Source organism: Cotesia glomerata, linkage group LG7 (genome assembly GCF_020080835.1).
Source record: "Cotesia glomerata isolate CgM1 linkage group LG7, MPM_Cglom_v2.3, whole genome shotgun sequence".
Classification (NCBI taxonomy): domain Eukaryota; kingdom Metazoa; phylum Arthropoda; class Insecta; order Hymenoptera; family Braconidae; genus Cotesia; species Cotesia glomerata.
In genome coordinates, this window is record NC_058164.1 from 23,305,537 (window position 1) to 23,418,115 (window position 112,579).

The 112,579-nt window shown below is 28.4% G+C and overlaps 6 protein-coding genes across 15 annotated transcripts; 4 read left to right on the forward strand and 2 right to left on the reverse strand.

Moving 5' to 3' along the window:
- Nucleotides 1-1,695: 1,695 nt before the first annotated feature.
- LOC123269351 (S-adenosylmethionine decarboxylase proenzyme) lies at nt 1,696-16,707 on the forward strand. Of its 3 annotated transcripts, none has more exons than XM_044734974.1 (8): nt 1,696-1,955; nt 4,038-4,050; nt 4,503-4,638; nt 5,150-5,236; nt 5,963-6,089; nt 6,218-6,320; nt 6,399-6,682; nt 11,565-12,109. In XM_044734974.1, the coding sequence occupies exons 3-8, from the start codon at nt 4,511-4,513 to the stop codon at nt 11,865-11,867; spliced, it is 1,032 nt and encodes a 343-aa protein (XP_044590909.1). In that variant the 5' UTR covers nt 1,696-1,955; nt 4,038-4,050; nt 4,503-4,510; the 3' UTR covers nt 11,868-12,109. The 3 variants fall into 3 exon arrangements, 2 of the variants coding, with proteins under 2 accessions (XP_044590909.1, XP_044590908.1); XR_006510388.1 differs by lacking the exon at nt 4,038-4,050 and adding an exon at nt 16,456-16,707 and having other exon boundaries at nt 1,698-1,962; nt 4,506-4,638; nt 11,565-12,004; XM_044734973.1 differs by lacking the exon at nt 4,038-4,050 and having other exon boundaries at nt 1,698-1,962; nt 4,506-4,638.
- Nucleotides 16,708-18,334: 1,627 nt separating this feature from the next.
- LOC123269349 (ATP synthase subunit beta, mitochondrial) lies at nt 18,335-26,215 on the forward strand. The gene is made up of 4 exons (XM_044734970.1): nt 18,335-18,488; nt 19,971-20,447; nt 22,519-23,318; nt 25,580-26,215. The coding sequence occupies exons 1-4, from the start codon at nt 18,380-18,382 to the stop codon at nt 25,751-25,753; spliced, it is 1,560 nt and encodes a 519-aa protein (XP_044590905.1). The 5' UTR covers nt 18,335-18,379; the 3' UTR covers nt 25,754-26,215.
- On the reverse strand, nt 18,365-30,917 carry LOC123269350 (EP300-interacting inhibitor of differentiation 3). 3 transcript variants are annotated; one of them, XM_044734971.1, is made up of 6 exons: nt 30,703-30,916; nt 30,530-30,625; nt 29,095-29,225; nt 28,473-29,028; nt 26,550-26,671; nt 26,383-26,475 (listed from the first exon to the last, which is right to left on the reverse strand). In XM_044734971.1, exons 1-6 carry the CDS (start codon nt 30,830-30,832, stop codon nt 26,425-26,427), a joined length of 1,086 nt encoding a protein of 361 aa, XP_044590906.1. In that variant the 5' UTR covers nt 30,833-30,916; the 3' UTR covers nt 26,383-26,424. The 3 variants fall into 3 exon arrangements, 2 of the variants coding, with proteins under 2 accessions (XP_044590907.1, XP_044590906.1); XR_006510387.1 differs by lacking the exons at nt 26,383-26,475; nt 26,550-26,671; nt 28,473-29,028; nt 29,095-29,225 and adding exons at nt 18,365-18,625; nt 18,696-19,718; nt 19,784-19,914 and having other exon boundaries at nt 30,703-30,917; XM_044734972.1 differs by lacking the exons at nt 26,383-26,475; nt 26,550-26,671; nt 28,473-29,028; nt 29,095-29,225 and adding exons at nt 18,365-19,718; nt 19,784-19,914 and having other exon boundaries at nt 30,703-30,917.
- Nucleotides 30,918-31,117: 200 nt separating this feature from the next.
- LOC123269348 (vacuolar protein sorting-associated protein 41 homolog) lies at nt 31,118-39,659 on the forward strand. Its single transcript, XM_044734968.1, has 4 exons — nt 31,118-31,313; nt 32,238-32,372; nt 34,766-37,161; nt 39,078-39,659. Exons 1-3 carry the CDS (start codon nt 31,296-31,298, stop codon nt 37,139-37,141), a joined length of 2,529 nt encoding a protein of 842 aa, XP_044590903.1. The 5' UTR covers nt 31,118-31,295; the 3' UTR covers nt 37,142-37,161; nt 39,078-39,659.
- A 6,031-nt stretch (nt 39,660-45,690) lies between these two features.
- On the forward strand, nt 45,691-51,385 carry LOC123269352 (spermidine synthase). Its single transcript, XM_044734975.1, has 6 exons — nt 45,691-45,800; nt 45,890-46,072; nt 47,920-48,040; nt 48,122-48,368; nt 50,716-50,945; nt 51,202-51,385. Exons 2-6 carry the CDS (start codon nt 45,942-45,944, stop codon nt 51,346-51,348), a joined length of 876 nt encoding a protein of 291 aa, XP_044590910.1. The 5' UTR covers nt 45,691-45,800; nt 45,890-45,941; the 3' UTR covers nt 51,349-51,385.
- A 2,846-nt stretch (nt 51,386-54,231) lies between these two features.
- On the reverse strand, nt 54,232-107,787 carry LOC123269346 (talin-2). Of its 6 annotated transcripts, none has more exons than XM_044734966.1 (10): nt 107,596-107,780; nt 91,476-91,544; nt 72,569-72,758; nt 69,530-70,706; nt 68,033-68,130; nt 65,810-65,832; nt 65,162-65,620; nt 61,958-64,783; nt 57,391-58,029; nt 54,232-55,832 (listed from the first exon to the last, which is right to left on the reverse strand). In XM_044734966.1, the coding sequence occupies exons 3-10, from the start codon at nt 72,705-72,707 to the stop codon at nt 54,372-54,374; spliced, it is 6,822 nt and encodes a 2,273-aa protein (XP_044590901.1). In that variant the 5' UTR covers nt 72,708-72,758; nt 91,476-91,544; nt 107,596-107,780; the 3' UTR covers nt 54,232-54,371. The 6 variants fall into 6 exon arrangements, with proteins under 6 accessions (XP_044590901.1, XP_044590897.1, XP_044590899.1 ...); XM_044734962.1 differs by lacking the exon at nt 65,810-65,832 and adding an exon at nt 67,476-67,564 and having other exon boundaries at nt 107,596-107,778; XM_044734964.1 differs by lacking the exons at nt 65,810-65,832; nt 91,476-91,544 and adding an exon at nt 67,476-67,564 and having other exon boundaries at nt 107,596-107,778.
- Between the last annotated feature and the right edge of the window lie 4,792 nt (nt 107,788-112,579).

Genomic DNA, 112,579 nt, shown 5'->3' on the forward strand with positions numbered 1-112,579 from the left:
TATCGATTTTCTTCTCGAGGCGCAAGATTAGATTTTTAACTTTCTTTAACAAATGAATTTGTTCCAAAATATTATTTTTAAAAAATAGGATTTTTTATTTTTAAAAATTTCTAAATTTCAATTTTTTTGCCATAATTTATTTGATACAAAAATTTTTAAAACTAAAAATAAAGTAAGGAAAGAAATTGACATGTAGAATTTTTTAAAAATAAAAAATGCAATTTTTCTAAAATAATTTTTTGGAACAAATTTGCTTGTTGAAGAAAATTAAAAATAGAATTTTTAAAAAATAATTTTATGACATTTAGAAATATTAAAAATTTAAAAATAATTTTATGACATTTAGAAATTTTAAAAAACTAAAAATGCAATTTTTTAATTTTCTTTAATAAATAAATTTGTTCCAAAAAAGTATTTAAAAAAAATAGAATTTTTTATTTTTTTTAATTTCTACATATCAATTTTTTTTGCCATAATTTATTAGTTACAAAAATTTTTTGAATTATCAAATATCTGCTTAATTAATTTTCATAATAATTTGGAACAAATTTGCTTATTGAAGAAAATAAAAAAATTGTCAAGTGACAGCTAAATTTAATGTCATTTTTCAATAAAAATTAATTTAGCAGATATTTAATCATTTTAAAAATTTTTGTAACAAATAAATTATTGCAAAAAAAACTAGAGAAAAATTTGGAACAAATTTGTTTGTTGAAGAAAATTGAAAATGCAATGTTTAAAAAATAATTTTATAACTTAGAAATTTTAAAAAATTGAAAATGCAATTTTTAAAAAATAATTTTCTGACATTTAGAAATTTTTGAAAACTAAAAATTCAATTTTTTAATTTTCTTTAACAAATAAATTTTTTCCAAAAAACTATTTTTAAAAAATAGCATTTATAATTTTTTTAAAATTTCTAAATGTCAATTTTTTTTCTAATTTATTTGTCACAAAAATTTATAAAACTGTCAAATATCTGCTAAATTAATTTTCATAATAATTGGGAACAAATTTGCTTGTTGAAGAAAATAAAAAATGCAATGTTTAAAAAATAATTTTATGACTTAAAAATTTTAAAAAATTAACAATGCAATTTTTTTTAACAAATAAATTTGTTCCAAAAAATTATCCAAGAAATTTGAAAAAATTAACAATGCAATTTTTTAATTTTTTTTAACAAATAAATTTGTTCCAAAAAATTATCCAAGAAATTTTAAAAAATTAACAATGCAATTTTTTAATTTTTTTTAACAAATAAATTTGTTCCAAAAAATTATCCAAGAAATTTGAAAAAATTAACAATGCAATTTTTTAATTTTTTTTAACAAATAAATTTGTTCAAAAAAATTACATTTTCAATTTTAACAATTTTTAAATGACAATTTTTTTTTACCATAATTATTTGTTACAAAAATTTTTAAAACTATCAAATATCTGCTAAATTAATTTTCATAATAATTTTTTGGAACAAATTTGCTTGTTAAAAAAAAATAAAAAAATTGTCAAGTGTCAGCTAAATAAACAGTAATTAATTTTAATTTAAAGTCGATATTATAGGCTTACCAAATAGGCGGCAGTAGTTTTTTCCAATATTATTTTAGTTTGTCAAGTTGCTGATCTAAACTTTACCGGCTGACGAAATTCGGGATGGTGGGGGTAAAAAATGATCTACGCCTGGCTAGTTAAAACTCGTTCTTTCCGTATATATATATTAAAGCTCCTGCATTTGTAACAAATTATTCAGTTAAGCTTTTGCCGCAGTCGGTCAATATTTGTTGTTAAAGAAGCTTTATTATTAACTATAGTTTGGGGTTATATTTATTATATTTTCCTCAAAAGCTTTGTGTGCTATTGCTGAGTGTGATCATAAAAACAAATTCCAGTGATTTATAAAACTACTCTATCCCGGAAGATTGATTTGTCAACTTTTCATCAGAGCTCCAATATAAAAAATAACATGTAAGTAATGCCATTGTTGTATAAAATAGATTTTGTTTATATTTCATTTCAAATAATGCTTCCTTATGAGTGTGTAAAGGTTATCTTCAATTTAAGCTCTTTGTTAAGATAATCTTCTGAAAATAAATTGTACTCATGATAAATTCATAGAATATTTAAGATTGTACTCTACTTGCTGAAAAATCCTTTGTACTTTTCATTTGTCGGGACATGTTAAGTGTTTTTTTTTTTATATTTTTTGGCTCGTAGAATACGTATCTGATAATTGTTTTTGCCTCTGCGGCTGCGCTTAAAATTTATAAACAAAATAATTGTTTTAAATGATTTTTTTTATTTAATATTTTATATTATGTCTTAATAATTTACTAATTTAATTGTTACTATTGTTATGATTTTTTAGGAGTAAAAAAAATGCAATTACAATGAAATTGAAGGACATCTGATAATTTTTAGAAATTTTTTTTACTGAAAAATTTATTTTAAAAAATTCTATCTTTAGAAGCTTAAAAAAATTATAGATGCAATTTTTTAGATGACACTGAAGTTGACAAATATTAAAAATTTTTTTAGAATTTTATGGCAATTAAATAATTATAAAAACAATTTAATCAAAAAATTTTTACATGTGAAAAGTATTAAAAATTACAAATGAAAATTTTTAAAAACATTTTTTTATTATAATTGATTTGCTATAAAAATATTTAAAATTGACAGCACAATAAAAATTATAAGTAAAAAAATATTTTTATAAAATTGCATTTAGAATTTATCAAATTTTCTGCGTGTCAAATTTTTTTTAATAAAAAAATTCTAAAAATTTTTAGATGTCAGCTAATTTAATTTCCATAATTCTTTTAAGTTTTTAATTAATAAATTATACCTAAAAAAATTTATTTTAAAAATTCTATATTTGGAAGCTTAAAAAATTTATAAATACTATTTTTTTTTAATCATTTTCTGGACCTAGTTTATTTTTTAAGAAAAATAAAAAAATTATAAAGTATCTGCAAAATTTAATTTCATTAAAATTATGACACAAATTGAGAAACGACTGATGATTTTTAGAAATTTTTTAACTAATAAATTATGGCTAAAAAAATTATTTTTAAAATTCTATATTTGGAAGCTTAAAAAAATTATAAATGCAATTTTTTTTAAATAATTTTTTGGACTTGGTTTACTTTTCAAGAAAACTAAAAAAATTTTCAAGTATTTTCAAATTTTAATTTCATAAAATTATGAAAATGAAATCAAGAGACATTTAATAATTTTTTAATTAATAAATGATGCCTTAACAAATTAATTTTAAAAATTCTATATTTGGAAGCTTAAAAAAATTATAAATGCAATTTTTTTTAAATAATTTTCTAGATCTGGTTTATTTTTCAAGAAAAATAAAAGTTTTAAAGTAACTGTGAAATTTAATTTCATTAAAATTATGACACAAATTGAGAGACGACTGATAATTTTTGGAAGTTTTTTAACTAATTTTTTGTTTTTGTTTGCAATTGCTAACACATCAATGGTTTACTCATTTAGCAATCTATCTATTAAATTTATAATTAATATTAATATTTATAATATAGAATATTTATAATTAATATTAATATTAATATTCTATTAAATATGAAATCACTATGCTAGCTGTAAGTCATCTTGTTATAAATCAAAAATTGTTTTTTTATATACTAACTGTTGTATTATTAACCCTGTTAATGGCCCCTTGGCTGTTGGGTTTGTTTATTTAAATAAAATAAAATAAAATAAAAATAAACTAATCAATTATGGCTAAAAAAAATTATTTTAAAAATTCTATATTTGGAAACTTAAAAAAATTATAAATGCAATTTTTTTAAAATAATTTTCTGGATCTGGTTTATTTTTTAAGAAAAATAAAAAAATTATTAAGTATCTGCAAATTTGAATTTCATAAAATTTATTATTAATTAAATTTCATCAGACATAATATGTGATAAAAATCACATATTATGTGATAAAAATTTAATGAAATAAAATGTTTAGATTAAATATAAAATTCAATTCTATTAGAAAAAATTAATGTTGACATTTTATACAATAAAAAAATAAATATCTATTTATAAATAATTTTTGGTCATCTTTTCAATTTATCGTAATATTAAATAATATTCGATTAAATTTCTAAATTTTAAGTTTAATAAAATTGATATTTTTCATATAATTTTTTCTTAAATTTGGAACGAATTCATTTTCTGTACACAGAAAAAAAATTAACTTAGATCAAGTAAATAATTTTATCTTCTTGATTTGAGCAGAAAAATTCTTAAACTAAGAAATTTTTCTAAGTTCAAGTAAATTTTACTTAATTCAAGAATTTTTCATCTTTATTGAAGACAATAAAATTATTTTCTTGGCTCAAGAATTTTTTTCTTTATTTAAGTTAATTTTTTTTTCAGTATACACGCATTTAATCAGTGAATGTAATGTATAAAAACTATCTAGCGCTTAACTGCAATTGATTAAATACGCAACAGAAGTTAAGAATAACTAACATTTATTTCCAGTCACAATGGCATCAAATGCAGGCATCAACACAGAAAACGTACAATTTTTTGAAGGTGTTGAAAAACTACTTGAGATTTGGTTTACCAATTCTCATAAAGAAGATCATAAGGGAGATCTTCGAGATATTCCAAGGTAAGTTTTAACGAAATTATAAATTTTTCAATCATCAAGTATGAAAATTTTTACGTTTGTAATTTTATTTATTAAATATTAAGAGAAAAAGCGACGGAAAAAATTTTTTCAACACTTATTTAAAATTCTATTATACATTTTTAATATAAATATATATTGTAATTGTGTTCTTTTAAAAGTTACACAGAAAAAAATAAATTATAAAATATTGTCAAGTTCTAGTTAATTTTTCCACGTAGTCACTAAATACACGTTGACTAAATTAACAATTACGCGAAAAATCGAGACTAGCCACGCTAAAATTTTTAGCTTATAGCTTTTAAGTCGTCGAAATGAGAAATGCCAAAATTACTTTCGATAACCTTCGTAGAGAATTCAATTTTCTACAGAAATCCTTTAGAAATTTTTTTATACCCAAAAAAAGCTTCTGAAATAAAGTGCAAAAAAAACTTCAAAATCATTGATTATAATTCCATACTATCATTCTCTTAATCGTTTTTTTTTTTCAAAGACATCGCTGGGAGTCACTCCTGAAAATTGTTCGCTGTGAGATTATCAGTTTCTGCCAAAATGAGGACATAGAAGCTTACGTTCTTAGGTAACTAAAAATACATTTCTTTTTATTTAATAATAAACTCAAATTTTTACGGTATAACTCTAAAAAATTTTAAATATCAATCATGTCAAGCCAAGCTAGTATTATTCAGCTGTTTCTCCAACAATTCATTATGAATGATTCAAATTTTTGATATTATGGCAATTAGTCTTATAAAAATTTTTTCAAACAAAAGTTGTTCGAAATTTAATTTTTAAAAAAAAATGTCTTATGATTTTTTTATACGAGCAATATTTTCACCATAATTTCAAAATTAAGATTCATAATTATTACAAAATTTGAACCTTTCATTATGAATGTTAATTTTGGAATTACAGCGAAAATATTGATTTTTTTTTTAATCATAAGAAACATTTTCTTTATAAAATTAAATATTAAACAACTTTTGTTTAGTAAATTTTTTTATAGGTAGGACCAATATTTTCGCGGTAATATTAAAAATTTGAATGATTTATTTTAAAATTGCATCAAAAATTTTGGCTCTACCCATTATATTTTAATTGTATTAACCGTAATATTAATTTTAGAAGTTGATAATGTCTTCTTAAAACTACTTTTAAGTCTTAAAAAATTTACATAAGATTTTAAAAATTTTTAATAAATTTTCGGTCTTTTGATCAGACATAGATAAAAATTTATTTTTAAACACAGTTGACACTATGTTAAATAGTGAAAATAATTTCTTGTATTAAAATTAAAAATTCACAGTGAAAGCAGTCTGTTTGTGTCTAAGCGTCGGTTGATTTTAAAGACCTGTGGTACAACTACTCCGTTGCAGTGTATGGAAGCACTACTTGATCTGGTTGAAGAATATACTGGATTTGACGAAGTAGAGGTAATCATCGTTATTAAACATTTTGTGCTGACAAATAATCATTATTAAATATTTTTTCGCTGAAAAAAAAAGCTTTAAGTCTAATGTATTCCTTAGAGATTTAAAATATTATAAACTGATATTTTCAGGATTTATGTTACTCTCGAAAAAACTACAAACAACCGGAGTTGCAAATATCGCCTCATTGCTCTTTTGAAGAAGAAGTCGCTTTATTGGACTCAATATTTTCTGGTAAATAATTCTTAGCTTCAGCATAATATAATTTATAGTTTCTAAAATAATTAATTTTTAATAACATAATTTTTCTAGATGGCGAAGCTTATTGCTTAGGAGACGCTGATAAAAATTGTTGGTATTTATATACTTTGAACCGTAAGAGGTCATCTCAAGGACCCAAAGAACCTGATCAGACTTTGGAAATACTGATGACCAACCTCAATTCTGATGTTATGTCTCTTTTCACTCGTGAAAGATGCTCATCTGCTGCTGAAGCTACCAAAAAATCTGGAATAGATCGAATAATTCCGAACATGGTCATTGATGATTTCCTTTTTGAACCTTGTGGTTATTCCATGAATGGAGTTTCTAAGAATGTAAGTATTTTTTTATTTTCTTTCATTAATAATTAAAAAATAGTAAAAAAAATATTTTTAAAAAAATTGCACTTTTAATTTTTTTATTAAATAACTTTTTCTATAAAAAAAATTCTAAAAATTTTTTGATATCAATTTAATTTTTTTTTTTTTAATTAATTCACGGAAAAAAATTAATAATACTAAATTTAGCCGACGTTTTTAATTTTTTAATTTTTTTTTCAATAATTAAATAAAAAAAATTATTTTTTAAAAAATTGCACTTTTAATTTTTTTTTTAAATAATTTTTTTTTTTTATTAATCCACGAAAAAAAAATTAATATGACTAAAATTAGCCGACATTTTTAATTTTTTTATTTTTTTTTCAATAATTAAATTAGAAAAAAAAAATATTTTTTAAAAATTGCACTTACAGTTTTTCAAATTCTTTTTTATTATTTTGTAATAATTTTTTCAATAAAAAAAAATTCTAAAAATCTTTAAAGGTCGGCTAATTTAATTTTCATAAAAAAAAACATTTTTTAAACTAGAAAATAATTTTATTAAAAAAAATTATTGAATTAAATTAAATTAAAAATTTTTTCTATTTAAAAAAAAAGACGATTAAATTATTTTATCAATTAAATTTTTTTTGTTTAATTAAAAAATTAAAATTAATATAAATTAAGACATTGAAAGTCGCTGATTACGATATTCATATCGCAATTTTAAATATAATTTTATTTCCGTGTATTTTATAACTTATGAATTTATTTATTGGAAATAAATATATTATCTCAAAGTTATAAGATCAACTGCAGATTTTTTAAACAAAGTTCTTTATCATATGTTTATAAATTATAAATGAGCGTTGGATCAAATAACTGCAGATTTTTTAAACAAAGTTCTTTATCATATGTTTATAAATTATAAATGAGCGTTAGATCAAATAAAGCGTGAATCTTAGAACGTCACAATAAGCTAGTTACTATGAATTTAATGTTACAAAATGCCTCAGTGATTAGAGTAGAATTATAAAAGTTTACGGGTCACCAATCCGATAACGAGAGTCAACACCAGAACTAACCGATCAAGGGCATAAGGTCATAACTGATAAACTAACAAGATCTTGATACTTTTTTTTTTTTTACATTTTGAACTTTATTAATTTAGAATATAAAATTGAGAGTAGCAAAGAAATAATTTTTAGATTTACGTAGTTATGCGCCATTTTTTAGATGTGCGGAGTTAGGAAGAGATCAATATCTTCGAGCATGTATATCTACTTTAATGCACATAACATATGTTGATTAAAAAAAAAATTGTACGTTAAGGATGGAGCTCAGCGTATATTTTTATAAACATATATTTGGATTAGAATCTTACAATTTAATACGCTTATAATTTTGTACATTTAGGTAGATTTATTTTAGTAAAAATAATTTGGTAAATTTAAAAATTGAATGAATATAAATAGTTTAACTTATTAGTGATTTTTTAGAGGATTTATCGAAGTAATAAATTAACTTTTAGTTCAAACTAAAAATTAAAAAAAAATTTTTTTTTCATAAGTTAATTTTTAACAAAGTTATAAATATTTTAAATCACACGGAAAAAAGTAAACTGTAAAATTCACTTAATGAAAAAATTTTAAACTTACAAAATAATATCGTACATAAAATTATAAATTTTTTTTTAGACTTGATATTTAATTTTAACATATTTTTGTTAAACTAAAATTTTATAATAAATTTATAAAATTTTTAAACAGTGGATTTTATTATATCGAGTTTCAGATGCCATAAGGATGGCATCAAAACATGGTTTTTAGACCAAACAGTTGATTAGTTTGTAATTTTTTTTTTAATTTAGAATTTTTATTGTTACACGGAAAAAAGTAAACTGTAAAATTCGCTCGGATTCCGGTTAATTTTTACAGTTTCAAACAGTACAACGGACATCGGGGTAGCACAAATGTAAATATTACAAAACTTAATGTAGAAAGTGGAAAAGCCACAATTTATAATTTAATATCGAAAATGTGATTAGTAGCTGTCACTATAGTAAATAACGACTCTCTCATCTTAAAAAATTACAGTTTCAAACCGTAAAAATTGCCATTTCAATATATGGTCTATACTATGAGGAGAAGGAGAAGGTCTTACACTCGGAGAATTTAACATTTAAAACAGTAAAAATTCTACTCTTAAAACATAGATTTTACGAGTCCAAGCAAATCAATAATTATAGTTTGATTTTTAAGTGCGTTGCGTTTAAAATTTACCATTTTACTTTGTAAATATTGACGTTGCTTGTATAGAAAATTTAATAAGTGTAGTTTATATTTTTTACATATCATGCGATCATTTTTTAGGTAAGAAATGATAAATATCAAAGTCAAAATTCTTAATTATTATACTTTATCATTTTCGACTTTCATAAAGCGAATATTACTGTTTGAAATAGTATTTTCTTCCATGTAAATAATAAATTGTGGCATTTAAATGAATATTATAAAGTGATTGTTAAAATCACGATTTTACTTTTTGAAATGGTAATTTTTTCCAGTTGATTATTTCTTATTATAAATCGACTATTATTTATTACAGTTTACTTTTTTTCCGTGTAAAAGGTTTCTCAAAAAAATTCATTTTTTATTGATTAGTTGAAGAAAATTTTAATAAATTTTATAAAAAATATCCATGATAAGGAAATCGAGACATCTGATAATTTTTAGAAATTTTTTAATAAATTATAGCTAAAAAAAAATTATTTTAAAGATTCTATATTTGAAAGCTTTTTTTTTTTTTTTTTTTTTTTTTTTAAGTCGCATAAACTACTAAGGTCATGAGCGACTACGGTAGGGGGTAAACTTTTGAGATTGGAACTCGTTTTTTATTTTTTGGGCTGAGCAGAATAATACACTTAAAATTGAAAATATTCATTGGTGTACACCGGACTCGAACCCGGTCCAATGCTTTGGTAAGCAAGGGCCGGATCCGATAGGGCTACTGCGCGTTTTTTGAAAGCTTAAAAAAATTATAAATGCAATTTTTTAAAAATAATTTTCTGGACCTAGTTTGTTTTTCAAGAAAAAAAAAAAATATCTATTTTAAAGTCACCTGTGCAATCAAATTACAAACATCACTAATTACATTACTATTGATCATTCATTAAAGTCACGTACGCATGCTGCTAAGAAAGCAAAGATGATTCAACTTAATGCGTTTTAACTGATTTCTGAAAGTTGAATAAAGTTTTCATCCGATAGTAATTACACGACTCATAACGCAAATAATAACATTTTTTTTTTTTTAATAATGATTCTTGTAATGACTGGATAGCTTAGTTACTTTTTTACAAAATATCGCGAATCAATTAATCAAAACTCGAGGATCAGCAGAAAAATTTCCAGAACAAAAATTTTCAATTCAAGAATTTCCCAATGATACTAAATTAAATTTAAAAAACAAATTTCACGCCAGAGATAAAATTGTTTTTATTCTCTTAATTATCTTTATTATTAAGAGGATAAGTAAAATTTTGTGACCAGTGTATTTGTATGATAAAATGGGTTTTTATGGTTAAATTTGGTATCGTTAAAAAGTCTTGACCTGGAGTTGTGCCTTTTCAAGGTTTCATATCATTCGCACCAATAGTCAATTTATGATGATAAGTATTTAAGCTGCATTCGAAAATGCTCTATCTTTAGATACATAATTAAGAAATGACCTTGTATCATGTGAAATATTGACATTTTTAAAGATATAAGCTCATCCCGATGTTACACTCATCGAGACCTTTCATTTGAGTACCCACATCAATTTTTCATATATTTATATATATTATATATATGTATATATGAAAAATATATCAAAATGCATGTGGGTACTCAAATGAAAGCTCTTGATGAGTGTAACATCAAAATGAACTTATATCTTTAAAAACGTCAATAGTTGAAAAAGTATAGTGCAATTTAACAAATATCTTGTGAAATATTGAAATTTTTAAAGATATAAGCTCATCTCGATGTTACATTCATCGAGACCTTTCATTTGAGCACTCACATCAATTTTTCATATATTTTATATATTTATATATTTCACAAATACCATATATATAAAATATATAAAAATGCTATGTGGGTACTTAAATGAAAGGTCTCGATGCGTATAACATCGAAATGAGTTTATATCTTAAAAAATGTCAATAATTAAGAAATGACATTGTTTCTTGTCAACTAATGATATTTTTCATGATATAATCTCATTCCGATGTTACATTCATCGAGACCTTTCATTTGAGTACTCACATCAATTTTTCATATATTTTATATATTTATATATTTCACAAATACCATGTATATAAAATATATAAAAAATGCTATGTGGGTACTTAAATGAAAGGTCTCGATGAGTATAATATCGAAATGAGTTTATATCTTAGAAAATGTCAATAATGAAGAAATGATTTTATATCTTGTCAACTAATGATATTGCACGCCTCACAGCGCGAAGCACTTGAGGTTGTGCTCTATACTCGATTCGTCAAGGTCAATTTTCAAAGATATAAGCTCATCCTGACATTACACTCATCAAGACCTTTCATTTGAGTACCCACGTCAATTTTTCATATATTTATATATATTATATATATGTATATATGAAAAATATATAAAAATGCATGTGGGTACTCAAATGAAAGCTCTTGATGAGTGTGACATCATAATGAGCTTATATTTTTAATAATGTCAATATTTAAGAAAATACAGTGCAATTTAACAAAAGTCATTATTTAATAAAGCAAAATTGTATTTATTTATGTTTCACAAGTCACGGCAGTCACATAGTGACTGCAAGGTTACTAGTATAGATTAATAATAAAAATAAAATTTAATTTCAGGGAAGCTATATGACAATCCACATCACTCCAGAGCCCGAATTTTCTTATGTTTCCTTTGAAACTAACATTCCTGCAAGCAATTACGAAGATTTAATAAAAAGTGTTTTAGAAACATTTCAACCTGAAAATTTTGTGATAATAATGTTTGCTAACAAGGAATCGATTGCAGCCAACACTCCACTTAAGTTTAAACAAGTAAATTATCTAAACTTCAATGGGGAGTGGTTACGTGATGATATTCAGTATTGTCGATTCAAAAATTATGATCTCACTTGTGCATTTTATTCGAAATTTCCAAGCTGACGGTTCCAAGAAAACCTATCTCAAGTTCCTATTGTAAAGAACATTGATAGGAAGAATACTTGTCTAAGTAATTCTCATGTTTATCAATCTCAAAGCAACAAAAAATTTGTTTACTATAATCGAACTCTAGAAGAAATGTTAGTATCTTTGCTTCTGAATAAAAAGATTCTATTGACAAAAGTAGATGTAATTAATATTAATAAATATAAATCAACTTTGGGATTTGTCAGAAACACTGAAAATTTTTTTAATAATTTTTTTATTTATTTATCTCCCATTAAAAAATATACTAAGTTTTTACACTTAATAAATTTACCTAAAGAGATTAAAAATTATGCCGTAAATAGGTCGGAAAAGAGAACAGACAGTTCTACATTTATATAATAATCTATTTCTTATAGTTGAATTAAACATGTCATCAATATATTTTCTTACAAGTCAATTAGAATAATTACTCTACAAATTATAAATAATACTTCAATGGAATCAATAATAAAAAAATAAATAAATAATTTTAAATTATTTAAGGTAAAGTACTCAGTAGTTGAACAGGTTTCAAAGTAGAACGTATTTAACCATACTTTTAATACATAAAAATGTAATTATTAGTTCAAATTAATGATTATCATGAAAATATAAACAATTTTTAATTGATTGAAGCGCAAAATAACAAAGATAATTTAATATTTATATTTTGACAACGTTTTTAAGATATACTATTAAAGGAGTAGTTGAACACTCCGGGAGCAGTAGTTGAACTATTAAAATATATGGCAATAGGCACACCAAAAATTTTCAACGTTTTATTGAAATATCCAAAGATTTATAAGATATTATTGATTAATATTAAAAATAATACTGTGAATTAGGGTGGCGCAAAAAAACCGACTATTTTTTTTTATGAGTCGCGTGAAAAAATGTTAGTTTTTGATGTTTTAAGAGCTCTCTCCAAAAGACAGCTTGAAAAAAAATTTTTAAGAGGTCGCTCAAAATTTTTTTAAATTTCAAAAATCGAATTTTTTTTAATTTTTAATTTTTTTTTCTCGTTACGTCATAATTTTATAGACCATAAAAAAGGTTTTCCTGAAAGTTTCAGTTCAAAATGTGAATTTTAAAAGGTCGCTCATAATTTTTTTTTAATTTATTAGTGACTATTTAATTGAATTAGCATTTTTTGACTCTGAAATTCAAAAAAAATTATGAGCGACCTTTCAAAATTTAAATTTTGAATTGAAACTTTCAGGAACTTATTTTTTTTTGGTCTATAAAATTATGATGTAACGAGAAAAAAAAATTAAAAAAAAAAAATTTCGATTTTTGACGATTTTTGAAATTTAAAAACATTTGGAGCGACCTCTTAAAAATTTTTTTTTGAGCTGTTCTTTGGAGAGGGCTCTTAAAACATTAAAAACTGACATTTTTTCATTCGAGACTTAAAAAAAAAAATAGTCGGTTTTTTTGCGCCGCCCTACTGTGAATATTTAATATGTTCATTTAAAAATGAGAAATATTTGTATTTAATTTTTTAATTCCATTTTTTACACAGAAAAAAAGGTTCACTTGAGCCAAGAAAATATTTTTCTTCCTAATTATTTTCTCGAGCAAAAAAAAATTTTTTTTTTGACACAATAAATTTCACTTATTCCAACAAAATTAATTCTCGAGCTTTAAGAAATACATATCTTGATCCAAAAAAATTTATTTAAGTCAAAAAAATCTTGTTGTTTTGAGAAAATTCAGCCTCTTGCTCCAAAAAATTTAGTTCTTGATAGAAGTTAATTTTCTTGTCTTGAGAAAATTTCTCTTTTGCTCCAAAAAATTAAATATAAAGATAGAAGTAAATTTTCATTAATATTTTTATTGATTAACATGTCAATTGGGAAAATCAAATAATCCCTGATAAAAAAAAAGTATTGAAACAAAGAAAAAAGTATTGGTTTTCTAGTCAATCTAATACTTTTCAATACTTTTTTCTTTGTCTCAATACTTTTTTTTATTCAGGGATATTAAATCATTTTTTTTCATTCAATATGTATAATTGCACGGTAAAATAATATAAAATGGGTATCAAATATTCAAGAGAAAAGTTTTCTCAATGTGAGAAAATTTTTTTCTCAGCTGAAGTAGGTGGCGCTGCTTCCCTAAAGTATCTAAAAATCTTGATCAAATATAAAAATTTATTGTATCAAGTATTTATGATCATTTGAATGAAGAAAATATGACTTTCACCAAGAATAGAATTTCAAGAAAAATTTTTACTTCGGCCAACACAACTTCGGTCTTCCTTCAGACACCCGAAAAATTTCTTGAGCCAAGAATTTTGTTCTCCAGTCAAGAAACTTTTCTTTCTGTGTATGAATGACAAAAAAAATTTTCAATTATAAATAAAAAAAACTCAATTCACAACGTTCAATAATTTTTAACTACACTAATTTTTAGCTATAAAACTTATTTAATTTGCAGTAATTAATAAAAATCACAATGCTGATCACTAGTCTATAAACCTATTAGAGATTACTGAGAGAGTGCTGTTAAAATTATACGGCCCCAGCTTGTTCAAGTTCTGGGTACCGCTTTTAAAATTTCGAGGTATAGTTAGACGCTAAAATTTAATATAAAAATTATAGTTTATGTCTTTGCAAAAAATATGAATCGTTTATTTGAGAAACCCCATAAGTCATATTTTTTTCGAAATCGGGTTTATTGCATTTTTCGGTTCTTTGAATTTCCCCTCACTTATATAAGCACCAAAAAATATTAAATCCGTGTTCAAGACCTAACTAATCGGTCGATATAAATCTTGTTTAGTTGAGAAACCCCATAAGTCAGAGACTTATGGGTTTTTTCGAATAAACATTCAATTTAAAAATTCCAAAAATTATTTTTTTTTTTTTTTTTTTTTTTTTTTTTTCAAAAAAACTTCTTCTGAGAAGAAAAATTTAGTTCAATGCAAAATACTTAAACTTTAATAATTTTCGCAGTATGGGTTTAAAAAAATTAAATTAAATCATTGACTTTAATTTTAAAATGATTGATTATTAGATAATTAGAAACTTAAATTTTAATGAGTTTTACAATATTCGCCTGATGGATTAAAATTAAAAATATGTTATTTTATTGTTGACTCTGATTTAACTGATTGAAATTCTAAAATTAATGATAACCAAATAAAAATATATTCTATTTAATGTTAAATACTTTGATTTTAGTAATTTTTGCAATTTTAGTTTTATAAAGTTAAATTTTGATAAATTAAAATGTTGTTTTATTGTTGACTTTCAGTTCACTAATTTGAAATTAAAAATAGATGATTTATTATAATTTTCGTTAATTGTAGTTCCAATACATATTTTGTACTTTATTTTATAAATATAATAAATGATTGACGGTGAAAAATTAATATATTAATGATTTTATTACTATTTTATTCGTTTTGGTGAGAAACCCCATAAGTCAATCAACTTCAAATCATTATTATGAATAGTAATAATTAACAATTAAATTTTTGCATGCTCGAATATTTTTTCGGGATACTAACATTATTATTATTCATCATTGGTTCATGATGTTAATGCAAACTTAACCGAGAAAAATGTTTTTCGCTTCTCCTGAAAAATTTAGTATTTTTTACTTATGGGGTTTCTCAAATAAACGATTCGTCTGTGTTATTTAGAAAAGACTACACTGATAGAAGGGTTTATTTGTATTAAAAAATATTTTTGAATAGTTAACAAATCATTTATTAGAGACCACTTATTAGTATTAAACAAATATTTCTTAGTATTTAAAATGATTTGTTTGTATTTAATAAATCTGATATTAATTTATTAAATATTAATAAATCTTTTTAAATACTAAGAAATATCTGTTAAGGACTAAAAAGTGGTCTCTAATAAATGACTTGTTAAATATTAACAAATATTTTTAACTATAAACAAATCCTTCTATCAGTGTGTTTCATTAGATGGTACAATTTTTTTTACTTAAAATGATGATATACCTTTTTTTTTTACCGATTGTTCGGTTTACGATTTAGTACCTTTTTAATGAAAAAAATAGCATGTATCGGCGATTCTCGACATGTCAACTTTTAAGTTAACAAAAATATAATTGTTTTGATTTATAATTGAAAAAACTTACAGAAATCAATTACTGTATCATTTAATAATTATATGTGCATATTACTCATAATAAATTTACGGATTTTGTTTTACAACAATTCGAAAAGTCTGTTCAAGTACTGGTCCCATTTTTATAAGTGTTCAAGTACTGGGTACTTTACTTTACCTTAAACCATTTAAAAAGAAAAAAAAATAAAATTATCTTTGATGTCTAAAAGGAATATTTATGCTAAAGTTTCTTCTAAACAACAAATAATATACAGTGATATAGATATTATTAATTTTAAAAAAATACAATATTCTTTTATAAATAATCTTACTATTAAAGCTAAAAAACCAAAAAAATATTCTGCGGATAGATCTATTAAACTGAATATAAATAATGCATGCATAATATGTAATTTATTATGAATATCGTACCTTTATTTTACTCCTATCCAAAGAAAAAAAAAAACATTTATTTTCAGGTTGAGGAAATAGTCAGAGAAGTAACGTTGGAAGTAACTTTTTCCTTTCCAATAACTTAGTATGAAGAATTCCAATCTTCAGGAAATGATGTTTTTAAAAATAAAAAAATTTTATGTTAAAAAAATGTTTATATCTATTATTAATATCGAGAATTATTCAGGATGATAAATGCTTATTGTAAATCATGTTAATTTTGAAATAATACTATCAATATTGATAATAAATACTAAAGATGTTTAATGACACTCAAATCAGCAGACACGTTATCATTATTTAATTTTATTTAATAAATAAATTAGTTTTAGAAAAAGTATTGATATTATTATTATTATTTCCAATCCCTAAATGTGGAATTTTTTATCCTACACTGAGAAAAAATTTAAAAAAAAATTAGTAATGTGATAAGAAATTTATTTTATATTGTAGCTGAAGAAATACAAATTTTTTTACTGTTATTTTCTTCTTAAAAAAAAATTTTTCTAAATTTGGAAAAAAAAAATTTTTTTTAACAAGAAAATTACTGAGAGAAAATTTTTTATTTCTTCATTTATTTCAAATTAAATTTATTCTCTCAGTGTAATAAAATTAACCGATATTTAACAATTGCAAGTATAATTTTTAAAACTTTCTACATGTGAAATTTTTTTAATAAATTTTTTCTTACTAATTTTTTCAAAAAAAAAATTTCTATAAATTTTTAGATGTCGGCTAACTATTGTAATCTAAAATCAGCGAATGTTTAACCATTTTTTAATTATTGTTTTTATTCATTAAATTACAAATAAAATATTTTTTCAAAATTGCATTTAAAAAAGTTTTTAAATTTTCTACGTATGAAATTTTTATTTGTAATGATTTTCACGTCTGCTAATTTTATTTTAATTTTTTTGTTACTAAAAATTCTTAAAAACGATAAAATGTCTTTTAATTTCATTATCACAAAAAAATCTTCTTAAAAAAATTTTAAAAAATGATCACCTGCCACTTTTACTAAAATTTAAATTCTTTTAATCGCTTCACTCTCACTTTATTAATCACAATAAATAATAACACTAAAGTTAGCCGTCAGCTGTTAATTTTTAAAAATTTTAACAAATCAATTACAATAAAAAAATGCTTCTAAAAATTTTTATTAAACTCCACATGATAATACTAAAGTTAGCCGACGTTTTTAATTTTTTGATTTATTTTTTCAATAATTAAATTAGAACAAAAAAAAATATTTTATAAAAATTGCACTTACAGTTTTATAATAATAAAGTTAGCCGATATTTTTGATTTTTTTATTTCGCTTAATTTATTAATTTATAGTTAAAAAATATTTTTAAAAAATTGCACTTATAGTTTTTGAAGTTTTTAACAAATAAAATAATTTTTTTGTAATTATTCTTTAATAAAAAAAAATCATAAAAATTTTTAGATGTCGGCTAACTTTATTTTAATTACAGTTTTTCAAGTTTTTAATAAAAGAAATTTTTTTTCAATAGTTTTTTCAATAAAAAAAAAATTATAAAAATTTTTAGATGTCGGCTAACTTAATTTTCATCTTCACATGTGGAATTTTTTAATTAAATTTTTTTTATAACAATTTAATTGCTCTAAAATTATAAAAAAATATTTAGTGTCTGTCAGCTTCACTGTAATAATAAATAAATAAAAAATCAAGCATTTAATTCTGTCAGTCGATACCGCAGAAACCCGCTTTAATATATTTCACATTTAAATTTTCCCGCTCTCCTCTAGATGGCGCCAAATTTAAAATCGAAAATCCCCAGCTGTTAGCTTTCTAGTTTTTTTAAATTTATCCTGCGCAAGGGATGAAAATAAATAGATGCGCGAGCGCATAATTACACCTCGTGTCAGTCGGTCACGACACCGAAAAAAAATTCACTATTCCGGTCGTTTTTCCTCATTCAGCCGGCCATGATGTTGAATGCTGTAACGAAAGCTGCCGCTGGAGCCCTTCGGGCCGTCAAACCCGCATTATTACAACCCGAAGTCGCTAAAGTTTCTGGAGTCCTCTCTGTAAACAGTAAGTACTCATTTTCACTCACTTTACACTAATTATTCTCAAAACAATTCACGACTCACCTGAGTAAGTACCCAAATTTTTGATCCCCTTCCCGTCTCCCATTTTCACCTCATTCATTAAAATTCCTCTGACATTGACTAAAAATCACTTTCTTTTAAGTTTTACTTTTAACTCAGTAATTAATTTATAATTAAAAGCACCAATTACCTAAGTGTCATAAAAAACTCGGATAAATCGATTATATAAGTGAGATTTCTGTATTCTCGACCACGAAACACGGTTCCATTACACATCGTGTCCAACATGGCGGATCTTGCTCAAGTTTTCACTCCCAGATAAATTACACTCAGCACAAAATTAACAATAATGATTATCCGCGAGTTAAATATATTTCTAATTAATTTCTTTCATGGATAATTTATATAATACTCATTAACTAGGTGACTTTATTTCATAATTATTGATTTTTAATAGTTATGTAACTGCATTACCTAATATTTATATTTTTAAGTTTCTAATGACAATTATTCAGTTTAGGATCTAGGATAGAACCAGATTTAAGAGCCAATAATTAAAATCTTAATAATTATTGACCAGGTTAAAATCAATGCAGTTACCACCTGAGACCGTCGAAATAATAATTGATAAATAATAATAATCGTGAGAGAAATTACCAGTTCTAAATCGAATGAATCCGTCTTTGGCGAGGAAAGCGACGTGGAGCATATTTTCAATGGTTTTTCCAAAGTCACCGGGATCGAGGATGAGCTTGAAGTAATCAATAGGCTGCTTCCCGTTGTCTTTATAAACTTTCCTGATCAGCTTGCGAAGATGATCAAGAATCGGTTTGTTGCCGTCGTTGTCAGCGTCGACCTCGACTTGGATAACGTTATCGGGACGCTTGGTGGTCACATTCGGGTCGTTCAATCTCGTACGATTCATTCTCGCGGCAACCTGTTCGACGTAGGCATTGCGCCTCTGGCTGCTCAGTATATTTTCAGTCTTAACCGAGCCCTTGGGTCTTCCTTCGTCGTTGCTTCCGCTGTCATTCAAACTTTTGTCGCCGCTGCCGTTCTTGTCGCGCTTGTTTCTCCTCTCACCGACGCGCATTATCTTGTTCAGCAGGTTCACGTAAGTCGCGGTGGCTTTGAACGCTGGAACGTCCTTCTGCAGCATCGACCAGTTGACATCCGCGACCGTCGTGTCCGGTAATTGCTGGACGTACTCCATCTGATTAAATTTAAATAATTAGACCAACGAGTCGACTGTTTATCTTAGCAGAGACTTAAACTTACCAATTTATGAGCAAACTCCATGCTGCTGAACGTGTTGTACTCCTTGGTTAGGACTTGGGTGCAAGACTTTATGACTTTTGACGACACGCTCATCACTTCCGAGTCCATTACCACTTCATCCTGGTTGCTGACTGTTTAACAGATAATTCATTTTTATTTTTTTCTAATTCAATTTTTTTTTTTACAGGACGTGAATATGCAGCAGCCAAACCAGCGCCGAAAGCCGGCGCTGTTCAAGGGAGGGTAGTAGCTGTTATTGGTGCCGTCGTCGACGTACAGTTCGACGATGCTTTGCCACCAATTTTGAACGCCTTGGAGGTCCAGAACCGTACACCCCGTCTGGTACTCGAGGTCGCTCAGCATCTTGGAGAAAACACCGTCCGTACCATTGCCATGGACGGTACTGAGGGTTTGGTTCGTGGACAGCCTGTCATGGACTCCGGCTACCCCATTCGTATTCCAGTAGGTGCTGAAACTCTAGGTCGTATCATCAATGTCATTGGAGAGCCCATTGACGAGCGTGGTCCAGTTAACACCGACAAGTTGGCAGCCATCCACGCTGAAGCTCCCGAGTTCGTGGACATGTCCGTCGAGCAAGAGATCTTGGTTACTGGAATCAAGGTCGTAGACTTGTTGGCTCCTTACGCCAAGGGAGGAAAAATTGGTAATTATTTTTCGTTATTTATTAATTATTTATATATTTATTTTTTAGGTAATGATTAAAAAAAATTTTTTCTTTGTCTTCAAATGATATTTTTTTTTTTAAATAGTTTAATTTTAAATTTTAAAAGAAAAAATAATTGTAATTAATTTTTTTTTTAAAAGTTAATATGAAATTTTTTAACAATTAATTTATTCAAGAATGAAAAATTTTTTTAAAAAATTTTAAATTATATAATAATGATATTATTATTATTATTATTATTATTATTATTATTATTATTATTATTATTATTATTATATGATATTATATATTTATTTTAAAAGCATGTACGGAATACACTCACATACCATGCTTGCAAAACAAAATGCAATAATTTATTTAAATTAAATTGTTTTAATTTTTTTGACTATTTTGAATATCATACTAATTAAAAATAAACAATTTTTATTTTGATATTCTACGAACATAAAATTCAATTTAACAATAAAAGTTTATTGAGGTACAAATAATTAAAATTTTTAAATCGTTCTATTAATTTCTGAGTATTTATTTTGAGTAAAATTTTTAATATTAAAATTAATTTACGATCAAAGAAGTTAAAAAAAAAAATTGTAAGCATACTTGTTCAGTTTGAAGACAACGGAAATGATTTTTAAGAAGTTGAATTTTAAGACCAGGAATTCAGTCATAAAATTGAATTTTTTTGATTTAAAAAATAATTAAAATTTTTATTTGGATTTCTTATTAAAGAAAATGTCTGAAATAAAATTTTTCGTCCAACAAATTTTTAAAATAATTGAAAAATATCAATTTTTAAGTACAATTATAAAAAATTGAATTGGAAATTACAATTTTAAAAAGTAAAAAGCATAAGTATAATTATAACAGACATAAATTGAAATTTATTTTAAATTAAATATAAATTTGTAAAATTAATATAAATATATTCTTACTACAATGCAATTATTACAAAAAATTTTTTTCTTAAATTTAATTTGAAAATAAAAAAATTGAAGTTTTGATATTTGAGTAGGTAGATATTTAATTTTTAGAATTTTTTTAACGAATAAATTGCGGCAAAAAAATTGACTTGTAGAAATTTAAGAAAAATTAAAAATTGTAATTTTTTAAAAATAAGTTTTTGGAACAAATTTGTTTGTTAAATGAAATAAAAAAATTTTCAGGTAACTGCTAACTTTAATTTCAAAATGGTAATTATTTACAATTGGGGTCAATCCCATTTTGAGCCATAACTAGGTGAAAAATTAACATTTTCAAAATTTTTTTTATTCTGTTTGTTTTTGCGGCGCATTTATGATCAAAAATGCTGTGAAAGAAAAAAATAAAGATTTCGATAGCTTTTTTGCCTTCAAAAGTTGGAAAAAATTATGGCTTTCATGTTTCTGGATAAAATTTATATTTTATCTTTTTTTTTTGTTTTTAATATACTTTTTTTTTTTTTTTTTTTGAAAATTACGTAAAAAAAACGAACAATTAAAAAAAAAAAAATTTAACATAAGCTAACATGGGTTGACTTGTAAATAATTATCTTTTCATCCAATAAATTTTAAAATAATTGAAAAATGCCCATTTTTAAATAGAATTATAAAAAATTGAATTGGAAATTACAATTTAAAAAAGTAAAAAGCATAAGTATAGTCTTAACTTAGAAAAAAAAATTTTTTTTCAATTAAAAATAAATTTGTAAAATTAATAAAAATACATCTTTACTAAAATGCAATTATTATAACAAAAAAAAATTTTTTTTTAACTTAATTCATTTTAAAAATTGAAATTTTGATATCCGAGCAGATATTTAATTTTTCGAATTTTTTTAATGAACAAATTACGGCTAAGAAATGAGAAAAAAAAATTAAAATTACAATTTTTTGAAAATAAGTTTTTGTTACAAATTTGTTTATTAAACAAAATAAAAAAATTTTTAGACTACAATTCTTAAAAATTGTAAAATACAATAATAAAAAACTGATAATTTTTTAATCATTTTTAAAAATAATATTGAATTTTTTTTTTTTTAAATATTGGACTGATTCATGAAAAAAAATTTCAGGTCTCTTCGGTGGTGCTGGAGTAGGAAAAACCGTATTAATTATGGAGCTGATCAACAACATCGCCAAAGCTCACGGAGGTTACTCAGTATTCGCCGGTGTGGGAGAGCGAACCCGTGAGGGTAACGATCTGTACCACGAGATGATTGAAACCGGAGTAATTTCCCTGAAGGACAAGACATCAAAGGTAGCGTTGGTGTACGGTCAGATGAACGAGCCCCCCGGCGCGCGTGCCCGAGTCGCCTTGACCGGATTGACCGTCGCCGAGTACTTCCGAGACCAGGAAGGTCAGGACGTGTTGCTCTTCATCGACAACATCTTCAGGTTCACCCAAGCCGGTTCTGAAGTATCTGCCCTGCTGGGTCGTATCCCCTCCGCCGTAGGATACCAGCCAACCCTGGCCACTGACATGGGTACCATGCAGGAACGTATCACCACCACCAAGAAGGGTTCCATCACCTCAGTACAGGCCATCTACGTACCTGCTGACGATTTGACTGACCCTGCTCCCGCTACCACCTTCGCTCACTTGGACGCCACCACTGTGTTGTCCCGTGCCATCGCTGAGCTGGGTATCTACCCCGCTGTCGATCCCCTCGACTCCACCTCCCGTATCATGGACCCCAACATCATTGGACCGGAGCACTACAACATTGCTCGTGGTGTCCAGAAAATCTTGCAGGACTACAAATCCCTCCAGGATATTATTGCTATCTTGGGTATGGATGAATTGTCTGAGGAAGACAAATTAACTGTCGCGCGTGCTCGTAAGATCCAGAGGTTCTTGTCTCAGCCTTTCCAGGTTTGTATTTTTTTTTTATTATTATTATTTTAGGAAAAAAATTGTGAATTTAATTTTTTAATTATTAAAAAAAAAAATATTGGACTTAATACTTTAATTATTTTTTAAAATAATATTGATCTTAGTTCTTTAATTTTTTATGAAAAAAAATATTGCTCATTTGAAAAAAAAAAAAAAAAAAATATTAGATTTAATTATTTTAGAAAAATAAAATATTAGGCTTGATTTTTAATAAAAAAAAAAAAAAAAAAAAAAACTATTGAACTTAATTTTGTAATTTTTTTTTATAAAAAAAAAAAGTATTGGATTTAATTTTTTTAAATATTTTAAAAATAGAAAATATTGGACTTAATTTTTTTAATGAATTTAATCAACAATTTTTTATTAAAACTTATAATTTATTCATGATAATCAATACTTCAGTTTACTTTAAATTTTAATTTTACTTTAAATTAATTTTATTATTTTTTAAAGCAGAAAAAAAATCAAAAAAATTGAATAATTAAAATAATCAAATGATTTTTAAAATCTATATTATTAAGAGAATAAGAAAAATTCTGTCTCTAGGATATTCATATGATAAAATCGATTTTTTTAGAGAAATTTAGTGTCATTGCAAAGGTTTTGACTAGAATTTGTGCCTTTTTAAGATTTCATTCTCGCGAATAGTCATAATTGAGAAATGATCTTGTATCTTGTGAAATATTGACATTTTTAAAGATCTAAGCTCATCCTGGTATTACACTCACCGAGACCTTTCATTTGAGTACTCACATCAATTTTTCATATATTTTATATATTTATATATTTCACAAATACCATATATATATAAAATATATAAATAATGCCATGTGGGTACTTGAATGAAAAGTCTCGATGAGTGTAACATCAGAATGAGTTTATATCTTAAGAAATTTCAATAATTAAGAAATGACATTGTATCTAGTCAACTAATGACATTTTTTAAGATATAAGCTCACGCCGACATTATACACACCGAGACCTTTCACTTGAGTACCCACATCAACTTTTCATATATTTTATATATTTCACAAATACCATATAAGGGTCTCGATGAGTGTAATACCAGGATGAGCTTGGATCTTTAAAAACGTCAATAATTAAGAAATGACATTCTATCTTGTCAACTAATATTATTTTTAAAGATATAAGCTCACCCCGACCTTACACTCACCGAGACCTTTCATTTGAATACCCACATTAATTTTTCATATATTTATATATATTATATATATGTATATATGAAAAATATATGAAAATGCATGTGGGTACTCAAATGAAAGCTCTTGATGAGTATAACATCGGGATGAACTTATATCTTTAAAAACGTCAATAGTTGAAAAAGTATAGTGCAATTTAACCAATATCTTGTGAAATATTGAAATTTTTAAAGATATAAGCTCATCTCGATGTTACATTCATCGAGACCTTTCATTTGAGTACTCACATCAATTTTTCATATATTTTATATATTTATATATTTCACAAATACCATATATATAAAATATATAAAAATGCATGTGGGTACTCAAATAAAAGCTCTTGATGAGTGTAACATTAGGATGAGCTTATATCTTTAAAAACTTCAATAATTAAGAAAGTACAGGGCATTTTAACAAATATCTTGTGAACTATAGTCATTTTTAAAGATATAAGCTCACCTCGACATTACACTCATCGAGATCTTTCATTTGGGTACCCACATCAATTTTTCATATATTTTATATATTTATATATATAAATATATGAAAAATATATGAAAATGCATGTGGGTACTCAAATGAAAGCTCTTGATGAGTGTAACATTGGAATGAGCTTATATCTTTAAAAACGTCAATAGTTAAGAAAGTACAGGGCATTTTAACAAATATCTTGTGGACTATTGACATTTTTACCGATATAAGCTCACCCCGACATTACACTCATCGAGACCTTTCATTTGAGTACCTACATCAATTTTTCATATATTTATGTATTATATATATGTATATATGAAAAATAAATCAAAATACATGTGGGTACTCGAATGAAAGCTCTTGATGAGTGTAACATCGGGATGAGCTTATATCTTTAAAAACGTCAATAGTTAAGAAAGTACAGCGCAGTTTAACAAAATTCACTATTTAATAAAGTAAAATTTTATTTATTTATATTTCGCAAGTCACGGCAGTCACATAGTGACTGCAAGGTTGCTAGTTTCTAATGAAATTTTTATTAACGTTTTAAATTTAATTAAACAGGTCGCTGAGGTATTCACTGGACACCCTGGCAAATTGGTACCACTTGCCGAAACCATCAAAGGATTCCAAAAGATCTTAGCTGGAGAACTTGACCACTTCCCCGAGGTCGCATTCTACATGGTTGGACCCATTGAAGAAGTCGCTGCCAAGGCAGAGACGCTCGCCAAATCATAAGATGTTTATTTAATGATAATAATAATAATTAATAACACATTATTATAAATAAATAAATAAATGATTTATGGTAATAACGTCCAGCCTGTTGGACGTTATGGCGAGAACCAATTAAGTTAATAAATAAGTAAACAGTTGAACAATTTTAAAATTTTTAATTTGATCATCTTAATTCAAGAGCGGATCTTCCTCAAAAATCTTCTTCTGGTTCTCGGAATGTAGTTGAACTTGTACCGTAGTTCAATTAAGAATTTTTTTTTATTGCGGAAGATTTTGAAGCTCTGATTTATTTTGTTTATAAAATTAAACTCAATGTTAAAGTCCGTATTAAATAGAAATGTTTTTACGATTGTAAAATTATCAATTATTAATAATCAACCATCGTCAGTACCATTGTCAGTTCATTAACTGATATTGTATATTAGTAAAAAACAAATTAATAAAAAAAAAAACTCAAAAATATAATAAGAATTTATTTTATTGATTTAAAGAATATTAATTAAGTAATTAAATTTTTTTTTTAACAAAAGTAAATATATTTTTTGAGAACTGTTCTTTTTAAATGATAATGAAAATTTTTTTTTGAGAATATTAACTTTTAGGAACTTTAAGATAGATAAATTTTTTGAAAATATAAATGTTTTTTTTTTTTAATTAAGTATGTAGATGAATCAGTCGAAGTCAATCATTGGACGAGAGACACGGTACTTGTCCTTCAATGCCTGAAAATAGAAAATCAATTATTTGTTAGCCAGTTTTTTTTTTAAGAATTAAAAAAAAAAAAATATTTATTTACCCGCCAGGTTTCCATGTCTAAATAATGCACATTTTGGTGATGAGTTACACTATTTTTATTAGCCTCGTATTCCTCTATCTGAGCTTTGGTTGAAGGGATGATGGTCAAATTTTCACCTCCGTCTGAAATTTATTAATAAATAACAAATAAGCACAGTAATAAAATGTTGTGGCTAGTGTATTTATATGATAAAATGGGTTATTAAGGTTAAATTTGGTATCGTTGGAAAAGTCTTGACCTGGAGTTGTGCCTTTTCAAGGCTTCCTATCATTCTCACCAATAGTCAATTTATGATGATAAGTATTTAGGCTGTATTCGAAAATATCTCTAGATACATAATTAAGAAATGACCTTGTATCTTGTGAACTATTGACATTTTTAAAGATATAAACTTATTCTGATGTTACACTTATCAAGACCTTTCATTGGAGTACCCACATCAATTTTTCATATATTTATATATATTACATATATGTATATATGAAAAATATGTAAAAATGCATGTGGGTATTCAAATGAAAGCTCTTGACGAGTGTAACATCAAGATGAGCTGATATCTTTAAAAATGTCAGTAATGAAGAAAGTACAGTGAAATTTAACAAATATCTTATAAACTATTGACATTTTTGAAGATATAAGCTCATCCCGATGTTACACTCATCGAGACCTTTCATTTGAGTACCCACATCAATTTTTCATATATTTTATATATGTATATATATGAATATATGAAAAATATATCAAAATGCATGTGGGTGTTCAAATGAAAGCTCTTGATGAGTGTAACATCAAGATGAGCTTATATCGTTAAAAATGTCAATAGTTAAGAAACTACAGTGCAATTTAACAAATATCTTGTGAACTATTGATATTTTTAAAGATATAAGCTCATCTCGATGTTACACTCATTATGACCTTTCATTTGAGTACCCACATCAATTTTTCATATATTTATATATTATATATATGTATATATGAAAAATATATAAAAATGCGTGTGGGTGTTCAAATGAAAGCTCTTGATGAGTGTAACATCAAGATGAGCTTATTTCTTTAAAAATTTTAATAGTTCACAAGATATTTGTTAAATTTCACGGTACTTTCTTAACTACTGACATTTTTAAAGATATAAGCTCATCACGATGTTACACTCATCAAGACCTTTCATTTGAGTACCCACATCAATTTTTCATATATTTTATATATTTATATACATGAATATATGAAAAATATATCAAAATGAATGTGGATGTTCAAATGAAAGCTGTTGATGAGTGTAACATCAAGATGAGCTTATATCTTTAAAAATGTCAATAGTTAAGAAACTACAGTGCAATTTAACAAATATCATGTGAACTATTAATATCTTCAAAGATATAAGTTCATCCCGATGTTACACTTATAAAGAGCTTTCATTTGAGTACCCACATCAATTTTTCATATATTTATATAAATTATATATGTGTATACATGAAAAATATATCAAAATGCATGTGGGTACTCAAATGAAAGCTCTTTATAAGTGTAACATCGGGATGAACTTATATCTTTAAAAATGTCAATATTTAAAAAATTACAGTGCAATTTAACAAGTTATTATTTAATAAAGTAAAATTTTATTTATTTATAGTTCACAAGTCACAGCAGTCACATAGTGACTGCAAGGTTGCTAGTACTTACGAGTTTAATTTTATTGAACCTTTGCTAAAATAAAACCCGATAGTTATGTAACTGTATTACCTAATATTTATATTTTTAAATCTCTAATGACAATTATTCAGTTTAGGATCTGGGATAGAACCAGATTTAAGAGCCAGCAATTAAAATCTTAATAATTATCGACCAGGTTAAAATCAATGCAGTTACCACCTGACACCGTCGAAGTAATAATTGATAAATAATAATAATCGTGAGAGAAATTACCAGTTCTAAATTGAATGAATCCGTCTTTGGCGAGGAAAGCGACGTGGAGCATATTTTCAATGGTTTTTCCAAAGTCACCGGGATCGAGGATGAGCTTGAAGTAATCAATAGGCTGCTTCCCGTTGTCTTTATAAACTTTCCTGATCAGCTTGCGAAGATGATCAAGAATCGGTTTGTTGCCGTCGTTGTCAGCGTCGACCTCGACTTGGATAACGTTATCGGGACGCGTGGTGGTCACATTCGGGTCGTTCAATCTCGTGCGATTCATTCTCGCGGCAACCTGTTCGACGTAGGCATTGCGCCTCTGGCTGCTCAGTATATTTTCAGTCTTAACCGAGCCCTTGGGTCTTCCTTCGTCGTTGCTTCCGCTGTCATTCAAACTTTTGTCGCCGCTGCCGTTCTTGTCGCGCGTGTTTCTCCTCTCTCCGACGCGCATTATCTTGTTCAGCAGGTTAACGTAAGTCGCGGTGGCTTTGAACGCCGGAACGTCCTTCTGCAGCATCGACCAGTTGACATCCGCGACCGTCGTGTCCGGTAATTGCTGGACGTACTCCATCTGATTAAATTTAAATAAATTAGACCAACGAGTCGACTGTTTATCTTAGCAGAGACTTAAACTTACCAATTTATGAGCAAACTCCATGCTGCTGAACGTGTTGTACTCTTTGGTCAGGACTTGGGTGCAAGACTTTATGACTTTTGAAGACACGCTCATCACTTCTGAGTCCATTACCACTTCATCCTGGTTGCTGACTGTTTAACAGATAATTCATTTTTATTTTTTTCTAAATCAATTTTTTTTTTTACAGGACGCGAATATGCAAAAGCCAAACTAGCGTTTATAACTTGCGCAGTTAAAAATGATCAACACTGTCATGCAATATTTAAAAATATAAAATTATTACATGATGCTGAAGTTTAACCAAGCAACTAATTTTTTTTAATTTTTATAATAAGTTAATTACAATAAAAAAATTATTTAGAAAATTTACACTAATACTTTTTTTTTTAATTTTCACATGTGGAATTTTTAAATTAAATTTTTTTCATAATAATTTTATTGTTATAAAATTATAAAAAAATTTTTACTTCAAATTAATTTAACATGTATTTAATAATTTCAAGAGTTTTATATTAAATAAATTATGGCAAAAAAAAATTGACATGTAGAAATTTAACTAAATAAAAAATGCAATTTTTTAAAATCAATTTTCTAGACCTGATTAATTAAAAATAAAAATTAATTTAGCATACATTTAATATTTAAAAAAATTTTATAACAAAAAATTATGGCAAAAAAAACTAAAAAACAAAATTGCCATGTAGAAATTTTAAAAAATAAAAAATACAATTATTTAAAATCAATGTTCTAGACCTGATTAATTAAAAATAAAAATTAATTCAGTCTATAATGAATATTTTATAACGAAAAAATTATAGTAAAAATAACTAAAAAACAAAATTGCCATGTAGAAATTTTAAGAAATAAAAAATACAATTATTTAAAATCAATTTTCTAGACCTGATTAATTAAAAATAAAAATTGATTCAGTCTATATTGAATATTTTGTAAAATTTTATAACGAAAAAATTATAGTAAAAATAACTAAAAAACAAAATTGCCATGTAGAAATTTTAAAAAATAAAAAATACAATTATTTAAAATCAATTTTCTAGACCTGATTAATAAAATTCTAGACCAAAATTCTAGACCTGTTAAATAAAATTAAACAATGCCAAAATGACTGCTAACTTTATACTACTAAAGTTAGCCGACGTTTCTAATTTTTTTTTTAATTATTATATTAAAAGTAGTTAATATTTTTTAAAAATTGCACTTATAGCTTTTCAAGTTTTTTAAAAATGAAAATTTTTTTCTTTATTTTTTTGTAATAACTTTTTTGATAATAAAAATTTTTAGATGTCGGCTAACTTAATTTTCATGCTATTTTTAATGTCATTATTTCAAAATCAAAAAAAATGTCTTCTGCTAATTTTAGTGACATAAATTCTAAATATTAATTAATTTAAATGTATTAATGAAAAATAACTATTACTTTTTTCCTCCATAGAAATGTCATCGTGAATTTGATCTGCTTCCTGGAAAACATTTTCTAAAATTCCAAGTGTCGCATTTGAATTAGCATGATTTTCTGAAAGAAAAAAATTAATTTAACAATTTTAAAAATAATAATAATTATATCAATTAAAAAATAATAATTTTACGTACGTAAGCTTTGTGTTTTATCTAAAACACTTCGTAGCGCCTGTTTACGCGCCGTAGGAGTTCCAAAATTGCTTCGTCTAGAAGTTGACGAGGTTTGAGAGCCTTCTGGACTCATTAATTCTGGTGAAATCATCTGATTTTTAATTATTCAGCAATTAAATAAAATTTAATTAATACTAATTATAAACTTTATCGTTTAATTGTTTTTTTTTTTTAAATTTTTTAGGTTAGATTTGAGCTTGAGCGAGGGTCTTTTGTTCTGCGCATAAAAAAAATGACAGCTAGAATTTTATCGCGGGAAAATTCAAAATTGAAAACAAAATTATTTTTATTTAAAAAAAGGAATAATTAATTTTTTTTTATTATTTAATTAAATATTTATAAATAATTAGATTGAGAAAAAATTTTTTTTAGTCAATAAAATTTTGTAATTTAAAAAATAAGTTTTTGTTTAGTTGGAGGTGGGAGTGACGTCACTTTGAAATGACAAAGAATTTCTAACCAAAAAATTCTCGGAGAAAAATATTGTAATGACTAAAATTCTTGTTGTGACAAATGTCTGGTAGAAAATAAATGTCTGGAGAATTTATAGAGCCATGAATTCGTCAAACAAGGTGAGTTTTATTGGATTTTATTTTTAGAGTGAGTTTATTTATTTACATCGAGTAGAGGTTAAAGGTGTTAATCGTTTCAGGATAATTACATTAAAATTAGCAGTCACTTGACTATTTTTTAATTTTTTTTTCATCCAGGTCTAAAAAATTGATTTTAAAAAATTGCATTTTTCATTTCATTAAATTTTTACATGCCAATTTTTTTTTTTTACTTTAATTTATTTGTTATAAAACTCTTGAAATTATTAATTTCTATTATGAATATATTATTTCTAATTTTTAAGACCTTTAGATCAAAAAAATTTTTAATTTTTATTCCAAGTAGAACACTTTTTCATTGAAAAAAACAATGCCACTAATAAGGCTTAGAAATGAAAATTAATCTAGCACATATTTAATTATTTTAAAAATTTTATAACAAATAAATTATGGCAAAAAAAAATAACATTTACTAATTAAAAAAAATTAAAAATGAATTTTTTAAAATTAATTTTTTGGAAAAAATCTTTTTGTTAAATAAAATTAACAAATTGTCAAGTGACAGCTAACTTGAATGTTATGGCTTGGAGGTGCCACTAATGGGGTCTTTTACCTTATGCTAAATTAATTTCCATTAATTTTTTTATAAATTTGTATCAATAAAATTATTATGACAAAAATTTAATTAATGTCTAATGTCCGTAAACTTTAGTGTCAAAATATTTTTAAGAGCTTATTTATTAATTTGTATTTATGAAATTTTTATTACATTAAAGTTAGCAGTCACTTTATCATTTTTTAATTTTATTTAACAAACAAATTATTTTTAAAAAATTACATTATTAATTTATTAAAATTTCAACATGTCATTTTTTTGCCATCTATTTATTTGTTAAAAAAATTATTAAAATTCTCAAATATCTGCTAAATTAATTTTCATTTTAGGATGACCAGAGTCAGGATGACCAAGATGCTGATCTGGATGAAGTCGAACCGCGGCTGAAGTATGTAAGGATGCAGAATGATATTAAGAATATTTTACAAAATGATGCTGCTTCTTGTATCGCAGTCCATCCTAAGGTATGTTTATTTTTCACACTAATTTCTCGATTTTTTTTTTTTCCAAGTGAATCATTAATTATTATGATACTGAAATTCACATATGAAAATTAATTTAGCATATTTAAAAATTTTGAGAGTTTCATAACAAATTATGGCAAAAAAATTAGGAAATCGGTTGACCCTAAAGGCCATCCCTGCAACTTCCCGCTACCTCCATACCTAAGTGCTCAACAATTCACTTATTTTTTAAGCTCTTCGAGCTCAAAAATATAATTTTTGTGTAATTTTGAGCTCTCCGAGCTCAAATAAATCGCTGTTCTGTGCTTTTGAGCTCTTCGAGCTCAAAAGGCTAATGGAAGTTTTATAGAACACTATTTTTTGAATTTTCAAACCGCAATAACTTTTGAATGAATTAACCGATTTTCTCGCGGTTTACGGCATTCAACGCAGTTTTTTGAGTTCTTTGAAAAATCTTCAAGCATAAACTAGTCAGACTAAAAATTTCATAGAAATTCTGAAAAAAACATTTTTTCAAATTTTTTTCTACAACGATATCTCACGAACAAATCAACCGATTTTGACCGGGCTGGTGAAAATCGACGTGATTTTTTAAGGTTAAGAGCTGAGTAGTTTTTGGAATTGATCAGTTCAGCCGTTTAAAAGATATTTCTAAAAAACGAATTTTTGGAAATTTTATTTTTGAGATTTCTCAAAATTGATCGACTCAAATTCTGTAAATTAGTATCAGAATTCTAGGGGCAAAGAAACTCTTCAGAACGCCGCTTATTTCGATCGAATCGGATGATCTGTTCAAAAGTTATGAGAGATTTACACACTCACACACACACACGGTGATATCACCGCGGAAATAGTCAGGAAAGCTTCCTAGAACCTCAAAACATCGAGATCTGATGAAAACTCGATTTTCGAAAAACGGGGTGAACACAATAACTTCCCGATTTTCGAAAATTTTCAATTTTCTTAGCGGAAAGTTAAAAATTGTAGAAATTTTAAAAAGTAAAAAATGCAATCTTTTTAAAATAATTTTTTGGAACAAATTTTTTTGTTAAATAAAATTCAAAAGTTTTGAAGTAACTGCTAACTTTAATGTTATAATTTACACACACCTGGTCATTTTCAGAATTTTCAGAAATTGAATTTTTATAAGAAATTTATGACATTAAAGTTAGTAGTCACTTCACAATTTTTTTATTTTATTTAACAAAAAAATTCGTTTTGAAAAATGATTTTTAAGAAAATAGCAGTTTTAAGTTTTTAAAATTTCTACATTTCAATTTTTTTTTTCTAATTTTTGTTCGCCGTAATTTATTCATTAAAAAAATTCTTAAAATTATAAAATATATGCTAAATCAATTTTCATAAATAAGTTCTTAAAAATATTTTATGACACTGAAATTAATAGACATTAGACATTTTTATCAAATCAAAAATTTTTTTTAAATTTCTTAACAAAAAAAATTAGATCCAAAAGTGTAAAAATAGCAGAATTTAATTATTTTTTTGTCAATAAAAAAATTATATAATAAAATTATTCAAAATTCTTTAGCAATTTTTAAATTTTTATTTAATTATAAAATTTTATTTATAAAATCTTAATCATCTACTAATTTTACACTTGTCTTAAATACTTTAAAAATATTTTGCATTATCAATCTCATCAACTTGGTAATTTTTAAAAATACAGAAATTAGCAGACATCTGACAATTCTTTGAATTTTTATAACCAATCAATTATTACAAAAAAAATCTTTTTGAAAATTCTCACTTTCAATTTCTTAAAATTTTCATACGGAATTATTTAGTTATTTTTTTCTTTATTATTTCCCGTGCAAAAAAAAAATTCTGATTCAAAATGAACTTAAGATTGAAATTAATATTTTGTCACAAATATGAATTAGTTTTAAGATCAATCCAAATTTGGAATTGATTTGTAGATAAAAATTAGCATGCCTGTAGAACTTTCGATCCTGCTTCAGAATTTTAATGAGGACTTGAGAATATTTTATAAATAAAATTTATTCTAAATATTCTTAAGTCTTTATTGAGATTCTGAAGCAGGATCGAAAGTTCTACAGGCGTGCTAATTTTTATCTACAAATCAATTTCAAATTTGGATTGATCTCAAAACTAATTCATATTTGTGTCAAAATATGAATTTCAATCTTAAATTCATTTTGAATCAGAATTTTTTTTGCACGGGTTAATTGTTACAAAAACCTAAAAAATTGTCAGATGTTTATTAATGTTTATTACAACTTAGTCAAATTTTTCAATATATAAAAAACAAAGCCAACAAATCTCCTAAAAATCCGCCCAGTAATTCTAAGCACACTGCCCCTACTGTAATCTTATCCTAAATTTTCTTGACCCATCTCATCCTTCGATTATAGTTTCTTTGCCTGGGCTCGCACATGGGTAAAATCCACCTGCTCGACCACCAGGGCAACAACATCCAGTCAAAAACATTGCAAGCCCACTCTTTAACAGTAAACCAGGTCTCAATAGACCAAAACGGGGACTACATAGCCTCTTGCTGCGACAAAGGTAAAATCTTTATCTACGGCTTGTACACCCGAGAGAACAACAACATAATAAACCTCGAGCGTCAAATAAAAAGCATCGCCCTAGACCCCGCGTTTTCCAAATCGGGAACCTCCAAGCGCTTCATAACCGGAGACGACAAGCTGATGCTCTACGAAAAGACTTTCCTATCCCGCTTGAAACTTACCGTTCTAAGCGAAGCCGAAGGCGGAGTAAGATCAGTAGCTTGGGCCGGACAATTCGTAGCCTGGGCCTCTGACACCGGAGTCCGGTTGTACGACCTCAACGCCCGTTGTTCCCTAGGCTTAATGAAATGGCCTCGAACCCCCGAAGCGCCTCCCGAAAACTACCGATGTAACCTCCGTTGGAACGGGGACCGAACCCTGTTGATAGGTTGGGTGGACACTGTCCGAATCTGCCAAATCCGCAAGCGCTCCCATCAGGAAATGGTCAACAGAAACCTCCCCGAATTCGCTGTAGACCCAATCTCTACCTTCCAAGTCGACTTCTACATCTCCGGAATCGCGCCCTTAGAAAACCAGCTGGTTCTCCTTGGATGTCTCAAAGAGCTGAGCGACAAGGGAACTAGCCAAAGACCCACCCTCCACGTGGTAGAACCCAAGTACCAAGATTTCGTAGACGTATCCGCGAATTTCCTGGGATTGAGAGGCTACGAAGCCTACAACTGTAACGACTACCACCTAGATTGTCTCCCAGACGAAAACCGGTTCTTCATAGTCTCTCCTAAAGACATAGTAGTCGCAAGTCTCTACGACGCAGACGACCGGATTGAGTGGTTGCTCAGCCACAAGAAGTTTGAACAAGCTCTAGAAGCCGTTACCGTAAACGGCGGCCGAGATTGCAAGAGACACACTCTAATTTACGTTGGCAGGGTCTACCTAGATCACTTGCTAGCTTGTGGAAAGTACGACGAGGCAGGAAAACTCTGCCTGAAAGTCCTGGGTCGGGACAAGAAGCTCTGGGAGGAAGAGGTCTATAAATTCGCTAGGGTCCACCAATTGAGGTCTATCTCTTCTTATCTCCCCAGAGGAGACGTTACTTTAGATCCTCTAGTTTATGAAATGGTACTTTACGAATACCTGAAGATGGACCCTGATGGGTTTCTTCAGTTGGTCAAAGAATGGCCCGCTAAACTGTACACAGTAGCGGCAGTAGTTAACGGAGTGCTGGAGCATCTTCTGGTTCACAATACCCGGCAAAATGTCTTGCTGGAGGCCCTGGCTATTCTGTATAGCCACGACGGAAAGTATGACAAAGCTCTGGCGATGTACCTAAAGTTAAGGCACAAAGACGTTTTCCAGTTGATCCAAAAGCACCAATTGTACAACGCGGTTTATGACATGATTGAAGGTCTGATGGACCTGGACGCTGATCGGGCGACCCAGTTTTTCCTGGAGAAAGATAGAGTCCCGTCGGAAGTAGTTGTTGCCAAGTTGCAGAACAATCCGAGGTATTTGTACTTGTACTTGGACGCTTTGGATAAAAGGGATACTAAAGATTCTAAGGGAAAGTATCATGGTCTGCTGATCAGGCTGTACGCGGACTACTCTAGGGATAAGTTACTACCTTTGTTGAGGAGGTCAGACAACTATCCGATCCAGTCTGCGTTGGATATTTGTAGCCAAAGACAGTTTTATCCAGAAATGGTGTATTTGTTGGGGAGAATTGGAAACACATCGGAAGCTTTGGGATTGATGACTCGCGAGCTTAATGATATGGAATCTGCGATTGCGTTTTGTCAGGAGCATGATGATGAAGAGTTGTGGAATGATCTTATTAATTATTCGTTGAGCAATCCGGAGAATATTACCTTCTTGCTGCAGAAGATAGGGACTTATGTTGATCCGAGATTGATGGTCCAGCGGATTGCTCCTGGAATGGAGATCCCTGGGCTGAAGAAAGCTTTGGTGAAGATGATGTGCGATTATAATCTTCAGGTGTCGGTTCAGGAAGGATGTAAAAAGATTCTTTCTAATGATTACTTTAATTTGCATGAGCGGTTGGTCAAAGCGCATCAGAAAGGACTGTTTGTTGATGATGATCAGATGTGCGGAGCTTGCCACAGAAAGGTTATTGTTAGGGATCCGAGGAATCTAGTCGTTTTTTACTGCAAACATTTGTTTCATGAAGATTGTTTGCCGGACTTTGAACAGATTGAAAACTGTGTCATTTGTAATCCGCAGAAGGATAAAGTTATTAGTTAAGCGGCGAGTTTGTTAAAGTTTTGCACTGAAAGAAATTTTCTTTAAAAATTCACGGTAATTGTCCCTGTTGTCACCGATAAAAAATTTATGTTGACTCAAGAGATATTTTCTTGATCTAAGAATTTATTCTGGAAGACAAATGATTATTTTGCTTCAAGAATTTCTTGTCTTGGTTTAGATTTTCTTGGCTTAAGAAATGTATGTCTCCGTTGGATAAGTCTTGTATCTTTATTCAAAACTATATTATCTTCAATCGATACATTTGTTTTTCAACCAAAATAACATTATCATTTAAAAAACTTTAAATTTTTGGTTTAAATAATAATTTCTTTATTCAAGACGTTACTGAAGTAAATAAAAAAAATTAGGAAAACGGTTGACCCTAAAGGCCATCCCTGCAACTTCCCGTTAATTCCGTTAATACCTGGCCGCTTTTTTGAGCTCTTCGAGCTCAAAAGTATAATCTGTGTGTTGTTTTAAGCTCTCCGACCTCAAAAAGATACCTTTTCTATGCTTTTGAGCTCTTTGAGCTCAAAAGTCTGATATAAGTTTCATAGAACACTATTTTTTGAATGTTCATACCGCAATAACTTTTGAATGAATGAACCGAATTTTACGCGGTTGGCGGCGATCGACGTGGTTTTCTTATGTTAAGAGCTGATTAGTTTTTGGAATTGATTAGTAGAGCCGTTTAAAAGTTATTCCAAAAAATATCGGAGTTATGTTGAAAAAACACTAGTTTCCAAATATTTCGTCGAGGATATCTCTCGAACCAATCAACCGATTTTTACGTTCTAGGCAGCGATCGACGCAGTTTTTTAAGCTCTAAAAATTATTTTATTATATTAAAAACGATCTGATAAGAAATGTCGAAGTTATGTGAAAAAAACATTTTTTTCGGTTTTCTTTTGTTCACGATATCTCTCGAACGAATCAACCGATTTTGACCGGATTGGCGGCGATCGACGTGGTTTTTCAAGGTTGAGAGCTGATTAGTTTTTGGAATCGATCGGTTAAGCCGTTTAAAAATTATCCCAAAAAAACCACTTCAGAAAAAATTTTTTTTCCTATTTTTTTTGTAGATTTCTTCAAATTTCTCAAAATCTATCGGTCCGAATCGGTTCAAATTAACAGGAAATCTAAGTTTGGCGAAGCCCTTTCGAATGGCACCAACCGCGATGAAATCGGTTCAACCGTTCAAAAGTTATAAGAGGTTTACACACACACACACACACACACACACACACACACACACACACACACACACACACACACACACACACACACACACACATACATACAGACATAGTGACACCCTCGCGGGAATAGTCAGGAAAGCTTCCTAGGACCTCAAAACGTCGAGATCTGATATGGGTAAAACCAATAACTTCCCGATTTTTGAAAATTTTCAATTTTCTTAGCGGGAAGTTAAAAATTTTTTTATAGATATTCGATTTAACATAATTGTGAAAATATAGTAATGTTATAATTAAATATAATTTATTATAATTAAATATTATTTTATAAATTTATAGAAATTCACATACTAAATTAATGACTCAAAAAAAAGCCATTCTTAACACAAGTCGGTAATATCCTGGATCATGTTATCGCCTATCTTGAATCAAGAGACAAAAATTCTTGAATGAAATATATTTACATCTAGTCTCAAGAGTTAATTTCTTGAATTAAGACAGCTAGAAATTTTGAAACAAAAATAAACTTTTGAAGAAAAGATGTTTTTTGAATCAAGATTGTTTTTCTATCAGTGCAGTAGAGTAAAGTTGACGTAAACCATTGAACATCAACTTAGTTGATGGTCAACCCGATTTTTCCGTAATTTTTATTTCAAAAATGGTAATAAAGAAAACAGCCGCATTATATACCACGATTACAGTGAATTTAATGGTAATTTTTAAAGAAAATTTCTTTCTGTGTGTGTCGACAAGATGGCCGGATAGTTGGCATTAAATGACGAAGACGGGAAAATTTTTAAATTTGAATGGAGCATAGTTTACTTTTGTAAATGAAAAATGTGAGCAATATGGATAGAAAATTTTTATTTTCGTCTTACTGCCGAGCTTTAATAGAAGATTTGTTATTGTAGGCGCTAATTATAAATTATTTTGATTGTCGGGCCAATTGCAACAAAAAGAAACGCCATTTTGAGGAAAATTAATGAATTTGCATGATTTTTTGTAAGCTTAAACATTTTTTTATTGTTTAAATTGGTTAGTTAGCGCAATATGACAAAATGGCGTTCTTAGTGGCAATTATCATAAGTATTACGCGAGTTTCGTATGTTTCTTTTTTGAGTTTTCATAGAAATTTTTTTCCGAACAATAATGTGAGCTGTTTTGATTCTTTTTTATGTTTTAAATTGAAAACAATTGTTATAATTACGTTTATAAAACAATGTACATTTCAATATAGGAATCTTTTTGTTCTATCATGATAAACTTGGGTTCGATTCTCGGCGTCGGTAAAATAATGAAAATTAAAAATAATATATTAGAATGATGAAAAATTTACACATTTATTATTAATAAAAAAAATATTTAAGCGTTTGATTTTTAAAAAATCTCTGCAAAAAATAAATTTAAGTGGAAAAAATTGTAAACAAATAAAAAATAGAAAATTATAATTTTGTATGAATGCGAGTTTTATAAAATACAAAAACAATTTTTTATATTGTATATAAAATACTATGTACAATAAATAACGTTAAGGCTTTAATTACATTAATTATTTGTAAGTGTGAGTTAGATTAATTTATTCCTTTGATAAATTATTTTTTTACGCTAAACTACTTACTGCTTTGTTTTGTAACTGCGTATGAAATGACTATATTATATATAAATATATATTAATATAAATGTAAACTGATGAATTGTACATATTATTATTTGTAGAAAATTTATATAAAATATAATAATTAAATAAACTTATTTATACTTAATTGATTAACTATTATTAATAAATACCTTTTTTTGCATTGTCAAAAATTAATTATAATCGTTAGATTATTTTTTAGTAAAATTTATGACAAATAAAATAATAATGAATAGAATGCGCGTCTTTATGAATTTTAAGATAACGTTTGAAAATAATTTTATCGCAAAGTTTCAAGGCTAGTTACATAATTGATTTTTTATTATTTTTATTTAAATTAAATAAATACATATAATAAATTGATTTGATGGTCATCACGCTTATACGAATTTAATCTACTTTCGTAACAATGTAATCACTATTATCTACCAATTTTCGGCATCACACAACAGAAAACCAAAATTTACCTCGGTGGACTTTAATATCGATGAACTTTTGTATCGATTTTCGTCTCTGATCGATTTTTATCTCTACTCAGGAAATTTCGATTTGTTACTGTAAAGGCCATCAAAGTCTAGTGTAAAATCTCATCTAGTCAATTAAAGTCCACCCACAAAATTAATCAAGCATGTTACGGATTAATTTTTGTTAATTAAAAGCTATTGAATGAATTTACGCAAAAACAGTAATCATTGCTGAAAACAGTCGTTTAGTCAAAATTCTACTAAGCGCGATCAAAAGTAATGTAGGTATTACTTTGCTGTATGGTACTTAGTCCATGAATATCAAAATAATGTAAATAATGATATGTCATGATGTAAATTTTACTATATTTATAGTATTGAGTCCTGTGCTGTCCAGTACTCAATTTCAAGTAATTTATACTTTTATTTTTAGTAAGTTAGCCAGCGTTGGACTCGAGTTAGCCCCAAGCAGCACAGTAATGGTTACATTACTGTATAGTTCGCGTTACCTTTCTCTAATGTAACCACTACCAGACTATGACGTTTTATGTTCATAAGACGGCTAATATGTTGAACGATTATCTATTCTTATTAACTTTTATAGTAAAAATAAAAAAATTATCAAATATTAATTACTTATATTGCCGTCAACTTGTTAGTTAAAACTGTAACTTAATAAAACTGATTTTATATAAACTAATTTTTTTTAACTATTAAAAAATTATTTGATTTTTTTTCTGATAAAAATTATTTGTTTTTATTTAAAAATTTTAATTGTAATTTTTTAATTTATTCAATTTATTATCCAAATTTAATTTAATGTGCCCATTACCTGAAAACAGGCCTTTAAACTAAGCTCAGTAGGACTGAGTAGTTTTTTAAATGCCATACGTTTTACACAGTATAGTAATGGTTACATTGCTGGCCGACTATATTTACTTTTTGATAAAGTATCAATTACTTTATTTTTAAAATAATACCAAACAAAAATTAACGTCACTACTGCCAAGTAATCAGTAGTCGGCTCGTGTAGTAATAACAATTATACTTTTCACTTGAAATTTTAACAAGAGTCGTTTAATAATAATAAGTATTCAGTGTTTTAGTTTTAAAGTAATAAAATTATAGAAAATTTTTAATAAATTTTTAAATCCACCAAAATTCAATATTAATTTGTGAATAAATAATAAATTACAATTATCCAAGCCGTGATGGCGGTCGATACTGCGAAATAAAATTTTTTTAGGTAAATTTTAAATTTATTTATATTAAAAAAATTTTTTTTTAATTCAATTAAAATTTTTTATACTACTTTTTTCATTATAAAAAAAAAATTAAGACAGAACTATAAAAACTGATGATTTAAAAATGTTATGTAAAGAATTTTTTCTTTACATATTTATAAATTATATAAAAATCGAGTATGATTTTATTTAATTTTTAATGATAGTAATAAATTATTCAAGTGCGATCATTAAGTGTCTTCTTTGACTTTTGCAAGAGGCCCGGAAAAATTCCCATAATTAGTCTTGGGCTCAAATACATTTAAAAGATTAAATAGATAAATGAGAGTTTTGTTATACGTAAGAAAACTTACATACTTAAAATAAGAAATACTTAAAAGGAAGTTCGAGTGTAACTAATGAGTCAAAATAGTGTTAAAATTTTTTAAAAATTTTAGTCTTCCCAATATTCGTCAAAATCCTCTATTTTAATTAAAAATAATTTAAACAATTTAATAATTGATAATTTTTACTTATTTAATAAAGTAAAGTAATAAAATGACTTTGGTATTTATTACTTGCCGGAATAAATAAACAGATTTGGCAATAGCGCGTTTGATTATACCCATAACCGAGACATGGATAAGTGTGTGAGTTTAGTATATTACACATCTAGGGCAGTAAAATAAGAAATGTCTCAGATCACATGTAATTGTTGTCCGAGGCGAAGCCAAGGTCAATAAACATGTGATCTGAGGCTTTCTTATTTACTGCCCGTGGTGTGTATACTATTTTTCTCCTCGACGGAGGCGGAAAGCGGCATTTTCGTTTAGCGCAGTGGGAGGAAAATTGACGCTTTCCGCCCGGAGATGAGAAAAAACATTTCTCTCTCTGTAACTATATTTCTATCCTTTTCTTTTTTCTCAGCTGTTGACGCGATGTTGTCAAATCTTTATTCGAATAAATGGCTGATGATAAACGAGTTACAAACATAAAATTTGACTTTAAATATTTCAAAAATTATATCGGTAATGTATTATTTTTAAATTGTTTTTATATTTTGCAATAATCCAAGTTTCTTGTGTATAGTTTTTTATCCGTTAAAGTTGGGAGGTTAATATTGAAAAAAATAATTAGAGTCTCGACAAAACGTTTGTCCGCCATAAGAGCCCGTGTATAAGGAGATAAAATATGTGATTTTTAAAATTTAATATCTAAGTAACTAAACGGTGAATCTTTTTTAAATTTTGGGATTAGATAAATGACGTATTTATTTATACGTATATTTAATTTCAAAGCTCAAAGTTGGAAATTATTTTTTACATTAGATTCGCTCGAACCTCCTTAAGTAATGAGAAAGAACATTAGAGAAAAGGATTTATTTTAATCCAAAAGATTTGAGAGTAACTTAATTACAGAATTTGAGATTTGAGACAAATGTCTAAAAAAATTTTAATAATGCTTCTTTAAAATAATTTTTAGATATTAAAAAAATTAAATATTAAATAACAAATGAACCTTACGAATATGAAACAAATAAAAGAAATAGAACTTGATAGTTGAACAATTTAAAATAAACAAATATTAAACAATGAAATTTTAAAATAATACAATAAAATAATAAATTTATAAAACGTTAAAAAGAGAAATATTTCTACTTACAATTAAATAATTACACGGAAAAAAGTAAACTGTAATAAATAACAGTTGATTTATAATAAGTAATGATCAACTGCTAAAAATTACCATTTCAAACAGTAAAATCGTGATTTTACTATTCACTTTATAATATTTACCATTTAAACGTTACAATTTACTCTTTACAAGGAAGAAAATACTATTTCAAACAGTAATATTCGCTATGTGAATGTCTAAAATGTTAAAGTATAATAATTAAGAATTCAGACTTTGATATTTATCATTTCGTACCTAAAAAATGATCTTATGATATGTAAAAAGTATAAAATAAAGTTAGTAAATTTCTAATACAAGCAACGTCAATATTTACAATGTAAAACGGTAAATTTTAAACGCAACGCTAAAAATCAAACTGTAATTATTGACTTGCTTGGACTGGTAAAATGTATATTTTAAAAGTATAATTTTTACTGTTTCAAACGTTAAATTCTCCCAGAGTGAGACCCCTTTCTCTTTCATCTGAGTTCCCCTTCTCCTCATAATATCGACTATGTATTGAAATGGCAATTTTTACTGTTTGAAACTGTAATTTTTAAAGATGAAAGAGTCGTTATTTACTATAGTGACAGCTACTAATCACTTATTTTGGATATTAAATTATAAATTGTGGCTTTTATACTTTCTACATTAAGTTCTGTAATATTTATATTTTGGCCACCCCGATATCCGCTTTACTGTTTGAAACTATAAAAATTAACCGAAATCCGAGTGAATATTACAGTTTACTTTTTTCCGTGTAAACTTAAAACACATAAGATATGCTTAATTGAAATACATATTTATTCATACGTTTTAAATAAATAATTTATTGTTAAGCAGGATAAATGTATGTCTTTGTCTATACGTAAATGCACTTACGCATACAAAAACACATAGATGAATAATAAAACATAAAAATAAGTGATAAAGATACTGCACTCTAACCCAAGTAAAGGGGACTTATGCGACATTTTTGAACAAGCTTAAGAGAGAGGGTAAGGGTCCAAGAAAATAGACAAATAATTGGATATTGTTTCCCCCAATTAGTGGAAATTAATAACGCCCCAAAATTCGATTCCTTTATGATTTTTTGTCGAAAATCTCTCTCGTTTTTTTAGACGTCCTAGTGTTAACATCGTCTAAAGGTTTTACTAAGGTTTTTGAAACTACGTGTAGAAGTAAAATTAAATTGTTTTGTAAAGTGAATTTAAGTTACGTAAATAATAAATTTAAACATACCAACGAATAATATCAACAAATCAGGTATAATTTGAATTATTAATATTTTTAAACGATGTTATATTGAAAACTCGTTATATGAAAGAAAATATTAACTTTTAATCGCTGTGTAATAACTGTAATTTAAATAATATTATTAACCAGAGTTTAACAATATTTGTATTAAAATTATTTAAATAGATAAATTTATTTAGACAAACCTTACCATTCTCAATAAATTTCATCTCGGGAGTTTCCGGTCTATTAGCCTAACACGCGAGAGCTGAATACTTAAAATTTGAAATTAATTAATTATCAATAAATTAATTTTTTTTAGATAACAAAAATTTTTTAAATCTTGAAAAAAAAGAACGCAAAATTTTGAAAATTTTTATTAAAAAATTTAGAAATTGCTAACTTAATTTTTCGATTTTTTTTCTCGAAAAAATCAAAAGAATTTTTTTTTTTTTTTTTTTTTTTAATGACCATATTGTGTAATTAGAATTTTTAATAAATAAAATTACTAATCCATAATTTTCTTCGAAAAATTAAAATTTATTAATGCTTGTTATAATTATGATGCAATATTAATCAGCTTCGGGTTATCAAGTTTACGTCAAGGCCTTAATTATTATGTTTCTTCGATAAACTTAGATGACAATCTTCTTGATACTAAAATTAATAATAAGACTTTTTACTTAAGATAAAAATGAATAAATTTAAATAATTCCAAAAAATTTTTTAAAATTTTTATTTCTTCTGGAGTGATAAATAATATTCAAACTACAAAAAAAGAAATAATTAACTAAATTTGACACCAAAATTTACACTAATAAAATTAAAAATTGTTTTAATAATAAATTATAAAAAAATTTTGAAATTTAAACAAGTAATAAATGCAATTTTTTATAAATTTTTGAAAAAGAAGAAATAAAGCAAAGAAATTTTTTAAGAAAATAAATTCGTAAATTTAAACTAAAATCTTATCTAAAAATAATTTTAAAAACACGAGTTTAATATAAAACTCGGCTGTGAGCAATGAATAACAACAAAAAGTAATTATCATTGAATTCACGTGTTCCGCATTTATTAAAATAAAACTTTAAATCTCACAGCGGGAAGGGGAGGAGAAAACAAGCTAGTCGTTAATAAAAACGCGGTGTTGATCGCGAGCTGGTTTTACTTGACTTTACTTATCAGTCAAGTTCATGTTCAGTCTGTCGCGTTAGTTAATAGTTGTTAGCAGTAAGTTATTACATTGAGTTGTTGTCTATTCTGAATTGCGCAGCATCTATAATTTTAATTTAAATAATTATTTTGTTCTCTATAAAAAGTCTGACTTGCTGGTGGTTATTTTTGTACCAAGTTTGATAATAACCGTAAAGTATGGATGCCTTCAAGAAAGGATGGTTCAGTGAGTTCAACGACTTATGGCCTGGTATCAGTGTTTCTTTTGAAGTTACTAAAATTTTGCATCATGAAAAATCACAGTTTCAAGATATTTTGCTAGTTGATACGTAAGTTTATTTTTTATACAAAATTCTAATCTTTTCTATCATTTTTTTATGCTAATAATTAGAGCCGAGATTTTTGCCGAAAATATTAGTCTTGTAAAAAATTTTTTTTAAACAAAATTTCAAAATTTAATTTTATAAAAAAAATGTCTCATAATTTTTTTATACGAGCAATATTTTCACCGTAATTTAAAAAGCTTTCATTATGAATGTTAATTTTGAATCATAAAAAACATTTTTTTTATAAAATTAAATTTTAAACAATTTTTGTTTTATAAATTCTTTAACAAGACGAATATTTTCGCAGTAATATTAAAAATTTAAGATTTATTTTATGATTGCGGCAAAAATTTTGGCTCTACCCACTATATTTAAATTGTATTAACCGTGATATTAATTTTGAAAGTTGATAATGTCTTCTTATAACTACTTTTAGCTCTTCATAAGATTTTAACAAATTTTAATAAATTTCCTTCGGCTGGCAGATAAATTTTTTTTTAATATTTTAAAATGAATTTTGTAATTTTTAATAAGGAAAAAATATAAGCAAAATTTTTAGAATAAATCTGAGAAATTTCCTAAAGCTAAAACAAGTTTTATAAAATTGATATTTCTTCTTTAATAAAAACTAGCAACCCTGCAGTCACTTTGTGACTGCCGTGACTTGTGAATTATAAATAAATAAAATTTTGCTTTATTGAATAATTACTTTTATTAAATTGCACTGTATTTTCTTAACTATTGACGTTTTTAAAGATATAAGCTCATCCCAATGTTACACTCATGAAGAGCTTTCATTTGAGTACCCACATGCATTTTTGATATATTTTTCATATATACATATGTATGTATATATATATATATATATATATATATATATATATATATATATATATATATATATATATATATATATATATGAAAAAATGATGTGGGTACTCAAATGAAAGGTCTCGATGAGAGTAATATTGGGATGAGATTATATCTTTAAAAATGTCAATAGTTCACAAAATATTTGTTAAATCGCACTGTACTTTCTTAAATATTTATGTTTTTAAAGATATAAGCTCATCCCGATGTTACACTCATCAAGAGCTTTCATTTGAGTACCCACATGAATTTTGATATATTTTTCATATATTTATATATATAAATATATAAAATATATGAAAAATTGATGTTGGTACTCAAATGAAAGGTCTCAAGGAGTGTAATGTCGAGGTGAGCTTATTTCTTTAAAAATATCAATAGTTAACAAGGTACAAAGTCATGTCTTAATTATTGACATTTTTCATGATATAAACTCATCCCGATGTTACACTCATCGAGACCTTTCATTTAAGTACCCACATGACATTTTATATATATTTTATATATATGGTATTTGTAAAATATATAAATATATAAAATATATGAAAAATTGATGTGGGTACTCAAATGAAAGGTCTTGATGAGTGTAATGTCGAGGTGAGCTTATATCTTTAAAAATATCATTAGTTGACAAAGTACAATGTCGTGTCTTAATTATTGACATTTTTCATGATATAAACTCATTTCGATGTTACACTTATCGAGACCTTTCCTTTAAGTATCCACATGACATTTAATATATATTTTATATATATGGTATTTGTAAAATATATAAATATATAAAATATATGAAAAATTGATGTGGGTACTCAAATGAAAGGTCTTGATGAGTGTAACATCGGGATGAGCTTATATCTTTAAAAATGCCAATATTTCACAAGATTTCTAAAGGAAATATTAATTTCTTCAAACCAAAACATTATTTTTACGTCAATGATTGCGATCTTAAAAAATAAGATACACGATTTTTTATTCCACAGAAAAGCCCACGGAAGACTATTGGTCCTCGATGGAATAATCCAGTGTTCCGAGAGCGATGAATTTTCATACCAAGAAATGATTTCTTTTTTACCACTCTGCACTCATCCAAATCCCAAAAATGTAAGTGTGTTTTTTTATACTATCAATTATGATTAAGAATAAAAATTAGAAATGAAAATAAATTGATAAATTTCCTTACAGGTTCTGATAGTCGGTGGAGGTGACGGTGGAGTAGCCAGAGAAGTAGTTAAACACCCAGGAGTAGAGCATGTAACTCAGGTAGAAATCGACGGACGTGTTTTGGAATTATCACGTCAATACTTACCTTCTTTAGCCTGTGGGTTGTCGCATCCCAAAGTAACTCTTTACGTTGGTGACGGGTTTGAATTTATGCAGAAACATTCTCAGCAATTCGATGTTATCATTACTGATAGCAGTGATCCTATTGGTAAGATTAATTTATACTTATTGATAAAGTAATAAAAAATACATACTTTTTAATTAAATAATTATTACGTGAATTAAGAACAATTTTATAATTAAAAAATTTTTCAAATCAAATAATTTTTTTTTTTTTACTTTATATTAAATTAATATAATATTATTAATTAACAATTTTTTTTTTTATTTTATATAATTGATATTGCCATTTATAAATTAATTTTATTATAAAAAAATTTGTCAAATTTTTATTAACTAAATTAATTTTTATTTTTTAATTACACAATATTGGGAGTTTAATAGCTTAAATTCACCTGGCATTTCCTGACATACTATAGCTTCAAACGCTAAGATATGATTTTGAAAATTCTAAATTTTTTAAAAAATAATAAACTAATCAACTTTTTTATCTAAAAACCTTATAATAAAAAATTTATTAAAATTTTAGTTTAAAAGAAATATGTTGAAATTAAAAATCGAGTTTATAAAAAAAAGTTTATAATTTTATGTAAAATATTATTTTGTAAGTTTAAAATTTATTTGTAAAGTTTTTATTGAACAACAAAAAAATTAATTTAAAAATTTTTTAAACAAAAATATATATATGGGTGATTTTCTGTAAGAACGTCTTAAATCTGTATAAAATTGTCCGACCAAATTATTTTTGATTTTATTAGAAAAAAAAATTAACAAGGGCTACAAAACTATCAGCTTAATCATAATAAATAAACAGCCAAATTAATTTTTGTTTTTTCGATATTTGTGTGTCTTTTGCCATATAACATGACAGGGGACTGTTTTTTTTTTTTTCAAATTGAGAAAAATCAAGCAAACTATTTCAATGCATTCAACTTTTCAGGTCCTCAATGAATGTTTACATTAATTAGAATAATATTATTATTATTTATTAATTTATTGCTTTATAAGATACAAGGTCCCATAAGCAAGGGGAATAGTATTTACATTAGTTTTATACAATAAAAGAAAATAATTTGCTGCAAAAGTAATAAATACAATCAAAATTTAAAAAAATTTTTATAGCAAAAATTTTTTCTTTTTCTCTTCTTTCTCTTTTTTTTTTTTTTTTTTTTTTTTTAAGTTTAGTTTTGGTGTTAAGCAGCATCAATACAATTATAAATGAATCTACATTCTTTGGAGTTATTACATTTTGTCTCTTCTTTCAAGTACTTGTGTAGCCAGCTTGCACAGCTTCCTGGTGTCATAGTGCGATAAGTTTGCAAGTACGCGGGGCATACAAAGAGGATATGCTCGATATTTTCAGGTTCATTCAGCGTGCAGTTCAAACATATCTTCGTTGGATTAATTTTATTTGATTTGATTATTGACAAGTATGCCTGGTATTTGTTCGCCAGTCTTATTTGTACAATTGTTCTTTTGATAAGCATGGGATGGTTTTCATACAGGTAATCATGCTCGCCAAGGACCATAGTAAGTGGTTTGTATATTCTAAACAGACAGGACGTAGAGTTACAATACTTGGCTACATCTCTCTCTCTAAGCGAGTCTTTATAGCGATTAAAAACCTCCAGCTTTTTGCTTAGAATAATATTAAGACTTATGGATCCAATTTTATAAATAAAAATAGTTGCCAGGGGACTGAGTTTTGAAGTGGCCCAGACACATATTTCCAGCACAAACGGTGCTTTGACACTAAATAAAATGCCGATAAAGCGCTAACAGCCCTATGGTTATTAACTTAAGGCTAGTTAGATCCTTATAAACCTTACAAAAGGTAAAATAACACGCTGGATTTTTTTTTTTTGGCTTTGAACTTCTGGCAGGGGACTGTTCTTAAAATGCCTGGGGCAACTTTGGTTTAATGAATTTAATGAAACAAATTAATTTTCGGTATTTTTTATTGAAGAAGATTGTTAGTTAACGAATTAAGTTTATAAACATTATGGACCAAATTATATATTATGGACGAATAACTTAAAATTTAATCTTAAAGTTTTAATTTTGGGAATGGGACAGCCCAAGGGACTGTTATTTCGGTGGTTTACAAAATTATAGCAAAAAAACCAAAATTAATTTTATTTTAGTTTTCAATGCTCCAAATAGAAATGTTTTTTTACTTTCGTAATAAATTTTTTTTAGTAAGAAAATAACAATTTTTCCAATAAAAAAATGCTCGTGACAGCAAAAAACATCCTTACAGAGAATCACCCATATATTTGTTGTTATAAAGTTAGCTTGTTTTATATTTTTTGATTTAACGGCATCAAATAAATTTAACAGCATATTAATAAGATTTACATAAAAATATGGAAAAAATAATAAAATTTCATGATTTTAATTTTTTTTTATTAATAAAATAACTTTCTTAAATTCAGGACCAGCTGAATGTTTATTCCAAGAATCATATTTCGCGCTTATGAAGACAGCATTGAAACCCGGAGGCCTTGTTTGCAGTCAAGCCGGAACAATTTGGTCTAACGATTTGCAAGTCGAAAAAACATTGGAACACTGCAAGTCAGTTTTTCCAGCCGCTTCCTATGCATACACTTCAGTTCCGACTTATCCCACCGGACAAATTGGTTTCGTGATGGGAAGTTTGAATCCCGTGAGTATTTTTTTTATTTTTTTATTTAAGGTAAAAGACCCAGTTATTGACACTTGCAATTTTATTCTAATTAAAAAAATAAAATGTTTTCAAAAAACCAATTATCTTAAAATTAAAAATTCAAAAATTATATTTATTTATTTATTAGTCAATTTGTTTTATTTAATTTAAATAAATTTTCAAGTGTCAATAACTGGGTCTTTTACCTTACAATTTTACAAATTTTTTTACTAATAATTCAAAATTTTTAATTTAGAACACAAAATTTGGAGAACCAGTTAAAGTATTCACAGAAAATGAATTAGATGAAATGAAGCTTAAATACTACGATGATAAAATCCACAGGTCGTCGTTTGTGCTTCCTAGATTTGCTGCTAAAGCAATTAAAAATTTAGTCAAGTAAATTAATTTAGAGATTAATAAAAAATTTATTAACGTTATTTCTTTTTATTGACAATTTTATAAGATATAATATAATATAATAATATATGATTAATGGTAAAATTTTTTATAATAAAAATATATATAAGTAATAAAAAAATTGAAATGAAACATTCCAGAAATAATTGTTTAATTATAAGACATCTGATAATTAAAAAATTTTTTTTTAATTTTTAATAAATTATTAAAAAAAATTATTTTGTAAAATTATTTTTTTATTTTCTAAATAATTAATTTATTTGAAAAATTAAAAAAATTATCGGATGTCTTTTAATTTTATAATGTTTAATTATTTTATAATTATATTTATATAATTTAAGGCTTATTTGGCTGTTGTATTACAAGTTATTAATAATTAATAATAAAATTGTTAAAAATATAATTGTGCTTGTAAATAAAATTTTTTGTTCATAATAGCTATATATTTAAATATTTTGACACAATGGCACTCTCAAATCTAAATTTTAAAGAAATAATTAGCTTAAAAAAAATAATAAATTCAATTCCTGTGCATTTTATTCATAAGATTAAAATTTTCATTTTTTGGCAGCTCTTTTAAGAAAAATATTATTTGGTGAATATTTTGATTACTTTTATAAATATATTAAAATTATTGATTTTTTTTTCGTAAAAAAAATATTCAATTGCACATTTGTCATTTTTTTTTTGAGCTGGTGTTTTAAAAAATGCTTTTGTGGTTTTTCAGTCAAAAAAAATTTTTTTTCCAAATAATTTAATTATAAATTAACCGGTAAAAAATATTTTTTTTTTTAAATAAAAAATGAGATTCTGCGAGGAGCAACAATTATTTATAATTGAAGAAATTATTTATAATTTTAATTAATTAATTAAAAAGAAAAAATAGTTAGTAAAAGAAAAAATAGTTAATACAAGAGAAATAAGCAAATAAAAATAAAAATAAACCATGAAGCAATTAATCCTGCTGTTAATCATGGTTAGAAAATTAATATAAAATAAAATGATATGTTGCTTCTCTTGTTAATGTCTCGCGTTAACGAACTTAAAATTATAAATAAAAGAAATTAATTATAAGTTAATTGCTGATTCAAAAAATCAATTAATATTAATAAAAAAATAAATGATTTTTTTAATTCAAATTTTTCCCGCTTTTCTGCGCTTGCGCTCGCGCAGATTTTAGAAGTATTATTATTATAATTATAACAATGGCGGTTCGGAATCGGTAACGGTCGGTCAAAAATTTACGCGGTCAATTAATTAACTGATTAATTAATTAATTAATAATTAAATTAATTAATTAATTAATACCGCGTTAAATTATGCGAATTTGTAATTGACTTTTCAATAATTATTAATTTCTTCTTGATTATTTTAATAGTTAAAATTTAGTTTTTATCTAAAAGTTTAATTGACATTTATTTATATTTAATATTTAAATATATATATATTTATACTTTTATATATTCATTTAATAAAATATACAATTAAAAGGCAATTTGTTACTAAAGGCTAGTTCCGAAAGCACATCTATTTTTCAGAATCTAAGGACACTTGAATATCTAGAACATCAAATGGTAAGTCTAAGGAAGTCCTTCAGGAGGTTCAATCGCTGTCAGGAAAATTACATGTTAAAATAATGAAATGACTGATGGAATTATTTTTTAACTTAAGTTTGATAATTAATTTTAATTGATTTAATTCTAGGTGAAGTTTATTCGGCAACTCGTTGGAATTTCACTGGTAATGTATAACCTTAAATATTTATAAATATTTTCCGCGCACTAGTCGCCATTTTGTCAATAGACGCCATTTTACTAAAGTGAAAAAAATTTATTTTTAATCAAGAAAATTAATTTGAGAACTTTAAATATTTTTAATCAAGTCAATTTTTGAGTCTCAAAACTTAATTGAGTAAATTTTAGCTTAAATTTTTTTTTTTTTTTATAAAATTTTTATAATTAATAAATCATTTAAAAAATCGGTAATTGTTTACAAGTGAGATCCACCCTATTTTTGGGCCAATCTAGGTGAAAAATTAACATTTTTTAATTTTTTTTATTCTGCTTGTTTTAACGGCGCATTCATGATAAAAATTATCGTGAAAGAAAAAAATAAAGATTTCGATAGTTTTTTTGCCTTCAAAAGTTGGAAAAAATTTTGGCTCTCATGTTTTTGGATAAAATTTCTATTTTATCTTTTTTTGAAAAAAAAAAATAACAAAAAAACGAACAATTTAAAAAAAAAGTTGAATATCCCAATTTTGTAAAAAATTTATAAATTTTTTTGAAAATTTGATAAAATTATGACTACTTTTTTTTTCAATTGTTCATTTTTTATGTATTTTTCGAAAAAAAAGCTATCAATAAAATCAAATAAAAATTTCGTTCAAAAAAATGAAAATTAAAATGGTTGACCCCACTTGTAAATGAGGAGCTGATTTTCAAAAGGGTATCTTTTCGTATTTTAAAAGAGCAGTTTTTTGAACTTTTAAATATTAATTACTTCGAGAATTATGAAGATTTCTAAATGAAAATCGAATTGTAGCTTCATAACCGATAGCACTTTATAGCTAAATTAAAGAAGTTCAATAAAAATATTTATAATTGAAGAAAACCAGCTTTTTGTCTCGATCAATGAAAAATGAAAAGATACCCTTTTGAAACTCAACTCCTCAAATATTTACCGAATTTTTATAACCAATAAAATGTTATAAAAAAAAAATTTTTTTTTAATTTTTACCTGTAGAATTTTTTTATTAAATTTTTTTCATTATAATTTAATTATTAAAAAAATAAAAAAAAAATCTTCGTATATTAAAAATTCAGTATAATTTTAAAATCAAAAATTATTGAAATCATTTTCAAGCTAATTAAATTTTTAAACTTCCACATAAAATCACTAATGAAAATATTTTTCTGCAAAAAAAATGCAATAAAAAAAAGTGCTCAAATTTTCCTTGACAATAATAGAACCTCCCAAAATTGTGCGTAAACCCTACCCTTAACCCTACTTATCATCAAACCTAAAAGACTTAGTACTAGACTCCTGATGCTTGGACATCTTCATCGTAACAGTTTTCTTCTCAATGATCTTCTGAGTCATAGAATGCTTAGTACTCTTATGTTCCACACTACCATTATCAAACCCTCCTCTAAAACTAGTCAAATCACTCCCCGAATTAAACTCTCTCTGCTCAACAGTTTCATAATTCTCATAGTTCTCATAATTAGTCTTAGGACTGAACACCTTGGTAGTAGTCGTGTTTTCAATCTTACCCCCCGGAAGAACCTTGCTCTCAATATTCTTAAAAGTTTGACTCTGCGCAATCGGTTGCTGGAATCTCATTCCGTCAGTTTGAGACTTGAAGGTGCTCATATGTCCGGAGTACCTTCCCGAATTGGGTTCATAGTACTCCGGAGACTTGCTATAAAGCGGCTGCGGGGAAGTGTCAATGAACTTTCTGTTCAACATTGGCGACTTGGCCGTAGCAATTTGAGAGGTAGCTGGCGGAAAAGGGCCCTCTAGTGGCAAAGATTCGTAGCTAAGAACATCGCGTTCCTGGTTGATCTTCCGCTCGATGGAGCTGTACTGAGCTGGTGAATCCGCGGAGGAATTGATCGTCGAGTAGTCACTGTACTTCCCCCTGGAGTCCAAAGAGCCGTAGTGACTCTCCGGCAAGGATTTGTACGAGTCCTTCATCTTCCTCTCTAACGTCGACTGCGTGGAGTTGACCTTCTCGGGACTCACCAGGTTCTGGCGGTCGTTGATGATCTGGGAGATCTGATTCCCCCTAGAAGAGTCTCTTTCGTACCTCGAATAGTAGCTCTCGTAGCCGCTTTGGTCAGCGTCGTTCTCAGTATCAGAAAAGTCAGGTTTGTTCTTATATTTCGCTTGACGAATCGCCGTGAGTCGGCCACGAGCTTCCTCGAGTTCCTTTTCAATCCTCAGAACCTCTGACCTTGCGTTTATCTCCTGAGCGATTCCTCCAACCATTCTTTTGTTCAAAACAAGCGACCTTTCTTCCTCTTGCTGGATTGCTTGTTGGGCAGCTCTTACTAGATTGTCGGTAGCGCGCTTCACTGCATTACCGGCCGCTTGGAGACGCTTGGTGCTTTCGCTGTCGGGGTCTGCTTTTACTTTGCAGGCAACCAGCAATTGCGCTGTGCTACTGGCGACTTGCTTTGCACTGGAGATCAATTTTTCTTCGCTGCTCACGCCCTGGACTAAAGCGTTTGCGGATTCTACTAAACTGTGGGTTGCAGCGGCTACTAAACGAGCCGCGGAGATTAAGCCTTCTGACCATTGTCCGTCGTCGGAAGATGTCAGAGGAGTTCGCGATACTTTTCCTGTTGTTATTAATTCTCGTTGCGCGGCGCTAGCGGCTTTTATTAGCGCTGATGTTGCAGCCGCGATTGATTTTGCGGCTTCTAGGATCATTTCGTCGAAGTTCATGTCCTCGCTGGTTTCCTAAAAAATTTTTATAACAATTTTGGTGAAAATTTATGCCAAGATACTACAGAACCTCGCTCATGAAAAAAAAAGTTTTTTTCCACCCAGACTACAAAATATTTTTAGATCCAATATCTGTTTTTTAATATAAAAAGATTTTTTTAAATGTTTTTTTCTATTTCGCGGTTTTTTATTTTAGGAGAATAAATTTAACGTCCTTTTACAAAATCATATTACATATAAAAGAAAAATTAGAAAAATGGTTGACCCTAAAGGCCATCCCTGCAATTTCCCGCTAATTTCATATTTAAGCACTCAAAATCGCGCTTACTACGTTTTTGAGCTCTTCGAGCTCAAAAAAATAATTTCCGTGTCTTTTTGAGCTCTCCGAGCTCAAAAACTGGTATTTTCCGTTTGTTTACATTGTTGAAAAGTTGCGCTGATTTATAATTTATTGAAAAATTACCAAGCTGTATTACAATTGATATCATAATTTGGATGCATCCTTGGGTACGAAAAAAGTTGCTCCAATGGGATTTACGAAATTAAAAATTCAATTTTTCAACGATTTAATTAATAATTAATTCAATTTTGTTTAATTGAATTATTAAGATAAATTAAATTTTCTTAAATTTAATCTATATTATTGAGAGAAAAAGAAAAATTTTGTTTCCAGGATAGTCATATGATAAAATCGGTTTTTTTAGTGAAATTTAGTGTCATTGTAAAGGTCTTGACTTGAATTTGTGCCTTTTCAAGGTTTCATAACATTCTTAGAGATAGTTAATTTATTATAAGTATTTAGGCTGCATTCGAAAATGCTCTATCTCTAGATGCATAATTGAGAGATAACCTTTTATCTTGTGAAATATTAACATTTTTAAAGATATAAGCTCATCCCGATGTTACAATCATCGAGACCTTTCGTTTGAGTACCCACATCAATTTTTCATATATTTTATATATTTATACATATGAATAAATGAAAAATATATCAAAATGCATGTGGGTACTCAAATGAAAGCTCTTGATGAGTGTAACATTAGGATGAGCTTATATCTTAAAAAATGTCAATATTTAAGAAAGTACAGTGCAATTTAACAAAAGTAATTATTTAATAAAGCAAAATTTTAATTTTTTATAGCTCACAAGTCCCAGCAGTCACATAGTGACTGCAAGGTTGCTAGTTATAATTAATTCGATTTTTCTTAATTCAATTATAATTGATAAATTAATAATTATTAATTTATTAATTATACTAAAAAAGATCCACAGTATTATAAACACATTTGTATCTGTGTCAAATGAGCTTAAGTCAAAACTTTGAAATTCTCTACACAGGAATACCCGTTTTTTTACTGGAGGGAAAAAAACTTTTTTTTCAGCGTAATTTTTCGAGGTTCTACTGTAATAATAATCTTACTTATTAATGATGAAAATTCTGACCACCTTATTAATATGTTTGATTCCTGGTCGATTTTTAATTAACAACCAAGAATATCAAACATATCTTAAGGTAATTCAGCCTGCAATTTAATTGATTATATAAATCAACAAAAAATGAATATAAAATTACCTGGATACTTCTTCTAGGCCGTAGACTGGCCAATTTCTTAGCAGCAGCATCAATACTAGCTGCAGCTCCTAAAAGTTCATTTTCAGCAATGACAGTCGGATCGTCAGGATCAACCCAATCAGCTCCTTTGAGTAGTTCCGCAACAGCCACTAATTCAGTGACACTCTGAGCAATTTTCCTCGAAATAATCGGCAGCGCATGCTTAGCATCGCCAGTTCTAGAAGCAATCTGCAAAATCGCTTGCAATAATTCCCGGTAATTCATCGCGACGTCATGACCTGCTTGAAGAGTCCGATCTCTAAGATCCGGAGTTTCAGCACACTGATAAGCGGCTGACTTGCAAATCACCAACATGTCGCTGATAGATTTACGGCCCATGTTTGCAGCAGCTATTATGTCATCCTGCTTGCAGCTGTTGCCTGCAGCGACTGCTTTTGCGGTTGAAATTGTGATGCTTTTGGTGCATCGGACCAAATCTTCCGGCGTAACATTCGGTCGTTGGAAGTCTGGAGTGTTTAGAGCCCGAATTTCCTGGCCAATTGCTTCAATAGTCGACTCTAGGGCTCGGGTTCCTCTGGTGTGCTCGTCCTCGACCGCCTTTACCGTTTTCAGCAATGACGTCACGTTGGTCACCATCACCTGTTGATAAAGTAGATGTTAGTTCCCCTTTTTGATACTTCTTTACCGACATTTAATAGCTTTGTGGTTAATTGGTACTCAAGCCCTGAAAGAAGCGTTAATTTAAATTGTTAATCAATTATCTGTGGACAATTAGTGACGTCTAGGGGAATTTTATTACTGTGATTGTTGTAATTCATTGTGAAAGGATCAACTGGGTCTGTTAGTTACGATCCTGAGCCAATACTTCGGGTTAGGAACACAACAATCTAGAAATGAGTACATACCTAACCACTTCCGTACAAAGGTTCTAATTCTAGAGGGATTATAGAGCATTGTTGGTTTTCGATGGTTTTATTTATGCAAATGACGTACAAATGTTTGATATGTATGGCTTTTGTAGAAAAAATTCATTTATCGCAAGTATTTTAATATAAATTGGCGTTTTGTGGTCGAAAAAATCGTTGTTTAGGGCTGTTGAAAGAATTTAGAGACACGATTTCTTTAAAACAAATCAACCGATTCAAAAGTTTGCTACGAAAATCGAAAAAACTTGTCAAGATTGAAAACGTGATAAATTTTGGAATTGATCGGTCTAGTAGTTTCAAAGTTATCCATACTGAGAGAAAAATCTTCTCTGAACTAGGTTAATCTGGTTAAATAGCATCACCACTATTTAATTGAAGTTCTTGTACCTAAAATTATTATTTTGAACACATGATTACCTAATTATTTTTAGTTAAATATGCGCTCAATAATAATCTTGATTAACTTTAATTCAAAAAATAGAAAAAATAATTTGGACAGCCCAAACCGGGAATCGAACCCGGTTTATTCGGCTGCGCATTATGAGCTCTACCAGTTAAGCTATCTAAAACATCATCCGTAACTACTTTTCAGCCATTTAATAATTTTTTGTTTAAGGTTGTTCACTCGGGACATATAGTTTATGCTATTTCTTTCCTTTTCACTCGCTAGTACTGCCTTTCTCACGAGTTATCTCTTATTTGCTTTTATTAATGGTTATTTCTGTTTAACTAGCCAGTTTATTAACAATTTAAAAAAATACTACATGGTCAAAATTTTCAAAATTTCTTTGGATTATTTTAAGGTAGTCCTACCGTTACCACAAGAGTCAAATCCCAAGACCTAACTTTATTTGATTAATGTAGTAGATTTCCCTATACTAAATCGCGTTGGAGAAAGAGAGACAGAGATAAATTTTGAATGTTTTTCATTAACAAATATCCTCATTCTACAATATAAAATTGATGATTGAATTGAAGTTAGTTTAGTATCGAAAATCTCGAAAATCTCGAAATAATGGTTACTGATTCCTTATTGGTAAGGATTAAAGCGCGCGCGTATGCGCGCAATTTGAATTCCTAGTATTCTCTGAAACCATACTGATTGTTATTAAATATGTTCTAGATGTTATTTTCTCTCGTTGTCTTAATTTTTATAAGAATCTGAACGTCCACTTATATGAAATAAAATAAAGTCTGTGACTTTCCATAAGGATCAATGGTAAAGGCAAAAATATGTAAATATTAATATTTTTTTTTTTAGTTCTCGGTAGGCCTCCAAAAATTTAAGTGGTTAATTAAGATATTCCAAGTTTTATCAAATTCTGAACGTCAATTCTAAAACCGGTAGTACTACCTTAAGTATATTATTCTAACAGGTCTCAGTTTTTTGAAACGATCTTAAAATCCTTTCAATGCAATAACCATTAATATTTATGATTTTCTTACTCTCCACCCAAACTGTCTGTGCTAAAATGTTATTTTTAATTACAATTATCTTATTTCTGGTATGGTCAATTGATTTCAAATTTCAACAGCACATGTAATGCGGATTCTATTACCCATATTTTAAATTTCGAAAACTTCTTAAAATTTTGCATTTATGACCGAACTACCTTCACACGATAATAGACAAATATTTATTAAAATATAGTCCATATTACTTTTTATCAATAGTTACTTAAACTAATGCGTAGTTCGAGTAACTAAAAAAAAATTTAGAAAACTATATTATATACTTGTAACGTTATAATTCAGCTAACTATGCACTGTTCTCAGTGCAGGAATATAAGTTGAAAATATTTGATTCAGATTTTATCGCGAAAGTTATAAACTGCTCGATCCGGTTCAAAATTAACCAGAAGCAAGTTCTGCTAAGTAATTTTCATTTCTGCTAACCACAAGGGAATCGGCTGATTGGTTAAAGTGTTATCGTGTATCGAAATACTCTCCTGGGGATGAAAAGAGCTCTAAAATATTTAATCGGGATAGAACTGAAAATTTTGGAAACACCGGATAGTAATTAAAAGGGCGAAATTCTACATGAGCAGCAGAAGATCAGACGTGCGTTGCTTAGGCTGATTGGTCTCTGATGAAGATCGGAGGCGCATGAGTTCCTCTTCTTGATCGGAGACAATCCACTCAGATTCAGAGCCAGCAGTGTCGCTCGCCAATGGAAAAATCTGTTGGTGCAGCTGCCGCTCAACTACCTGATAGCAGCCAATTGGCCAAAAATCCGTCGTTTCAAAATCAAAGTCCACCGTTACTTACTTTTTAAACATTAATTATACATCTTTTATTATTTTAAATAAGCAATCACGCTTATACGAATTTAATCTACGCATTCCGTAACAAAATAATCACTATTATCTACCAATTTTCGGCATCACACAACAGAAAACCAAAATTTACCTCGGTGGACTTTAATATCGACGAATTTTTGTATCGATTTTCGTCTCTAACCGATTTTTATCTCTACTCAGGAAATTTCGATTTGTTACTGTAAAGGCCATCAAAGTCTAGTATAAAATCTCATCTAGTCAATTAAAGTCCACCCACAAAATTAATCAAGCATGTTACGGATTAATTTTTGTTAATTAAAAGCTATTGAATGAATTTACGCAAAAACAGTAATCATTGCTGAAAACAGTCGTTTAGTCAAAATTCTACTAAGCGCGATCAAAAGTAATGTAGGTATTACTTTGCTGTATGGTACTTAGTCCATGAATATCAAAATAATGTAAATAATGATATGTCATGATGTAAATTTTACTATATTTATAGTATTGAGTCCTGTGCTGTCCAGTACTCAATTTCAAGTAATTTATACTTTTATTTTTAGTAAGTTAGCCAGCGTTGGACTCGAGTTAGCCCCAAGCAGCACAGTAATGGTTACATTAATGTATAGTTCGCGTTACCTTTCTCTAATGTAACCACTACCAGACTATGACGTTTTATGTTCATAAGACGGCTAATATGTTGAACGATTATCTATTCTTATTAACTTTTATAGTAAAAATAAAAAAATTATCAAATATTAATTACTTATATTGCCGTCAACTTGTTAGTTAAAACTGTAACTTAATAAAACTGATTTTATATAAACTAATTTTTTTTAACTATTAAAAAATTATTTGATTTTTTTTTTGATAAAAATTATTTGTTTTTATTCAAAAATTTTAATTGTAATTTTTTAATTTACTCAATTTATTATCCAAATTTAATTTAATGTGTCCATTACTTGAAAACAGGCCTTTAAACTAAGCTCAGTAGGACTGAGTAGTTTTTTTAATGCCATACGTTTTACACAGTTTAGTAATGGTTACATGCTGGCCTGACTATATTTACTTTTTGATAAAGTACCAAGTACTTTATTTTTAAAGTGATACTAAACAAAAATTAACGTTACTGCTGCAAAGTAATCAGTAGTCGGCTTGTGTAGTAATAACAAATATACTTTTTAGATCTTATAGTATAATTTACTTAAAATTTATTTCTATATCTCTAAAACTCTGACTGAATGACTGTTCAACTAATAATTACTGTAAAGTGTGTAAAATAAGAAATTAGTGGCAACCACTGTTATAAAAAACTAGGTTAGGTAAGGTTAAGGTTAAAACAATCTAAAGAAAAAGAAAAGTTACCTTAGCAGAGTCTTTAAGATGCGCCATACTGGGATCATTGATAGGTTTACCGCTAGCAGCCTTAGTAGCATGAATAAGGTCCCCTAATGCGGAAGCAACATCGCGAACCGCGTTGATAAGCATCACCTGAGCTTCCGCATTCTGACTGCCAAGACTAGCAGCTCCATACTTTACAACTTCCGCGAGCTGGACAATAGTAGAAACCGCGTTCTGAGCCGCTACCGCAAGTTGCTCTTGAGAAGAAGCAGCTCCAGCCACCAGAGTCTTGGTGTCCTCCACCAAAGCCTTGGCAGTCTTCAGAATATTTTCCCGATGGTCAGCAAAAGTGTCTCCTTCATTCTCCGCGTGCAAAGTTCCAGCAGTTGCGAACATAATAGTAGTGTCCAGATCACCAATTATCCCAGACACAGTGCTAGCAGCATTGATGCAAGCTTGAGTGCCCCTGGAGCCAGCTTGCAAAGCAGCCAGCACCTGGGACACCCGCTCAGTTATGATCTTTCCGTAGCTCGAGACTTCTAACTGCGCTAAAGAGTCTCCAGGCGAAAGTTGACAGACTCCAGCTGAACGGACAATGTCAACGCAAGCGCGTCCTAAATCCTGGACTCCGTTTCTTAAACGTGCTGAAACTTCAGCGTTAGCAGCAGCTGCAGAAGCTCCAGCAGTGTCTCGCGCCAATTGAGTGTACTTGTGCGAAATGTCAACAGCCAGCGGGCCAAGACGAGCTGCATCAGTGCTAGATTTTGTGCACATCTCTTGAGCTAGTCTTGCAATTTCTTTAGCAGCTTCTACCATGCGTGTCTGATAGTCTACGTAAGAGTCCACGCTATCAGTAGAGATCCTAGTCTCATCCAATCTCACCATTGCGCGGGAAATCGTCTCAATTAGTCCAGTAACTATACCATGAGACGTTGAGATAGTTTCCAAAGTGCATTGCAGCTCTCTGATTGCGTCTTTGGTGGATTCTATGCTATCATCCACTTCAGCATGCAAAGCAGCAGACTCGGAATTCCCACCAGTTTCCTTCGCTACACAAACTAACTGCAACGCAGTTTCCGTCACCGTTTTAGTCTGATCCAACAAAACAGTTTGCTGCTTAGAATTCACCATATTTGAAGCCGCACCAATCGCCCCAGTAACTAAGCGCTCGCAACAATTAGCGATCTGCTGCGCAGAGTATCCAATGTTCTCAGCCTCATACTTAGCAGCGACTCTAAGAGGTTCCAATTTATCCTTAAGATCATCAGAACACCGCTCCATAAAATCAATGAATCCCTCCTGCGAATTCTCTTTTCTCGGTACCAAATTCTGTGAAACCGCGCTTAGAGTCGCATCATCCAGTTCCTTTATCCTCGCTACCAATTTTTCAATCGCGAAATCGCAATCTTCATGCCCCGGACTCTTGTCTCGAATCGAAGCAACCAGAGTTTTGATCGACTCACTGACATTCTTGCTATGATGAGCCAGAAGCTGCCAAGTCGGCTCATCTTTTGGACTAGCTTGCAAGCTTTTGGCCGCTTGGACCATCGCACAAGCTCCATCTATGATCGCTTTCTCAGGCCCGGTTATAGTTTCTTGCACATGAGTCGTTTTTATGTACTCACTGCATCCCGCAAACACGCAAAGATTATCAACCGCGTCCAACAAAGGTCTAGTAGCTTCTGCACATTTTTCGCGATTAGTTTCATTGTATTCGCGATCTAGAGTCTTGATTTCCTTCACCAAGTTAGCAGTAGAGTTAGCCACGTCTTTCGCTGACTTAACGTAGTGCCTCTTCGCTACTGGATCATTAGTCCGACTGGAAGCGTGTCTACAAGCGTTGCAAAGTGCGCTAGTATGCTTTGCAATCATTGTCGCAGCTTCTAGGATCTGTTGCTTGGAACTGGATGGACTGATCAGGCTTTCGCAGCCCATGTGGATAGCTTGAGCCGCTCTAGCGAACAAAGTCTTGTCGACAACAACTTCCTCTACTTTAACAATCTTCCTTCTAAGCGTTGGGGTAGTAGCAGCTGTAGTAGCAATTCTCAATTCCTCTGCAGCGCTCTTCAACTGGTCCTGAATTCTTGAATCGTGAGGACTACTCGCGCATTGACGAGCCGCTTCGACCATCTTAGCAGTAGCGTCTGCCAGAGTTTTAGCAGCAGCCAATAATCGGCGTTGCTGTTCTGTATCGGTTTGACGCTCTGCTTCGCCTTTGATGCTTTGGATCAATTGAGCCGTAGCTTGGCCTACGATTCGCGCTTGCCGGACCATTTCTCCAGCGTCTCCGCTGGAAGAAAACAATTTTTCGGTTGCGATTATGATTGTTTCGACGGCTCCTTCATGGATTGTTTCTTTGGCACGTTCTGCTGTTTTCGTCGCGGTGTGGATGTGGTTCAAAAGGTCGTTCAAAGTGCGGCTCACTTCAGTAGCTGCTGCACGGAGCTCCTTTAATAGGTTTTCGTCGTTGCAAGTTTCGTTGCAGACTTCAACCAAGTTTTCTACCGCTCTTGTAACTTCGCGAACTGCGTTCATCAGCTGGGCTTGACACGCTGGAGATTGCAAAGTGGGAGCTACTACTTTTGCACATGCTACCAATTGGGAAGTTGCTAAAGCACATTGGGTAGCTGCTGAGATAACTCTGTTTTGAGTTTCGGAGTCTTCGCAAGTAGCCGCAATGTTTCGCGCTTTTAAGACTAAAGCTGCTGTGGTGTTTGCGACGGCTTTAGCTAGGGCTAGCAGGGTGTCTTGGAGTTCTCGGTTTGAGTCGTTTTCTTCGCCGATTGTGGTCAGCACTTGGTGAGATGCTTCACCTACTCGTGAGGCTGCGTTCAGGAGATTCTGTCGTGGCTGGAACAAAATGGGTTAGATTTAATAACTTTAGTGAACTCTTAAGGTTACTTTTTTTTGGTTAAGGAATTTTTTTAATAATTATTTACGAATATTATGAAAGAAATTTGGAAAATTACTGTTATTTTTTAGTGTAGTATTCTTAATTAAAAAATTTTTCTAATTCATTTAAAATATTGAAATTATCTCTGTAATCTCGAAGCAAAAGTGAAGCTCTTTAGACTCTTCTCTATACTTTAAATAGTTGATTAAAAACAATATAAAATTTCTATAGAAGCTACACTACAGATCAACAATTTAAACTCCAAATTCGAATTGATTGCAATTTCATTAAAATTAATTAATTAATCACCTTAGAACTTTGAGATAAACACTTACCTCTTTAGTCTCAGGTTCCGTAGCCTTTAGTAAATCAGAGAAGGCAGTACAAAGTTTCCTCGCAGCGTCTAGCAACCTGTCTCCCGAAGTATCGTCTTCCATTAGAGCAGCAATCATCCTGACCCCTTTGGTCATTTCAGGAAGATTGGTAGCGATTGTAGAAATCGCCTCTCCGACTGCAGTGTGATCAACCTCTTCCGCTGACCCGGATGTTAAAGTTACCACCTGGGCAGTCGCGGCGTTCATCTCTGCTATCTGGGTGCCCACATTCTGCTTGTGAGTGACCATTGTTTGGGCGATCCACTTCAAAGAAGCAGGATCGTTCCCTAATTCTGGAAGCTGGGCTTTGCTTGTTAATTCGCTTTCCGCTATGTGGATTATCTCGTGTCCGGCAGAAATTGTCGATATCAGTGCGCGCTGAGGCTCCGACAGAACTGAAGTTACTTTCGTTTGTTGTACCTATGACAAATTTATCATCAATTCCCTGGTTCTTTCTTATTAGTTGTTTTAATTAATTTGTTTTTTAGTAAACACGTTTTTAAATTGACAGCATTTTTCAAATTTTAATTAATTTTCTTTTTTACGAAATAGATGTTGTTAATGAGAATAAAATTTAGTAATTTGAATTTTTAATGCCATGTTACCTACTTTTTGTCCGCAATAGAAGTCGCCTAGCATGAAAAAAAATCGAATTGAATAATTTATTATAAACCCGTGATTTTTATTATAATTTTAATTATGAACAAGAATATTTTAAGGCTGCCAACAATTAATTAAAGCTAAGAAACCTTGTATGGTTATTTTTTAATAAATAGAAGGTTTCTTTCGAAATCATGCATAGAACTAGTCGGTAAAAATCTTGCGACACCTATTTTTGTTGAAATTTAGGCTCCCAAGACTTTGGTTACTTTTAAAAATTATTTAGGGTTGCAAATTTTTTTATAAATTTTTGAGAATTCTTGCAAGTTGACTCAAGAAAAAAATTTTTAATAAAGAAAAATATTTTTAAGAAATTCATAATTTGAATAAAGAAAAATTTTTAACTTCCCGCTAAGAAAATCGAAGATTTTCGAAAATCTGGAAGTTATTGGTTTTACCACATTTTGCAAAAATCGAATTTTCATCAAATCTCGACGTTTTAAGGTCACAGAAAGCTTTCCTAACTATTACCGCGATGTTGTCGCTATGTTTGTATGTATGTGTGTCTGTAAAAGTAAAAATGTGAACCGCTTATAACTTTTGAACGGTTTCGACCGATTTCATCGCGGTTGCTTGAAAGGATCATTCGAAAAGGCTTGGCCAAACTTAGATTTTGAATACAATTTGGACCGATTCGGACCAGTATATTTTTCCAAATCTCAAAAAAACAACGAAAAAAAATTTTTCCAAATGTGGTTTTTTTGGAATAACTTTTAAAGGGCTTTACCGATTAATTCCAAAAACTAATTAGCTTTTGACATCAAAAAACCACGTCGATAGCCACCAAGCTGGTCAAAATAGGTTGATTCGTTCGAGAAATATCGTGAATGAAAGAAAACCGAAAAAAGTGTTTTTTTCGGAATTACTCCGGAATTCCTTGTTCGATCAATTCAAACTCAAAAATTCTTCATGAGGCTAGAAGAACTACGTCGAATGCCGCCAACCGCGTAAAAGTCAATTTATTCAATCAAAAGATATTGCAGTTTGGAAATTCAAAAAATACACAGAAAAAAAAAATTAACTTGAATAAAGAAAAAAATTCTTGATCCAAGAAAATAATTTTGAAAAGTTCGATTGTCTTAAATTAAGAAGAAAAATTCTTGAATCAAGTAAAATTTACTTAAACCAAGAAAAATTTCTTAGTTTAAGAATTTTCTACTCAAGTAAAGAAAATGAAATTCTTCAAAATTATTTACTTGATTCAAGTAAATTTCTTTTTCTGTGTAGTGTTTTATGAAACTCCTCTTAGGTTTTTGAGCTCGAAGAGCTCAAAATGATACGAAAATTATATTTTTGAGCTTGAAAACGTAATAAGTGCAATTTTTACTGCATAATTATGGAATTCGTATTAGCGGAAAGTTGCAGGGATGGTCTTTAAAGTCAACCGTTTTCTTAATTTTTTAGCTAAATAAAATTAACTTTTTAGCTTTGTTAAAAATCATCAAATTCTTTCAAATTATGTGTGGTAATAAAATTTTACCACTATTTTACAATATAATTTAATTATAAAAATTTTTTCATTAAACCAACGAAAAAAATGATTAAAAATTCAAATTTATGACCAATAAGTGCTAATTTTGCAACCCTGAATTTTTTTCCAATAAAAATTCCTTACCATAGGTGGCGCATGTGCAATATTGACTTGTCCGCTGATAGTTGTGTACTGAGCACTTCCCATATGTCCTGTTCCATAGGGTCTTGCTCCTGGAAGATTTTACCATGCAAAAGCTCAAATTATAACATCATAAGATTAAGGATGCTCTTACGCAAAATTACCAAATTTCAAGATTAAAATTGATAAGTCTTTTATATTTTCAAAAGCTCACAAAATTACTATAAATATCTAGATAATAGCGCAAGAAGATCCTTAAAAGAAATAAAAATAAATCATAAATCCGCCTTTGTCTGTCCTGTAAAAATACTTAACTACGGAACACACAAAGCTCAACTTTTTGAATTTACAGCGAAAATTGCAAGTGCTGTACAAGTGAAACGGTTCTATCAAGCATAAGTTTCCAATTGCTCGGTCAGTAACACAATAATTGTGGTTTGAGGTTGTAATTGATGGTCATAACTTTATAATTATGAGTTATTAGGAAACTTGGGCTTGATATATGCTTTAAACAGTGGATACTTCAATAAAGACGTGATAAATTGATGATTTTTGCTTACCGTCACCGCCGGCTCTCATGACTGCTGGTATCGCTACTGAAACAGCTTCAACGCTTCCTTTGCCCACATTGTTAGTCTCATGTTGCATTATCGTCGCTCTGAAAATAATGAAATTTAAATATTTTATTAAACATAATTAACTTTTGCAAAATTTATGAATTATAAATGCAACTAATGCTAATTCTAAATAACTGATTAATTGCTAACAATTCAGCAACGTATTTTTCACGGTGTATACGTAGGAACTCTTCCATTTTGCTGACCTTGTGCAATAGATATTGTTAATTAAAAATTAATTATCGAGTTAAAGTGATTTAAAAAACTAGTCGAACCGATAAATAGTGTCTTGATAACTTTTATCAAAATAAAACGTGATTTATATTTTTAAAACTATTTTTGAAGGTCAAAATTTTATTGTTTTACTGAAAATTAGTCACTAATTAGAAGGGTTTTTTTAATTTTGATTTGAAGTTTTAAGAAAGCATTTTGAAGACACTGAAAAAAAAGTTTTTTTTCACCCAAAGTTTTTTTAAAATTGAATTATTATGATTAATTAAATTTTCTTAAATTTAATCTATATTATCAAGAGAATAAGAAAAATTTTGTTTTCAGGATAGCCATATGATAAAATCGGTTTTTTTTTTTTAGTGAAATTCAGTGTCATTGCAAAGGTCTTGACTTGAATTTGTGCCTTTTTAAGGTTTCATTTCATTCTAATCGATAGTCAATTTATTATGATAAGTATTTAGGCTGCATTCGAAAATACTCTATCTCTAGATACATAATTAAGAAATGACCTATTATCTTGTAAAATATAGACATTTTTAAAAGTATAAGTTCATCCCAATGTAACACTCATCGAGACCTTTCATTTGAGTACCCACATCAACTTTCATATATTTTATATATTTATATATATGAATATATGGAAAATATATCAAAATGCATGTGGATACTCAAATGAAAGCTCTTCATGAGTATAAAATCGGGATGAGCTTATATCTTTAAAAACGTCAGTATTTAAGAAAGTACAGTGCAATTTAACAAAAGTCATTATTTAATAAAGCAAAATTTAAATTTTTTATAGTTCACAAGTCACGGCAGTCACATAGTGACTGCAAGGTTGCTAGTTATAATTAATTTGAATTTTCTTAATTTAATTATAATTGATAAATTAATAATTAATTAAATTATAATTATTAATTTATTAATTATAATAAAAAAATCCAAAATATCCTAAACACACTTGCATCTGTGTCAAATAAGGTTAAGTCAGCCATATTTTTAGTTTTGTATTTTCTCGAGGAAGAATCCGAGTTTCAAAAAAACCACTATACTTTTTAGTGTAGAAAAAAAAGCTTTGGAATTCTCCACACAGGAATACCAGTTTCTTTTCTGGAGGAAATAACTTTTTTTTCAGTGTAATTTTTCAAGCAATTTATAAAACAAAATTCTTCAAATCTGAATCTATTCCTGAAAAATAGCCTAAAAACTTACTTAAGCGGAGAAACACTATCTTCAACCATAGTAGACCCTTCATCTCCTTCAATCCCAAAATGATCTTTAGCCTTCTGCTTCTTGAGGATGATATCAATATACCCCGCAATTAGCTGAAGAATTTGCTCAGCTTCGGTAGTCTGGACACTGTAGTACTGGTCAGAATAGTCTCCAAAGTCGAGAGTGAAGGTGTTCGGTGAAGCTCCCCATCTTCTGACAGTGGTCAGCGGCCATGTTTTGAGGATCTCCTTGGTCCTCTCATCCAGCCTGAGGACCGAGTCCTTAGTGACACCCAGCAAACGCGGGACTAGCTTGTTCTTTCCCACCATTTTCTCCTTGACCAAAAAAAAGGTGACCCCGTAAGTGCTGAGGGATCTTGCAGTTTTAGTGTAGAGGACCTTGGCATCCAATTCCGACAATCCGATGTGTTTTTTGTGCTCAGCGAAGACCTTCTTCTCAATTCCTTTAACTTTGGCGTAGGATTGCGGGAGGAATTCCTTCAAATCGAGGAATCCGGGCTTGTGCTTGTCCTCTTTGTGGTCACCGAACTGAATTTGGCACTGGATCCCTGCAAAAGTGCAGGCTTTTTCTTGCGTCACTGGATGAGTACCATCCAAAATAGCGTCTCGTGCTTGAACATAGAGTAAAGATAACTGGACGGGATCGCGACTGTCGATGTTCTGATCCGAGAAAAAGTATTTCCGTCTCAGTAAAACGGTTTCCGCTTCATCAATTCCTTGTTCTCTGAGCGTCTTGCTGGGGTCGACCCAATTCATCTCATCGTCTGTCTTGAGCTTCTTCCGTAGCTGGTCCATCTTTGCATCCCGCTCTCCCTTGTCTTCCTTGCGTCTTTTGAGTGTCAGGGTCCCAAAGTTACCAGGCTTCTGGTTCTCAGAGTCGTCGTCCAAGAACTCGCGAACCAAAGAGTACTCGTCGTGGTTAGTGATCCCGATTTTTGTACAAATCACCACCATCAGGTTCGCCACTGGCTGACTGTCGTCCACCAACAGAGTTTTTAGTGTTCCGTCTAACATGCGGACTCTTAATGTTCGCAGCTTTCGACGGTACTCCAGTAAGTCGCCGTTCCGCAAGATGTAGTAGTCTAAGTTTCTGCCGGGCTCCAACCAGACCCCTTTTTTGGCGTCTTCGTCTGCCAGGAATAACCCGTAATCTTTGGCTGGAAAAAAAAATCTATTATTAAAAAGTTATCGTGGATAATTTAATTATTATTATAGATATTTTCTGACGTAAGTCATTGAAAATTTTCAGATTATTGGCTATCCAGTCTAATACAACAATTTTTTTCTCTAATTTTTCATAATATTGTTAGCCTGTATTTTCCCTCCAGGCGTAAACAATTTATTTTCAATTCATATCTAAATTTGTCATTAAAGATAAATTTGACTGAAAAAATAATTCGGACGGCCCAAACCAGGACTCGAACCTGGATCTTTTGGTTACGCGCCAAAGGCTCTCTACCTGTTAAGCTATCTAAGACTCTGTCCAGAATTACTATTCAGTCACCTATTAATGATAAACTCGACAATATTATGAAAAATTAGAGAAAAAAATTGTTGTATTAGACTGAATAGCCAATAATCTGAAAATTTTCAATGACTTACGTCAGAAAATATCTATAAAGTATTAAAACCAGTCTTCTAAAAAAATAAATATTAAATTTATTATTATTATTATTTATTTATTTATTTATTTATTTATTAAGGCCATGGAGTCGAAACTCCTTGCGACCCTCTAAGGTAAATACAAAAAATTTTTATACAATAGTGTAAAACAATATTAAGCAAATTATAACGAATAATTATTAAATTACATTAGCTATTACGTTCCATCATACATCAATAAAGGTCAAATTTTTTAAATAAACCATTAGAGACACGTTAAAATTGATCAGAATATTTTTTGTAGAGAATTTAATTTTTCCAAAAAAAAAAGGTTTCTTCTAATTTTTTGATATTTTTAATATTTTCTTCAGAATTTTTGGATTTTAAATCAAGAAAAACTTTTTTTTTCTGATGAGTTGATTAAATTTTTCTTCTATGACTCTTAAATGGAAATTCAAGCCAATATATGAAAAATATGACAAAATTGACAAGAATAATTTTTCTTGAGCAGTTAAGGAGATCCACGCGAAGTAGTCAAATTTTTAGAACTTTCTGGAAATTTGTAAATTCATTCTATGTTGCCTAATAATTAATAAAAAAATTAAAAAAAAAGTAAGTTTCCGGGATATTTAATGAAATAATTAGGTTTGAAAATTGTAATTTTTACGTGTAGGTAAATGGAGATTCACCAGCAGTGTATTTGGTTAAGAATTTAATGCAATTAACGATTTAAAAAAAATTTTATTTTCATTGAATTTGATTGAAAAAATAATAAGCTTTCGATTAAAACAATAAAAAAAGTAGCTTTCCGAACGTAATACGGAGATATTTTATATTTTTTATGAAAAATCATAAGGAACTTCCGTTCCTTAAAGTCTTGTATTTGACTTGGCAACACCGCTTGCGCAGTTACTCGGCGTATAAGTAACCGCGGTTTTTTAAATGCTAGAAGATCTTAGTCATTTTAGTTAGACAGTAAACATAAATAAATTTGAAGGTTAGGGAACTCTTGCGGTGTTGTCAAGTGTATACCGGTAATTCAGAGTGCTATATTTTTTATTAGTCAATTAAATGTTAATAATTATTTAATGAATAAATTTATCGGAAATTTCCTCAAAAATTTTATTAATTAATTTAAAAATTAATTTTAAGATGCATAAAAAAAGTATTTCTACGTATTATTTTTTTATAGACATTCTTTACACTAGGAGGGTGCTTGGATCTCCTAAATTTCCCACAAAAAAACTCTTATAATTTTTTTCTACCTCCAATATTTCGCTCACAATTAAAACTTTAAATTTTCCTCTTTGAATCTACATCCCTCAAAATCAAAACGCATTTCTCCGTCTCCTTATCTGATAATATTCTCAATAACTCGATTAATTAACAGTCTAATTATTCGAAGTAATCTACTTACGTTGTCCCATGTTGCTCGCTTCAGCCAATTTCTCTCTTATAATACGGCACGCATCAAACACCGACGTGCTAGGGTCAAATTGCATCATCTTGGTGGCATTCTTTTCCGGAATCGAAATTCGGAGCGATAAGGTCGACATCGTGGCTGGTAATGGTGCTTTTTGTTTGCTAAAACCTCCAGAGTCAGTTGACTGGAACAGAAAAATTAAAGTTTTTATTATTTCTACAGAAATCAAGTCACATTTTTTTATTCATATCAGATTATATAAGATCAAAAGAGTCTAGAAGGTTATAAAAACCAAAGCAACAAGTAAGTCAAAGTCGAATGGTATTTAATTATCCAATTAAAAAGGATCGTTTGGAACAATTAATTTTATTTCGGTTGATAGCGTCGGTGTAGGAAATCGATGCCAATTTATTTTTAACGAGTTTCTGTGCTCAAGAGGAAAGCTTGCCGTCCTAGAAAACCTTCGGGGACCTTCAAAGTGCATGTATGTATGCATAGAATTCATAACATGTTCCATGTTATACGCTGCATGGAGTAATAGAGAAGAAAATTAAGAGGAACTGCAATAGTAACGATGACTTGAAGCCCCTGAGTTAAAACTTGTGAATCTATATATCGATCTAGTCGGCATCCAGTGGCTTTGGGTTGCATTTAGTACCGTTGAATTAACCCAACGGTCTGAGAGCATACACAGCTGCATGTCTGACGTCTGTGTTAACATTAGTGTATGCAGACATCAGACAAGGGTAATAAGAATAATACACAACAAGAAGGCTTCATATTTACATCTTTTTATTCTCGCATTGTGCGCCTTTTCCTGTTTCTTTCTTGCTGTGTGCATCTTGCATAGCCACGAGGGGAATTTTGGGTACCCGGCGAAGGATTATGGTCTGTCGGGCCAACGCAAGCTGGATTTATTAGTTTTCACCCTCAGGTATGCTAGACTGAGGAAAGAAAAAGGAATATATTTTGAATTATACTGATATGATGCAAATATTTTGAAAATTTAGTTACTTTGTAGAAAATTTTTTTGTTTTTGATTGTTTAAACATCCTCATTAAGGGGCTTAGAGCTTCATTTTTGCTTCGAAAGTACAGAGTTTGTTCGAAATTCGGGTGAACACACGATTATTCTTTATACATCAACGGAATTTCAATTCGAAAGACATTGCATGCCCTAAAAAGTTTTCAAATCAGCAGATTCAGTGATAAAAATCCTCTTCACGGCTCCTACTTCTAAGGACCAATTCCGCAGAGCCAATTGGCGCCCAACCGCCTTGCCAATTATGATTGACAGATCTAGATTCTATTTTTCTTATTAAAATCTCACTTCTCTTTTCCTTTCGAAAAATTTAAACTTGAATTTGAATGAACTGAACTTGAAAGTTTTGATCTGTAGCCAAACTTAAAAAAAATTTACTGTTTTCGATCTACTATTTAAAGAGTTTTTGATCTGTTTTATTTTTAAATGACCTGGGCGTTGAAATAGTTGAACATCTATCCTGTTTAGAGTGCTTTTAATAAAACTGGGCCGAAAAATTTGATCTGTTTTTAGTCTGATTAATCTGTACTTGAACTTGCTGTTTTGTTTTTAAACTTCAATTAAAATTTTCTACTATTTTTGATCGAAAATTCGTTGAAATAGTATCATTATGGAGAAAGAAGGTAAGATTTATTCTGGCACTTCAAAAGATTTTGACTCTAAATGTCTGAATGATAAAAGTAGACTAAAGTTGGCCCGGATGCAATCAAAAAAAGCCTGACAATCTGAATAAAAAAATCCGATTTTAATCTTGAGACTATCGAAAACAGATTAAATAAAATACCGAAAATAGTCTTGAGATGGTATGACGGTAATAGCACGCAAAAACAGACCAAATTTATCTGTAAGATAGATACACAAAAAATGAATCAAATCAATCATCAAAAATTGTCATTTGTTCCAAAACTGTTGAAATTTTTTACCCAGGATGATAGTCCTTTCCAACTAACTATAATTACACACAATCACTATTAATTTTCTCAAAAGTCAGTTTCAAAGTCAAGGGCTTTAAATTTGAAGGATAATATACTGCTGAAAGCAGCATAATTTTTAGCAAATATTCAATAATTCACATCATAGTTCTCGAAAAATATTATTATAAAATATTCACGATTAGAAAAACTTTCGAGTAACAATAATGTATTCAATTTAAAATTAAGTTATTTCCAGTAACTATAATAAAATTTTCACAATTTTGTTTTTTAAACAGAATCCAAAACAAGTTCTATAAATAGTTCATTTGATTAGTGAAATCTAATTCGAATAAATTACCAAAAATATTTTCGAATTGGTCTGAAGGACATAGTACGCAACACAGATCAAATGAATCATCAAAATTTATCAATTTATCTAAAAACCGATCAAATTTTCGACCACTTTCTAATTCTTCATCCCCTTCACAACCGCTAAAAAGGTATCATTATCCTTCCGATGCACCAAAATATTATTATATATTATTCACGATTAGAACAACTGCATTGAGTAACATTAATGTATTCAATTCGAAATAAAGTTACTTCCAGTAACCATAATAAAATTTCTAATTTTTTTTTTTTAAATAAAATCCGAAATAAATTCTATAAATAGTTTATTTAATTAACGAAATCCGTACTAATAAAAATAAATCGCTCCAGTAGTCTCCAATTAAGCAGTTTAGTCCCTTCTATCCCTGGTGTCCCCAGCCTCCAAAGTATCCCAAGATACAGCACAACAATTTAAATTCGTATGCTTAGACACGTGCCACCGTATCTTACTCACAGAGCAAATGACTTTACCATACCGGGTGGCTCGATACTACAAGGAATGAAGACACTTTCATTACTCCCCCGATTTGCATAACTATTCGAAGAAAATGAATAAAGTGACCAGACTTTTACTCAAATTAAAACCCCTTGTGCTTTTCCGTCTTCACATTCCTTCACCGTCATTTTCTACAAAATAGAGTATAGTATAGGTAGAGGGTCAATCTGGTACACATCATAAAAGCCTCTCCATAATTGCGCAGTTATATCGGGCTTAAGTTGAGGGTTGGAGGTTTGGGTGTCAGAAATACGTCAATTATCTGAATTTTTTGTGTCGTCGCCCGCTGCTTTGTGGGTTGCATTGTTAGCGATCGCAAATACATCTATAGTATAGTCCAATATAGCATACTAAGAGGATTGAGCTTCAGTGCAGTAAACTTGAGTTGAGTATCGCAAAGTTGGCACGGTGACACAGGCTATCGGAGGCATAAATTTCGCGCAAGCATCCACGCCTATGGAGAAATACTTTGTATGTCTGTATCCTCCATCCAAATACTGTATTGTAGACTGTACACCGTACTAGTATAGCAATACACCCTTATATTAGAAGTGAGGTTGCCAGGCAACGCCGGCTCTCACTGTGTCAAACTCAAGCACAACCGATCCCCATTTTCTATCCCCTTCAACGAATTTACCTTCATCCACTTTCTCTGCCTCTCACGTTTTATATTATCTGTACTTTTATATCATCTCTGTGTGTGTCGAAGTCTACCTCACTCGATTTTCACGCAATTCCATCCTACTATCACCTTTGCAATCGATTTATCTCTTTTTTCTTTCAGTTAAATCACCATTTTTCGCTCTAAAAAATACGGAGTAAATTTTTGCATAAATAAAAGCTACTGGACTGAAAATTTCGAGCATTTATATCAATTTTACAGTTATTTTTGTTTATTAAAGTCGCTTTTGTGTAAAAAATAAAAAAAAAAGCACAAAAAACAACCATTTTGTGACTTAGAACAAGAACGGCCATTACGAGTTACATTTCGAACGTCGGTTAGATAGAAATTGAACGACTGATGATCGGTACCTTCGATTAATCATGAAGCGTTGTAAATTCTTGATCTGATTACTTATTTTTTATCATTTATTACGATTTAAATCAGTTTTTTATTGACAGAAGACTGCGTTGAGAATTTTTTATGGTTTAAAAAAAAATTATGATGAATTTTAGTAGCAAAAATCTTTAAAAACTAACAGACGGTAGATTTACGTAAATAGTACTGTATTTTTTTGATAAATTAAGGAGATCCACGCAAAGTAGTCAAATTTTTAAAACTTCCTGAAAATGTGTAAACTCATCATTTATTTATTTATGTGTAAATTTATCTTTTAATTTAAAGTTTGAAATTCCCGCCAATATTTAACATTTTTGAAAATCCTGAGGGTTGATATCTTTAATGGCGGCTTCGGTGCTAACAGCTGATTGCTCTCTCTCCAGTTTTAAGAATTTTTCGTCGATTATAATTAATTGGTACGGATTTAAGCGATAATATTTTGCAGTTTTATAGATTTAAGCAGTATTAAGGATATAGGCAAAGTAGTCAAATTTTTAAAACTTCCTGAAGATTTGTAAATTCAATCTACGTAGCCTAATAATTAATAAAAAAATTAAAAAAAAAGTAAGTTTCCGGGATATTTAATGAAATAATTAGGTTTGAAAATTGTAATTTTTACATGTATGTAAATAGAGATTCCACCAGCCGTGTATTTGGTTAAGAATTTAATGCAATTAACAATTAAAAAAAAATTTTATTTTCATTGAATTTGATTGAAAAAATAATAAGCTTTCGATTAAAACAATAGAAAAAGTAGCTTTCCGAACGTATTACGGAGATGTTTTATATTTTTTATGAAAAATCACAAGGAACTTTCGTTCTTTAAAGTCTTGTACTTGACTTGGCAACACCGCTTGCGCAGTTACTCGGCGCATAAGTAACCGCGGTTTTTTAAATGCTAGAAGATCTTAGTCATTTTAGTTAGACAGTAAACATAAATAAATTTGAAGGTTAGGGAACTCTTGCGGTGTTGTCAAGTGTATACCGGTAATTCAGCGTGCTATATTTTTTATTAGTCAATTAAATGTTAATAATTATTTAATGAGTAAATTTATCGGAAATTTCCTCAAAAATGTTCTTAATTAATTTAAAAATTAATTTTAATATGCATAACAAAAGTATTTCTACGTATTATTTTTTTATAAACATTATACACTAGGAGGGTACTTGGATTTCCTTATAAAAAAAATTTTTTTTTTGGAAAAGCTAATCAGAATTTTTCAGGAGGTTAAAAAGAATAAAAAGGTAATTTATGGTCAGCAACTCCTCCGGGAGTGACAACCCAAGCAAGATAAAAAAAAACGTAAGTCAGTGAACGCTGAGAAGAATAGCCAAGTCAGTGAGATAACACGAGTAATGCGGTATTCTGGTGGGAAATTAAATCACTGGCAGGTTCCGACAGACTAACCCTCATTCTCTCGACTATCTGCACTAAACTTTATTCCTTTACCTTCACTCGACCCAATTTATGTTTCAATTTAATCACCTGGCTCCCGAGAACCCAAACTAAACTTAATTTAGTCCCAATAGAGAGCCAAAAAATTTATAATTCAACAATTGCACTCAACAAATAGGATCTGGCAGTAAGTCTATGGTTCGAAAATTTTTAAAATGGTGCCGATTAATCGAGGCATTGATTGCGACCCTTCAAGAAAAGATTATTCACGGGTGAATCGGATCAACGAACTAACCGGCGAGTTTGTATCACGTCATGATTCCCTTTGTGTACATAGTCCTCTTCTTACTCTTATCTGCACCCTCGGTGGAAAATCGATCGCTCATTCTTAACTTTGCTCTGATAGATTTGTTTGGATTTAATAAATTTTAGAGTCGGTGAAGAAAGAGCAGAAATCACTTGTGGTTTATTACATAAAGCAAAAGTCGATTTAAACCTTGTAATTTTTGAACGCTGTTGATATTGAAGATTTATCAAATAATTTAGTACTTAGTTCCGTGTAACCATTTATAAATTACTATGGTAGATATTTAAGGAGATCCAGGTACCCCCCTAGTGTAAAGAATGTCTATAAAAAAATAATACGTAGCAATACTTTTGTTATGCATCTTAAAATTAATTTTTAAATTAATTAATAACATTTCTGAGGAAATTTCCGATAAATTTACTCATTAAATAATTATTAACGTTTAATTGACTAATAAAAAATATAGCACTCTGAATTACCGGTATACACTTGACAACACCGCAAGAGTTCTCTAATCTTAAAATTTATTTATGTTTACTGTCTAACTAAGAGGACTAAGATCTTCTAGCATTTAAAAAACCGTGGTTACTTATGCGCCGAGTGAACTGCGCAAGCGGTGTTGCCAAGTCAAATACACGACTTTAAAGAACGCAAGTTCCGAACGATTTTTCATAAAAAATATAAAATATCTTCGTAATACGTTGGGAAACCTACTTTTTTTATTGTTTTAATCGAAAGCTTATTATTTTTTCAATCAAATTCAATGTAAATAAAATTTTTTTTAAATCGTTAATTGCATTAATTTCTTAATCAAATACACGGCTGGTGGAATCTCCATTTACCTACATGTAAAAATTACAATTTTCAAACCTAATTATTTCATTAAATATCCCGGAAACTTACTTTTTAAAATTTTGTTATTAATTATTAGGCTATGAAGATTGAATTTACAAATTTTCAGGAAGTTTTAAAAATTTGACTACTTCGCGTGGATCTCCTTAACTTAAAAATGTCTCATAGTGAGTGTATAACTTCAGTTAGCTTCCCAAGCGTCACAAAAAAATTATTTTTTGAAAAATTTTATCGAACAAAAAGTCAAAAATTAATAATTGTCAACTTAAATTCAACAAAAAATTTTTTTTCCACTTAGGTTTGAATTAATCATAAAAAATTAATAAATAATTGTCGGTAAAAAATTTTATTCAAACGTTAAACTAAATGTCGCTAATTTAAAAGAGTTTTTGTCAATAAATTTTCTTTTATTTAATTTAAGGTTGTTCATCGGCAAGAAAAAGACACCAATAGGTTAAAGCTATTGGTTTCTTTCTCACCCACTAGTGCTGCCTCTCTTTACAGACTATCGCTCACTTACTTCCACTCACGTATAATATCGAAAGTCACTAACTTCAAACATTTTTTACAAAAAAATAAATACCACTCGTTTATGTTATTTTTGATAAAAAATACTTGTTATATCTTCAATTAATTATTTTCACTTTTATAAAATAATTCTGAGAAAAGTACACTGAAAAAAAAATCAACTTGATTCAAGAGAAAAATTCTTGAACCAAGAATATAATTTTGAAGAGGGTAATTGTATTAAATCAAGTAAAATTTCCTTAAATCAAGAATTTTTCTACTCCAATCAAGAATATCAAGTTCTTCAAAAAAATATACTTGATTCAAGAAAATTTTTTTTTCTGTTTGGTTGTTATTCAATAAAATGCTCACTCTAACTTTAGTCAGCATAGGGAATACATGTTAAATTTACGATTTTTAATTGCTATTATTTTGAAATTTAGTACCGGAAGGATTATTAAATAAAATTTCTACGTATAAAAGACACTTAAAAGTATGTGTATTCAAAAATTGAAAAGTGATTTTCCAATGAACCTCCTTAAATTGTCGAGAATTGACTTCTGTCTACAATAAAACCAAATAAATTTACTAAAAGCTATTTTTAATTGTAATCTTTCATTTTCCGATTATGAATTTAATTTACAGTCAAAGTTTATCAAAATATTGCAATTAATAAAATTCTATTTTAAAAACTAATTTAATTCAAGTAGTCAGTAATAGATTTAAACTTCAACTAATAAATTTAAGTTGAATTGATTTCAATAAGACACATGTTACATTTCGAATTGGCGCTATAATCGTCCAATTTTTTGTCAGACACTAAAAGTTCACTCAACTAAAATTACTTTTAACAATTGTAAAATTAAAAATTAAAATTCACCGATAAAAAAGATAAATTAGTTTCACAATAAATTGTTTTATTCTGTATCAAATTTTGTTAAAAAAAATGTAAAAAAAACTCACCCAATTTCACTGTCACTTCTCACCTTTAAACTCGGTAAATTTATAATTTTATTTATATTTATTTACCCATGATCGTTGAATTTTGACTTTTGGTTTTTTACGATTGAGACTCCGAGTCTTAAAGTAGTAAATTAACCCTACGAAACTGCAGCACCTTTTAAAGTACATGGCAATTAATATCAAAAGTGAAATAATTAAAAAAAATTCACAGAAATGATTTCACGAAATATTAAAAAGTAAATTCAAAGGGTGAGCCTTTAAAGTAAAGTACTTAATTGAGGCTGGATTTAAAATTGTTGGGCTTAGTCTGGTAAGCGAGGACGAACTGAACGTTTGCTCGCGGTGGAGCTTGAACCTTAACTGAGTCGGGGAACCACCCCTTATATCCGGGTTTGCGCGACGGTCCAAGTCCAAAGGGTGCTCGGCTCAAAAGGAAGGGAGAGAAGAGGGGGAGAGGATCACAAGAGTAAGCACGATTGTAAGAGGGTGGAAGGTAGAGGTGAATTCGTGAAATCGCGACTGCTGGAGTTGGGGTTGGGGTTGGGGTTGGGGGATGCGATGACTGCTGGTATAATAGTAGTGGTAGTACTTCTGCGCATTGCTGCCCCAGTAACACGACCTTTGATATACACATTACAGAAATAATAACAAATGTACTTGCCATTTAACTGCCATTACTTTTGATGCTTTATATTAAGTTATAATTTTTGAATTTCACCCGGTAAATTTTCAGGGAGTTTTTATTCAGTTATTGTTCATATTAAGGTAATTTATGTGAGCACCATTTTTTGCTGCTAAACTTCGGATTAAGTCACTTTGAATTTATGGAAGTTGAAATCAAGTTTACAGCTTAATTTGAGGCTAAGTTTCTGGGAATTAATGATGGAGAAGGAATTTTATATTGTCTCGTTATTGTTATGTTGAAAAAGTTTTTTAAAATGCTAATTTTTGATTTTTTTAAATTTACAAATTAATTAAAAATATATTTTTTAAATTTGAAATTTTTTTTTTTTAATTTGAGATTCAATTTAAGGAAATTTTGAGTAGATAAAAATATAAATTATAAATTCTTTAAAAATAGCTAAAAATATTGATAATTTTGAATTTTATAATTGCCAAAAAAAATTTCCTTTTTAACAAATATAAATTTGTAAGAGAATTTTTTAATCTTAAAATTTTCCAAATTAGTTACAATATTTCAAATAAATTTTTTAATTTAACAAATTTAATAAAACCCCAAGCTTTAAAATTGATGAAATTTAAAATGAAATTTTGAGTTTTGAAAATGTTCAAAAAGCTCAAAATTTTAATCTTAGAATTAATTTTTCTTCGCGAATTTCTGAAAACTTTAAATTCAAATTTTGAATTTATAAAAATTGCATCAATTTTCTATTAAAAAATTGAAATTTTCCAAATTTATACTTCTAAAATTTCAACAATTTAAAAAAAAATTAATTTTTTAGTTTAAAATCTTTACGAGCCTAAAATTCCAAATTATTCAAAATTTGTTTCTTAAAAAATTTTTTTAATACTAAATTAATTTTAATTCACATAATTTTCCAAATTTATACTTTTGAAATTTTAACGATTTCAAAAACAAAAATTTTATTTTTCAATTTATAATCTTTACAAGCCTAAAATTCCCAATTATTCAAAATTTGTCGATCTTAAAAAAATTTATTTAATATACTAAATTAATTTTTATCCACGTAATTTTCCAAATTCATACTTTTGAAATTTCAACAATTTCAAAAATAAAATTTTAATTTTTAAATTTAAAATCTCTACAAGCTTAAAATTCCAAATTATTCCAAATTTGCGGTCCTTAGAAAAATGTTTTGGAAACTAAATTAATTTTAATCTATGTACAAGCATTTTCATCGATACATAGTTTAATAACAATCAAACCCTTTCAAATTCAATCAAAAAAAATCCTAAAACTTCTAAATCACTGAGAACTAAAAATTTCCCTACAAAAACCAAAAGCTTATAATCAATCAGACGTCCCAAATCTATAATCCTGCTCACAATCATAAAATCACTTTGTCGAATATATTTTCCTGGGTTTACCGTTGTCACATTTAAATGGGATCTAACAACCCCGTTAGAGATTGATAGCGTGACTAGATAACACTATTTACCTCAATTCGAGTTAAAATTCCCAAATTGACCCTATTCACCTGTACACCTTCACTCTTAAAGCAAAAGCAAAAAGCAGAAGCAAATTATTGCCCACCCTTGTACAACTTATTCCCATTAATTAAATAGAAACTCTCAAATAACCCCCTGACGCTCTTTGGGAATTTACACTGGCATTATGATATTCGGTTTCAAGATGTTAAACACTACTTATCAACTATTCTAACCCTCTAATTGACAACAATCTATCTAATTACGGTTTTTTGTCCCCTTGAACCGAAATTTATACCCTGTAGGGAAGGTAACTTGGACAAACAAGCCCTTATTAGCGACAATTGTCGTAATTTTGGTTATCAAACCCCAACGGAATAATAAATGCGTGTATTGACTTACCAATTCAGCATGATGATCTGGTTGATCTTCGTTACTCGGATTTAAAAACAAACTTGCTTCGTAGTCGAGAAACAAGGACGGAATTTAAGGGTAGAAGGGTGGAGGGTGAAGGATGGAAGTGTGACAACAAAAGTAACAAAAAGGCACGATAAATAAGGAATATAATGGTTAGAAAAAATATATCTACGAAAGGCACAGTGTGGGACGGTTTTTTGATCTTTCATCCGGTGACGAATAAATCTAAAGGCTACTGGTGATTTATTGGTTGAAGAAATACCGATTACAATAATAATATATAAGGCTAAATCAAAAAAAAATTTTTTGATTGATCTAAGCACACGAGGGTAAGACTAAGGTTAAGGTAATTACTGTTTTGGCACCAACTTTAAACAATTGGACGGCTGTAATAAGGCACAGTGGATGCGACAACCGAATTAATAATAAAAGGCACGAAGTAACAAACGGTAAACAATAAACGGTAAGGCAACGAGAGAAGGAAGAAATAACTTAAGGACCGGTTGCTGATGTGGAAATAAAAGTACTAAGTGGACAGAGGGTGAAAGGACAAAGGGTAGAGAGAACGAGGATGTTACCCCGACGGCTGTCGCCAAAGAAGTGATGCGTCTGTGGCCTAGCGCGCGGTACCCAGCCAAAGTTTGTCCTATTTGCGCGCGCAGAAACCACCCTCATTGGTCCAGCGAGATCCTCTCACCCCGTCAACCTCCACGGCTGATGGAAATAATAAATGCCAAGTAATAACCCCCTCTAGCCTGTTTTTGACTCCCACTTTAATCTACAGAGACTCTAAGGATCTTATTCTAACCCTAACTTCAAGCTGGATTTGGATATGGTGCATCGGAAGGATAATGATACCTTTTTAGCGGTTGTGAAGGGGATGAAGAATTAGAAAGTGGTCGAATATTTGATCGGTTTTTGGATAAATTGGTAGTTTTGATGATTCATTTGATCTGTGTTGCGTACTATGTCCTTCAGACCAATTCGAAAATATTTTTGGTAATTTATTCGCATTAGATTTCACTATTCAAATGAACTATTTATAGAACTTGTTTTGGATTCTGTTTAAAAAACAAAATTGTAAAAATTTTATTATAGTTACTGGAAGTAACTTAATTTTAAATTGAATACATTAATGTTACTCGAAAGTTTTTCTAATCGTGAATATTTTATAATAATATTTTTCGAGAACTATGATGTGAATTATTGAATATTTGCTAGAAATTATGCTGCTTTCAGCAGTATATTATCCTTCAAATTTAAAGCCCTTGACTTTTATGCTTCGAAAAGTTAGAATTGAAACTGACTTTTGAGAAAATTAATAGTGATTGTGTGTAATTATAGTTAGTTGGAAAGGACTATCATCCTGGGTAAAAAATTTCAACAGTTTTGGAACAAATGACAATTTTTGATGATTGATTTGATTCAATTTTTGTGTATCTATCTTACAGATAAATTTGGTCGGTTTTTGCGTGCTATTACCGTCATACCATCTCAAGACTATCTTCGGTATTTTATTTAATCTGTTTTCGATAATCTCAAGATTAAAATCGGATTTTTTTAGTCAGATTGTCAGGCGGTTTTTGATTGCATCCGGGCCAACTTTAGTCTACTTTTATCATTCAGACATTTAGAGTCAAAATCTTTTAAAGCGCCATAATAAATCTTACCTTCTTTCTCCGTAATAATACTATTTCAACGAATTTTCGATCAAAAATAGTAGAAAATTTTAATAGAAGTTTAAAAAAAAAACAGCAAGTTCAAGTATAGATTAATCAGACTAAAAACAGATCAAATTTTTCGGCCCAGTTTTATTAAAAGCACTCTAAACAGGAAAGATGTTCAACTATTTCAACGCCCAGGTCATTTAAAAATAAAACAGATCAAAAACTCTTTAAATAGTAGATCGAAAACAGTAAATTTTTTTTAAGTTTGGCTACAGATCAAAACTTTCAAGTTCAGTTCATTCAAATTCAAGTTTAAATTTTTCGAAAGGAAAAGAGAAGTGAGATTTTAATAAGGAAAATAGAATCTAGATCTGTCAATCAGAATTGGCTAGACGGTTGGGCGCCAATTGGCCCTGCGGAATGGGTCCTTAGAAGTGAGAGTTGTGAAGAGGATTTTTATCACTGGATCTGCTGATTTGAAAGCTTTTGAGGGTATGCAATGTCTTTCAAATTGAAATTCTGCTGATGTATGAAGAATAATTGTTGTTCACCCGAATTTCGAACAAACTCTGTAATTTGGAAGCAAAAATGGAGCTCTAAGCCCCGTAATGAGGATGTTTAAACAATTGTTGATGGTGTATTCTCAGATAAATCGACTGGACTATTTCCAAAATCCATTTATCCAATTCCCAATTGAATGTGGCAATGTCGAAGTTCCGGGTGGAAATTGCCCGACAAGTACGGCGATGCATCGCTTGAATTTTAAAGACACACACCCAAACCCGTGTTGATGTGTGTTTACATTTGAATGGTACTTGTGATTAATCGAGCCGATAATATAAGTCCTAGCGTTTGATCGACACTCAAACTGATAAGCTCCCCGTGAATTCAAAACTTGAAATATTAAAAGCTTTTTTCATTTCCTGCCTAATGCTGTTCACTGTTTACTGTTACATAAATTTTGGGTTTTAGTAAAAAATAGATTTTATTAATCCGTATCCCGCAGCTACCCTCGTTCCCGAGGCCGCCGGGTTAGAAGCCGCCCCACGATGTACATACACGGGTATCCGGTCGAAAGTGCTGCATAAATAGCCCGTACATCTCAATTCACCCCCTGTTGAGGGCATCGCCTTACACGTCGTGCCTCTGAGTGACAATCTACCCTCCTTATTCTTCTTTGGCTTCAATAAACTTCATTTTCCGAAATTATTTTCACCCTACGTTCAAAATTATCGTCACAACCACCTATGGTTTTTTATTTGTCACTCTCACTATCGCTATTATTATCCATTATTTGAAAATTGGAAAGATAATTTTGGATCTTATCAAAAATTCAACCATTCAAACCATAAAAAATACTATTTTTAAAAATATTTAAATTTTGCAAAACTTCAAAAAATAATTTTGTTTTATATTAAGAGAAAACACACTGATAGGATTTAGTTCTGTTTGATAAGATTTAGTAATAGTTACTAAATTATTTAGCAACAAACCTTTTATTACTAAATATTTAGTAATAGTTACTAAATCATTTATTAAAGCTCATTTATTTCCACCAAATAAATATTTAGTAGTATTTAACAAATTATTTATTGCTACTCAATAAATCGTTTATTAGTATTAAAGAAATTAATTTTTCAACTAATTTTAGCGTACCTAATTTTTTTACTCAAAATAAATCAAAATAATTAAAATAAATAATTTTAAGTAAAAATATAAGGTATTATAAATAAAAGAATCTCATCAAATTACAATTTTTTATTAGAGACATTTATAAAATTTAAAATTAAACAAGTTTTTAACATGTCAATAATAGACAAATTGAAAAATTTAAACTAAATTCTGCTGAGAAATGACATATAAGCCATTTGGGAGTATGTTTGTTTTCAAAGGGAAGATAAATCTCCTAAAATCGAGTTGAATAAAATAATCTGAGTCAGTGAATAGGTTATGTATCACATTGGAATTAAAGCATAGCCATCTAACGGCAATACTTACCAAAGAAGTTTTAGTACCTACATTGATAGAAGGATTTAGTTTTATTTGATAAGATTTAGTAATAGTTACTAAATTATTTGGTAACGAACCTCTCATTACCAAATATTTAGTAATAGTTACTAAATCATTTATTAAAGCCCATTTATTTCCACCAAATAAATATTTAGTAGTATTTAACAAATTATTTATTGCTACTCAATAAATCGTTTATTAGTATTAAAGAAATTAATTTTTTAACTAATTTTAGCGTACCTAATTTTTTTACTCAAAATAAATCAAAATAATTAAAATAAATAATTTTAAGTGAAACTATAAGGTATTATAAAGAAAAGAATCTCATTAAATTATAATTTTTTATTTGAGACATTTATAAAATTTAAAATTAAACAAGTTTTTAACATATCAATAATAGACAAATTGAAAAATTTAAACTAAACTCTACTGAGAAATTATATATAGGCCATTTGAGAGTATGTTTGTTTTCAAAGGGAAGATAAATCTCCCAAAATCGAGCTGAATAAAATAATCTGAGTCAGTAAATAGGTTATGTATCACATTGGAATTAAAGCATAGCCATCTACCGGCAATACTTACCAAATAAATATTTAGTACCTACTACTAAATATTATTTGGTGGAAACAAATATTTATTTTGATATAATAAAGCTTTGTTTATATTAATATAATTTATTTAGAATAAAAAAAATAATTTATTAAACTGTAGCAAATAATATTGATGGGTAAAAAATATTTTTTTATCCCAAATAAATGACTAAAAATTTTGTTACTAAATCAGTTAAGTACTCCATACTAAATCCTTATATCAGTGCATCTGAGAAAAATTCATCCAAATCGAAAGTAGCCAAATCTAATTATTTACCAATTCGCTACAGAATGACCGTAGGGCAGTTTCTCTTTTTAGAAAGCAGCTGACTCCCACCCCTAGAAAGGTGCATCGGTCAAGAAATTTTCAATCCATAAATCTAGACTTAATATGGGAAAAAATGGAAGTCATTCGATTTCAATATGAAAAAAAAAATAATCATTTTACAGCCGGTCTATATAAAAAAAATGAAATTTTTACGCGTTTATTGTATTGACCATAAATTAAAAGTAATCGATGACATAAAGAAAAAATAAAATGGCATGACTCAGAAGAAGAAATGGTGGTTTTCCTATGGCACGAGTTCGTCGTAAAATCCCGTCACCCTCGACATTTCGTTTTCAGAATTCAATGCACCTTAAGTCTGTATATATATAAACTAATATTGAAATAGTTCCGCACCGTAGACTTATAAACATAACACTTAATTGCGACAAATATGGCCCGTTAAATTTGAATAGGCACGCGATGATGAGGCGCACCAACCTCCAGAAAGAGTATGTACATTAAAGGGGTCGGCTTTTAAATTTCTTGGTATTGTTCTCGCATTTCCCATCCTGGAGTTAACTCCCGCCGAAAATGAAAAATTCAACGTTTTCGATGAGCACGAAAGTGAGTGACTGACGCTTAACATTTAATCGTCACGGCAAACGTAAATCGAATGTGTCAAGTTTGCTTATCCTCGTCCGATAAAACCTCGTGTAATTTGGCGTAGTAGATTTTAATCGAACTCTTAATATCGAGATAGGAGTCAAATTTGGTAGCGGTCGTCCATAGTCGGTGACACCCTCGCTCGATTGTCAACTTATCGGTAATCGAAATCGACCTTTCGGCTGGACATCTGTTGAAACTTTTCCATCTGCCCCATCTTCACGATTATCATAACAAATTAACGGATTTCCCTTTTATTTACTCGGGAGAAAATTGTAGGGGCTGTGTAGAGAAATTTTGTGATTTATTTTGAAGGAAATATTACATTTGTTGAAAAAAAAAAATTTTATTGAAATATACTACACGGAGAGAAATTTATAGGAACCTTTCCAAAAATTATAGGAATGGTTTCTATAATAAAATAATTATTATAGGTATCAATCATATGCTCATTATGGGAACCATACCCATAGTTTATTGGAAAAGTTCCTATACAATAATGGAATTGCTTCAATATATTATGGAAATGGTTCCTATAATATTATAGGAATGGTCCCTATATTATTAAAGGAATGGTTCTTATAATATTATAGGAATGGTTCCTATAATATTATGGGAATGACGCACATAATAATAGAAGAATGTTTATGGTTATACACGGAAAAAAGTAAACTGTAATAAATAACAGCCGATTTTTAATAAGTAATGATTGACTGCTAAAAATTACCATTTCAAACAGTAAAATCGTGATTTTACTATTCACTTTATAATATTTACCATTTAAACGTTACAATTTACTCTTTACATGGAAGAAAATACTATTTTAAACAGTAATATTCGCTATTTAAATGTCTAAAATATTAAAGTATAATAATTAAGAATTCAGACTTTGATAATTATCATTTCCTACCTAAAAAATGATCTTATGATATGTAAAAAGTATAAAATAAAGTTAGTAAATTTCTAATACAAGCAACGTCAATATTTACAAAGTAAAATGTTAAATTTTAAACGCAACGCTAAAAATCAAACTGTAATTATTGACTTGCTTGGACTGGTAAAATGTATATTTTAAAAGTATAATTTTTACTGTTTCAAATGTGAAATTCTCCCAGAGTGAGACCCCCTTCTCTTTCATCTGAGTTCCCCTTCTCCTCATAATATGGACTATATATTGAAATGGCAATTTTTACTGTTTGAAACTGTAATTTTTTAAGATGAAAGAGTCGTTATTTACTATAGTGACAGCTACTAATCACTTATTTTGGATATTAAATTATAAATTGTGGCTTTTATACTTTCTACATTAAGTTCTGTAATATTTATATTTTTGCTACCCCGATGTCCGCTTTACTGTTTGAAACTATAAAAATTAACCGGAATCCGAGTGAATATTACAGTTTACTTTTTTCCGTGTAATAATGAAGCAATCACTTCAAAAACATAAAGTAATTATTATATATTTTTTTGCTAATAAATTTTTTTTTGTAAATAAAAATTGATCTTTCACTAGAGTGAAAAAATTTCTTTTTCATAATTTTTATTTACGTTTGTATTTAATCTTAAATTGTTTATACCAACTCAGTTATTATTGTGTTAGATAATATTGAAAAATTATGTAGCAATTCTAAAGTTTCTCTAATGAACGGGACATTTTCTCACTATACAATTAGAGGAGCAAAATAGATATGGAAATTTATTGTTTATTTTTACAATTTCATTTTATTATTAAAACAAATTATTTATTTACAATACATACGTTGAATATTAATTAAATCCACCTTTTGGGCATGTAACTTTTATTGTTTATATAAACAATATTACGTATTTTAGATATTTCAAATGATGTTATTGGGAAGCAAGTAAAATAATCAATATTACTAATAATTTCAAATGCTTCAAAGTGGTCATCGAAGTGACAAATAACTTAAATTGTAATGATAAATTTCTCAATATTATTAGGCATCATCACTATAATATTATGAGAATGGTTCCCATAACATTATAGAAATGATTCCTATAATATTATAGGAATGGTTCCTATAATACTATAGAAACTATTCCTATATATTATGAGAATCATGCCGATATTACAGTTATAATTATAGGTATCGTTCCTATAATTATAAGAACCATTCCCATAATTATAGTAACATTTCCCAAAAATTATGGGCATAATTCCTATAATTTAAGTAATTGCTCCTAAAATTGTATAGGAAAATATTTCATTAAAATTATAGGAATGATTTCCACATTTTTCTCTCCGTGTACTTCAAATTTCTTCAAAGGAGACAAACATGTTTCGTTACACCGTCATTATAGCCTAACGATCTAAGCACAAAGATTTTTGAAGATTATCTTGTAGCGATAGAACAATTGGGAAAATTTGAACATGAAAGAAATTTACTATTATAGAACTTTAGGCTTGGAATTAAAATATAAGATGTTCAAATGTAAATTGAATTTTTGAAGCTTATATGAGTTACAAGAGGTATTTATTTCTGTTTTCAAAAATTAACTTTCAAATAGCCCGCTTTTTGCAAAAGAGGCGTCATCTAGCGGATTCTACTACAAACATGTAGACTACTGCGCCACCTTCCGGTGATCTCGAACGACACTCGATAAAAAGTTATTACAATTAAATATAAAAAGAGGGGACCATGAATTTCTAATCAGTTTCTTTCAACAATAACACTCGGAAGTTTTTAAATTATTAACATCTCCTTATTAATAAATTTTTTTCATTGTTTTATTTCAAACTTTTCAAAGATTTTTTATTACCGCGTTTAAAAAATTCTTCTCTTACCCATTAAAAATCATTTATTAACATCAATACAACCTTCAAAATATTTTTATTTTCCAATATTTTAAAACAATAAGTTAAAAAAATTTTTTAATTTGTTAAGATGTGTTTGAAATGTTGAAATAAGCTTTTTTAATCAACCCTACTAAGCGATACTGGCTACTGAATTTAAAATTACGCGCTCACCGATGCGCCATCTGTGTAATTAATACTTCATACTACCAACATCAAAATAGTGAAAAAGAAATAGAAACATTTTTTTTAGCGCGAGATTCTTGACCGATCATTTCTTAAATCAATTATACTGTTGAAGATATCAGTATAATTAAAACCATGTACCGTTTAACCATCGGAACGGAATTCTTGACATTTTGAATACTCGATTAATTTGGCTCATTAAATTTGAAATTAAATATGATAAACTCACCTAAGTATAAAAATAGTTGTTTAAATTAGTGAATCCGTGAGTCGTTTTAGTCGATCGTTTTCGTGGAATCTGCAATAAACAAAAAGTTATTATTTTAATAACCGATATTTATGTTTCAGTGTGTACGCATAAACATATTAACTTTAAGTTTAAGTATAAGGATAAGTTAAAAGAGGGGACTCTATTTAATTGAACTGGATTAAACTGGATTTACGATTGATATAAACGATCGGCATCCAAAGTACGTGTCTAACGAGCCCATTACAAGATTACGTATTATCAACTTCTTTTATTATCTTTTTACGCGAGGCAATAAAAATAACAAAAATAAAATAAAATAAATAATATCGGAGGTTGATAGAGAAAATACGTCGAAATATTTATCAAAAAAATAAGACCCTTAAGAGAAGGATAAATCCCTCCTAGGTCTCGGAAAAGCACTCGCGGGTTATGGGAGCACGAGGAATTGCAGGTACAGGGTTATAGATATGGAGCAATGCTTGATGTCTACAATATATAGTGCTCCAGCGGAGTTTGCGATCGGTGAAGTGGGTGTAAAAAGGACCTGGAGAGAAAGACAGGATGAGAGGCGCCAAAGCGTCGCGGCGCCACCCCCGGCGCCCGTCACATTGCCGCCATACCCATCCTCCTATTAAATTCAACCCCCTTTCGGCCACCTTCGCCATCTCTTTTCAGTCCTTCGCTCTGACACGTTCTCGATCACTGAATCCTTGCTCCTTTCGAGGGCTGATTTCTGATAGAATTTTCTTATGATTAAATGAATTTCTTTAAAAATCAGTAATTGTATAATACTTATAACTTATAACTGCTTTTATAAGAATATCGACGTGAATTTCCAACCAATCTTGATGAAATTCGGCTTACCTATTCTTCGGATGATCACCTTGGACGAGTTCGAAGATGAGGTAAATCAGTAAATAATTGTGGAAACGGTGGGAATTTACAATTATTAAAATTGAAATAACCCAATTACCGTGACTGTTCTTAAATAACTCTCGAATTAGAAGAGATAGCTCATTTTTAAAAAAGGCACTAGTTACCTGATTAAGTAATTTTTATTACAGTCAGGTTAACTTTAACTTAATAATTTTTTTTATCGATTTTATTGAGGCTGTAAGTTATTGCAATAATTTGGATATTGTGTGAGGAAAGTCACAGAGTGTCGCTTACTATTATCATGCTAACTTTGTGTAATTAAAAATACTTTTTTTTTGGACAACTACCTTGATCTAGCTCTGAGATTAACGCTCTAAATAAATCAGTTCAGAAATGGTCAGCGTCTTTTATTTTAAAAACCAAAGAACATTATCAACCGCAGTGTCATCTGGATAATGCCTTCAGAGTTTTCAACAGAAACTCATGGTGGAACTTGGTGAGCTTTTTTTTCGAGCGACTGCCTTGGACAAGTTCAAAGACAAGCTGATTCGCTTTATTTTTTTAGAAACAGTCAGTGTTAGAAAGTCCAAAAATCTCTAAACAAACGAATTTTAGGTTCACTTAATGGAAATAAATTTATTTACTCATTATATAACTGTTATTAATTATTGTAACTCATAGGCCATATGTTCTCGAATAAGAATAAACTCGAGTTAAAATTTTATTATCCTTCTCATTAATTAAAACTGTTGTGAAAATCACGAACAGCGAGCCAAAAATTCAATAAATTCCTATAAAATTTGCTAAATAAAAGTAAATGGTAAGATTTTACTGCATACCTGTCTTGAAACTTAAGATTCTTATTGATGCAAGCTTTTAGTAAAGATCATATCCCTTGGTCTATTCATTCACCACGTTTAATCTAAGACCACCCTTGTTTGTTCAGTTTTGGATTACAACTCGTCTAATGGATTATACGTATCTATTTATATCTATATATACTGTATATTATATTGTATCTATGGCTTGACATTTACTTACACAAAAACTATGATTATTTTTCATATAAAATCATTCCTTAGTCCTCAATAATTCCCGTCATTCTAACACTTACAAATAAACCAAACTATAATACCGAATTTTTATCTTTATTTGTCCAACATATTAACTATTAATTTCTTTATTTTCATCTCTTAAAAAAAAATACTGAATTAATACGATCATATTTCCAAATTTACACAGAAAGAAAAATTTCTTGACTGGAGAACAAAGTTTTTGGCTCAAGAAAATTTTCGAGTGCCTGAAGGAAGACCGAAGTTGTGTTGGTCGAAGTAAAAATTTTTCTTGAAATTCTATTCTTGGTAGAAGTCATTTTTTCATTATTCAAATTATCATAAATACTTGATACAATAAATTTTTATATTTGATCAAGATTTTTAGATACTTTAGGGAAACAGCGCCACCTACTTCAGCTGAGAAAAAAATTTTCTCACCTTGAGAAAATTTTTCTCTTGAATATTTGATACCCATTTTATATTATTTTGGCGTGCAATTATACATATTGAATGAAAAAAAATGATGAAATATTATTTGATCTTCCCATTTGACATGTCGATCAATAAAAATATTTATGAAAATTTACTTCTATCTTTATATTTAATTTTTTGGAGCAAGAGAGAAATTTTCTCAAGACAAAAAAATTAACTTCTATCAAGAACTAAATTTTTTGGATCAAGAGGCTGAATTTTCTCAAAACAACAAGATTTTCTTGACTTAAATAAATTTTTTTGGATCAAAATATGTAATTCTCTTAAAGCAAGAGAATTAATTTTGTTGGAATAAGTGAAATTTCTTGTGTCCAAAAAAAATTTTTTTTTCGCTCAAGAAAATAATTAAGAAGAAAAATATTTTATTTGGACCGCAACAAGCCCCAGTCAAAATATCAGTCAACATAAAGTGACAAAAAGTATAAGTATGACTTTCACATTCTGGTATTTGAAATTATTGATCGTGAATTGTGACCTAGACCCCAGATGTGCATAGGAACTGTTCTTTGAACCAGAGAGCAAATAAGAGACAATATTTCAAACCCAGAAGCTCGATATTCAATGGTCAATGGTCAATGAAGATCAGTTAGATATACGGAAAAAATTATGCATTTTTTTTACATCTGTAAAAAAGAAAAGCACTCAGAAATCTGAGAATTGTTTTCCATCTCAATTCAATCACGATGGACGTTGTTAGAAACGAGGGAAGGAAAAAGCTCCGTTAATGCATCATCCATACGGATAAAGTTACTATTTATACACAACGTCTTATCTGTATTGTAAATAAAAACGCCACCGGAGAGACACAATGAATTTATGAAGTATTTTTTCTTGGATTGGAGCCTGCAATTGATTGGCTTCTGGAAATGAGAGTGCCATTTTTTATGACCAATGTCGAATTTGTAAGTTTAAGGTCAATTTAAAAGACCTTCGAAACAAGAATTAAGTAAAGTATATTAAAATTTCGGATTTAAGGAGATCTAAGTGAAGTAGTCAAATTTTTAAAACTTCCTGAAAATTTGTAAATTCAATCTACGTAGCCTAATAATTAATAACAAAATTAAAAAACAGTAAGTTTCCGGGATATTCAATGAAATAATTAGGTTTGAAAATTGTAATTTTTACATGTGAATAGAGATTCCACCAGCCGTGTATTTGGTTAAGAATTTAATGCAATTAACAATTAAAAAAAAATTTTATTTTCATTGAATTTGATTGAAAAAATAATAAGCTTTCGATTAAAACAATAAAAAAAGTAGGTTTCCCAACGTATTACGAAGATATTTTATATTTTTTATGAAAAATCACTCGAAACTTGCATTCTTTAAAGTCGTGTATTTGACTTGACAACACCGCTTGCGCAGTTCACTCGGCGCATAAGTAACCACGGTTTTTTAAATGCTAGAAGATCTTAGTCATTTTAGTTAGACAGTAAACATAAATCAATTTTAAGGTTAGGGAATTCTTGCAGTGTTGTCAAGTTTATACCGTTAATTCAGAGTGCTATATTTTTTATTAATTAATTAAATGTTAATAATTATTTAATGAGTAAATTTATCGGAAATTTCCCCAAAAATGTTATTAATTAATTTAAAAAATAATTTTAAGATGCATAACAAAAGTATTGCTACGTATTATTTTTTTATAGACATTATTTATACTAGCCAAGTACTTGGATCTCCTTAATAAACTGAATTAATCGAGTGACTATTCAATATGTCAAGAATTCCGTTCAGATGGTCAAACGGTAGATGGTTTTAATTATACTGTTATATCATCAACAGTATAATTGATTTAAGAAATGATCGGTCAAGAATCTCGCGCTAAAAAAAATGTTTCTATTTCTTTTTCTCTATTTTGATGTTGGTAGTATGAAGTATTAATTACACAGATGACGCATCAGTGAGCGCGTAATTTAAAATTCAATATCCAGTATCGCTTAGTAGGGTTGATAAAAAAAGCTTATTTCAACATTTCAAACACATTTTAACAAATTTAAAAATTTTTTTAACTTATTGTTTTAAAATATTGGAAAATAAAAATATTTTGAAGGTTGTATTGATGTTAATAAATGATTTTTAATGGGTAAAAAAAGAATTTTTTAAACGCGGTAATAAAAAACCTTTGAAAAGTTTGAAATAAAACAATGAAAAAAATTTATTAATTAGCAGATGTTGATAATTTAAAAACTTCCGAGTATTATTGTTGAAAGAAACTGATTAGCAATTCATGGTCCCCTCTTTTTATATTTAATTGTAATAACTTTTTATCGAGTGTCGTTCGAGATCACCGGAAGGTGGCGCAGTAGTCTACATGTTTGTAGTAGAATCCGCTAGATGGCGCCTCTTTTGCAAAAAGCGGGCTATTTGAAAGTTAATTTTTGAAAACAGAAATAAATACCACTTGTAACTCATATAAGCTTCAAAAATTCAAATTGATTTGAACATCTTATATTTTAATTCCAAGCCTAAAGTTCTATAATAGTAAATTTCTTTCATGTTCAAATTTTCCCAATTATTCTATCGTTACAAGATAATCTTAAAAAAATCTTTATGCTTAGATCGTTGGGCTATAATGACGGTGTAACGAAGCATGTTTGTCTCCTTTGAGGAAATGAGTGTGTCACCATGCCGTGTAACTACATAACAGGTAACACATGATTACATCAGTGTTATTACACATACACATATACAGGTAGACAACAACTGTGTATGTTTACTAAGCTTGGCCGTGAGGAACACAACAAGACGTGGCAGTGTTGAGTATTACATGGGAGTATGTATATAAGTTGTAGGACGCTACCCAGAATTGGTTGATTGCACGAAATTGCCTTGAATTTCATCCCCTTTGAAAGAGGCACGCTGCCCACAGAGTCTGTACGGGGGACTCTTGGATAAATTAGTTACCCCAAATACTCTACCACCAATCATAGGTCTCTGCGTCTAGCAGAACCCATTCCGCAATAATAAAAAATATTCTGTGTGTACAATGTCCAGAGATGCACTCTTGATCGCAAATATCGATTTAAGTTGGAACAGAAGGAATTATTTGATAAAATTATCTTCATCTTGATCAAGCTCAAAGTTATGATGTATGGTTTGTATTAACCATAAGCTAGTTTATTGAAACAAAACATCTGATCAAAGTTTGAAGACTTCTATTGATTATAAAAACAATTTTTTTAATTTTAAACTATGATAAATTGTCATTTTTGTTATCTTTATTTTATTTCTAAGATGATTAATGAATTAATTCTAATGAAATTGCAATTTCAATTCGAATAATCTGGATATTAAATTGTTGATATGTTGTGTAGTTTCTATAGAAATTTTATATTGTTTTTGATCAACTATTTAAAGTATAGAGAAGAGTCTAAAGAAGAGCTTCACTTTTGCTTCGAGATTACGGAGATTATTTCATTATTTTAAATGAATTAGAAAATTTTTTTAATTAAGAACATGTAGTACAGTCTGATGTCGGTAATTCAGTCTGGACCAATGACAACAAATGCCAATTGAATATATCGGTTTGATTATTCGAAACACATCTAAAATGCACTGGAGGTTATCAGACTAACTGAAAATACTCTAAACACTGCTTAAAAAAATTAAACTAGATAATTTACTTTTGGCACTCTCTTGCGGCCTACATGAAAGTATAGTAAATGAAATTTTTTGTTGATAATTAGTTTTCTACCCTAATCTAGCTGCATTTTAATAATTCTGGCTTATAAGTGATCTAAACTAAAATAAAAATCAACCAAAAAATTAAATAAATTTCAAAGATTATATTGGTTGTACGTTTATTAGTAATTTCTTTATAGTAAAGTTTATTTACTGGAATATGTGATGGGCCCTGAGATAAGGCAGTTTTACGCGCGAACACTACCTATTTATTTATCATTTTGTTATGTTTTTTTCAATGATTAAATTTAAAAATAAAAGAATCGATTTATGAAGGAATATTATTTACATACACTTGCCAAGTTTCATGATTTTTCATTCAATAATTACTTGGTCAAAAAGCGTCCCAGTATTTTGTTCAAAATTTAAATATTCCCTGTCCTATATGTTCTTATGAATACTACAATAAAAAATAATAGTATACTTTTCCAAATTTCTATTATTGTATTAGAATAATTATTTAAAAAATTCTTAAATAAATAAATCAAGATAAATTTTTCAGTTCATGAATTTTTCTATTTAAATTAAGACTAGCAACCTTGCAGTTACCATATGACTGCTGCGACTTGTGAACTATAAATAAATAAAATTTTGCGCTGTTAAACAATGATTCTTGTTAAATTGCACTGTACTTTCTTAAATATCGACGTTTATGAAAATATAAGCTCATCCCAATGTTACATTCATCAAGAGCTTTCATTATAGTACCCACATGCATTTTTGATATATTTTTCATATATACAATATATAATATATATAAATATATGAAAAATTTATGTGGGTAGTCAAATGATAAAAGTTTGGAAAATCCAAAAGTGCACGACTCATAATGCTCATTTAATTATGAAATATAAAAAAAAAAAAAAAAAAAAAAACTCAAGTCGTTCAAAATTAATTGCCGAAAAAACAGCTGTAGTAGGAAGGTACTGCACAAGCGCCCCTGGTGGAATAAAATGTACATAATGTCTATAGATATAGATATATCACCATTCATGTTAATTTTACATGGATATATATATAGATATACAGTCTTGTAGTTTTCGTTTTTTAATAATTGTAATTAAACGACACTGAATTAATTAACCATTCGCATTCAGTGACCTACAATCGTCGATTAGAATTAAAAAAAAAAAATTTAACTCAAATAATTGATTTTTTCACAAGTTACAATGTTTCCGGGGTTTCATACATGACGGACAGGAAAATTTTTTGACCTATTTTGATGTTTTTTTCCGTTTCTATTGCAGTAAATCAATTTTTAGAAAGTATGGAATTAATTTCCATTAAATTATCTCGACAATCGTATGCAAAATATCTTGATTCCGTGAACTAATAAGGCTATAATACTAAAAATAGTTGCTAAAATGAGGCGAAAAAAATTTTTCGATCGTAAAGCACTCTCTGATGCTTCGCATCATGAGTCGTGCAAAAGGGCTCGATGAGTGTAATGTCGGGGTGAGCTTATACCTTTAAAAATGTCAATAGTTCACAAGATATAAGGTCATTTCTTAATTAATAACATTTTTTAAGATATAAACTCATTTCGATGTTACACTCTTCGAGACCTTTCATTTAAGTACCCACATGGCATTTTTTATATATTTTATATATATGGTATTTGTGAAATATATAAAAATATAAAATATATGAAAAATTGATGTTGGTACTCAAATGAAAGGTCTCGATGAGTGTAACATCGGGATGAGCTTATATCTTTAAAAATGTCAATAGTTTAAAAGATACAAGGTTATTTCTTAATTATGTTTCTAGAGATAGAGCATTTTTGAATGCAGCCTAAATACTTATCATAATAAATTGACTATCAGTAAGAATGATATGAAACCTTGAAAAGGCATAAATTCAAATCAAGACCTTTGCAATGACACTAAATTTCACTAAAAAAACCGATTTTATCATATGACTATCCTGGACACAAAATTTTTCTTATTCTTTTAACAATATAGATGATGAATTTCATTAAAATGATTTTATTTGTTTAAAAATTTTTTTTTTTTAATCAAGTGAATTTTTTTTTCACTACACAATAATTTAAAAAAAATTTATTTCAAATTTCAAGACGAAAAATTCTCGATAAATATTTATTAACAGCCAATAAAGCTTATTAAATACTTAAAACTCCTTCTATCAGAGTAATTGTAACAAATGTTCAATTTATAGTTTATTTTTATCATGAAACATCATAAAATTGCAAGTAAAGTATCTCAATATATAAATAAAACAGTTACTCTATTATATTAATATATGTAATATGTATATAAGGAGTACAAACAATAATAGCGAGTGCTTAAGGTCGTGAAAATTAATAGTTCGGTCTCTAATGGTCATATTAAACGCGGTACATGATGTTTAATGTGTAATTGCTGAGCATGACTAAATCGAATACTAAGACTATTACGCCATATTATTATGTAGTATAGAGTCATTGTTATTTATTAGTTTAGTCATTTCTTATTCATGGAAAATTGTTAATCAGTCAGTACAAGAATAAACGGTTTTTTTTTTTTTACAATTATTATTTTTTGTTCTTACATTTATCTCAATTTCTTCAATAGCGAATAAAATGTTTTTAATGATAGTCTAAAATATACTCAATACAATTTTTACATGAGTTAATCATAATCTGTCTAGAGTGGGGTTATTTAACCTGATAAGCGGTCGTTTCTTTGTATACTATTTAACTAAAACATAAAAAAATGTAGAAACATATTTTTTGTATTTATTCGTTTTATATCTAATAATTATCACATTAATTAAAATACGAATATATTATTTTTGTTATAGACACTCAATAGAAAAAATGAAAATAAAATTAGCAGACATTTGACAATTTTTAGAATTTTTTTTTAATGAAAAAATTATTGCAAATAATAAAAAAAAGTTCAATGTTTAAAAAATTTTTAAAATAATAGCTGCAATTTTTTAAAAATATTTTTTTAGTTCTAATTTAATCAATAAAAAAATTAAAATTATTGTTAAAGGTCTGCTAATTTTAGTATCATTAAATAAAATATATTAGTTAGTAAAATTCATTTTCAAAAAAAAATTCTTAATTTAAGAAAATTGAATTATTAAGGTGCATTTAAAAGTTGAGAAAAAAATTTTTTTTGTAGTATGATCTCGAAAATATTTCATTCAAATTTTAAATCAATTTATTTAATAGTTTCCGAGAGATGTGTCAATTACTTAAATTAAACGAGACATTCTACAAAATTCGATTGCTTGGAAACAATTATTAAAAAAATTTTTTTTGATATCAATTAATTTTTTTATATTAACGTGGATAATTAAAAATAAAATTTAACTGAATTTAATAGTTTTAGAGTTATAAATTTAGAAAAATTATAGAAAAAGATAACTTTTGTCTAGACTAAAAGTTGAAACTTGTTACTTTTTTAAATTTCAATTTTTTTTTAACAAAAAATTCCCTTATTTTTCTAAAAAATTCACAACTGTTAAATACTTTTATTTTCTGTACAATAAATATTAAAAAAAATTTTTTTAAGTCAAGGATAATGACAGAGTATTATTAATTTTATAAAATAAATAAAATTCATGTCAAAAAAATAATTAATCGGTGAACTTTAATAAATTGATAATTTTTATTTAAATTTTTTCTATTAAACAGCTATTGACTATTATTTAAAACTAATCTCAGTATTTAACCATGTAATTCATTTAAATTTTATTTATTAATATTTAAATATTAAAAAATAATTTTTAATTTCGGTTAGATCAAGTTAAAACTCTATATAATTAATTTAATAAAATTAATTCAATTAGTGCCAAAAAAAATAATTTTTTTCAGGCCTAGCGCACCTTATTAATCCCTTAAAAATGATTTTAATTGTTATAAATTGTTTCCTCATTGATATTAATTTTTTTATCAAGAGGATGTATGATAAATAATAATTCTAAACCTAGGAATATTAAATATTAGGAGATAGTTATAGGGTTTAAGAAGGTTGCATGTTTTGAGCAGCAGATTCCCCGATTCCCCTTCGTGGAAACTCTCGACAGCTTAATCTAATTACACGCGAAGCACTCAGACGCAGTACTGATCATTATCGTAGAGGATTTACTTGCTATGCACTGTATATGTTATATATTGTATTATATTATATTATATTACAAAACTGGTGACTACTGACTATTAATACCTCAACACACCACTGAAGACTAATCAACAGTATTTTTACCACGCTGATTAATTTTACTTCATTATAAATAATTAAAAAATTATCCCTTGTTATATATTTTTATATTTTATATTCTAACGCCCCGAATTGGGAAATTTCCCCTTTTTATGTTAATTAATTTAATATATAATGTAACCGAGAGCTTCTAAAAGAATAATTATCAATTAGTTAAAATATTATTTGTTATTACATTCTTGTAATTTTAATGTGTTTGCATTAATTAATCAACATAATATTTTAATGACATTGACAATATTGTTTATCAAAATTAGTTATTAAAATATTTTCCCGGAAAAAAAAACAAATAAAAAAAAACCAAGGACGTGATGTCCGGTAGCCGCGAAACGGAAAGTCAAGTTCCGGTCTGTGTAATATATAAATATATAAATATACGTATATTCATGTATTAATAGATGTTACATGTGTTAAATGTATACCCTAAATGTGTGATATTTTTTTTTACTTTCACTAAATTTTATAATTATAAAGATCAAATTTTTAATATGAAAAAAATTTTTTTTTCTTAATTTTTTTTAAATTTTAAATTTGAAAATTATTATTATGATTATTTAAAAAAAATATTTTTTAATGAAATCCAAAATCATGATCTAGTACTTAAATTTGCAATAACTCCTAAAATATTAATTTTATCGAAAAATTGTACACGGAGAAAAATTAATTATACTACCTACTATACAAAAATAGTAACTCCTACTATGTAAAATGGTAATAAAAGTAATTAGTAACAAAATAATAGGTGGTATCATTAACAATTGTAATAGCTACTATTAAGAATGGTAACGATTACCATCGAAAATTATAATTGTAATTATTATAAATTATAACTGTTACAATCGAATATTCTGAAAAAAAAAATAGTATAAATTTACTTAATTAAATCCTTTATTTACATCCATATTTTAGCTAATGTAATGTAAATAATTCTAATTTTTTTTTGACAATTTGATTTTTTTGAAGATTTAAAATTTTTTTTTTTAATTTTAATTTTTTTTTTATTTAAATTTTATTGAAAATTTTGTTTTTTTTTTAGAAATTCCGATTTTTTTTTGAAAAATTTGGCGTTGAAACTTGTTTTAGACACATAAAAACTTAAATATAATTTAAATCCGAATTTAGTCCCGATTTTTTGTGCACTACACTGCACTACAGCTGCTTTTAGTTTATTCAGAAATGCATCCACGGTAACGCAGATTCCTAATTTTTTTAATATTTTTTACTATTTTGATAATAGTAGTAACTAATTAAAATAATAACAGTTATTATTACTGATTACCATCATAATAGTAGTAGTTACCTTCAGGATGGTAAATACTACAATTCAGATGGTTTAATTGATTATTTAAATAATATTTACTACTATCGAATTCTGTTAATAGATTTTAACATAACTAGATAATAAACTCTACTATAAAATTTTCTCCGTGTAGCTTAAAAAATTTCCTACACAGAAAGAAAAATTTCTTGATTGGAAAACAAAATTCTTGCCTCAAGAAAATTTGTCGGGTGCCTGAAAGAAGACCGAAGTTGTGTTAGCCGAAGTAAAAATTTTTCTTTAAATTCTATTCTTGGTAGTAATTTTTTCTTAATTCTATCATAAATACTTGATGCAATAAATTTTTATATTTGATCAAGATTTTTAGATACTTTAGGGAAGCAGCGCCACCTACTCCAGCTGAGAAAAAAATTTTCTCACCTTGAAAAAATTTTTCTCTTAAATATTTGATAAGGTAAAAGCCCCAATTATTGACGGGGGTCTAAATATTGACACCCTAAATTATTTTTAAATATATTAAATTATCTGTAATAAGAATAACGATCAAATAAATTTTTATTAAATTCTAATTAATTAAAAAATTGAAAAAAATCACATTCAGTTCAAAATATTAAATATTAATTATTAAAAAAAAATAAAGTTAGCACCAGTTCATCAAATCAGCTTACGAGCGTCTATTTTCTTAACAACTTTGGTTAGAAAAGCATTTTTTTTAACTGCCGAGTTTAAATTAATTTTTTCATGTAATTATATGATCTATTTTTTTTTTTAATTAACAATATATGAAATATTTATAAAATTAAATAATCGAAATTAATTGTATGCTTTATGATATTTAAATAATGGGAGTCAATAACTAGTTCATAATTTTCATGGTGAATCCCATATTGACAGCCAGTCAACAGCGCTATGACGCCTTTTTTTTAAGTATAAAATACGTTATATACGCGATTATATTCAAGGCTTTTAACTGTCAAATAACTCGGCGTGTTTTAGTGTTAAATAAGTTTTTAAATAAATTGTTATATTTTTCATAATAATTATTCATTCATAGAAATTATTATTAATTAACTTTAATAATATTGATTACTTTATACTAAGTTTTTGATAAATAACAATATAACCAAGTGATTCGACGCATGTGCAGTAGGGGCGTCAATAATTGGGGTTACGGTACGTCAATAATTAGATCAATCAGTTTTTTAACCTGTCAATAATTGGTGTATCCAGATCATATATTTAATTATTTAAAATTAATTATTAAATATCACTGATTATCATTTTAAAAAAAGAAATTGATTAGTTAAAACATTACTGAAGACATTACCACAAACAAAATTCATCGATATTTATATTTGATTGCTTAAAAAAAATGAAATCATAACTTTGTCTCTTATAGCGTCAATAATTGGGGCTTTTACCTTACCCATTTTATATTATTTTAGCGTGCAATTATACATATTGAATGAAAAAAAATGATGAAATATTATTTGATCTTCCCATTTAACATGTTAATCAATAAAAATATTAATGAAAATTTACTTCTATCTTTATATTTAATTTTTTGGAGCAAGAGAGAAATTTTCTCAAGACAAGAAAATTAACTTCTATCAAGAACTAAATTTTTTGGAGCAAGGAGCTGAATTTTCTCAAAACAACAAGATTTTCTTGACTTAAATAAATTTTCTTGGATTAACCCTTACTCGTAGGTCGCATAATGAGCGCGGCGCCGCCTTTTTTGCATTTTTTTTTTTTCTCCAAATTGAGTTCATTGATAATTTTGAAAAAAAATTAAGTGCATTCTTTTAACCTTTCTAAAAATTGTGACTTTATTAAAAAGCATAAAAATATTTACGAAGTAAATTAAAAAATCAATTTTCGGAACCGGGCGGCGCCATCCCGCCCGGTGCGAGTGAGTCTCTGGGAGATTTTCTAACTGCGCTGTTGCCAAATGTCGTTACTGCCACTATTTCAATCTGTTTTACCGCATGTGAGGTACAAAAATAAAGTAATGTTTGAGGTTAGTTTTTACTGTTTACATTATAACTTGTGATTTGTTCAAAATAATTTAATAATTACATTCATATTAAATATTATTTATATAAAAATAATAATAATAATACAATTGGTAAATAAATTATTTTATAATACACCATACTAAAATTAACAGATATCTGGCTTTATATATTACTAATTATTTAAATAATGAAAAAACAAAGAAATTTCAGGTGAACGAATTAAAAAAAAAAAAAAACAATGGATGCCAATTTTTCAAATTATTTTTTTTGATTGAATTTAATTATAATTATGATAATTAATTTAGCGGATATTTGATAATTTTAAGAATTTTTGTAACAAATAAATTATGACAAAAAATAATTATAAAAAAATTGGCATTCAGAAGTTTTAAAAAATTAAAGATGCAATTTTTTTAAAATAATTTTTTTGAAGAAATTTGTTTGTTAAAAAAAATTTAAAAATTGTCAAGTGACAGCTAGATTCAATGTCACATTATAATTTTATAATCTGGTCTTAGATGTTAAATTTAATTATGTCACATGTGATAAAAATAAAAAAAAAATTTTGTTATTCAATTAAATTTATGATAAAATATAAAAGTAAAATTATATTTAATCATAAAACACTTAAAAAATACTTTGTCTTACAAGGAAATAATATTAGTTTACATTTGGCAACAGCGCGTACGTTTTAACACGGCTGTGGAGCGCTCACCATCCCACCGACTTAGTTCGGAAAAGACACGCTACCTACGAAGGGTTAATTAAGATACGTATTTCTTAAAGCAAGAGAATTAATTTTGTTGAAATAAGTGAAATTTCTTGTGTCAAAAAAAATTTTTTTTTGCTCACGAAAATAATTAGGAAGAAAAATACTTTCTTGGCTCAAGTAAACCTTTTTTCTGTGTACAAAAAATGTTTTTATACTATAGAGTTATTTTTAATATTTTAGGAGATATAGTATTCTATAAAATGCTTGTATAATAAAAAAAAAAAAATTATTAAATAGTGACCCAAAAAACTATGATAACTTTTAAAATATTAATTTTTGGGAAAAATTATGAGAATCTAAAATTGTAGCTTAAGAAATTTTCTACGAAAAACGTTGTCATAACACAGAGGTACTTTCAATATTTTAAGAGGTACAGTTACTTAAGTAGTGATCACTATCTACTCACTATAAAAAATTATTATAAGTGAAAATATTGATTTTTAATAAAAATATTATTATTACTAACATTGAAAAATTTTTTTTTACTTTCAGATGATTAAAATTAATAACCATATAATTATAATCATAATAATTTCAATGTAAACAATCAAATATAAACTTAGACTTAAAAATAAGTCCTCTCATTTCTAAAAAAATCTCTGATTCACCAAAAATTAATTTCTGTAAAGCTCTAATTATTTTTTTAAGTCCCCTAAGCTCCATAATAAAAATATAGACGGATAATAATTAATATCATATTTAATTAAATACCTAATAATTTAATTTAAAGGGAATTATTAAAAATTTTGCCTATAAAACTTTTAAAACATTAAAAATTTTTTTTCTATTTTGATTAAAATTCCGATAAATTTCGCAGAAAAAAAAATTATTGTTCAATAATTAATTAATGACACTTATAATTTGTCAATTGACAACCTAAGTTTATTAAAAATCAACAGGCAGCTGACAATTTATAAATTTTATCGAAAAAAATTAAATAAGTACTTAGAAAATATTAAAAAAAAATTTTCTTTACAATATTTAATCTTTAAAAAAATTCAATAAAAAATTTTATTTATTTTTTGTCAACTTTAAAAAAAAAAATAAATTAGTAAATGAAAAATATTTATATGAAAATTTTCTTAGCAATAATTAATCTATTGAAAAATTTTAAAAATAATTTAACATTAAAATTTTAAAAATAATTTAATATTAAAATTTTAATAAAAAATTTTATTTATTTTTTGTCAACCTTAAAAAAATAAAAAACATTCGCTACTAGCTCATATAATTTCCGTAGAATAAATTCAAAATAAATAACCGACCAATCGGGATCCTTGATTTGAATATCCCTCTAAGAAACTGTTAATGACGTAATTATAACTAAAAAACGGCACGGTTGACCTGTCAATATTACGTGTGTTATGAATCACATCTATTTTCGGAAAGCCAAATCATTGCGAAAAGCCCATTTATCAGACCTCCAAGAATTACCGAGCTTGTAGGTTAACCGCGCGTAAAGCCCCTAAAGAATTTAAAAAAATTTTTCAAAATTCCCTCTGTTAGCAAAAAAAATCCCTGTATTAAAAATCCTGACTCTAAAATCCGTAAAAATAAGGGTCCATTGACAGAAATGGAGTTTCACGAGATGAGATCGGCGCACGCCCATCTGTCTCCGAAAAATCAATAGTATTTTTAAAAAACCAAAATCCTCCCCTAGGTAACTTTTGATAAAAAAAAATTACAACTTACAGTTAAATTTATCCATGTATCTCCAGTTTTAAATCAACAAACTCCAAATTATTTTAATAAAAACACTTATTTAAAACTGGTATTAACAATTTGTCACTTGTACGCTACAAACTCACGTTCACACACAACACATGAAACTTGTGCGACTCTGGCGCTACTATCTTGCGTTATTTCGTTCCTCTGACGAACCAGGAACGGAGTTAGCCGAGTAAAACCCGAAATAAGGCTCTTAAACTCAATAGTATTTAAATAAAGTAAAAATCCAAAAAATTTGATGAAAAAAGACTTAAAAGCGCGTTAAATTTTGGAAAAATCATTTTTTTCACCTCTTAGCGACAAGATGGCCGTTGCAGCCATCTCGCGAATTTTAAGGGCTTGGGAGCCAGCCGCGCTAGATACTCCACTGATATATACAAATATAGCAAATCCAAACAAACAGCGTTTGACTAAAAATAATATTATTTTATAACTCCAGACTCACGTGGCCGACGAATTTTTATTCCGGATCATTGGACTCGAAACCTCGTTTTAAATTTTACACTTTTAATACGATTTTTTGACTATAATATACAAAAAAAAATTTTTTTTTAATTTTTGAAACATTAAGATTAATCTTAATTAAAGATTATGAGAAGAGATACGATTTTTTATTTTATTTTATTTATTAGGGAGGTAATTTTGGAACGTATTTATGAGGTGCACGGAACGCGCCAAATTTGGTCATGCCAGCCTCCATTCAGATCTACGTCCCTCGTACTTACATTACTTATATCTATCTTATACTTATACCACGTTTTAAGTTACTGTACATATGAATGTGTATATTGGAAGCGTAACACATGGCTTTTGTGTACCGCATGTGTGTGTAAACTCTGATCATATGATGCAAGCAAGAAAGCATAATCATATCTTATCTAGTCTACTGAATCTCAGCATTTATATAAACAAATATATCATTATACTCGTGGAGTTAACATGCAAATATCAGGGCATGGTACATATAATTTTTTGGGAAAAAAATATTTTCTTTCACATGACCTGCTTTTGATGAAACAGCTTTTTAAAAACGCACGTGTTTCAACAAGACTATTAAGTATAAAAAAATATTTGTACAAAAAATTTTTTACTTCTTACGTAATTCAGAGAAAGAATTTGCTTCTAAAAGTGATGACAACATTGTCAGCTTTTTAGTTGTTATTATTATTTATTATGACGGCCGCTGCACAGAAAGAGAAATTTCTTGACTGAAGAACAAAATTCTTGGCTCAAGAAAATTTGTCGAGTGCCTGAAGAAAGACCGAAGTTGTTGGCCGAAGAAAAAATTTTTCTTGAAATTCTATTCTTGGTAGTAATTTTTTCTTAATTCTATCATAAATACTTGATACAATGAATTTTTATATTTGATCAAGATTTTTAGATACTTTAGGGAAGCAGCGCCATCTACTTCAGCTGAAAAAAAAATTTTCTCACCTTGAGAAAATTTTTCTCTTGAATATTTGATACCTATTTTATATTATTTTAGCGTGCAATTATAAATATTGAATGAAAAAAAAAATGATGAAATATTATTTGATCTTCCCATTTGACACGTTAATCAATAAAAATATTAATGAAAATTTACTTCTATCTTTATATTTAATTTTTTGGAGCAAGAGAGAAATTTTCTCAAGACAAGAAAATTAACTTCTATCAAGAGCTAAATTTTTTGGAGCAAGGGGCTGAATTTTTTCAAAACAACAAGATTTTCTTGACTTGAATAAATTTTCTTGGATGAAGATACGTATTTCTTAAAGCAAGATAATTAATTTTGTTGGAATAAGTGAAATTTCTTGTCAAAAAAATTTTTTTTTCGCTCAAGAAAATAATTAGGAAAAAAAATATTTTCTTGGCTCAAGTGAAACTTTTTTTCTGTGTAATCATTAGTCATACACAGAAAGAAAAATTTCTTGACTGGAGAACAAAATTCTTGGCTCAAGAAAATTTTCGAGTGCCTGAAGGAAGACTGAAGTTGTGTTGGCCGAAGTAAAATTTTCCTTGAAATTCTATTCTTGGTGGAAGTCATTTTTTCTTGATTCAAATTATCATAAATACTTGGTACAATAAATTTTTATATTTGATCAAGTTTTTAGAAACTTTAGGGAAACATTATCATCTACTTCAGCTGAGAAAAAAATTTTCTCACCTTGAGAAAATTTTTCTCTTGATTATTTGATACCCATTTTATATTATTTTAGCGTGCAATTATACATATTGAATGAAAAAAAATGATGAAATATTATTTGATCTTTCCATTTGACACGTTAATCAATAAAAATATTAATGAAAATTTACTTCTATCTTTATATTTAATTTTTTGGAGCAAGAGAGAAATTTTCTTAAGACAAGAAAATTAACTTCTATCAAGAGCTAAATTTTTTGGAGCAAGGGGCTGAATTTTTTCAAAACAACAAGATTTTCTTGACTTGAATAAATTTTCTTGGATGAAGATACGTATTTCTTAAAGCAAGATAATTAATTTTGTTGGAATAAGTGAAATTTCTTGTCAAAAAAATTTTTTTTTCGCTCAAGAAAATAATTAGGAAAAAAAATATTTTCTTGGCTCAAGTGAAACTTTTTTTCTGTGTAATCATTAGTCATACACAGAAAGAAAAATTTCTTGACTTGAGAACAAAATTCTTGGCTCAAGAAAATTTTCGAGTGCCTGAAGGAAGACTGAAGTTGTGTTGGCCGAAGTAAAATTTTCCTTGAAATTCTATTCTTGGTGGAAGTCATTTTTTATTGATTCAAATTATCATAAATACTTGGTACAATAAATTTTTATATTTGATCAAGATTTTTAGAAACTTTAGGGAAACATTATCATCTACTTCAGCTGAGAAAAAAATTTTCTCACCTTGAGAAAATTTTTCTCTTGATTATTTGATACCCATTTTATATTATTTTAGCGTGCAATTATACATATTGAATGAAAAAAAATGATGAAATATTATTTGATCTTCCCATTTGACACGTTAATCAATAAAAATATTAATGAAAATTTACTTCTATCTTTATATTTAATTTTTTGGAGCAAGAGAGAAATTTTCTCAAGACAAGAAAATTAACTTCTATCAAGAGCTAAATATTTTGGAGCAAAGGGCTGAATTTTCTCAAAACAACAAGATTTTCTTGACTTAAATAAATTTCCTTGGATCAAGATACGTATTTCTTAAAGCAAGATAATTAATTTTGTTGGAATAAGTAAAATTTCTTGTCATAAAAAATTTTTTTTTTCGCTCAAGAAAATAATTAGGAAGAAAAATATTTTCTTGGCTCAAGTGAACCTTTTTTTTGTGTAAGTATAACATATACCTATAAATTATAACTTTCATAAGGATATCGCCGAGAATTTCCGACCAATCTTGATGAAATTCGGCTTACTTATTCTTCGGACGATCACCTTAGACGAGTTTGAAGATAAGGTAAATCAGTAAATAATTGTGGAAACGGTGGTAATTTACAATTATTAAAATTAAAATAACCCAATTACCGTGCCTGTTATAAAATAACTCTCGAATTAGAAGAGATAGCTCATTTTTAAAAAAGGCACTAGTTACCTGATTAAGTAATCTTTATTACAGTCAGGTTAACTTTAACTTAATAATTATTTTTATCGATTTTATTGAGGCTGTAAGTTATTGCAATAATTTGGATATTGTGTGAGGAAAGTCACAGGGTCTCGCTTATTATTCTCATGCTAACTTTGTGTAATTAAAAATACTTTTTTTTGGACAACTACCTTGATCTAGCTCTGAGATTAACGCTCTAAATAAATCAGTTCAGAAATGGTCAGCGTCTTTTATTTTAAAAACCAAAGAACAATATCAACCGCAGTGTCATCTGGATAATGCCTTCAGAATTTTCAACAGAAACTCATGGTGGAACTTGGTGAGCTTTTTTTTCGAGCGACTGCCTTGGACAAGTTCAAAGACAAGCTGATTCGCTTTATTTTTTTGGAAACAGTCAGTGTTAGAAAGTTCAAAAATTTCTAAACAAACGAATTTTCGGTTCATTCAATGGAAATAAATTTATTTACTCATTATATAACTGTTATTAATTATTGTAACTCATAGGCCATATGTTCTCGAATAACAATAAACTCGAGTTAAAATTTTATTATCCTCCTCATTAATTAAAACTGTTGTGGGGATCACGAACAGCGAGCCAAAAAAGGATGCGTAAATTAGAGACAATATCTCCCACATTATGATTTAATGGATCGATGTCTAAATATATGTTTGCTGCAATGTCAATGACATAAATAGACCCAATAAATAAATTCGTGTATTATATATTTTTCATTTGATTTAAATTGTTGCGACAACAATAATGAATTTAATATGAGCTTGTTGACATCGAAGACGCCCAATAGGGTGACGGTCCGTTACAAGAGCATTCCACCGTTTGTGTATCGATGTGACAGGTTGATAAATACTAAATAAACCGTTGACAATAAATAATAGGTCACAGTCAATGAAAACTGGATGATAATACTATAAATACAATCCAAAAATTATTAATTTTTGTTTAAAAAGATACAATACAATTTTTTGTTAATTTTAATTGAAATTGTCGAATTATTTTCTGGTTATTATTTTATTTATTTTAAAGATATGCAATAAACATATTAACTAATATAAGCGTAGGTGCCGTCTTACGAAAATGGGCCACGACCTACACAAAATAAAATGTGACCTCGAATGTTTATTATGGAATTTTTGTTATTTTAATTTTTTCGTTTAAGTTTATTACAAAAATAACATTTTTTAGATTACGAAATTCAAAAAATTTTTTTATAATAAAATATTTATTTTTTTTTTAAATTCAAGTATCAGAGGCATTTTATAAGTCGCTTTTTTTACGACTGTTACAGGGAGCTTCTCTACCGATTGCTGAATAAGCACCAGATGTCAGCACAAGGTAAGGATTTTATTTTGTTGTTAAT

Bases quoted from the DNA above. Each gene is read 5' to 3' on its own strand.
- LOC123269346 (XM_044734964.1), bottom strand. From the start codon at position 72,707: ATGTCGACCTTATCGCTCCGAATTTCGATTCCGGAAAAGAATGCCACC. The intron at 70,707-72,568 runs GTAAGTAGATTA...TTTTTTTTCCAG, and splicing joins AGCGAGCAACATGGGACAAC to CCAAAGATTACGGGTTATTC. The intron at 67,565-68,032 runs GTAAGCAAAAAT...AAAATCTTCCAG, and splicing joins CATGAGAGCCGGCGGTGACG to GAGCAAGACCCTATGGAACA.
- LOC123269349 (XM_044734970.1), top strand. From the start codon at position 18,380: ATGATGTTGAATGCTGTAACGAAAGCTGCCGCTGGAGCCCTTCGGGCC. The intron at 20,448-22,518 runs GTAATTATTTTT...AAAAAATTTCAG, and splicing joins CGCCAAGGGAGGAAAAATTG to GTCTCTTCGGTGGTGCTGGA. The intron at 23,319-25,579 runs GTTTGTATTTTT...TTAATTAAACAG, and splicing joins TCTTGTCTCAGCCTTTCCAG to GTCGCTGAGGTATTCACTGG.
- LOC123269351 (XM_044734974.1), top strand. From the start codon at position 4,511: ATGGCATCAAATGCAGGCATCAACACAGAAAACGTACAATTTTTTGAA. The intron at 4,639-5,149 runs GTAAGTTTTAAC...TTTTTTTCAAAG, and splicing joins GATCTTCGAGATATTCCAAG to ACATCGCTGGGAGTCACTCC. The intron at 6,683-11,564 runs GTAAGTATTTTT...ATTTAATTTCAG, and splicing joins TGAATGGAGTTTCTAAGAAT to GGAAGCTATATGACAATCCA.
- LOC123269352 (XM_044734975.1), top strand. From the start codon at position 45,942: ATGGATGCCTTCAAGAAAGGATGGTTCAGTGAGTTCAACGACTTATGG. The intron at 46,073-47,919 runs GTAAGTTTATTT...TTTATTCCACAG, and splicing joins GATATTTTGCTAGTTGATAC to AAAAGCCCACGGAAGACTAT. The intron at 48,041-48,121 runs GTAAGTGTGTTT...ATTTCCTTACAG, and splicing joins CTCATCCAAATCCCAAAAAT to GTTCTGATAGTCGGTGGAGG.
- LOC123269348 (XM_044734968.1), top strand. The intron at 32,373-34,765 runs GTATGTTTATTT...CTTCGATTATAG, and splicing joins GTATCGCAGTCCATCCTAAG to TTTCTTTGCCTGGGCTCGCA.
- LOC123269350 (XM_044734971.1), bottom strand. From the start codon at position 30,832: ATGATTTCACCAGAATTAATGAGTCCAGAAGGCTCTCAAACCTCGTCA. The intron at 29,029-29,094 runs GTAAGTTTAAGT...AAATTTAATCAG, and splicing joins TGGAGTTTGCTCATAAATTG to ATGGAGTACGTCCAGCAATT. The intron at 26,672-28,472 runs GTAATTTCTCTC...AATAAATTTCAG, and splicing joins ATTCATTCAATTTAGAACTG to ACGGAGGTGAAAATTTGACC.